Below are 144,179 nucleotides of genomic sequence, written 5' to 3'. Positions count from 1 at the left end.
ACAAGGGACCATCTTGGTGTCCATTACTCCTATTTGATATCTTTTGTCTGAATTTCACTGGGCTTCCCAGGTAGCTCAGTGGTAAAGAATCCGCCTGCCAATGTAGGAAATGCAGGTTCAATCCCTGGGTTGGGAAGAGCCCCTGGAGAAGGAAATGGCAACCCACTCCAGTATTCTTCCCTGGAGAATTCCATGGACAGAGGAGGCTGGTGGGCTACAGTCCATGGGATCACAAAAGATTTGGACAAGACTTAGCAACTAAACAACAACAACAACATCCATTGCTATTTATATTGATAACAATAGTATTTAATATGTGGGAAATATATCAGTGTTATATTATTTTCAAAACTGTTGGGAAATTAACTGGAAAATAAGAAAACTAAAGCAGAGCTTAGAGACTTGCCCGAGGTTACTCACAAGTAAATATTAGAGCTGAAACTTAAACCAACCTCTGTGACCAAATAAATTTACTTCTGACTCTTTCTAGGAAAAAAAAAGTCTGTTTAACAAACAGTTGTTGATGCATGTTGATTGTGGGATGGCTTATAGAGTTATCAAGCCATATTTTGAAGTTTAATTCTTCTATTTATTTTCTGTGATTATTAGTTGTTATGTGTTATGTTAAACTCTTTGATTATATTTTCATACAAAATAAGACTATTAAATACCTATCTTGCAGGCTTAAAAAGTGTATGTAGAAGAACATAAACTTCTGACACAACAGAGCCTTGTTAATGTTAATTGTAACTATCAATAAACCATGTTTGACAATATACTCTTTCTTTGAAGTTCTGTGAAATAAATAAGAGAGAATCCATCATTGGAAACAGTGACAAACTTTATTTTCTTGGGCTCCAAAATCACTGCAGATGGTGAATGCAGCCACAAAATTAAAAGACGCTTTTTCCTTGGAATAAAACCTATGATAAACCTGCTACTGCTGCTGCATCACTTCAGTCGTGTCCGACTCTGTGTGACCCTATAGATGGCAGCCCACCAGGCTCCCCGTCCCTGGGATTCTCCGGGCAAGAACACTGGAGTGGGTTGCCATTTCCTTCTCCAATGCATGAAAGTGAAGTCACTCAGTCATGTCCGACTCTTAGCGACCCCATCGACTGCAGCTCACCAGGCTCCTCTGCCCATGGGATTTTCCAGGCAAGAGTACTGGAGTGGGGTGCCATTGCCTTCTCCTATGATAAACTTAGACAGCATATTAAAAAGCGGAAACATTACTTTGCCAACAAAGGTCCATATAATCAAAGCTATGGTTTTTCCAGTAGTCACATATGGATATGAGAGTTGGACCATAAAGAAGGCTGAACACTGAAGAATTGATGCTTTTGAACTGTGATGTTGGAGAAGATTCTTGAGAGTCTCTTAGACTACAAGGAGATCAAACCTAGATTAGTCCTAAAGGAAATCAATCCTGAATATTCATTAGAAGGACTGAAGTTGATGCTGAAGCTCCAATACTTTGGCCAACTGATGCAAAGACCCAATTCATTAGAAAAGACCCTGATGCCATGAGAGATTGAAGGTAGGAAGAGAAGAGAATGACAGAGGACGAGATGATTGGTTGGCATCCCTCATTCAATGGACATGAGTATGAACAAGCTCTGGGAGATGGTGAAGGACAGGGAAGCCTGGCATGCTGGAGTCCATGGGGTCACAAAGAGTCAGAAATGACTGAGTGACTCAATAACAACAACAAATCCATCACTCTTTACTATAAAAAGCTGTTGTTCTTGTTTAGTTGTTCAGTCCTGTCTGACTCTTTGTGACCCCATGGACTCCAAGCACCCCAGGCTTCCCTGTCTGCAGTTTGTTGTGATATACTCTACACAGTCCAAGTTTTGCATAGTCAATGAAGAAGAAATAGATATTTTTCTTGAATTCTCTTGCTTTTTCTATGATCCACCGGATGTTGGCAATTTGATTTCTGGTTCCTCTGTCTTTTCAAAATCCAGCTTGTACATCTGAAGTTCTTGTTTCACATACTGTTGAAGACTAGCTTGAAGTATTTGAGCCTTACTTTACTAGTGTGTGAAATGAGTGCATTCTGTGGCAGTTTGAAAATAATTTGGCATTTTCTTTGGGATTGGAATGAAAACTGACCTTTTCCAGGACTGTGGCCTCTGCTGAGTTTTCCAAATTTGTTTACATATTGAGTGCAGCACTTTAGCACCAGGATTTGAAATAGCTCAGCTGGAATTCCATCACCTCCTCTAACTTTGTTCATAGTGATGCTTCCTAAGGTCCACTTGACTTTGCACTCCAGGGTATCTGGCTCCAGGTGAGTGATCACACCATTGTGGTTATCTGGGTCATTAAGATCTTTTTGTATAGCTCTCCTGTGTATTCTTGCCACCTCTTCTTAATATCTTCTGCTTCTCTTAGGTCCACAGTGTTTCTGTCCTTAATTGTGCCTATCTTTGTGTGAAGCGTTCCCTTGCAATCTAATTTTCTTGAAGAAATCTCTAGTCTTTCCCATTCTATTGTTTTCCTCTCTTTCTTTGCTTTATGGAAATACCATAAAAAAGAGAAGAAAGAATTATTCTTGGAAATCTGTCTACTCCTAGTATTAAATACTTTGGCCACCTGCTGTGAAGAGCCAACTCACTGGAATGACAGGGAAACCTGGCATGCTGCAGTCATGGGGTTACAAAGAGTCAGACATGATTGTGTGATGAACAAAAACAGTATCTTGAGAACACAAGATATTGAATTTGTAATGGAAAGCTTTCATGGGTGATATATATATAGGTTGAGAAGAGGTTATTCTTCAAGTTTAAAATTAACTGTCTTACATTGTTCAGGGGGCATGGTGATGCTTTTAAAGCCTATTGGTTAAAATTCATTTTATAGTCAGTAGAAATATAGCCACTATGATCCAAATTAATTAAGTAGTGTTCATTACTGTCTTAGATCAAAAGATAAGAATAGTAATTGAAATATATTATTCACTGTTATAATGCTAATACAGTATTTAAATCTAATAATTTGTCAATCAGCTTACAAAATGTACACTCCAGTATTCTTGCCTGGAAAATCACATGCACAGAAGAGCCTGACAAAATACTCCTCAAAACATTAAAATACATAATCATAGCATCAAAAGATCCACTCTTTTTATGAATGGAATTTTACCTGAATGACTGACTGACTTTTGGAACCACATGGATTGAATTTCAAACAAATCATTCATTGACTGAGAATTATATCTTGTTGAAATAGTTTTTAAAGTCCAACATTAAATATTTTACCTTACCCACTAACTTTACAGACAAGGGAATTCACTCATTAAGTTTGGCACAGATGAAATTATTTATACCAGGTCATACAGTATATAAAAAGTATAGTTAGGATGCACATATGCTCAGTTGTGTCCAACTCCTTGTGACCCCATGGACTGTAGACCACCAGGCTCCTCTGTCCATGATATTTTCCAGTCAAGAATGCTGGAGTGGGTTGCCATTTTCTTCTCCAGGGAATATTTCTGGCCAAGGGATTAAGCCCATGTTTCCTGTGTCTCCTGTATTGGCAGGTGGATTCTTTAACATTGAGCCATGTGAAAACTCCATAGTTAGGATAAGAAAGTGTAAACTATCTTATATTTGAGAATTGACCAAATTGTTAAAATTGGTTATAAGAGAATATGAAATTCTATTAGAAATTTCTAGAATTCAAAATTAAGAATCCTATTTTTAAAATGTAAAAAAATGTAATACTGAAGATGATGATTGGAGCCATGAAATTTAAAGATGCTTACTCCTTGGAAGGAAAGTTTTGACCAACCTAGATAGCATATTAAAAAACAGAGACATTACTTTGCCAACAAAGGTCCATCTAGTCAAGGTTATTGTTTTTCCAGTGGTCATGTATGGATGTGAGAGTTGGACTGTGAAGAAAGCTGAACACCGAATTGATGCTTTTGAACTGTGGTGTTGGAGAAGACTCTTGGGAGTCCCTTGGACTGCAAGGAGATCCAACCAGTCCATTCTAAAGGAGATCAGTCCTGGATGTTCTTTAGAAGAACTGATGCTAAAGCTGAGACTCCAATACTTTGGCCACCTCATGTGAAGAGTTGACTCATTGGAAAAGACTCTGATGCTGGGAGGGATTGGGGACAGGAGGAGAAGGGGATGACAGAGGATGAGATGGCTGGATGGTATCACTGACTCGATGGACATGAGTTTGGATGAATTCTAGGAGTTGGTGATAGACAGGGAGGCCTGGCATGCTGCAGTTCGTGGGGTCTCAAAGAGTTGGACATGACTGAGCGACTGAACTGAACTGACATATGTATATGATCTCTGTTCATATATAATGAACATATATAATATGACCATTAATGGTTTGCCTTGGAAATGAACAGAGATCATTCTGTCCTTTTTGAGATTGCATCCAAGTACTGCATTTCAGACTCTTTTGTTGACTATGATGGCTACTCCATTTCTTCTAAGGGATTCTTTCCTACAGTAGTAGATACAATGATCATCTGAGTTAAATTCACCCATTCCAGTCCATTTTAGTTCACTGATTCCTAGAATGTTGACATTCACTCTTGCCATCTCCTGTTTGACCACTTCCAATTTGCCTTGATTCGTGGACCTGACATTCCAGGTTCCTATGCAATATTGCTTTTTACAGCATCGGACCTTGCTTCTATCACCAGTCCCATCCACAGCTGGGTGTTGTTTTTGCTTTGGCTCCATCCTTTCATTCTTTCTGGAGTTATTTCTCCACTGATCTCCAGTAGCATATTGGGCACCTACTGACCTGGAGAGTTCATCTTTCAGTGTCCTATCATTTTGCCTTTTCATACTGTTCATGGGGTTCTCAAGGCAAGAATACTGAAGTGGTTTTCCCTCCTCCAGTGGACCACATTCGGTCAGACCTCTCCACCATGACCCATCCGTCTTGGGTGGCCCCACACGGCATGGCTTAGTTTCATTGAATTAGACAAGCTGTGGTCCATGTGATCAGATTGGCTATTTGTCTATGATTGTGGTTTCAGTCTGTCTGCCTTCTGATGCCCTCTCTCAGTGACTACCATTACTTGGGTTTCTTTTACCTTGGAGGTGGGATATCCCTCCATGGCTGCTCCAGTAAAGTGCAGCTGCTGCTCCTTTTCTTGGATGATTGGTAGCTCCTCATGTCCTCACGTTTAGATCTAACACCTTACGTAGTTTGTGGGGTAGCTCCTCCCATAGCTCCTCACGTTTAGAACTAACACCCAAAAAAGATGTCCTTTTCATTATAGGGGACTGGAATGCAAAAATAAGAAGTCAAGAAATACCTGAGGTAAAAGGCACAACTGGCCTTGGAGTACAGAATGAAGCAGGAAAAAGGCTAATAGATTTCTGCCAAGGGAACACACTGGTCATAGCAAATACCCTCTTCCAACAACACAAGAGAAGACTCTACACATGGACAACTCTACAGATGATCAACACCAAAATCAGATTGATTATATTCTCTGCTCTATATAGTTAGCTCTATAGTCAGCAAAAACAAGACCAGGAGCTGACTGTGGCTCAGATCATGAACTCCTTATTGCCAAATTCAGGTATAAATTGAAGAAAGTGGGGAAAACCACTAGACCATTCAGATAGGACCTAAATCAAATCCCTTATGATTATACAGTGGAAGTGAGAAATAGATTTAAGGGACTATCTGATAGACAGATTGCCTCATGAACTATGGATGGAGGTTCATGACATTGTACAGGAGACAGGGATCAAGACCATCCCCAAGAAAAAGAAATGCAAAAGAGCAAAATGGCTGTCTGAGGAGGCCTTACAAATAGCTGTGAAAAAAAGAGAAGCAAAAGCAAAAGAGAAAAGGAAAGATATACCCATTTGAATGCAGAGTTCCAAAGAATAGCAAGGAGAGATAAGAAAGCCTTCCTCAGCGATCAATGCAAAGAAATAGAGGAAAACAATAGAATGGTAAAGACTAGAGATCTCTTCAAGAAAATTAGAGATACCAAGGTAGAATTTCATGCAAAAATGGGCTCAATAAAGGAGAGAAATAGTATGGACCTAAGAGAAGCAGAAGATATTAAGAAGAGGTGGCAAAAATACACAGAAGAACTATACAAAAAAGATCTTCACTACCCAGATAATCATGATGGTGAGATCACTCACCTAGAGCCAGGCAACCTGGAATGTGAAGTCAAGTGGACCTTAGAATACATCACTACGAACAAAGCTAGTGGAGGTGATGGAATCCCAGTTGAGCTATTTCAAATCCTGAAAGATGATGCTGTGAAAGTGCTGCACTCAATATGCCAGCAAATTTTAAAAACTCAGCAGTGGCCGCAGGATTGGAAAAGGTCAGTTTTCATTCCAATTCCAAAGAAAGGCAATGCCAAAGAATGCTCAAACTACCACACAATTGCAGTCATCTCACACGCTAGTAAAGTAATACTCAAAATTCTCCAAGCCAGGCTTCAGTAATAAGTGAACCATGAACTTCCAGATGTTCAAGCTGGTTTTAGACAAGGCAGAGGAAGTAGAGATCAAGTTGCCAACATCTGCTGGATCATTGGAAAGGCAAGAGAGTTCCAAAAAAACATCTATTTCTGCTTTATTGACTATGCCAAAGTCTTTGACTGTGTGGATTCCAATACACTGTGTAAAATTCTGAAAAAGATGAGAATACCAGACCACCTGACCTGCCCCCTGAGAAACTTCTATGCAGGTCAGGAAGCAACAGTTGGAACTGGACATGGAACAACAGACTGGTTCCAAGTAGGAAAGAGTTCATCAAGGCTGTATATTGTCACCCTGCTTATTTAACTTATATACAGAGTACATCATGAGAAACGCTGGGCTGGAAGAAGCACAAGCTGGAATTAAGATTGCCAGGAGAAATATCAGTAACCTCAGATATGCAGATGACACCACCCTTATGGCAGAAAGTGAAGAAGAACTAAAAAGCCTCTTGATGAAAGTGAAAGAAGAGAGTGGAAAAGTTGGCTTAAAGCTCAACATTCAAAATACCAAGATCATGGCATCTGGTCCCATCACTTCATGGCAAATAGATGGGGATACAGTGGCTAATTTTATTTTTGGGGACTCCAAAACCACTGCAGATTGTGATTGCAGCCATGAAATTAAGAGACGCTTTCTGCTTGGAAGGAAAGTTATGACCAACCTAGACAGCATATTAAAAAGCAGAAACATTACTTTGCCAACGAATATCCATCTAGTCAAGGCTATGGTTTCTCCAGTGGTCATGTATGGATGTGAGAGTTGGACTGTGAAGAAATCTGAGTGCAGAAGACTGATGCTTTTAAACTGTGGTGTTGGAGAAGACTCTTGAGAGTCCCTTGGAATGTAAGGAGATCAACCACTCCATCCTAGAGGAAATTGGTTCTGGATATTCATTGGTGGGACTGATTGAAGCTGAAACTCCAATATTTTGGCCACCTGATGTAAAGAGCTGACTCATTTGAAAAAACCCTCATGTTGGGAATGATTGAAGGCAGGAGGAGAAGGGGACGACAGAGGATGAGACTGTTGTATTGCATCACTGACTCAATGGACATGAGTTTGGTTAAACTCTAGTAATTGATGTCGGATAGGGAGGCCTGGTATGCTGAGGTTCATGGGGTCACAAAGAGTCAGACACGACTGAGCGACTGAAGTGGGCTGAACTGATAGGTATATATTTATATATAGCGACTGCTTCTATAAGAAGATTGCTCTTAGCTGTATCAAATTCCTAACCTTTGTTTCTATTGACTACTACTGAGTCTCTTTTTCTTTTATATTATTTCACTGTAATAATGTAGGTTTTAAAATTAATTTTAGAATTCATTTATTTTTCTACTATCTATTTTTGTTTCCAGTTACACCAGGATTCCAAGACATTTCAGTGTGTGTGTGTGTGTGTGTGTGTGTGTGTGTGTGTGTTTTCCACTCAGTGTGTTGTAGTTTCATAAATAACTCAGTTACAGTATGTTGGGGTGCAATGATTTGTATTCCTCTTTCCAATTTTGCAATTCTTTTCTAGGACAGTTGCCCCTTATTCTTAGTTCCTGTTTCCATTAGTAAATGTGCTGCCACTCTTGGCATTGTTACTGCTCATGAATTGGGCCCATCTCATTTTCAGGGCATGTATCATCAATGATGCCTTGTAATCAGACATTGTCATTTTTCATGAAAGAAAAAAAAAAGGAAGACATAATCCTGGTGTTCTGATGTGAGGAACACAAGAATGATTATCTTCTGTGGGCTATGTTCTTTAGGGAAGTTTTTGAAGTAGTGTTGCTTATGTCTCAATATCCAGCAGGGGTTTATTTTATTATGATGCTTCCTTCATATTTTGTGCATAATGCAATAATTCTCCTAGGAGAAAACTCAGCTAAAAGAAGAAGCTCAAATAAGCTAAGCTCAAATAAGCTTAGACCATTTATCTTGGACTCAGAGCAGAGGAATAATTATGGAAAAAAGCATGACATATATTATTCTATAGACCACCTGTCTAATCCTTCTGGGAACTGAGTCTGAGTTCAAGCAATGTAATGACGGGTCAGGGATGAAAGCTAGAGATATCCTTTGCTGCATATATATCCTCTTGTTAATTTTTATTTCTTTTTAAAATAATATAATTTAGTTTAGTACAATAAACACTGTGGGTTAAGTACAACTGTATATGAACACACACACAGATGCACAGTGTACAAGGAATTATTTTAAGTCATGAATTTTAAAAAGGACTTCCTCAGAGAGATGAAAACAGATTTATAACCAGCTGGTGCCAGGTTATATTTGGCATATGGAACCTAGATTTAGTTATCATCCTCAAAGTCCATGAATACCATTCTAATAACACTATTGTGCATGTAAGACAAATGGTTGGGGAATTCCTTTAACTGATACCCAGGTGATGAGACAAGGTCAAATGTAATCACAATGCACTGAAGCTGCTGAGGTTTGAGTCCCTAACTAGCTTCTCTGAGGCAGCCAGAGATGTCAGTGCTGCAGGGGAAGCCTATGGTATTTTGAAAGATGTGAAAACAGCAAGGTGTTTTTGTGTATTTTTGTATGCTAGTATAGACATATGGGTTTGTTAAATGAAATATGTGAAAGATGTTAAGTCCTGAGAGCCAGACCACTAGGGTACCATGAGGTCCTTGTCTTCTCTTAGAAAAGAGGTACTGATACATCCTCTGTGCCTTCATTCTAAAAGGAACCTCTGCGTTCTTGGATGAATAGATAAAGAGTCAGCTGAATAGATAGAGTTCTTCTGAGTCAAGATTCTTTACCACATCAACTCAGGTTCCCTATCTCCCACCTCAGTAGCACTTATCATCAAGAAAATAGCTTTCTTCTCTACCTGGTAGGGAATTCCATTATTTTATATTGACTTCTCTGACAAATTGTTACCCTACCCACTCTGTCTTCTTATCTCTCAGAAAGATTCCCCTCATTGACTCTTTCTGAATTCTGGCTTAGCCTATAGCTAACTGGACTAGAGATCAATTGCTGATCCAAGCCAAGCCAATAAGATTATGCCTTAAAAATTTGAATTTGGGATACAGAAAATTCCATTTATTTCTAAATAATAAATTTTGAGATATACTTTAAAAGTGAGACTGAAATGGCCATACTAGATCTTTGTTTAAGTTCAACGGAGAATGATGTGCAGTTGGCTTCAATTCCTCCTAAGCACTTGATGTACACAGAAGCATGATAGTCCTCTTTTAGTTTTGAAACACACCCTTTTAATTTTATGTACAAGGCTGCCTATTGTCACCCTACCTATTTAAATTATATGCAGGGTGCCTCATGCAAAATGCCAGGTTGTATGAAACACAAGCTGGAATCAAGATTTCTGGGAGAAATATAAATAAACTCAGATATGCAGATGACACTACCCTTATGGCAGAAAGTGAAGAGGAACTAAAAAAGCCTTTTAATGAAGGTGAAAGAGGAGAGTGAAAAAGCTGGCTTTAAACTCAACATTTAAAAAACTAAGATCATGACATCCTGTCCCATCACTTCATGGCAAATAGATGGGGAAACAATGGAAACAGTGACAGATTTTATTTTCTTGGGCTCCAAAATCACTGCAGATGGTAACTGCAGTCATGAAATTAAAATACATTTGCTCCTTGGAAGAAAAGTGATGACAAATCTAGACAGCATATCAAACAGCAGAGACATTACTTTGCCAACAATGGTTCATCTAGTCAAAGTTATAATTTTTCCAGTAGTCATGTATAGATGTGAGAGTTAAACTATAAAGAAAGGATCTATGCTTTTGAACTGTGGTGTTGGAGAATATTCTTGAGAGTCCCTTGGACTGCAAGGAGATCCAACCAGTCAATCATAAAGGATATCAGTCCTGAATATTTAGTGGAACTATTGATGCTGAAGCTGAAGCCCCAATATTTTGGCCACCTGAGGTGAAGAACTGACTCACTGGAAAAGACCCTGATGCTGGGAAAGATTGAAGGCAGGAGGAGAAGGGGACAACAGAGGATGAAATGGTTGGATGGCATCACCAACTCGATGGACATGAGTTTGAGCAGGCTCTGGAAGTTGGTAATGGACAGGGAAGCCTGACATGCTGCAGTCCATGGAGGCACAGAGTTAGACACGACTGAGCGACTTAACTGAAATGAACTGAACTGAACTGACCCTTACCTCAGGTGGATTCTCTTTCTTGAAATCGAATATTTGCTAAACAATATTTGGGGAGAATCGGTCTATTGAGGCAATCTGCATAATCAGAGTGACAAGTTGAAACAGGCCTTCTCCTACAACAAAGATTCTGCTCTTAGTTTTTTCACAATGGATTTGTTTTACTACAAGTGTGAAGACAGAGATGCATCCTGGCTCCAGTGTATCAATAAGAATTGTAGTATGAGGGGAAGAAGATGCTTTTAACCTTTATTCCATTTTGACCATTATATGTGGAGTCAAGTTTATTTATGTTTTATAATTTTTATGGAAAATGTATCCTTTAAAAATGCATTTGAATCCAAATGGTATTTTCTTATCATTACAGATTTTTAAAATTTGAACACTAAGATTTCATTGTTGACTAAGATATGTTGTATAAAAGCCTAATGTAATTTCCCATATGAGCCTGCTTTTTCAGATATATCTACCCCTTGGGCTTCCCTGGTAGCTCAGACAATTCAGGATGCTCAGGTCTGATCTGTGGGTCAGGAAGATCACCTGGAGAAGTGCATGGCAACCCACTCCAGTACTCTTGTCTGGAAAATTCCATGGATAGAGGAGCCTAGTGGGCTATGGTCCATGGGGTTGCAAAGAGTTGGACACAACTGAGTGACTAACACTTTCACTTTTTAGTCTAGGTTTGGTTAATTCACTATAATTTGGGATTTGCCAGGTGACACTAGTGGTAAAGCACCTGCCTGCCAATTCAGGAAATATAAGAGAGGTGGGTTCAATCCCTGGGATGGGAAGATTCCCTGGAGGAGGGCATGGCAACCCACTCCAGTATTCTTGCCTGGAAAATCCCATGGGCAGAGGAGCCTGGCAAGGTATACTTCATGGGGTTGCACTGAGTTGGACACAATAGAAGTGAATTAGCATGCACACAAGAAACAATGGGCCTATTATTTTGATCCCCTCTCACTCATAATTCTGTCACCAGGAGAGTTCTTTCATTTTGTTCTGTTTTGTTCCCCGCCCCCCCCCCCCCCCCCCGCCAGCTAGCTGCACAGTTCAGTGCAACAAAAGATTCATATTTTACCTATTTTTGATCATTTGAAATAAAACATTTTTTAAGAGAAAATACATATGAAATTCTGGTAACAACTGCCCCAGGTAGGAAAAGCAAAAACTTCCCTGAAAATAGTCTTGTGTAGATAAAGCTGGGTCCATATTCTTGCAAAGAAAAGTTCAAATATTAACTACTAACTTTTAATTCATTAAGAATTAGAAATTTTATTGCCAAAAACTCTTTGCAAATACTAAAAGAAGTTTTCAAAAACAAGTTTTCAAAATTTTTTTAAAAGAAAATTAAAGCTGTCTCTGTGCACAATTCAAAAGAGTGGCTCTTCCAAATACTCTAGTATTTTTCATTTCATTGCACTTCTTTTGAGAGATAAAGACACCATGACAATCATTTTTTTAATTGTTAAAAAGGGTTCTTTAACTTTTTTGTCATAAAATTAACTACTTCAAGAGGAAGTAAGAGGATGTGAACTTTACCTTCACTGACAAAAAAAAAAAAAAAAAAAAAACTTCATGAGGAATAACTCTCAATGAAAAGTAATTGAAAACTAGCAAAAGAACTCCTGCATAACAAGGCTATAATCAAGTATGAAAGAATGAAAAGCAATTGAGTTAGGACCTCTGCTTGTGGGAGGGAATGCAAAGGAAAAGGGATATCTCAGGGGTGGACACCCACCCTGGGAAGTGAGCATGCCGGGGGCCAGCGTCAGGAACTCCACCCATGGCAAAGGTCATGAGGAAGGAGGCTTGGCATATGCAAAGGCGTGATCAAGCCTCAGGAAAACCCCTGTTCTCGAGCATCTAACCCCAAAACCAGAGCCTGTTTTATGCTCTCACCCACACCTCTGACTTTATGGGGGGCTCTCCCCCATAACCATTTCTCTCGGAGAAGGAGTAAACGTGCAGCTCCAAGGCAATAAAAATTCCTGGGGGTGACAAGAGTGTTTCAGCTTACGGACTCCTCTGAAGGTTATCTAGCCCGCCTGTATAGGTTGGTCTGGCCACATGTGATTGTTTACAGCCTCCCAATCTGAGAGGCACGAGATGTTTTAGACTTACTAAAGGCAAATTCTTTTGGGGAGTTAGGAATTATTAGTATAGTGGGTTGGTTAGGAATTTTATTGGTGAAGGGTTTTTCATTTGTTCTGTCAATAATTGCTGCTAATTCCCTGCTCTGGGTAGGACAAGGATGCCTCAGGTCAAACCTCTCTGCTGACAGACTAGCTTGTGTGACAGGATTATCCATACTGCTGCCACTACGCACATGATTGTTTACTACCTCTCAACCATAAACAGCACAGAGAGTTTTGGAGTATTTTGAGAGTCTTAATTAGCATAGGGCTTTTTCTTCTTGTTGAGTCAATGATTGCCACTAGGCCTCCATATCCTTAGGCACCTGGGAATATATTAATCAATGTATTTGGACTATAGAAAAGGAAATATAGTAGTTTTTAAGGTTATCAATAGTAGACTTTTTGAGTTAATAAATTTTCTCTTTTGTAATAGATCACTGTGCTTTGTTATAAATCACTGTGTCCTTGCTATGTAAAAATGTAGCTTTATCACTATCTTAAGACTAAATAGGTCTTAAGGGGAACATTGGTGAAAGGATTTTCATTTGTTGGGCTGATGTTTGCTGCTAAATGTCCATATTCTCTGCCCTTATAATGAATATAACTAACATATAGGAGAAATAAGTATTAACCTTTAAGATTAATCCTGTTAACCTTGGGTTAAATAGATTCCTTTCTTGATTGTAACTCACTACACCCTCACCCTATAGGAATGTAACTTTATTTGGAGGGTGGTGCCTGGTTTAAGAAAAAACACCCTTGGAAAAAATAAGTTTTTCGGTTATCAGAAAGAAAGGATCATAAAATGTCAGCGGGTCTCATGGCCAGAAGATGATGTAATATTCCTAAGACCTTTTCTTTTACATTTATGTGAAGCACCTGATTTTGATAAAGGTTAGGACTGCTGACCCCCACGTGACTCTGTATTCATCCCTATATGTAACAAAAGGTATATAAGCAAACCCTAAAATAAAGAAATCAGATCAGTTTCCGGAAAGACTGATACCCCCATGTTGTTCTTTCTTGCTCCTCGTTTTTCTGGCTGAATTCCCATCTGGAGCATGGATGCTATTCCACGTAGGCCAAGTTATTCAGCCTCTTTTTCTCCACTAATCTTCCTACTACACTATCCATTTCTAATCTCTCTATATATCTGTAATTAAATATGTATTTTTCCAAAGATGCAGATGCCATCCCCCACCTTCAAATCACCCTGGATCCACCGGGGCTGGACCCCGGCATGAGCACACAGCCACCAACAAGAATTCTAGTCCTGGGGACTGATATGGAGGAGACAAGACCCCTTGGATGGTTGGAGGACCATAGGGACAGACAGAAAGGCTAGGAAGGCTTTTCACTTGTGAGGAGCACACAAGTGCTGGATTGACCCTGAGGCAGGAAAGAGAGAGATCTGCCCTAGAGGTCCCCAATGACCACCTCATGCCATGTCTTACCTTGAGCCAAACTAGCACCCTGGTCTGCTGACTCAACTCACAGCACAGCACTGGAAATGGGGTAGCCAAGACAGAGGAAAAAACTCAACTTTGGGATACAGGGGCCATATGGTCGCAGGATGGAGCTAGGAGTCGTGGGTGGCCATTGCTGCTACTTATTAAGTAGTGCCACAGAAGCAGCCCAGATTCCTGGTGCCAGCTGCTCTGCCTCAATTCACCCCTCAAAACATGCAGAGGGATTACAGGAGCCCCACCTTCCCTGCAGAATGGTTTCAAACCAGGGTGGGAGTAACAGAAGTTGGTCACAGTGATCAGCTATTAGAGAAGAGGGGTCTTTCCCCAAGGTAGGGCAGAGACAAGTCGGCTCTAGCAGCTGCTGGGGTTCTAATGACTACCTCCCAGTCCACCCCAGCTGAAGCTGAGTGAACACTTCCATTCTGCTTAGTCCATGCCATAGTGCAAAGCTGGATCTAGGGTGGCCAGGGTGGGGAAAAGACTAAACTGTGGGCTAAACCTGAAAGAAGCCACAAATGCTTATATAAGCAGTGCATCAGACCTCTATATGTGCATGGACCCCCTAGCTTCAGCATCTCCCTTCCTATGGGGCAAAAGTCCTAGTTCAAGGAGAGAGAGAGAAAAAAACAAAACAAAACAAAACAAAACATACATTGAAAGGGAACAGAGCCAAATTGAGCCTAACCATTAGACCCATTGCTTCAGCAACTTCCCACCTCCCTGATAGGGCAGTGGTGGCCAGTGAGCCTAACATTAAGCATCAGTTCTGGCCCCTTTATTTCAAGTCCTCTTACCCCCTCCACCAAGGTGATATCTTTCAGCACACCCTGAGAAAAGAGATGATTGGACTTCATGTCAAATCCAGCCCTCCCTTCAAAGGCATTGGACATACACAGTCTACGTATTTATGTTCCCACATAAGAATATACCTTGAAGACCACAGTAGGTAATTGCTTCACCTAAACTGACAGAGGCATAGAAGGTTAATCAAAATAAAAAGGCAGAGGAACTTCTCTCAATTGAAAGAGAAAGAGAAAACCCCTGAAAAAAAAATAAAATAGAAGTAATTTACCAGATAAATAATTAAAGACATTGGTAATAAAAGTGTTAGCTGAATTAGGAGAAGTGATTGATCTAAATACTGACCATTTTCACAGGGAATCAAAAAATATAAATACCTAATTAAAAATAAATTTAAGATTTGAAATAACACACATACACACACACCCTGGAAGGAATGAATAGTAGATTAAGTGATACAGAAGACCAGATAAGTGATCTGGAAAATAGAAAAATGGAAATTATCTAATCAGAACAATAGAGAAAATAACAATTTTTTTTTTTAATGAAAGCTATTTAACGGTCTCTGAATAACATTAAACATTATCAGCTTCATTTTTATAAGGGTTCCAGAAGAAGAGAGAGACAGAGAAGGAGATTAAAATGTACTTGAAGGAATTATGGCTGAAAAATTCTGAAACCTAAAGAAGGAAACAGATATCCATATACAGACAGAGAGTCCCTACTAAGATGAACCCAAACAGACCCACACCAAGACATACCATAATTAAAATGGCAAAGGTTAAAGATGAAGAAAGAATTCTATAAGCAGCAAGAGAAAAGCAAAGAGTCATATACAAGGGAATCCCTACAAGGTTATCAGCGGAATTCTCTGCATAAATTTTGCAGACCAGAAGGGACTGGCATGATATATCCAAAGTGTGAAATGGGAAAAACCTATAAACTTGGATACTCTACCCAGCAAGATTATAATTTGGAATACAAGGAAAGGTAAAGAACTTCTCAGACATACAACAAATAAGAGAATTCATCAATACTAACACTGAGAATTCACCAATACAACACCTGCCTTAAGGGAAATGTTGAAGGATCTCTAAATTGAAAAGAAATAAGAATGTATAGGAATTGGAAAATTCTACCAGGAAAGGCAAATATATAGTAAAGATTGAAGATCATTAAATTCAAGAGATTTTTTTAATAAAATGCAAAATTAATATCCTTTATAGAAGTTCACCAAGAAGAAAAGAGAAAGGATACACACATATGCATACACATACACACCAAAAAAAAAAAGAAAGAAAGAAAGAAAGAGGCGAAATAACAAACAGTGCCACAAGGATACAAAAACAGTCATAAAAAAACACAACAAACATTTAAATGACAACAAATTGGACAACCTATAAGAAATGGACAAGTTTCTAGAAAGATAAAATATGCTAAAATTGAATAAAAAATAAATAATAGTTTAAACAAATAATTAATTACAACATAACTTAAACAAATTCATCACTAGTAGTAAAATAGTCTATAATTAAAAGAACCCTTCCAGCAGACAAAAGTACCTTAGGACTGTTTAGCTTTATAAGAGAATTCTACCAAGTTTATAAAGAATAACCAAAATTATCTTCTCAAACTAATTAAAAAACTAAAGAGGACAGAACACTCCCAAATTCATTGTATGAGGCCACCATTATCATGATAAAAAAAAAAAACATTCAAAGACACAGCAAAAAAAGAAAATTATAGGCCAATAACTTGGGTGACTAAAGAAGCAAAAATTAAAAAAAAAAAAAAAAAACTATTAGCAAAGTGCACCTAATAATACATAAAAAAGGACCAGAATCAATTTGAATTTATTTCAGTGTCACAAAGATAAGGCAACATTTGCACATGAACCAATGAGTTACATCACATTAACACTCTGCTGCTGCAATACAAAATAGAAATAATAAACAACAAATAGCAGCAAAAATATGCCCATGACATATTCACAGGACTAGAAAAAATAATCATAAAACTCAGAAGGAACCACATAAGACCCAGGATTGCCAAAGTAATCTTGAAAAAATAAGAATAAAAATGGAGACATTATCATCCCAGATTTCAGACTATACTACAAAGCTACAGTAATCAAGGCAGCATGGTTCTGGCATTAAAAAGAGACACACAAATCAATGGAACAGAACAGAGATCTCAGAAAACACACAGACACAGTAAATTGATATACAACAAAGGAGGCAACAATATGCAATGGAGAAAAGACAGTCTTGTCAATAACTGGTGCTTGGAAAATTGGACAGCTACATGTAAAAGAGTGAGATTAGGACTCCATCATTCCATATACAAAAATAAGAACAAAAATGGATTAAAGACAAATATAAGCTCTGAAACCATGAACTGGAAAAGAACATGGACAGAACACCTTTGATATAAATTTTACCACTAATTTTTTCATCTATTTCTTAAATCACAAGAAAAAAGGACAAAAGTCAATAAATGAGGTTAACTAAATTTAAAAAAAAATTGTATACTAAGGAAAACTATTAACAAAATGAAAAGATGACCTAGACAATGGAAGAAATATTTGCAAATAATGTGACTGGCAAGGGAATAATATCCAAAATTTGTAAACAGTTCATACAATTGAACATCAAAAAATAAAATAACCAGATTAAAAATGGGCAGAATTGAATAGACATTTTTTTCAAAGAAGACATACAGATGAGAAAGAAGCACATGAAACAATGCTCAGCATCACCAAACATTGGAGGAAAGCCAATCGAAACCACAATGAGGTATCATCTCACATCTGTTAGAATGGTTATCATCAAAAGTCCACAAGAACTACTGTTGGTGAGGGTGTGGAAAAAAAAAAAAAAGAGAATAATTATACATTGTTGATAGGATTGTAAATTGTTGCAGCTGTTTTGGGAAATAGTATGGAGGTTCCTCAAAAAACTAAAGATAGAACAACCGTATGATACGGCAATTCCACTTTGGGGTATATACATCTCAAAAAACCACAGAAACACTTATTTGAAAAGATTTATCTATCTCAGTGTTCAAAACAGTGCTGTTCTCAAAAGCCATGTTATGGAAGCAACCCAAATGCCCATCAGCAGATGAATGAATAGGAAAGAAGTGACATACATGCACGTGCACACATGTGTGTGCACAGACACACACAAACACACACACACACACACACACACACACACACTGGAATAGTACTCAGCCACAAAAAAGAACAAAAATCTACTATTTACATCAGCGTGACTGGACTTAGAGGGTATTATGCTTAGTTAAGTCACAGAAAGGCAAATACTATATGATATTATTTATATATGGAATCTAAAATATAATACAAATGAGTGTATTTGCAAAACAGAAACAGGCTCACAGAAATAGAAAAAAAAATCTATTGGTTAACAAAAGAGAGGGGGGAAATTAAGGGTTTGAGATTAAGAGACACAAACTAACATGTATAAAATTGACAAATAATAATATTACATTTATAGTACAGAGAATTATAGCCATTATCTTCTAATAAATTTTGATGAAATGTAATCTGTAACAACACTGAATACTATGCCCTACACATGAAACTACTATAACATTATAAATCAATCATACTTCAACAACAACAAAAAAGATTAACTACTCCCCCTCAACTTCACTTTTCAGTATTTTTCAGTATTTCAGTAAAATCCCTGTGAGAAAAACATATGTGTATGTATGTTTGTATGTATGATTTCTTAATATCTGGGCATAAATTATTTTAGGTGTCTTCCCATTCTAATATTTACGGTTCTTTTTTAATATTGCAGTGATATGAATTAACAGACTATGCTAGGCAACATTAAGGGCTTCCCTGGTGGCTCCTATGGTAAAGAATCTGACAGCAATGCAGGAGATCTCTGTTTGATCCCTGGGTCAGGAAGATCTCTTGGAGAAGGGGATGGCTACCCACTCTGGTAGTCTTGCCTGGAGAATTGGTTACAGTCCATGGAGTTGCAATGAGTCAGACACGACTGAGTGCCTTTCACTTTCAGACAACATTAAACTAAGAAAATATCTCCAAAATAGTTACACTAGAGATTGAATAAGAGATTAAACTATTGTGGTTTGGATAATTTACTTAATGATAGTCTAGAAAAATAAAATCATTTAAAGGCCTGGATTATCGCTGATGCCAAATCACACAAACAAATACATTTGTCTTCATAACAGTTATATACAAATTGTACTTCCTTAGGCAACTGGGTGAATAGAGATGATGTTTAATGAGCACACAGAGAAGGAAATGGCAACCGACTCCAATATTCTTGCCTGGCAAATCCCACAGACAAAGGAGCATAAAAGGCTACAGTTCACAGAGTCGCAAAGAGTCAGACATGGTGACTAAACAGCGCACCTTAATGAACACAGAAAAAATATGAGTGTGAAAGAGAGAGAGCTTAATTGTGCATAAGTCAGAAGCTAAGTCACTTCAATTAGGGATACTGATATAATTTTGAATAAAAGTTTCTAAAATGCATTTTAAAAACACTTTCACAATGTATTTTACTGGGTTAAATACAACCTCCACCACCCTTTAGTTAATGCATACATGTTAACCACGTATTGTCTTGGGTTGCTATGTTTATAAGAAATAATAAGAAGCATACATTTCTTATTTTAGTGATGCATTGGATTCATAATAAAAGGAAGTAAGAAGTGGAGAAAGATATGAAATTACATGTATTTAAGCTTGCTAGGAATTAAAAGGCAGTTTGGAGTTGTAGGACCTTGACATCAATTGAGGTTTTCATCAATCCTACAATCCCCTGAGGATCTGGGACCTTTCTGTTATCTATTCCATTTCCCAACTCTGTATAGTTAACAAGTCAAAATTCACATAATAATAACAACTATAGATGAGTATTGTTCTTGGTTTGGCAATCTGAACTACATTTGTCAGAGGGATGAAACACGTGGGTATGTCTGGAGGGCTCACTGGATATTACCATAAAGCGTCATTTATTATTTGAACTGTGGAAATGTCTGGAAAATATTTATCCCTGGTTTACCAAGTGTCTCAGACTATAGAGAATATGCCTGCAATGCAGGAGACCTGAGCTTGATCCCTGGGTTTAAGATACCCTGGAGGAGAACATGGCAACCCACTCCAGTATTCTTGCCTGAAGAATCCCCATGGAGAGAGAAGCCTGGTGGGCTACAGTCCATAGTGTTGCAAAGAGTGGGACATGACTGAGCAACTAACACTTTTATCACTTTCACCTCAAACTTTAAGATATACATAGAAGGACAGGACAATGCTTCATTTTGTGAAAGGAAAGATTATTCTGACTATAATTTGAAAGTTTTCTCTCAGATAATCCTCTGATTCAGAAATGTAGACTTATACTTGAGATACAGAGGGAGAAAATGACATTGACAATGTAAATACAAGCTATTAAAAGCCAATTTATAAATTAGATCATATGTGAGAGAAGCAGAGTATACAACCAGGAAGAAAACAAGCTATTGAAATCCTCTCTTCCAAAGTAAAACCTATGAGGCCTTGAAAAATCAAGGCAAAAATCAGCAGATGAACCTAGATAGGATATCAACAATGACTCTGGCAATATCATGACAGTTCCAGGAAGTCCCTTCACAAGCTTCATGTAGGCTTCTTAGAAGGAATTTTTGGCCCAGGCTTCGGTGGCCCTAGAGGTGATACTTCAGCCTTACAACAGGCAACATACTGGGGTTCAGGTCAAGAAGAGGCAAATGTTTCTTGACATGTAATAAAGGAAAGAATAACATTAGGGTAGATGAAGACTTGCCTAGGGATTTGTAGATCTACTTTGAAAGGATTCAAGGATTTGGAAAAAGTTTGTCAAAAAGGTAGATGGGGATTTGAGCCATTAAAGTAAAACTACATTAGATTACTATTGGATTCCTGGCTTTTTGGTATTTTTGTTTGTTTTTATGTGTGTGTCTGAGAGCATGGTCTATAATCACAAACTAAAGGAAAGGTTTCAAGCCCTTTCAGAGTATTGATATGTTGTAGTTTTTAACATAAGAATGATCAATTAGTGAATACTTTTTCTTGACTGAAAAGAGGTTGATAGATCTAAGATTTTGGAATTAATAAATGGAAATTGTATATAATATTATAGGGACATATTCTATAAAGAAAGACCAGTATTCTGGCATTTCAGAATGGGCCTTAGGAGTTAGATATGGATTATATTATTTTTGCTTTTGAGGACTGAATCAATCACACATATAATGGATAAAGGCTGGCACTAGGCTCATCAAGTAACTGGATCCTAATATTCTAGCATTGTAGATATGACCTGCAGAACATGGCTATGTGTGTATGTATTGAAAGTGGTAGGTTAGCTGTTAAAAAGACATATATACATTGTGTAGCTACATAAACTGTGGGCTTAATACCTTTGATGCTACATGTTCAAATTATTTAAATATAAAACTGCAGGCAAGAGCCTTCTCCTTGAAATACTGAGAGACATTATCATTGCTAAGAATAAAAATAAGGAATTAAAGTTCACATTCTAATGGTTTAATTGTCTGTGATCTAAAAATGTCATGATGACAGTTTAATTTTTTTTTTCTATTAAGATCACACTTCTCTGAAGAGAAGGGGATTTTTCTAGCATTCTCTCTCTCATATACAATTGACTATATGATTGAAACTATTCACCACATAACACCTGGAATGGGTAGTGGTGTTAGATTTATCAGACAGAAAATAGAGCACTTCACTTGATTGCAGAGAATGTCATTCTTTGTGATATGGAAAGTGGGAGCACAGTGTCATTGGATTTTAGTATTAAAGCATATGACTTAATTCAAAGCATAAAAGAGTTGTACTTCAAACTGAAGTACAATCTGGAATATTTACTACATACAGTTTTATTCCCGATATACATAAGACAGTATACTATAAAAGACTTGAACTTCCTTGTTTTTTAATTTTATAGTCCTCTGACAATTTTTCAAACCTGAAGCCTAAAATGGACCCATCTTTATTGGTCGAGAGGAGAAATATACTCTTTCCTTCTTACTCTAGCTATAGTACTCAGTCCAGTACTCTAGCTATTCTCTTCTATTTACTCTATCTTATTTCCCATGTGCTGTGCTGTGCTTAGTCACTCAGTTGTGTCCGACCCTTTGTGACCCACTGGACTGAGCCTGCCAGGCTCCACTGTCCATGGGGATTCTCCAGGCTAGAATAATGGAGTGGGTTGCTATGCCCTCCTCTAGGGGATCTTCCCAACCCAGAGAGTGAACCCAGGTCTCCTACACCACAGGCAGATTCTATACTGTCTGAGCCACCAGGGAAGACCAAGAATATTGGAGTGGGTACCCTATCCCTTCTTCCAGAGATCTTCCTGAATCAGGAATTGAACTGGGGTCTCCTGCACTGCAGGTGGATTCTTGACCAGCTGAGCTACCAGGGAAACCCATACATCATCATTATTTTCTTTTCTTATGGATCATTTTCATAAACATACCACAATGATACTCTGTTTTCCCTCATCAAAGAAATGATAGATTAGGTGACCACCTAATCTATTACAAAGGAGGCAAGAATATATAATGGAGAAAAACAATATCTTCAATTAATGGTACTGGGAAAACTGCACAGCTACATGTAAATAAATGTTGGACACTCCCTAATATCATACACAAAATAAATTCAAAATATATTAAAAATCTAAATGGAAGCCTGACACAATAAAACTTTTGAAGGAAAACATAAGTAGAATACTCTTTGACAAAAATCACAGAAATATATTTTGGTCTGCCTCCTAGAGTAATGAAAATAAAAAACAAAAATAAACAAATGGGACCTTGTTAAACTTAAATGATTTTGTACAGCAAAGGAAATCATAGATAAAAAGAAAGGGCAATGTTCAGAATGGGAGAAAATATTGCAAATGAAACAATCAACAGGGATTAATATATTAAACATAAAAACAACTCAAACAGCTCAACATTAAAAACACACACAAAAAAAATCAAAAAAGGGGAAGGGGGGCAGAAGATCTAAATGGATATTTCTCCAAAGAAGACATCAGTTCAGTTCAGTTCAGTCCAGTCACTCAGTTGTGTCTGACTCTTTGCGACCCCATGAATCGCAGCACGCCAGGCTTCCCTGTCCATCACCAGCTCCTGGAGTTTACCCAAACTCATGTCCATCTAGTTGGTGATGTCATCCAGCCATCTCATCCTCTGTCGTTCCCTTCTTCTCCTGCCCCCAACCCCTCCCAGCATCAGTGTCTTTTCCAATGATTCAACTCTTTGCATGAGGTGGCCAAAGTATTGGAGTTCAGCTTCAGCATCAGTCCTTTCAATGAACACCCAGGACTGATTTCCTTTAGGATGGACTGGTTGGATCTCCTTGCAAGAAGACATATAGATCACTAAAAAAGCACATGAAAAGATGTTCAACATCATTAATTATTAGAGAAACACAAACCAAAACTACAATATGGAATCATGTCACACCAGTCAGAATGGCCATTGTTTAAAAAAATCTACAAACAATACATTCTGGAGAAGGTGTGGAGAAAAGGGAATCCTTCTATAAGGTTGGTGAGAATGTAAATTGGTACAGCCATTATAGAGAACAGTATGGAGCTTTCTTAAAAAACTAAAAATAGAGTACCATATTATCCAACAATCTCACTCCTAGGCATATATCTGGAGAAATCCATAATTCAAAAAGATAATACCAACACCTATAGACGTCCCTGGTGGTCCAGTTGTTAAGAATCTGCCTACTAATGCAGGGGACACAGTTTGGCACACTGCAACTAGAGAGTAACCCTTGCTCCCATAGCTAGAAGAAGCCCATATGCAGCAATGAAGACTCAGCAGAGCCAAAAATAAAATGAATTTTAAAAAAGAGAAAAGATATATGCACCCTCAATGTTCATTGCAGTAGTATTTTTCCAGAAAATGCAGTAATAGCCAGAAAATAGAAGCAACCTAAATGTCCATCAACAGAAGAATGAATAAGTAAGATGTGATAGATATATATATAATGGAGTGTTACTCAGTCATAAAAAAGAATGAAATAATGCCATTTTCAGCAACATGAATGGACCTAGAGATTGTCAGGGTGAGTGAAGTAAGTAAGAGAAAGACATATATCATATGCTATGACTTATTTGTGGAGTCTAAAATAATGTTACAAATTAATTTATTTACAAAATAGAAAGAGAGTCACAAATGTAGAAAAAAAACTTATGAGCTACCACGTGGTAAGAAGGGGATAAATTGGGAGATTGGAATTGATATATACACATTACTATATATATAATAGACAGCTAACTAAAACTGTACTCTATAGCACAGGGAGCTTTAATCAATACACTCTAATTATCTATATGGGAAAAGAATATAAAAAAGTAGCTATGTGTATATGTATAACTGATTCACTTTGATGTACAGCAGAAGCTAATACAACACAGTAAATCACTGTTGTTGTTGTTCAGTCACCAAGTTGTGTCCCACTCTTTGAGACCCCATGGACTACAGCATGCCAGGCTTCCCTGTCCTTCATTATCTCCCTAATCTGCTCAAATTCCACACAAGCTGGAATCAAGATTTCTGGGAGAAATATCAATAACCTCAGATATGCAGATGACACCACCTTTATGACAGAAAGTGCAGAGGAACCAAAGAGTCTCTTGATGAAGTTGAAAGAGGAGAGTGAAAATTTTGGCTTAAAACTCAACATTTAGAAAACTAAGAACAAGGCATCCAGTCCCATCATTTCATGGTAAATAGATGGGGAAACAATGGAAAGAGTGGCAGACTTTATTTTCTTGGGCCCCAAAATCACTGTGGATGGTGGCTGCAGCCATGAAATTAAAAGACGTTTGCCCTTGAAGAGAAAAGCTATGACAAACAGATAGTATATTAAAAAGCAGTGACATTACTTTACTAACAAGGATTCCTATCATCAAAGCTTTGGTTTTTCCAGTAGTCATGCACAGATGTGAGAGGTGGACCAGTAAGAAGGCTGAGCACCGACGAACTGATACTTTTGAATAGTGGTGCTGGAGGAGACTCTTGAGAGTCCCTTGGACTGCAAAGGAATCAAACCAATCAATCCTAAAGGAAATCAGTCCTGGATATTCTTTGGAAGGATTGATGCTGAAGCTGAAGCTGCCACCTTCTGCAATATTCTGGCCACCTGATGCAAAGAGCTGACTCATTGGAAAAGCACCAGATACTAGGAAGGATTGAGTGCAGGAGGAAAAGGGGATAACAGAGGATGAGTTGGTTGGATGGCACTGCAGACTCAATGGACATGAATTTGAGCAAGCTCTGGAAATGGTGAAGGACAGAGAAGCTTGGCATGTTGCAGTCCATGAGGTCTCAAAGAGTCAGACAAAACTGAGTGACTGAACAACTTATTGAGTCAGTGATTCTATCCAACCATCTCATACTCTGTGGCCCTCTTCTCCTTTTGCCTTCAGTCTTTCTCAATGGTCTTTTCCAATGAGTCAGCTCTTTGCATTAAATGGCCAAAGTATTGGAGCTTCAGTTTGCACATCAGTCCTTCCAATGAATATTCAGGCTTAATTTCTTTAGGACTGACTGGTTTGATCTCCTTGCAGTCCAAGGCGCTCTTGAGTCTTTTCCAACACTATGATTCAAAAATCATCAAATTTTCAGCACTCACCCTTCTTTGTGGTCCATCTCTCACATCTGTACATGATTACTGGAAAAACAATACATTTGACTATATGGACCTTTGCTGGCAAAGTGATGTCTTTCCTTTTTTTAATATGCTGTCTATTTGGTCATAGCTTCCTATACAAGGAGCAAGCACCTTTTAATTTCATGGCTGCAATCACTGTCCACTGTGATTTTGAAGCCTCTAAAAGTAAGATCTGTCACTGCTTCTACTTTTCCCCCTTCATTTTGCTATGGAGTAATGGAACTGGATGTCTTATTCTTAGTTTTTTGAATATTGAGTTTTAAGCCAGCTTTTTCACTCTTCTCCTTCACCCTCATCAAGAGGTTCTTTAGTTCCTCTTCATTTTCTGCCATTAGGGTGGTATCATCTACATATCTGAGGTTGTTGATATTTCTCCTAGCAGTCTTGATTCCAGCTTGTGATTTATCCAGCTCAACATTGCACGTGGTGTACTCTGTATATAAGTTAAATAAGCATGGTGATAACATATAGCCTTGTCATACTCCTTTCCCAATTTTGAACCAGTTGCTCTATGTCAGTCTAACTGTTGCTTCTTGACCTATGCATAGGTTTCTCAGGAAGCAGGTAATGTGGTCTGGCATTCCATCTCTTTAAATATTTTCCACAGTTTATTGTGATCCACACAGTCAGTGGCTTTTGTGTAGTCAATGAAACAGAAGTAGACATTTTTCTGGAATTTCCTTGGTTTTTCTATGATCCAACAGATGTTGGCTATTTGATCTCTGGTTCCTCTGCCTTTTCTAAATCCAGCTTTTACATCTGGAAGTTCTCAGTTCATGTACTGTTGAAGCCTAGCTTGGAGGATTACCTTGAGCATTACCTTGGTAGTATATGAAATATATGCAATTGTGCGGTAGTTCGAACATTCTTTGGCATTGTCCTTCTTTGGGATTTCAATGAAAACTGACCTTTTCCAGTCCTGTGGCCACTGCTGAGTTTTCCAAATTTGCTGGCATATTGAGTTCAGCACTTTAACAGCATCATCTTTTAGGATTTAAGGATTTTCCAGCTCAGCCAGAATTCTATCACCTCTACTAGCTTTCTTCATAGTTATGCTTCCTACATCCCATTTGATTTCACACTCCCTGATGTCTGACTCTAGGTGAGTGACAACATCATTGTGGTCATCCCAGTCATAATAGTTTTTTGTATAGTTCTTATGTGTATTCTTGCCACTTCCTCTTCATCTCTTCTGCCTCTGTTATGTCCTTACAATTCTGTTCTTTATCATATCTATCCTTGCTTGAAATGTTTCCTTGATATCTCCAATTTTCCCAAAGAGATCTTTAGTCTTTCCCATTCCTTTGTTTTCCTTTACTTCTTTGAACCGTTCATACTCCAATAAAAATTAATTATAAAATTTTTTTAAAAATATAAAAAACTCTCTTGTCCCTAGATATGTTGTCTCATTTCCTTTATTATCTTTTTAATATAATAATTTATTTTTAAATTTATTTATTTTAATTGGAGGCTAAATACTTTACAATATTGTAGTGGTTTTGCCATACGTTGACATGAATCAGCCATGAGTGTACATGTGTTCCACATCCTGAACCCCCCTCCCACCTGCCTCCCCATCCTATCTCTCTGGGTCATCCCAGTTCACAGGCCTGAGCACCCTGTCTCATGCATTGAACCTGGACTGGTGATCTGTTTCACATATTATAATATACATATTCAAAGCTATTCTCTCAAATCATCCCACCCTTACCTTCTCCCACATAGTCCAAAAGAATGTTCTATACATCTGTGTCTCTTTTGCTCCCTCCCATATAGGGTTATCATTACCATTTTCTAAATTCCATATATATGTGTTAATATACTGTATTGGTGTTTTTCTTTCTGGCTTACTTCACTCTGTATAATGGGCTTCAGTTTCATCCCCATCATTTGAACTGATTCAAATGTATTCTTTTTAAAGGCTAAGTAATACTCCATTGTGTATATGTACCACAGCTTTCTTATCCATTCATCTGCCGATGGACATCTAGGTTGCTTCCATGTCCTCCTGGCTATTATAAACAGTGTAGTGATGAACATTTTGGGTATATTTGTCTCCTTCAATTCGGGTTTCCTTGGTGTGTATGCCCAGCAGTGGGATTTCTGGGTCATAAGGCAGTTCTATTTCCAGTTTTTTAAGGAATCTCCACACTGTTCTCCATAGTGGCTGTACTAGTTTGCATTTCCATCAACAGTGTAACAGGGTTCCCTTTACTCCACACCCTCTTCAGCATTTATTTTTTGTAGACATTTGGATAGCAGCCATTCTAACTGGCGTGAAATGGTACCTCATTGTGGTTTTGATTTCCATTTCTCTGATAATGAGTGATGTTGAGCATCTTTTCATGTGTTTGTTAGCCATCTGTATGTCTTCTTTGGAGAAAGATCTGTTTAGTTATTTGGCCCATTTTTGATTGGGTCATTTATTTTCCTGGGATTGAGCTACAGTAGTTGCTTGTATATTTTTGAGATTAATTATTTGTCAGTTGCTTCACTTGCTATTATTTTTTCCCATTCTGAAAGTTGTCTTTTCACCTTGCTTATAGTTTCCTTTGTTGTGAAAAAGCTTTTAGGTTTAATTAGATCCCATTTGTTTATTTTTGCTTTTATTTCCATTACTCTAGGAGGTGGGTCATAGAGGATCCTGCTGTGATTTATGTCAGAGAGTGTTTTGCCTATGTTTTCTTCTAGGAGTTTTATAGTTTCTGGTCTTCCATTTAGATCTTTAATCCATTTTGAATTTATTTTTGTGTATGGTGTTAGAAATGGTCCCAGTTTCACTATTTTACAAATGGTGGACCTGTTTTCCCAGCGTCATCTCTTAAAGAGACTGTCTTTTCTCCATTGTATATTCTTGCTTCCATTATCAAAGATAAGGTGTCCATAGGTGTGTGGATTTATCTCTGGGCTTTCAGTTTTGTTCTATTGATCTATATTTCTGTCTTTGTGCCAGTACCATACTGTCTTTATGACTGTGGCTTTGTAGTATAGCCTGAAGTCAGACAGGTGGATTCCTCCAGTTCCATTCTTCTTTCTCAAGATTACTTTGGCTATTTGAGGTTTTTGTTTTTCCATACACATTGTGAAATTATTTGTTCTAGTTCTGTGAAAAATACCGTTACCTTGATAGTGACTGCATTGAATCTATAGATTGCTTTGGGTAGTATACTATTTTCACTATATTGATTCTTCTAATCCATGAACATGGTATATTTCTCCATCTATTTGTGTCCTCTTTGATTTCTTTCACCAATGTTTTATCAGTTCAGTTCAGTCACTCAGTCATGTCCAACAATTTGCGACCCCATGAATCCCAGCACGCCAGGCCTCCCTGTCCATCACCAACTTCCAGAGTTCACTCAGACTCATGTCCATTGAGAGAATGATGCCATCCAGCCATCTCATCTTCTGTCGTCCCCTTCTCCTCCTGCCCCCAATCCCTCCTAGAATCAGAGTTTTTTCCAATGTGTTAACTCTTTGCATGAGGTGGCCAAAGTACTGGAGTTTCAGCTTTACCATCACTCCTTCCAAAGAAATCCCAGGGTTGATCTCCTTCAAAAAGCACTGGTTGGATCTCCCTGCAGTCCAAGGGACTCTCAGGAGTCTTCTCCAACACTAGAGATCAAAAGCATCTGTTCTTCGGTGCTCAGCTTTCTTCACAGTCCAACTCTTACATTCATTCATACCACTGGAAAAACCATAGCCTTGACTAGATGGACCTTTATTGGCAAAGTAATGTCTCTGCTTTTTAATATGCTATCTAAGTCGGTCATAACTTTTTTTCTAAGGAGTAAGTGTCTTTTAATTTCATGGCTACAGTCACCATCTGCAGTGATTTTGGAGCCCCAAAAATAAAGTCTGACACTGTTTCCACTGTTTCCCCATCTATTTCCCATGAAGTGATGGGATCAGATGCCATGATCTTAGTTTTCTGAATGTTGAGCTTTAAGCCAACTCTTTCACTCTCCACTTGCACTTTCATCAAGAGGCTTTTTAGTTCCTCTTCACTTTCTGCCATAAGGGTGCTGTCATCTGCATATCTGAGGTTATTAATATTTCTCCCAGCAATCTTGATTCCAGCTTGTGTTTCTTCTAGCCCAGCGTTTCTCATGATGTACTCTGCATATAAGTTGAATAAGCAGAGTGACAATATACAGCCTTGACATACTCCTTTTCCTATTTGGAACCAGTATGTTGTTCCATGTCCAGTTCTAACTGTTGCTTCCTGACCTGCATACAAATTTCTCAAGAGACAGGCCAGATGGTCTGGTATTCCCATCTCTTGCAGAATTTTCCACAGTTTATTGTGATCCACACAGTCAAAGGCTTTGGCATAGTCAACAAAGCAGAAATAGATGTTTTTCTGGAACTCTGTTGCTTTTTCCATGATCCAGCGGAAGTTGGCAATTTGATCTCTGGTTCCTCTGCCTTTTCTAAAACCAGTTTGAACATCAGGAAGTTCACAGTTCACGTATTGCTAAAGCCAGACTTGGAGAATTTTGAACATTACTTTCCTAGCATGTGAGATGAGTGCAATTGTGTGGTAGTTTAAACATTCTTTTCCATTGCCTTTCTTTGGGATTGGAATGAAAACTGACCTTTTCCAGTCCTGTGGTGACTGCTGAGTTTTCCAATTATGCTGGCATATTGAATGCAGCTCTTTGACACCAACATCTTTCAGGATTTGAAATAGCTCAACTGGAATTTTATCACCTCCACTAGCTTTGCTCGTAGTGATGCTTTCTATGGCCCACTGAACTTCACATTGCAGAATGTCTGGCTCTCGGTGAATGATCACACCATTGTGATTGTCTTGGTCATGAAGATCTTTTTGTACAGTTCTTATGTGTGTTCTTGCCACCTCTTCTTAATATCTTCTGCTTCTCTTAGGTCCATACCATTTCTGTCCTTTATCGAGCCCATTTTTGCAGGAAATGTTCCCTTGGTATCTCTAATTTTCTTGAAGAGATCTCTAGACTTTCCCATTCTGTTGTATTCCTCTATTTCTTTGCATTGATTGCTGAGGAAGGCTTTCTTATCTCTTCTTGCTATTCTTTGGAACTCCGCATTCAGATGCTTGTATCTTTCCTTTTCTCCTTTGCTTTTCGCTTCTCTTCATTTCACAGCCATTTTTAAAGCCAGTGTGCTTTAGTTTTCTATATGTAGGTCTGTTGTTTCTTTAGATAGATATATTCCTAAGTATTTTATTCTTTTCATTGCAATGGTGCATTGAATTATTTCCTTAATTTGTCTTTCTGTTTACTCATTGATTATGTATAGGAATGTAAGGGATTTCTCTGTGTTAATTTTATATCTTTCAACTTTACTTTATTCATTGATTAGCTCTAGTAATTTCCCAGTGGAGTCTTTAACATTTTCTATGTAGAGGATCATGTCGTCTGCAAACAGTGAGAGTTTTACGTTTTCTTTTCCAATCTGGATTCCTTTTATTTCTTTTTCTTCTCTGATCACAGTGGCCCAAACTTCCAAAACTATATTGAATAGTAGTGGTGAGAGTGAGCACCCTTGTCTTGTTCTTGACTTTAGGGGAAACACTTTCAATTTTCCTCCATTGAGGATAAGCTTTGAAAGTGAAAGAGGAGAGCGAAAAAGTTGGTTTAAAGCTCAACATTCAGAAAACGAAGATCATGGCATCTGGTCCCATCACTTCATGGGAAACAGATGGGGAAACAGTAGAAACAGTGTCAGACTTTATTTTTTGGGGCTCCATAATCACTGCAGATAGTGACTGCAGCCATGAAATTAAAAGATGCTTGCTCCTTGGAAGAAAAGTTATGACCAACCTAGACTGTATATTCAAAAGCAGAGACATTACTTTGCTGACTAAGGTCCGTCGAGTCAAGGCTATGGTTTTTCCTGTGGTCATCCTGTGGATGTGAGTTTTGTACTGTGAAGAAGGCTGAGCACCAAAGAATTGATACTTTTGAACTGTGGTGTTGGAGAAGACTCTTGAGAGTCCCTTGGACTGCAAGGAGATCCAACCAGTCCATTCTGAAGGAGATCAACCCTGGGATTTCTTTGGAAGGAATGATGCTAAAGCTGAAACTCCAATACTTTGGCCACCTCATGCGAAGAGTTGACTCATTGGAAAAGACTCTGATGCTGGGAGGGATTGGGGGCAGGAGGAGAAGGGGACGACAGAGGATGAGATGGCTGAATGGCATCACAGACTCGATGGACTTGAGTCTGAGTGAACTCCGGGAGATGGTGATGGACAGGGAGGCCTGGAGTGTTGCGATTCATGGGGTCGCAAAGAGTCGGACACGACTGAGTGAATGAACTGAACTGAACTGCACTGAAATGTGGGTTTCTTATATATTGCTTTCATTATGTTGAGGTTTGTTCCTTCTATTCATGCTTTCTGGAAGGTTTTTATCATAAATGGATGCTGAATTTTGTCAAAGTGTTTCTCTCCATCTATTGGGACAATCATATGGTTTTTATCTTTCAGTTTGTTAATGCAGTGTATTACATTGATTGATTTGCAGATACTGAAAAATCCTTGAATTCCTGAGATAAAAACCGCTTGGTCACTGTTTGATCTTTTTAATATGTTCTTGGATTGTGTTTATTAGATTTTGTTAAGGATTTTTGCATCTATGTTCATCATTGATATTGTTCTGTAGTTTTTTTTTTGTTTTTTTTTTTGTGGCATCTTTGTCTTGTTTTGGTATTAGGGTGATAGTAGCCTCATAGAATGAGTTTGGAAGTTTACCTTCCTCTGCAATTTCCTGGAAAAGCTTGAGTAGGAGAGGTGTTAGTTCTCTAAATTTTTGGTAGAATTCAGCTGTGAAGCCATCTGGTCCTGGGCTTTTGTTTGCTGGAAGATTCCTAATTACAGTTCCATTTTCCATGCTTGTGATGGGTCTGTTAAATTTTCTATTTCTTCCTGGTTCATTTTGGAAAGTTATACTTTTCTAATAATTTGTCCATTTCTTCCAAGTTGTCTATTTTATTGGCATATAGTTGCTATTTGTAGTCTCTAATGATCTTTGTATTTCTGTGTTGTCTGTTATGATTTCTCCATTTTCATTCTAATTTTGTTGATTTGATTCTTCTCCCTTTGTTTCTTGATGAGTCTGGCTCATGGTTTGTCTATTTTATTTATTTTCTCAAAGAATCAGCTTTTAGCCTTGTTGATTTTTGCTATGGTCTCTTTTGTTTCTTTTTCATTTATTTCTGCCCTAAGTTTTATCATTTCTTTCCTTCTACTAACCTCAGGGTTTTTCATTTCTTCCTTTTCTAGTTGCTATAGATGTAGTTAGATAACTTATTTGACTTTTTCTTGTTTCTTGAGATAAAACAGTATTGCTGTGAACCTTCCCCTTAGCACTGCTTTTACAGTGTCCCATAGGTTTTGGGTTGTTGTATTTTCATTTCATTTGTTTCTATGCATATTTTGATTTCTTTTTTTATTTCTTCTGTGATTTGTTGTTTATTCAGAATCATGTTGTTCAGCTCCATATGGTGGAATTTTTAATAGTTTTTCTCCTGTAATTGAGATCTAATCTTACTGCATTGTGGTCAGAAAAGATGCTTGGAATGATTTCATTTTTTTGGAATTTACCAAGGCTAGATTTATGGCCCAGGATTTGATCTATCCTAGAGAAGGTTCCATGTGCACTTAAGAAAAAGGTGAATTTAATTGCTTTGGAGTGAAATGTCCTATAGATATTAATTTGGTCTAACTGGTCCATTGTATCATTTAAAGTTTGTGTTTCCTTGTTAATTTTCTGTTTAGTTGAGCTATCCATAGGTGTGAGTAGGATGTTAAAGTCACCCACTATTATTGAATATCATTATATTATTGTTAATTTCCCTTTCATACTTGTTAGCATTTGCCTTACATATTGCAGTGCTCTTATGTTGGGTGCATATATATTTATAATTGTTATATCTTCTTCTTGGATTGATTCTTTGATCATTATGTAGTGTCCTTCTTTGTCTCTTTTCACAGCCTTTATTTTAAAGTCTATTTTATCTGATATGAATATTGCTACTCCTGCTTTCTTTTGGTCTCCATTTATTTTAAGGTCAGTCCCTTGTAGACAGGATATATATGGGTCTTTTGGTCTCCATTTGTTTCGAGGTGGGTCTCTTGTAGACAGCATATATAGGAGTCTTTTGGTCTCCATTTGTTTTGACGTGGGTCTCTTGTAGACAGCATATATAGGGGTCTTGTTTTTGTATCCATTCAGCCAGTCTTTGTATTTTGGTTGGTGCATTCAACCCATTTACATTTAAGGTAATTATTGATAAGCATGATACTGTTGCCATTTACTTTGTTGTTTTGGGTTCGAGTTTGTACACCCTTTCTGTGTTTCCTGTCTAGAGAACATCCTTTAGCATTTGTTGAAGAGCTGGTTTGGTGGCGCTGAATTCTCTCAGCTTTTGCTTATCTGTAAAGCTTTTGATTTCTCCTTCTTAGTTGAATGAGATCCTTGCTGGGTACAGTAATCTGGGTTGTAGTTTTCTCTCTTTCATCACTTTAAGTATGTCTTGCCATTCCCTTCTGGCCTGAAGAGTTTCTACTGAAAGATCATCTCTTATCCTTATGGGAATCCCCTTGTGTGTTATTTGTTGTTTTTCTCTTGTTGCTTTTAATATTTGTTCTTTGTGTTTGATCTTTGTTAATTTGATTAATATGTGTCTTGGGGTGTTTTGCTTTTGGCTTACCCTGTTTTGGACTCTCTGGGTTTCTTGGACTTGGGTGACTATTTCCTTGCCCATTTTAGGGAAGATTTCAACTATTATCTCCTCAAGTATTTTCTCATGGCCTTTCTTTTGGTCTTCTTCTTCTGGGACTCCTATGATTCTAATGTTGGGGCATTTAACATTGTTGCAGAGGTCTCTGAGGTTGTCCTCATTTCTTTTAATTCTTTTTTCCTCTCTGCTTCATTTATTTTTATCATTCTATCTTCTACCTCACTTATCCTATTTTCTGCCTCAGTTATTTTACTGTTGGTTCTCTCCAGAGTGTTTTTGATATCATTTATTATATTATTCATTATATATTGACTCTTTTTTATTTCTTCTAGGTCCTTGTTAAACATTTTTGCATCTTCTCAATCCTTGTCTCCCAGCTATTTATCTATAACTCCATTTTGTTTTCAAGATTTTCTATCATTTTTACTATCATTATTTTGCATTGTTTTTCAAGTAGATTCCTGCTCTTTTGTTTGGTTTGGTGGACATTTATCATGTTCCTTTACCTGCTGAGTATTCCTCTGCCTTTTCATCTAGTTTAGATTGCTGTGTTTGGGTTGGCCTTTCTGTATGCCATCAGTTTGTGGTTCCTCTTTATTGTGGAGGTTCCTCACTGTGGGTGGGGTTAGATGGGTGGCATGTCAAGGTTTTCTGGTTAGGGAAGCTTGTGTCGGTGTTCTGGCGGGTGGAGCTGGATTTCTTCTCTCTGGAGTGCCATGAAGTGTCCAGTAGTGAGTTTTGAGATGTCTATGGGTTTGGTATGACTTTGGGCTACCTGTATATTGAAGCTCAGGGCTATGTTCCTGTGTTGCTGGAGACTTTGCATGGTATGTCTTGTTCTGGAACCTGTTGACCCTTGGGTGGTGCTTGGTTTAAGTAGTAGGTATGGAGGCTTTTGAATGAGCTCTTATTGATTAATATTCCCTGGAGTCAGGAGTTCTCTGGTGTTCTCATGATTTGGATTTAAACCTCCTGCCTCTGGTTTTTAGTCTTATTCTTACAGTAGCCTCAAGACTTCTCCATCTATACAGCATTGATGATAAAACATCCAGGTTTTTGATGAAAAGCTTCACAGTGAGGGACACCCAGAGGGATTCACAGAGTTACATGGAGAAGAGAAGAGGAAAGAGGGAGATAGAGGTGACCAGGAGGAGAAGAGGGAGAATCAAAAGGGGAAAGATCAAGCTATCCAGTAGTCAATTCCTTGTGTGCGCTCCACAGTCTGGACCCCTCAGAGAAGTTTACAGAATTACACAGAGAAAAGAAGAGGGAGGAAGGAGACAGTGGTGACCAGGAGGAGAATAGGGGGAATCAAGAAGAGAGAGATAGATCCAGCCAGTAATCATGTCCCTAAGTGTTCTCCACAGCCCAAAACACACAAAGAGATTCACAGTGTTGCATAGACAAGAAAAGGGGGAAGGTGGAGATAGAGGTGACCTGGTGGAGAAAAAGGAGAGTCAAAAGGAGGAGGGAGCAATCAAGCCAGTAATCACATTCCAAGTAAAATTGAGTACTTAAGATTGGGGTCTAAAAGCTACAAAATTGATAACATATAGGAAAAATAAAGATTAAAATCTAGAGTAGAAGTTAGACTCTCAATAATTCAATATTAAAAAGATAAAACAAAGTCACAAATATTATAAAATATATATGAATTTTGCTTTTAAAATAAGGTCTTTTTTTGCAAAGTTAAAGTAGGTTATAAAAATGAAAATTAAAGGAGTAATAGAAGACTTAAAACTAAAAAAAAAATGATAATAGTAAAAATATATCTAGGAATTTCTCTGGAGCTGTTGCAGACAGTGTAGAGTCAGTTCAGTTTCAGATAGTTCCTTGATCCAGCTTATACTTCTCAAGATCTATAGGCCCTTTCCAATGTAGTCAGTGCTAACTACGGGCTTTTAATCTGTTGTACCTGTCACTTCCAAAGTTGTTCCCTCTGTTTATTTTAGCGTCTTCTGTTTGCTGGTCTTTGGTGTCTAATTTCCACCCTGACACAAGGGGGAGAAGGTGGTCACTTATTTAGGCTCACATGATCAGTTGTGCTGTGGGGAACACTGCAAACAAATATCACTGATGTGCGTGGGAGTGCTCGCAGTGTCTTGGCTGCCCTGGGTTTGCCCCCACTCATGGCTTGTGCACTTTCCCAGTCTACACTTCTCAGGCTCTAGGTTGTACTGCTGGGGAACTGTCTGAGGTGGGCCTGGGTTACGTGCACTTCCCAGGTCTAAGCCACTCACATTCAGATTCTTGGGTACTCCACAAAGGCACAGACTTGGTTGGGCCTGCTTTTTTGCCCTTCCCAGGTCCGAGCAGCTCAGGCTACCAGGTGCTTGGAGAGTGCAGTCTCCCTCCGGTGGGGAATGCATATTATCACCTCCCCCGTCCAAGCTTGGTTTCCTGGGTGGCAGCAGGTGGGCCCATCTCAGGTGTGCCATGTGTCTCTTCTGGGGAGCTGATCTCTGGCAGCGACCCTCCTGGTGGATGTCAACCATCCAGAATCCCAAGAAATCTTGGTTAGCAGCTGGAAACCTGCTTGCAGTTTGGTAGAGGATGCCTCTCTGGGGTCGAGATTGCCCCTTTCTGTCTCTGGCTGCCCCCAACCTGCTGCCCTGTCTCTGGCGGATGATGGGCCAGTATGCAGCCTGCTAGCTCTCCTCTGGTATTTGCTCAGTCCTTCGCTCTGTGAGCATGCCTGGCAGTGCCTTAGGTAGGGCTTTTTGGGGGATAGTTCTCTCTCTGTCTGTTTTTTCTCCTCTCTCTCTGGCTATCCCACAGTTTGGTTTCTGTCTCACATTAGTTCCCTCAGGTTGCCCTCAGGGCATTCAGGCCCAGTCCTTACCCTAAGCAATGTAGCCAGCACCTTCCTGTTCAGCCCCTGCTTCTGGTGGCAGATGAGAGTGCTGATAGTTACCATTAGACATGTAATCTGTGGGTTTTATTTATTTATTTTTCCTCCTGGTTATGTTGCCCTCTGAGATTCCAAAGCTCCCCACAGACTCACTGGAGAGAGTGTTTCCTGGTGTTTGGAAATTTCTCCTGTTTTAAGACTCCCTAACTGGGATGGATCTCTGTCTCTACCTCTTTTGTCTCTCTTTTTATCTTTTATATTTTGTCCTACCTCCTTTCTAAGACAATGGGCTGCCTTTCTAGGTGCCTGTTGTCCTCTGTCAGCATTCAGAAGTTGTTTTGCAGAATTTGCTCAGCATTCAAATGTTCTTTCAATGAATTTGTAGGGGAGAAAGTGGTCTCCCCATGCTATTCTTCTGCCATCTTAGGACCGCCCACCCCTAAAAATAATTTAGAAGATAACTTGGAAATTCTAACTTTTATGTGAAATTTACTGATTCATTGGACCTGATATGGAATTTTAACATATATGGGTTCTGAACCCAACCTAAAATAGTAACTGTATTTTACTACAGGAATTTACTGCATGTCAGTGTGATATTCCATAGTAAATATATTAATGGATATTTGAAAATTCTCACAGGTGTATGATAGTGATTTTGTACCTTGACAACTTCAGGGGGTTCCTACACATGTGCACATCCTAGTTTTTATTTTATGTTATTAAAAAAAAATCTTTGCATCAATTTTAAGGGCGATGCATAGATTTGAGGAAAGAACAACACTTTGCTCTCTTTGTATCTCTCTTCTAAATGAGTCAACAGACAACAAAATTAATGAATAAGTCGAGTTTCTTTATATTGTTTTATTAATAAAGATTTTTGTAATTCCTTTAATTCAAAATATATCTAGCCAGCTGGATATGTTTTAGGTACTTTCTATAAGAATAGCATATAATATCATGTTGTAATATGCTGAAACATCCACATTTTCTTGCCTGGTTTTATAGGCAAGAATAAAAAGTATGCTTTAAGGTCAAGGGAAATGTGTATATTTGAACATCTTTCTGAGAATTTTAAACAATAACTCATGACTCTGTAGTGTTTGCATGGCATTAATAGACAGAGGCTCAGTTAATTTCAGTTCAGTCACTCAGTCGTGTCCAACTCTTTGCAACTCCATGAATCGCAGCACGCCAGGCCTCCCTGTCCATCACCATCTCCCAGAGTTCACTCAAACTCACATCCATCGAGTCAGTGATGCCATCCAGCCATCTCATCCTCTGTCGTCCCCTTCTCCTCCTGCCCCCAATCCCTCCCAGCATCAGAGTCTTTTCCAATGAGTCAACTATTTGCATGAGGTGGCCAAAATACTGCTAGATAAATTAAAAAAATAGCACCTCGTGATGTATCAGACACTAGTGAAACAAACAGGCTCTACTCATATATACTCAGTCACTAGCATCTATAAGAACAAAATCAATAATAATTCAAAGGGTAAAAAAAAAAGATTACTTTTAAGTAATAGCATTTATAATAGAACTGTGGCTTCATACTGCTGCATATCTACTGATAGAACCAACTAAGAAGAAAATAGTAAGACAGAGATAGTATTTTTGTTTTGCAGTCTTTAAAAACTACAAAATAAATATAACTGCTCATTTTCAATGAAACTTTTATTTTCATGGTTCCTAGAAAAATATTTATACAACTGTATCATCTAATAGATCAGTCCTGGGTGTTCTTTGGAAGGACTGATGCTGAAGCTGAAACTCCAATACTTTGGCCACCTCATGTGAAGAGTTGACTCATTGGAAAAGACTCTGATGCTGGGAGGGATTGGGGGCAGGAAGAGAAGGGAACGACGGAAGATGAGATGACTGGATGGCATCACCGACTTGATGGATGTGAGTTTGAGTGAACTCCAGGCGTTGGTGATAGATAGGGAGGCCTGGCGTGCTGCAATTCATGGGATCACAAAGAGTCAGACACAACTGAGCGACTAACTGAACTGAATAAATAAGCATGATATAAGTATATAGCATAACTTATTATATGATATCTCACTAGAATAAAATTTATCATTAAACCAACAGACACCAAAATGAAATAATGAGTTTTCAAAACAAACACTGGTTATTCTGAGTCATAGAATTCAAATGTACAATAGGATATGAAAAGAACAAAGCACAAAAATATATGTTTGTGTATGTGTATATGTACAGTGATATCAACTTACAGAAAAATATACCAAAAATTTAAGTGTCAAACTATGTCAAATATACCAAAATGTTTGGTGAAATTATTCATGGTTGAAACTTATTTGTGCTGCATTAGTCATCATTTTTATAACTATTTACCATAAACTGAAATTTATATCTGGATTCATTTTTCTATCTGGACTATACAACTAAAACTCACAAAAATAATATTGAAAACTTGGCACCATAGCAAATACCTAAAACACCAAAATTCAGTGAGACTTAATATCTAATTACATCTCATTTTCTTGGCATTACTGTATAACTACTTTGGCTCCTCTAATGAATTAATGGTCCTTCCAGGTGGCTCTAGTGATAAAGAACCCATCTGCCAATACAGGAGACATAAGAGATGGGCAAGGTGGGGACGGGGTTGATCTCTAGTTCAGGAAGATCCCTTGGAGAAGGACATGACAAGGACTTCTATACTCTTGCCAGGAGAATCCCATGGACAGAGGCGCCTAGCAGGTTACAGTCCAAAAGGTTGCAAAGAGTTGGACATGATTGAAGAGACTTAGCACCCATGCATGATGAATCAATATTATATCATAAAATGGAACAAAAAGTAATTAAAAGATATGTCCATCATAATTTGCTGGCTTTTTTGTTTTGTTATGTTTTCTAATATGTCTTGCTGTTTTCAAATTATGTTATACAAATAAATGAAAGAAAACTCAGTTAATTTATTTGCTAAAATAAAACCAAATAAAATCATTATGGTTTTCTTTTTACTCAAGGAATTATAAATAGCATTAGTTTGAGGATGTTTTATTAATGACCATGATTTAGTAATAAGAAACTGACCATTTCAATATTCAATAAAAATTAAAAGCTGATACCACTCAAAATTTTTCTCAACCAAAAATGTGTAAGGCATAGTGAAGAAAAAGTAAGATTTTGATTGAAGGTACTTGGGCCAAGTTTCTACTCTGTCACTTAGAATCTGTGCCAAGTTTATCTATTTTCTTCAACCTCCTATATAACATTATCATAAATTACAAGGCAGTGTAAAAAATTGTTCATTTGTTTCCTCGGACTGCTGCAACAAATGATCACAAACTGGGTGGCATAAATTAAAAAAAAAAAAAATCCCTCACAGTTTTGAAGATTAGAAGTCTGAAATCAAGGTGTAGTCAGAACCATGCTCTTTTTGAAAGCCATAGGAGATAATCTGTTTCATGCCTTTTTCTTATCTTCTAACATTACAGACAATCAAGTTTCCTTAGTCTGTACAGACATCATTCCTATCTATCTGTGTCATCATATGATGTGTTCATCTCTGTCTCCTCTCCTCTTCTTATAAGGACACCAGTCATATTGGATGAAGGCCCATCCTACTCCATAGGCCTTCATATTAATTTACATTTTAATTACATTTGCAAAGGCTCTATTTCCAAATAAAATCACATTTACAGGTATCAGCTAGAACCAGACATGAAACAACTGACTAGTTCAAAATTGGGAAAGGAGTATGACAAGGTTGTATATTGTCATCCTGCTTATTAACTTATATGTAGAACACATTATTTGAAATGAAGCCTGGATGAATCACAAGGTGGGATTAAGAGTGCCAGGAGAAATATCAACAACCTCAGATATATAGGTGATACCTCTCTAATGGCATAAAATGAAGAGTAACTAAAGAGCCTCTTGATGAGTATGAAAGAAGAGAGTGGGAAAGCTGGCTTAAAACTCAACATTCAGGGTATAAAATTTGAGTGATGTAAAAAAAACAAAACAAAACAAACTCAACATTCAAAAAGCTAACTTCGTGGTACCCAGTCCCATCACTTTATGGCAAATAGAAGGGGAAAAAGTAGAAGCAGTGACACTTTATTTTCATGGGCTCCTAAATCACTGCAGATGTTGACTGTAACCATGAAATTAAAAGACTCTTGTTTTTTGGAAAGAAAATTTCAACAAACCTAGACAGCCTATTAAGAAGCAGAGACATCACTTTGCCAACAGAGGTCTGTAAAGTCAGTTATGATTTTTCAGGTAATCATGTACAGATGTGAGACTTGGGTCATAAAGAAGACTGAGTGCCAAAGAGCTGATGCTTTCAAACTGTGTTGCTGGAGAAAACTCTTCAGAGAGTCCCTTGGTTTGTAAGGAGATCAAACCAGTCAATCCTAAAGGAAATCAACCCTGAATATTTAGTGGAAGGACAGATGCTGAAGCTGAAGCTCCAATACTTTGGCCATGTGATCCAAAGGGCGCACTCACTGGAAAAGACCATGATACTGGGAAAGATTGAAGGCAAAAGGAGATGGGTGTGGCAGAAGGTGAAATGGTTAGATAGCACCACAAACTCAATGTACATAAATGTGAGCAAACTCTGGGAGATAGTGAAGGACATTGGAGACAGTCTTGCTGCAGTCCATGGGTTTGCAAAGAGTTGGACTTGATTTAGTGACTGAACAAGCAACACAGATATCAGGAGTGAGAACTTCAAAATAACTTTTGATTATTTTTAAAAAAAATTTACAAAAGTTGTTTTTTTGGGGGGAAACACAAACACTTAATAAAAATACCAAACTCAAAAATTTTTAGAAAAATTAGAATATACTCAGATTCTCAAAGATCTATACATTGTGGCCAAAAAATGTTAGTTGTGTTTTCCCTTTTTTGACTGTAGATTATGTGAATAATGGCAATAATTTAATATAGTCAATAGAATGTCCTTGAACTTTCCCACGTTGTCCCTGCTTCTACATTATTTAAGAATAAAATATGAAAGGCTTTGCAATTGAATGCTGGGTATTATTAGTGCACACTTCCTTATTAGCTGATTCTATAAATTTCACACTTTTTATTGTTTTGAAGCTAGTTTTCAACTCTACAAATTGTAGAAAACTATTAGTTAAACCAATGAAATGATTGTCTATAGTGACACAAATAAATTTTGTCAGATGGAGATGTAAATCAGCCCCATAAGTAATTATTTTCTATTAAATTCATTTCAACCTTTTTGTCTGCTTCTAGGATTCTCACTTGAAATTTTTTTTTTTTAATATCTTGCTGCTTCTTCCATTAGTTAATGAGTTAAATAAAAATCTTTGTGTTCATTTTACATTTGCAAGACAGTTATGATTTTCCCTTTAAAAATTCTTTAATATTCCATGTCATTTATGAAAAGGCTTTGATGAATAAAGAGATGAAAAAAGCCAGCCATTTAATATCTCACCATCTCTCAACATGATATGCAGTACCTGAGTGAAAATGAACCGAACCCAAAAGCCTCATAACTTTTTATTTAAAGGGTGATTCATAGGAAAAAGCCAAGGCGTAATTTCTTGGCAAAGAAAAATAGTGTTATAATCGTAAGGACTTCTTAAGGTAACAAGATTAAAGATTGTTTTACAGTAAGACTTAATGCCCTGGAGTTCAACAACCAAATTGCTGATCTGATCCATATCACTTTAAAAGTGAAGCTTCAGAGCTAAGAGGAGTTCTTGCTTTAGTTAAGGACCAGTTAAAGAGCTTTAGTCATTATAAAAACAAAGGAGAGAAATCTACTTTAGGAGAAACTGTACAGTGGTATCTGAAAAGTATTTAAAGGAAGACATATATTTTTCTTTTCTTGTGTAAAGAAATACTGTGAAACTAGGCAGTTGTGCTGGTTGCACAATGTTGTAAATGTATACTTCATGCTACTGAATTATATACTTAAAACAAGAAAATGGTAAACACATTATAATACTTTTACCATAACAAAAAAATCAATCAATTACAGAAGTAAGGATCTGTTTATAATCTGTTAGTTTGTTCCATTCAACTACATGTCTATCTTTGCACCAATTCTACATTCTTTTTGTTTTAAATAAGAATTGTGCCTTTATTTACACTCTTGCATTTTATTATACCATGTGTTTTAGAAAAATAGTTAATACCTGTTCCAAAGGTCATCTTAAAACAACAAAATAGGAGACTATAAAAGGTGAATCAGCAGAGTTCAGTAGAATGGAGAATAAAGCAAGAGAATCCTTGTATCTTTCTTGCCACTGGTACAGATAACTAACATTTAATATCCAGTTCTATGATTTGACATGCTAATTTTCTGCTGTAAATGATGAAAAAAAATTAAAAGATTGGCTAGTAAACTTGAAATGTTTATAACCTGCTGAAGTTTACTTTTAAATTCTATTTATTTTTGTATCTAATAGTATAGACTCAAAGATGCATAAGACTGATGAATCTAGTATTACCAGAAGCTCTGTTTGAAATTCCTTTTGACTCTAGAGTTTGTATCAGACTATAAATCTCAAAGGAGTAGGTAACTGATAGAAAAATATTATTTTGGTTTCTGTTGCCTCCTGATCACTCAAATTTCATCTGATTCTATTTTGTTTTATATATACCTTTTCTAAAGAACTTCTTTCAATGCATTTTAAGTAAGAAATTTTATTACAATAAGTAAATATCTGTTAAGCACTTACTACTTGCTAGTTATTTTTCTAGATAGGACTAATACTTATAAGATCCTTAGGAAATGTTATTATATTCATTTTATAAATGAAGACAATGAGACTAAGAAACAAAAATTCATGAGACTCAAATTAATCCATTTTCTCATGGTTTGTAAAGGTAGAATCAGGATTCAAATAAGGGATTTTTTTTTTTTTTGAGATCCTGGGTACCTGTTTTCTTAATTACTTTAGAATTAAGCACAGTGCATGGCACTTTACAGGCAGAATGAAGGATTTCAGACTGTCAATTCTAAGATCAAACTAGTTTCCAAGATAACTGTTGAACTCCAACTTTTACCTGTCCCAGCCTCTATTATACAAATGATTAATTTTCCCCATACATTTTATGATAAATATAGGCCACATCACTCTGTTTATTCCTGAGAAGATATTATAAAATATTCTGGGGAAATCTCTAGGTTTCACATGGACCCATGCAAAACCATTTAGTTTATTTTGCTGGTCATGCTGTGTGGTATGATTTTTAAGTATAAATCTCAGGTCCTTAATTAATCTTAAAAGCTTTTGAATAGCAAAGTAGACCATTGGCAAAATGAAAAGACAACCTACTGAATGGGAAAAATATTTGCAAGTGACATGACTGATAAGGCATTAATATCAAAATATGTGAAAAACTTAGGGAAAAAAATGAGCAGAAGACAAGACATTTTCCAAGAAGATGTACAGATGCAAACAGGCACATGAAAAGATGATTAACATCACTGATTAGAGAGAGCAATGCAAATTAAAACCACAATGAGATATCACCTCACACCTGTCAGAATTAGTTCAGTTCAGTCACTCAGTTGTGTCTGAGTCTTTGTGACCCCATAGACTGCAGCATGCCCGGCCTCTCTGTCCATCACCAACTCCTGGAGTTTACTCAGACTCATGACCATTGAGTCAGTGATGCCATCCAACCATCTCATCGCTGTTATCCCCTTCTCCTCCTGCCCTCAATCTATCCCAGCATCAGAGTTTTTTCAAATGAGTCATTTCTTCGCATGAGGTGGCTAAAGTATTGGAGTTTCAGCTTCAGCATCAGTCCTTCCAATGAATATTTAGGACTGATATCCTTTAGGATGGACTAGTTGGAGCTCCTTGCAGTTCAAAGGACTCCAAGAGTCTTCTTCAACACCACAGTTCAAAAGCATCAATTCTTCTGCACTCAGCTTTCTTTATAGTCCAACTCTCACATCCAAATGTGCCCACTGGAAAAACCATCTTTGACTAGATGGACCTTTGCTGGCAAAGTAATGTCTCTGCTTTTTAATATGCTGTCCAGGTTGGTCATAGCTTTTCTTCCAAGGAGCAACTGTCTTTTAATTTCATTGCTGCAGTCACCACCTGCAGTGATTTTGGAGCCCACCCCCCCCAAATAAAGTCTGTGACTGTTTCCACTGTTTCCCCATATATTTGGCATGAAGTGATGGGACCAGATGCCATGATCTTAATTTTCTGAATGTTGAGTTTTAAGTCAACTTTTTCATTCTCTTCTTTTACTTTCATCAAGAGGCTCTTTAATTCTCCCTCACTTTCTCAGAATGGCTACCACAAAAAAGAATACAAGTAACAAATGTTGACACAGATATAGTAAAAAGGAAACCCCTGCACACTATTGTTGGGAATGTAAATTTGTGCAGCCAATGTGGAAAACAGTATGGAGCTTTCTCAAAAAACTAAAAACAGAACTACCATGTGACCTAGCAATTCCACTCCTAGGTATGCATTAAAAAAAAAAAAAAACACATACAAATTTTAAAAGATACATGCACACCAATAATCACAGAAGCATTATTTACAATTGCAAGGTATGGAAGCAACTTTAACGTCTACCAGTAGATGAATGGGCAAAGATGTGGTAAGTATATACAATGAAATGTATATACAATGGAATACTACTCAGACATTAAAAAAAAAATACTATTTTGCCATTTCCAAACAACATGGATAGACCTGGAGATCATTGTGTTAAGTAACATAAGTTGCTAGCATAACTATGCCTCATAAAATATATAAATTAAAACAAACAAGTAAATAAGAGAGAAGCACAATTCATAAACATGAAAATTGGAAATAAATATGAGTTTGAACTTAACTACTACAGACTGAGTTCATAAAAAATGAAAGAAAAAATAAAAACCAAGAACTATTTTCTTACTCAGGTCCATATTTACATTAAAATTTTCCAGAGCTTTGATATTAAAATTAATATATTCTCATTGAAATAATTAAAATAATGTGACACTGCAATATTGTTATAAATAATTACTAATATTATCAGAATGGTGTGAATATAATTGGTATGGAAATTTGGACAGTATGTGGTAGTCCTTAGTGAAACTAAGAATGTGTACTTCCTAGAATCCTAAAATTCCACTCGGATATTTTTACTTCAGAGAAAATCTCACATGGAGGCACACACACAAAAAAACATAAAGAGCGTTTATCACCAGTGCTGGAAGCCAATTTGGTAGTTATTCTAGGGAAAACAATAAATAATGGGGTAGATATCTAAAATGGAATATTATTCAGAAGTAAGAAAAAATTGACAAGATTTACTTATGAAAACATGGATGAATCCTGAACACATTATATGATGCAAAAAGTAAGAAAACAAGCTAGCCAAAAAGAACGGGATACATAAGAAGTCAAAACAAATTTAAAATAAATACATAAATCAATGCCATCTCTTAGTTATACCTATGTATACAAATTAGCATATGAAACTTATAGATAAATACACTTAAGGGTAGAATTTCATGTTAAGATGGATAGATTTTGGAACAAAGAAAAGGAAATGGTGTAAAATAGAACTGCATTAAGTAGTTAACCAAGGGCTTTAAACAAAATGAAAATAATAGCACATAAATAAAGGTACAAATAAGAAAATTCTATACAACATATTGCTCTGGAGAAGGAAATGGCAAACCCACTCCAGTTTTCTTGCCTGGAGAATCCCATGGACAGAGAAGCCTGGTAGGCTACAGTTAACGGGGTCGCAAAGAGTTGGACACGACTGAAGCAACTTATCAAAGCATACAACTTATTGAAAAATACTGGCTTAGAATATGGAGAATAATGATGAGCCATTCAATGCATACAATTCATAAAAATTATGGCACTCTATTTTCATTCCTAGGATGATCAAGTAGTAGTAGTTTAGTCTCTACGTCATGTCTGACTCTTGCAATCCCACAGATGGGAGTCTGCCAAGCTCTGGTGTCCATGGGATTTCCCAGAAAGAATATTGGAGTGGGTTTTCCATTTCCTTCTCTAGAGCAATATGTTGTATAGAATTGTCTTATTTGTCCCTTTATTTATACGCTATTATTTTCATTCCTAGGATGATCAAGTAAATGTACAATATTTGTTTGTTCAGTTGCTCAGTCATGTCCAACTCTTAGTGAGCCCATGGACTGCAGCATGCCAGGCTTTCCTGTCTTTCACAGTCTCCTGGAGTTTGCTTAAATTCATGTCGATTAACTTGCCATTCAACCACCCCATCCTCTGTCATCATCTTCTCATCCTGCCTAATCTTCTCCAGCATCAGGGTCTTTCCCAATGAGTCAGCTCTTTGCATCAGGTGGCTAAATTATTTGCGTTTCAGCATTACTCCTTCCAATGAATATCCAGGGTTGTTTTCCTTTAAGATTAACTGGTTTGATCTCCTGCTATCCAAGGGGCTCTCAAGAGTCTTCTTTGGCACGACAGTTTGAAGGCATTATTTCTTTGGCAGTCAGCCTATTTTATTGTCCAGCTCTCACATCCGTACATGACTCCTGGAAAAATCATAGTTCGTTTGACTATATGAACATTTGTCAGTGAAGCAATGTCTCTATTTTTTAATATACTGTCTAGGTTTGTCATTGCTTTCCTGCCAAGGAGTAAACATCCTTTAATTTCATGGCTGCAGTGACCATCTGCAGTGATTTTGGAGCCCAAGAAAATAAAGTCTATCACTGTTTTCATTGTTTCTCCGTCTATTTTCCATGAAGTGATGGGACTGTATGTCATGGCCTTAGTTTTTGGAATTTTGAGTTTTAAGCCAGGTTTCACTCTCCTCTTTCACCTTCATCAAGAGGCTTTTTAATTCCTCTTCACTTTCTATCATAATGGTGATGTCAGAAGCAAGTTAAGGGGAGGAAAAAAAAAAAAAAAACAGGTCCCAAACCAAAGATTGTCCCAGATTAAACTGAGCATTTTCTGGAGTAAGTTTAAACAACTGAGCCAAGCACATGATCACTACTTTGCAGTTAAACTCTAAGTCCTTTAATTGTACTTAAACCAATTTATGTCTTGATATAATTTTATCTGTTGATGTAATTTTATGCCTTTTATGCTTTTCTAGAATTCCTTCTGAGATGCACACATTGTTACCAAACACTGCTGCCTAGGCATCTTTTTTAGGAAGCTGATGGATTAAAAGGCCTGAAGAAGTGTATGGACAGTAAGATGAGAAGATATTAAAGGGTGGAGGAGTCTTCTGGCCCTTCTCCAGTTTATTTATTTATTTTTATATTGCATTAACACCTTCACTAGAAGAGTAAGAAATTTAAATAAATTTCAGAAAACACTATAACATGTGCTAGTATGAAACATTCTCCAACTTTGTGAAGTTTGCACTTGTTAAACAAAAAGCATTAAAATAAATAATGCTCTAAATATGAAAATAAAAACTCTAGTTACTTAATAATTTAGCCATTCTTGCCATTGAACACACTACTTTACCCTTCTTTTGATTTTTGAGAGGAAAGATAAAACAGTGAAAATAAATAGAGTATAACTTAATTTCATCCATATTTCTTCAGTTTGTTAAACTTGCAATTTAGACAATATTCATTTACTCCAAGAAAGGTGATCTACAAAGTCATCTGGTTTTAAGTGGCATATTTACAATGTTGAGCAATCAAATATTTTGAAATTACTTCCTTGAAAGAAAAACTTGATTATCACTGTGGGAACATTGAGGCCCCTAGGGTAAAGGAAGAAAAGAACTTTCCATATAGATCAATATCTAATTTATTTGGCTATTAGGAAACTCAGCTTTGACCTATTTTGTCTAAAAAAGGTGAGACAAATAAGACAAGTCGATACACCATAGTAACAAATATCCTAACAAAGGTTAGGATACAGAGAAGAATGAAGAGACATTCAAGACATACAAGTCATCAAAATTATGGATATCTAGTAAAAAAAGCAGTGTAGGAATGTCCTGAACTCATCTCCTTCAATGGACACAACAAATATACAACTACATATGACATAATTTCCTCTGAAAAAATTTAAATCTGGATGAACAGAGCCTCTACAGTTAAGAATAAAAGGGTGGCACTGAGAGAGTAAGAGAGGCAAAGATGAAGTCTTGCCAAATATAAAATCCAGCCCAGGCACCGTGGTCCACAAATGAGAAGTAATTCAAAGATAAAAAACATTTCCTAGAGGAGTAAGTGGTTTGTGCTTTACATCACATACCCCAAGCCTTACATCTGGTAAAGAAGTGGTCAGCTCCACCAAAACTGACTTTGAAAAACCAACAGGCAGAACATCCAGAAAAGTCTAGAAGGGAGAATCTGCTCTTAAAGGCCTTCAGCACTGACTTAATCATCCCAGGACTCAATGCAAAAACATTAGATTGAAAAGCACCTATTCCATAAGAGAAAGAGACACTTATTGATTTTTACAGTATATACTGTAGAGGTAAGAAACGGTGGTAACTCTTTCCAGGAATGGAGACTCTGGCAGAATTAATCTTTGTGATTTCATTTTGCACTGTTAACACCATCATTGGTTGAGCACTCTCTTGGAATGCTTTCTCTAAACTGACAGAGCTGGTGGGAATGCCCTGCTGAAATTTCCCTAGCAGTTGTACATTAGCCGTGTGCTATAGCCAGCTAACTTTAACCCTTCCACATGGCAGCAGCAGCTCCACCTAAGCAGGTAGCCATGTACAACCCACAGAGGAGATGCCCTTGAGTACCAATCTCTGGTGCCCATGGAGGATCATGGATCGAGGCTCCACTGGAAAATTTTCACAAAAGTCTTCTGCATCAATTCTGAGAGAGATAATTGATTGAAATAATACAAAGACACTGAGGGTAAGGCCAAAGGAGACAGAGGAATGTATTCCAAATGAAAGAATCAGACTAACCTCAGAAAAAGGCTCTAATGAGAAGGAAATAAGCAGTCCACCAATGAAGAGTTCAAAGTAATGGTAGTAAAGAGGTTCACCCAACTCAGGAGGAAAATAGATGAACATGGTGAGATATTCAACAAAGAGGAAATATAAGAATGCTCCAAAGAGAAATTATTGGCTGAGGATACAATAATAACTGAAAAATAAGCTAGAAGTGTTCAGTGGGATACTAGATGAAGCAGAAGACTAAATCAGCAAGCTGGAAGACAAAGCAACAGATTTCACTCAGACAACCCAAAATGAAAAGAAAAAAATTTAAGGTGAATATAATTTAAGTGAGATATGGTACAACATCAAGTGAACGAACATTTGCAATCTAGGCGTTCCAGAACGATAAGAGAGAGAAAGGGCCAGAAAACTTAGTTGAATACATAATGTCTAAAAAATTTTATTTTTTGAAGAAGAAATCAGACTATTAAATGATTCAGTTATTTCAATACTGGGTATTTATTCAAAAATGAAAACACTAATTCAAAAATTGAGATGCACCCTATGTTTAATGCAAGGGTATGTATGATAGCCAAGATATGGGAACAATCTAAATATCCACTAATAGAGCACTGGATAAAGAAGATACAGTTTGCATACACAGAGGAAAACTACTCAGCCATACAAAAGAATGAAATCCAATTGTATGATGATGCATGGTAACTAGACTTTTGTTGATGATCACTTGGTAGTGTCCACAGATATCGAGTTATAATGTTGTACACCTAAAACTTATATACTATAATGTACAGTTTTTACCTCAATTAAGAAAAAAATTATATCATATAAGTGGTTTTGATACTGAAAATTAGTTTATGATTATCTTTTAAATTTCTATAGTTCTAAATAATGGTTTCTAGAGTATCTTTAAACTTCCCTGCATGTCAAAAAAAAGTCACTAGATTGTACTTAATCTATTGTCCACTCTTTATTATTCATCTTATTGTGTGAATATTTTACTGGAAAATGTGAATATATAAATTTTAATTAAATAAAAATTGCATAATGATATAACATACCTAAGAGAAAAATGAAAGGACTTAAGTATCCTTTCTCTTATCTACCAAAATTAAACTTTTATATATATATTAATTCTATATGTGAATTCTATTTGATATATTTAATGTATTATAATTCAAAATTATTTAACTGGAATATAATAAAATACAGTATTAAAAAAAGAGCATCACTATGAAATTTCATTCATTCTACAAATTTGAGAATGATTCCATATAAATTACTCTACTAATATTGTTCACTAGACACATGTTACTAGATAAAATGCATAGAATTCTGCTTACAACATTTTGTATCTCATAAAAATTCTCTTCTGGATCACTTTCTACATCTAGTAATTCCTCTTTTGATCTTCTTTAAGATTAATCTCTATTCAGCTTTCAAAGTTAGAATTCCTAAATACTGGATCCTAAACCATCTCTACTCATTTTATATTTAAGATATACCATTTATGTTGTTTCTTGTGTTAAATTTAAAATGCATCACCTACCTAGCTCTCTCATTCAAACTCCGGTCTGATGTTTCAAATTATTTCATAAATCAGAATGGATCTATCAAAGGAAATTCAGGCTAAAGAAATCTAAAACTTAAATCACAACCTTCCCCTTATGGTCCTTTCTTAGTGTTTCTTGACTCAGGAAATGACACCATCATACTTCTCATTCATTAACTCTTAAGCTTAAGAATTTTCCTTGACACTTCTTTCTCCTATGAGTTCTTCATTGAGTCTATTTTATCCCTTCAATAGGTCTAGAATTATTTCTCTACCAACATCATCATCAGGCACAAGTTTCATACAACTTTAATCTCTTTATTTCAAACATGTATAAAGCCAGTTGGTCCATTCGATGACTTTTCTTTTTCCTTCAACTCCACACATACACTATGCTATTTTTCTCTGTGATCTTAACTTAATGACCTTTACAACCTCATCTCGTATGATACTTCTCCTGGCCTTCCATCCTCTGGCCATACAAGCTTTCTTTTTGTTCCATAATGTGTCATGTTTTTGTTAATTAAAAAAGGCTAAGTACTTGGGCTGTCTGCTAGAATATTATGATTCATTCTCAGCTTTAAATGGTATATTCCTAGAAGTCTTTTAGCTGGAGAACAATTGACACATTTCATTCCTTGGGAAGTCTTTCTTGAACCACCTTCTCCACTCTAACACTAACTCTAATAATCATGTCAAGTTCTCCAGCACTTGCATAAAGACATATTTATATATGGAAAACTTAATAAAGTAATTACTTTGCATTTATTTCTGGGTTTATGTATTAAACACTTGCCTCCAATTCAAGTTTAGGCTCTGTAAGGGTGGGGAACTTATCAGTTTTGAGTCACGATTGTAGCCTTATAGCCAACATAGTCTTGCATGTACTGAAAATATTTGACAAATGCACAGATGTTGAAAAAACATTTTACATTCAATACATTACTTGTTTAAAAGGTTTAAAAATAGACATAGGTAAATATATTCTTAAGATATTTTCATAAAAAGTATATAAACAATGTTCAAACTACCAAACAATTGCACTCATCTCACAAAATAGCAAAGTAATGTTCAAAATTCTCCAAGTTAGGCTTTAATACGTGAACCAGGAACTTCCAGATGTTCAAGCTGGATTTAGAAAAGCCAGAGGACCCAGAGATCAAGTTGCCAACATCCGTTGGATCATTGAAAAAGCAAGAGAGTTCCAGAAAAATATGTATTTGTGCTTCATTGACTACACTAAAACCTTTGATGTGTGGGTCACAACAAACTGCGGAAAATTCTTCAAGATGGGAGTATCAGACCACCTTACCTGTCTCTTGCGAAATCTGTATGCAGGTCAACAGGCAACAGTTAGAACCGGACATTGAACAACGAATTGGTTCCAAATTGGGAAAGGAGTATGACAAGACTGTATATTATTGCCTTGCTTATTTAACTTATGTGCAGAGTACATCATGCAAAATGCCAGACTGGATGAAGAACAAGCTGGAATCAAGATTGCCGGGAGAAATATCAATAACCTCAGATATGCAGATGAAACCACCCTTATGGCAGAAAACAAAGAGGAACTAAAGAGCCTCTTGATAAAAGTGAAATAGGAGAGTGAAAAAACTGGCTTAAAACTCAACGTTCAAAAAACAAGATCATGGCATCCTCTCCCATCTCTTCATGGCAAATAGATGGGGGAACTGGAAAGAGTGACAGACTTTATTTTCTTGGACTCCAAAGTCACTGCAGATGGTGACTATAAACATGAAATTAAAAGATACTAGCTCCAGGCTATGACAAACCTAGACGGCATATTAAAAAGCAAAGATATTACTTTACTGACAAAGGTCTGTTTAGTCAAAGCTATGGTTTTTCAGGTCATCATATATAGACGTGAGAGTTGCACCATAAAGAAAGCTGAGCACCAAAGGATTGATGCTTTTGAACTGTGGTGTTAGAGAAGACTCTTGAGCATACCTTGGACTGCAAGGAGATCTAACAGTTAATCCTAAAGGAAATCAGTCTTGAATATTCATTGGAAGGACTGATGCTGAAGTTGATGCTCCAATATTTGAGCCACTTGATGCAAAGAACTGACTCATTAGAAATGATCTGATCTGGCAAAGATTGAAGGCAGAAGGAGAAGGGGACGACAGAGAATGAGATGGTTGGATGGCATCCCTGACTCAATGGATATGAATTTGAGCACGCTCTGGGAGTTGGTGATGGACAGGAAAGCCTGGTGTGCTGCAGTCCACGGGGTCGCAAACAGTCAGATTGACTGAGCTGAACTGATCATGTTTCTAAAGAGTTAGTGTTTTTTATATTAAAATAGGAATATGATAAGAAAGTCCAAAATATCACTACTCTCTAGCATTGTTTGAGAATTGCTAGACTATGCACTTAGAAAAGATAGTGAAATAATATATAAACATTAAAAATAGGGGAATATAAAATGACATTAATTTCAAACAATATGAGTTTATAACTCAAAAATCTAACTAAATAGAATAAAAAATAAAGTTTTTATGTTTTAGAAATAAAAGTTAATTTGTAAAAAAGATCAAGTTTTGTTACACAATAGTTGTAAATGCAGAAGGAACAAATGTATCATATGGAGACTGTAAAACATACAGAATTTAAGATTAACTTTAACAATAAATGGTGAGGAATGATAAGGTAACTTTAAATCTATTGACTGACAGAAGAGAAGCTTTAAATTAATATTAAAGTTATTTGTCCTTGGGCAAAAGTGTTAGTCACTCAGTTATGTCTGACCCTTTGAGACCCCATGGACTGTATCTGGCCAGGCTCCTTTGTCCATGGAATTCTCTAGGCAAGAATACTGGAGTGTGTAGCAATTTCCTTCTACAGGTGATCTTCCTGACCCAGAGATCAAACCCTGATCTCTTGTATTGCAGGCAGATTCTTTACCATCTGAGTCACCAGGGAATCCCAAAGTCTTTGGATAGGAAACAAATTTTTTTTTTTTAAGGAAATCTTAAAAAGCAAATAAAGTGAATGCATTTCCTTTCAGCAATCAGAAAAAAGCCAAGCAGGTGAAAATATATTGTAAAGTTTTTCTAAAAATGAGATATTGCTTTAAAAATAGACTTTAAAAACAATGGAGACAGGAGAAAGCCCCACAATAACCTGGGAATTTAATATATTTAAATGAATGAGCAAATATTTTTGGAATATTTGATTTCCATAAGATAAAAATAGTATGTCTAGTATAAAATATTATTTAGAAAAATATAAATAGCTCAATGTCAATATGCCAGCAAATTTGGAAAACTCAGCAGTGGCCACAGGACTGGGAAAGGTCAGTTTTCATTTTAATCTCAAAGAAAGACAATGCCAAAGAATGCTCAAACTACCGCACAATTGCACTCATCTCACATGCTAGGAAAGTAATGCTCAAAATTCTCCAAGCCAGACTTCAGCAATACATGAACTCTGAACTACTAGATGTTCAAGCTGGTTTTAGAAAAGGCAGAGGAACCAGAGATCAAATTGCCAACATCCGCTGGATCATTGAAAAGCAAAAGAGTTCCAGAAAAACGTCTATTTCTGCTTTTGACTATGCCAAAGCCATTACTGTGTGGATCACAATAAACTGTGGAAAATTCTGAAAGAGATGGGAATACCAGACCACCTGACCTGCCTCTTGAGAAATCTGTATGCAGGTCAGGAAGCAACAGTTAGAACTGGACATGGACAAACAGACTGGTTCCAAATAGGAAAAGGAGTATATCAAGGCTGTATATTGTGACCCTGCTTATTTAACTTCTATGCAGAGTACATTATGAGAAACGCTGGGCTGGAAGAAGCACAAGCTGGAATCAAGATTGCCAGGAGAAATATCAATATCCTCAGATATGCAGATGACGCCACCCTTATGGCAGAAAGTGAAGAAGAACTAAAGTACCTCTTGATGGAAGTGAAAGAGGAGAGTGAATAAGTTGGCTTAAAGCTGAACATTCAGAAAACGAAGATCATGGCATCTGGTCCCATCACTTCATGGGAAATAGATGGGGAAACAGTGACAACAGTGGCAGACTTTATTTTTTCAGGCTCCAAAATCACTGGAGATGGTGACTGCAGCAATGAAATTAAAAGATGCTTACTCCTTGGAAGGAGAGTTATGACCAATCTAGACAGCATATTAAAAAGCAGAGATATTACTTTGCCAATAAAAGGTCTGTCCAGTCAAGGCTATGCTTTCTCCAGTAGTCAGGTAGAAATGTGAGATTTGGACCAAAAAGGAGGCTCAGTGCCAGAGAATTAATGCTTTTGAACTGTGGTGCTGGAGAAGACTCTTGAGAGTCCCTTGTACTGGAAAGAGATCCAACCAGTCCATCCTAAAGGAGATCAGTCCTGGGTGTTCATTGGAAGGACTGATGTTGAAGCTGAACCTCCCATAGTTTGGTCACCTGATGCAAAGAGCTGATTCATTTGAAAAGACCCTGATGCTGGGAAAGATTGCGGGCAGGAGGAGAAGGGGATGACAGAGGATGAGATGGTTGGATGGCATCACCAAGTCAATGGACATGAGTTTGGGTGAACTCCAGGAGTTGGTGATGGACTGGGAGGCCTGGCATGCTGCAGTCCATGGGGTTGCAAAGAGTCGAACATGACTGAGAAACTGAACTGAACTGAAATAGCTCACATGCAAAAAAAAAAAAAAAAAATTACTTTATTACCACAGATCTGTAAGAGAAGTGAGATAATATCCAAAACTGATTATGAAGCGACATTAATCTCCCCATTGATAATCACGTAAATGCAAGTTAAAAGAAACAGTTGGATGCATTTTTTAACATTTCTTCCTGTACTAAAGTATGGGAAAAGGGCAATTTCATATTAGTGCGAAAAGAAGTTGCGTCTGGGTGATGCAGCTTCAAAATGAGGGTCTCAGTTTAAAATATGATAGTCTTTGACAGATATTTTATTTCTAGATATTCTTCCTGAGGAGATAATTGGACAAGAACATGAAAATATATTTATCAGAAAATATTATTTCAGGATTTAAACAGGAAAAACGGGTAAATAAGAGAATAATAGAATACACCATTAAAATACATCCATATATTAGATTGAAACGTATTCCTTAAAATAATGAAATCTATAGGACATTATACCTATTGCCATGGTATAATTCCTCTAGTTTTTTCTTTTTTAAAATAAAAAGTAGTTTATAGGACATAGCATATGTAATCAACATGAATGAAACATCATATTAGTTTTAGTACATTATGTGATCTTTTACTAAACTTGACATTTGCAAGTACACATTTCTTATGTTCAACTTCCATAAGTCATTTTGCCTATGAATGAATGTCTTATCCAGGGAGTTTAGCCTGTGTCAGGGGGGTTGCTTCAAAGAGGTAGGCAGCTATACTTCAAATAACTGAAAGTAACACAAGCCTGTGTGACTGCTTGTTTAGGGATGAATACCTCATAAATTAAAATTACATATGTTGGAAACCTAATCCATACTTCCAGTTCTGATTGCCAAGGTGAAAGTCACTAGGCTAGATGGTCTAAAATTCAGGCATTGATTTAAAACACAGTCACTTTGCGTACGACCATTTTCTGGAAGTCCTCATTGAGCATTAAGGTTTATGTACTTAATGATGGTAAACGTCTCTCAAGAGAATGCTACTGGACTAGAGAATTTGTGCCTGGTATTATGTCTGTGTGGTACTATTTTTAATGTTTTAAATTATTTCTGGCATTTCAGTTTATGTTTTATATTTCATAAAAGAACACAATCATTTCTGAATCAGCACATTAAATGTATTTTCATTTTAGTATCTTTTTTTATGAGGCAGAAAGTAAATATAAAGCGCCCAAACATAGAAAAAAGTCACATTTAATGAGGGTTTAAAGCTGAAATATGCTTAGGGTTGATACCTTTCAACATATGATGTGCATAAGATGTGACAAAACTTCTTAACTAATAGAAAAGACATTATCCATTGCCTTAAAATAACCTGTGAAATATTTTAAAGAGAAATTGCAGTAAGACAAATTAACTATGGAACATGTTCTACAGGGAGATCAAAGAGCTGTGCAAGCATACTGACAGATACATTTCTTTTATCTAAAAAATGTGTTTCATTCAAGTGCTAATAAAACCTCTATTCCTGAAAATCAGTATTCTTAAACATATCAATGTAAATGAGACACATTCATAGATATTTAAACATTGGAATCATTCAAATTTTTAATAAATTCTTATTACAAATTTAGTATGGAGTTGATAAAATAATAATATCTAATTTGCATAAATTAATGTTTATAAATGCTTATGAAAGCAAAAAATAATTTAGGGCATTTGGTGCTTGTCTTCTTTAATGAAACTATTAGGTAACTGCTTGTAAGTAGAAATGGAAAAAGATTGTCTTAAATATGATCACTGAATTGAGTTATTTGGAATTAAAACTGTCATTCTCCTAGTATATCAGTTCAATATATGACCTTTACAAAACTGCATGTTTTTATCTCAAAAAAGGATGGTCCCTCAAATTAATCTTATATTGCTTCCTGTGGAATGTTTAAATTATATTTGTACCCTCTTTAATTTCTTCTATATTTAATACATTTCACATCTTAAATACTTAAATATATATATATATATCTTGTTGATAAGCATCCTGTATTAACTCTCAAACTTCTCTGAAAAGTCTTTACAGGGTAACTGTCTTTCATCATCTGCTATATAATAATCCCAATAATTAGATTGCTTTGCCTATCAATCTGTCATCTATTAAAATATATCCCTTGTATAGTTTCAGGTAGTACTATTAAAGCTGTTCAACAGAGTGAGTTAGAAGTTTTTCTAGGGCCCAAACTTAGCTATACTTCATACAAAACACTTAAGTTTAATTACTTTAGTTAAGGGGTTTCTGGGTTGGTTCAGCTGGTAAAGAATCTACCTGCAATGCAGGACACACAGGAGATGCAGGTTAGATCCTTGGGTTGAGAAGATCCTCTGAAAGAGGAAATGACAATTCACTCCAGTATTCTTGCCTTAAAAAGTCCCATGGAAAGAGCAGCCTGGTGGGCTGCCTTTCAGAGTTGTAAAGAGTTGGATATGACTGAGCAACTAAGCATGCATGCCTGCAAACATGCAGTTCAGTTTAATTCATACAGTCTCCTTTAAAATATCTATAAAATGGAAATAAAATATTTCTCCCACGGATTTTTTGTCATGATTACATAATAAAATGTATGAAAAGTTCCTGGGCAGAGATTGACAAAGAGTAAATAATTTTCTATATTGCCATCTATGTTGTTTTCTCTGTTATTACTGTGCTAACTGTTTGTCTCCTAGGATGCTTGCTTTCTTTCTTAATGTCCCTAATTTAAAGACATCTTATAAGTTTTATTCTGAGGCTTTTTTTTTTTCTATGTGTCTTCCTACTCTCAAGGTCAGACTTGAACAGCTGTAATACCAAGTACAGTTTACCCTTGAACAATGCATGGATTGTGGGCACTGATTTTCCAATGCAGTCATATAAAAACTTAACATTTGGCCCTCCATATCCATAGCTCCACAGAAACAAATTTAAACAACCACGGATTCAACTGGAGTGAATTATATAGTACTGTAGTATTTATTACTGAACAAATTAATGTAGAAGTCAACTTGTTCATCTCAAACCTATGTTGTTTAAGAGTCAACTGCATGTACGTCTATCTTTGTTTTTTTTATCAACCATCTGGGTGTAAATGTCAATATTTTATTCTCTTCAAACCATTTCACATTGGAATTACTAAAATTTATTCAAAGATATTCTCTAGCTTAGATTTGCACTGTCCAAAGCCCTTTGGAAATGTCAATCTTGTCTAACAGAATTTGAGAATTTCTTGACTAATTGTGAAGTCAACTATTCTAAAAACTGCTTATTGTTCATTTTCAACAGGAACGCAAAAATAACTGGTTAAATTGGGTACTGTGATCATCTGCTGAAGTGTGAAAAAGATTTTGCAGAGCTTCCGTCATCTAAGGAGAGTCAATTAGTACCTAAACTATAATTACATAACTAAAATATGGTTGTATATTTATAGATTTAGATTAGATTATATTAAGCTAAATCTACTTTAAAGACTTACAGAGCATACAATCACTGATCAAATTCTAAATACCATATTAAATTGAAAACAAGATCAGACTATTTAAATGAAAATAAATAATAATGTTTGAAAACAGTGATGACACATAAAAACAAAATTTTACTTGATTAACTATTTAGTTGATTTTAAATGGGCACATGACACTCAGCAAAATAGAGCTCAGAGAGTTAACACCATATGAAATTCATAGTTTTATTCGGTGAAATGAGGCAAATTTGCACTTGAGCTTCCAAAATGTAAAAAGAACACAGGCCTTGAAATTGCTTAGGAACAATATTGCATAGCAACCTGGAATGTTAGGTCCATGAATCAAGGTAAATTGGAAGTAGTCAAATTGGAGATGGCAAGAGTGAACATCAACATTTCAGGAGTCAGAAACTTAAATGGACCAAAATGGGAGAATTTAATTCAGATGACCATTATATCTACAACTGTGGGCAAGAATCCTTAGATGAAATGGCGTATCCCTCATAGTCAATGAGAATCTGAAATGCAGTGTGTGGGTGCAGTCTCAAAAATGACAATGATCTTGGTTCATTTCCAGGGCAAACCATTCAATATCACAGTAATCCAACTCAAAGTCCCAACCACTAATGCCAAAGAAGCTGAAGTTGAATGGTTCTATGATAATCTACAAGACCTTCTAGAACTAACACCAAAAAAGATGTCCTTTTCACCATAGGGGAAAGGAATGCAAAAGTAGGAAGTCAAGAGATACCTGGAGTAACAGGCAAGATTGGCCTTAGAGTACAAAATGAAGCAAGGCAAAGGCTAACAGAGTTTTGACAAGAGAATTCACTGGTCATGGCAAACATCCTCTTCAAACAACAGAAGGGATGACTCTACACATGGGCATCACCAGACAATCATCTGATTTCATACTGAAATCAGATTGATTATATTCTTTACAGCCGAAGATGGAGAAGCTCTATACAGTCAGCAAAAACAAAACTGGGAGCTGACTGTGGCTCAGACCATTATTGCAAAATTCAGACTTAAATTGAAGAAAGTAGGGAAAACCACCAGACCATTCAGATATGACCTAAATCAACTCCTCTATGACTATCCAGTGGATGTGACAGACGGACTCAAGGGATTAGATCTGATAGACAAAGTTCCTGAAGAACTATGGACAGAGGTTGGTGATGTGGTACAGGAGGTAGTAATCAAGACCATCCTCGAGAAAAAGAAATGCAAAAAGGCAAAATGGTTGTCTGAGAAGGCCTTCAAATAGCTGGGAAAAGAAGACAAGCAAAAGGAAAAGGAGAAAAGGAAAGACATACCCATCTGAATGCAGAGTTCCAAAGAAGAGCAGGGAGAGATATGAAAGCCTTCCTCAGTGATCAATGCAAAGAAATAGAGGAAACAATAGCATGGGACATCTGGGGATCTCTTCAAGAAAATTAGAGATATCAAGGAAATATTTCATGCAAAGACAGACACAATAAAGGGTAGAAACCATATGGACCTAAAACAAGCAGAAAATACGAAGGGATGGCAAGAATACACAGAAGAACTATACAAAAAACAATCTTAATGACCCAGATAAACATCATAGTGTGATCACTCAGAGGCACACATCCTGGAATGCAAAGTCAAGTGGGCCTTAGGAAGCATCACTACAAACAAAGCTAGTGGAGATGATGGAATTCCAGTTGAGTTATTTCAGATCCTAAAAGATGATCCTGTGAAAGGGCTGCACTCAATATGCCAGCAAACTTGGAAAACTCAGCAGTGGCCAAAAAACAGGAAAAGGTCAGTTTTCATTGCAATCCCAAAGAAAGGCAATGACAAAGTATGTTCAAACTACAACACTATTGCACTCATCTCACTTGCTAGTAAAGTAATGGTCAAAATTCTCAAAGCAGTTCCAGATGTTCAAGCTGGATTAGAAAAGACAGAGGAACCAGAGATCAAATTGCCAACATCCATTGGATCCTAGAAAAATCAAGAGAGCTCCAGAAATACATCTACTTTTGCTTTATTAACTATGCCAAAGCATTTGACTGTGTGGGTCAAAACAAGCTGTGGAAAATCCTTCAAGAGACAGCAATACCAGTCCTGAGAAATCAGTATGCAGGTCAAGAAGCAACAGTTAGAACCAGATATGAAATAATGGACTGGTTGCAAGTTGAGAGAGGATGATGTTAAGGCTGTATAATGTCACCCTGCATATTTAACTTATGTGCACAGTACCTCATGCAAAATGCCAGTCTGGGTGAAGCATAAGCTGGAATCAAGATTGCTGGAAGAAATATCAATAACATCAGATATTCAGATGACACCACCCTTATGGCAGAAAGTGAAGAAGAACTAAAGAGCCTCTTGATGAAAGTGAAAGAGGGGAGTGAAAAAGCTGGCTTAAAACTCAACATTCCAAAAACTAAGATCATGGCATCCAGTCCCATCACTTCATGCAAATAGATGAGGAACAATGGAAACAGTGACAGACTTTATTTTGGGGCCTCAAAATCACTCTGGATGGTACTGCAGCCATGAGATTAAAAGATGCTGGTTCCTTGGAAGAAAAGCTATGACTAACCTAGATAGCATATTAAAAAGCAGAGACATTACTTTGCCTACTAAGGTCTGTTTAGTCAGAGCTATGGTTTTTCCATTGGTTATGTATGGATGTGAGAGTTGGACCACAAAGGAAGCTGAGCACTGAAGAACAGATGCTTTGGAATTGTGGTGTTGGAGAAGACTCTTGAGAGTCCCTTGGACTGCAAGGAGATCCAACCAGTCAGCCCTAAAGGAAATCAATCCTGAATATTCATTGGATGGACTGATGCTGAAGCTGATGCTCCAATACTTTGGCCACTTGATGTGAAGAACTGAGTCACTGGAAAAAATCCTGATGCTGGGAAAGATTGAAGGCAGGAGGAAAAGGGGACAACAGAAAAAGAGATGGTTGGATGGCATCTCCGACTCGATGGACACGAGTTTCAGTCACAAAGAGTTGGACACAACTGTTCAACAGAACTGAACTGTACTGATGCCTTGAAAAGATAGAAAAAAATACGCTACTCATACCCCATTAAGTTTTTAAACTAAGAATGTCAAATACTTTCATTAACAACATTTCTAGCTCTTACTTCTTATGGTCCAGAGATAACTTCATCAAAACCCTTGAATGTTTATAATAAAATAATGCATGTAAAGATATTCTGAAATCCTTTTAGCACAGTGTATAAGACTTTTGAGTGCCTTAAGAACACCAATACATGATAAATGGAAATTCACTTCAATTCCTACTTTCACATAAAATCTCTACATAAAAGATAAATGCCATTATTTAAAGTAACCTTAATAATGAGATACTCTTGTGCTCAGTCACTTCAGTAATTTCTGACTCTTTGCATCCCTATGGACTGTAGCCTACCAGGCTACTCTGTCCATGGGATTCTTTAGGCAAGAATACCGGAATGGGTTGCTGTGCCCTCCTCCAGGGGGTATCTTCCCAACTGTGCCCTCCTCCAATTGGTATCTTCCCAACTCAGAGATCTAAGTTGAGTCCCTTCCATCTCCTTCATTGACAGGCAGGTTCTTTACTACTAGCCCCAATAATGAGATAGTATATTAGAAAAATTACATGTTACTAGAGGAGAAAGCACTCAGAGTTTTAGAATCATAATAAAGGAGACATAGGTAGATCTGACCACATCAGAACAAGTAGAGGGTACGCAAGAATGGTAGGGGAATTAGACATACAATATAAACAATTTAACAAAATTCAGACCAGTCTTCAAGACACCACAATTTATCTCTCTCCATGTATTTACATGTAAGTATCAGGTAAATATATGAAAGACTATTTGCTTATTTGCTATAAAAGAAAATCCCTAGAGTAAGATCACAGTTTGTAAATGTATTTTTTAGGGAGCAAAGGACTGTTGATGTGATGATATATACAGACACCACTGACTGGACAGTGGTACTATCATGCTATTAGTCCAAGAAAATAAGATGTTTGGTAATCATGAAATAAAAGTATTACATTTTTCATTTGAGAGAAATGAAAGTATATCTTTTCTGGTATATATCTTTCCCTAATATTTGAGGCAAGTACCACTAAGCCTTTATCAACTACATATTTCCAAGTTAATGTAGTAGACAGAAGTGCATTTAGCTCAATTTGAAGTTTTTCACCCATGTTGCCACAGGAACTGAATTAGCAGATACATTTACAATTTATTTTTTTAATATCAGCCTTCAGCTGTGATTTAGAAAACTTCTATTTTCATATTTCAGAAGTCAAAATATAAATGGTATATAGGATAAAAAGAAATCCTAGAGTCTCTATGTGATTCTGGCCCTTTCTTTTTTGTTTTCCAAAATCATTGAGAAGGACCTTGGTGCAGAAATCTGAACTATTTAACAGAGCCACTGCTATAGAAAAGACCCTAAGCCTGATATGGGGAAGTTACAAGAAATATGAGGCATTAATCCAAACCCAAGAAGGTCAAGTATCATCAAAGAAACAACACATCTATAATTTAAAAGCTAAATAACATCCAAAGCCTTTATTTGACACTATATGACCATTAAGGCTTCAATAAGTCTGACCAGTTCTTTAACATAAAACTATAGATTGTTCAGAAATATCAAGTCAGAAAAGTTTGACTTCAATTCTAGTTATGACAGTTGAGTGTGTTTTATAACTTATCTGATCTTTGTACTGCCTTGTTCAAAATCAGAAATATTGAAATCCTTATGCCATTTAAATATTCAAACATTTAAAATAATAAACTAAAGGTAGGCACAGTATATGAATCCTCCTGCAATGCAGGAGACCCAGGTTCGATTCCTGAGTCAGGAAGATCCCCTGGAGAAGGGAACAGCTACCCACTCTAGTATTCTTGCCTGGAGATTTCAGAGAAACCTGGTGGGTTACAGTCCATGAGGTGACAAAGAGTTGGACACGACTGAATGACTAACATTTTCACTTTCACTTTCAAGCATAGTATATAAAATGTATCAATACTAATGTACTCAACAACTCAATTCAGTTCAGTTCAATCGCTCAGTCATGTCTGACTCTTTGCAACCCCATGAATTGCAGCACGCCAGGCCTCCCTGTCCATCACCAACTCCCAGAGTTCACTCAGATTCACGTCCATCGAGTCAGTGATGCCATCCAGCTATCTCATCCTAGGCTGATGAAATATTGCTTGTATTCTGAAAGCTGCATTTTGTCCTTATATCTCTCTCTCTCCACAGTGATAATCATTATTTCTATTAATTGTTCTTGGTTATTTTCTATTTTATTAAGACTTTAGAAAAATAGAATCATACAGTGTGCAACTTACAGTTTTCAATGTATAACTGATTTATATTTATCCATGTTAATGTATATAGTTGAAATTTATTTTTTACTTCCCATGATTTTTATTATAAACATAAAAGTAAATTTAATTAACCCTTTTCTTTATGGACATTTAGGTTGTTTCTGGTAGCTCAGATGGTATAGAATCTGCCTGCAATACAGGAGACCAAAGTTCAATCCCTGGGTCGGGAAAATTCCCTGGAAAAGGAAAAGGACATGGCAACTCACTCCAGTATTCTTGCCTGGAGAATTCTGTGGACAGAGGAGCCTGGCAGGCTACATACAGTACATTGAATCATAAAGAGCTGGACACAACTGAGTGACTAACACTTTCACTTTTCAGGTTATTTCTATTTTCAGAATATTTTAAAAAGTATTCCTATAAAATATTGTTGTATATGTTCACATGCAATGATTTGTTCATTTTCCTATCTCCTTAATTATTTTAAAGCCTATCTTATTATATTTTCCTTCATCAGAACTTCAATTTTTCTTAAAAAAAATTCCTTCATATTATGATTCTGCTGATTTGCAACGTTTATTGTTTATGTATGTGAATATGTGGGCCTGAAAGTGTTATTTATTGTTTATAGTAACTCTTATTCATGACTTCATCTGTTGAGAAACTCAGTCTTCTAAGTTTCTTAGTCTTAGAATATGTTTAATCTCTTTTTATTTTTAAAGAGTATACTTGTAAAGATATTTTGTATATTTTTAAAGATACCTTGGGTAAAGTACTAGTAGGCAGATCCATTTCATACTAAATTTTAAGCTTTTCAAGGATTAAGTGATAAATTTACAAAAGTTATTGCAAAAAAGAAAAACAGAAAAGTTCCCAATTTATTTTTCTGATGTTAGGAAAATTCTGACACAAATTAAGACAGAAAAGATATTACAAGGAAAGAAAATGAAAACAACATCATTAATAACACACATAACACAAACTACCTGCAAATCCAATCTAGCTATATAAAATAAATACATTGTGATGAATTATGTTTCTTCACCAAAATACAAAGTAGGTTTTAATTTGGAAAGTCTGTGCAACTCATTAATAGAGTAAAAGAGGAAAAAGAAAATGCAGGATAATCTCAATAGATTAAAATAAAAGTATTTGGCAATATTCACACTCATTCATGGTAAAAACCTTTAGCAAACACAAATGGAAGGAAGTGTTCTTCACTTAAGGAATATTTCTAAAACCCGCAGCCAACATCTTGATGAGAGACTGAATATATTACCTTTAAGAGTGGGACCAAGGCAAGGAGGCCTTAATCATCACTTCTGTTCACACTTTTACAGAGGAATCTAGGCAGTTTGAATAGGTAAATATATGCCAATAAAAGTAATAAAGATGAGAAAGGAAGAACCAACACTAATTATTTAGCAACAGCATCATTGTATATGGAGACAGTCCTGTAGAATCAACAGAAATCTAAAACAAATAAGTTCATCAGGATAAAGATGTACAAGAAATATATGAGAAATATAAGATTAAGTCATGAAAGAAAAAAAATGAAGTTAGTCATTAATAAATAAAATATAAAATTAAACTATCATTAAAAATAGCTTAAAATAAAATATTTGTAATTTAAAAAAAAATAAACTCCTTGCTTTGAAATCTATAAAATATTGTTGACAAAAATTTGCAGAAGCCTAAATATGTGAAGAGATATACTATACTCATGGATAAGATATAGAATCCTTCAACAATGTTTCATAGATGCAGTGCATCTGTAATCTAAATTCTAATAGAATTTTTTGAAAATATTAGCAAGTTCATTTTAAGCTTGATAAGGAAATGTAAAAGACCTAGAATATCTTTAAAATTATATAATAAAAAAATTAGGGGATTTAAATCACTTCATTTGAAGTCAGTACAAAATTTCATTAAGACAGTAGAGTTATCACATAAAATATAAAAATAAACTATTGAAACTGCATAGTTTCCAAAAATAGAGCCATACAATGACATTGAATTGCTTTTCCATGGAGGCATTAAATAATGAATCCTGTACGCACTTTATTAAACACAAGGAGTTCAACTGAAAGGGCCCATACTGTATGCATATAAAGTTCAAGAACAATCTAACTTAATTTAATGGGACAAAAATTAGAAAGTGGTTGCAGAATCAAAGTAAAATAAACAAATAGAAAGAGACATGGCAAAATTTTCTTATTTTACTTGGTGGTACATGGGTACAGAAAAACATTAAAGCTCATCAAACTGAACATTTAGGATCTTTAACTTTTTCTATGTTAACTACATTTCAACAAAATATAATTAGAAAATAAGTTCATAAGGATAACAATATGAATATGTAGAAAGTACAGTACCAGTGGCCTGAAATGTTCTTTTGCCAATTACTTGAGATAAAGCATAGGAAGAAGCCAAAGGCCTGATAATGATTTTTTCTTGCAAATTCTCCTAAGAGATTTGAATTTAATCCTGTAAGCTTGAGACAAAATTGGAGGATTTTATATAAAGAAATGAGCTGATGGGTTTAACCTCTTAGAAAGATCACTTAGGCATCTGACATGGTAGGACAAAATAGCACAGTACATTAATTAGTACTGTCAGTTGGCTAGTATGATAAGAAATAATGAGGACCTGAATCTGAGAAGCACTGGTGGCAATGTAAAGTGAAAGGAGATATTCAGATTCTAAAGAATGAAAGTTGCATGTAATTAGTTGGGCAGCTGTCAAAACTACATTTTGGGTTTCTGGCAATAGAAGAGGTTTCTTCAACAGAATAGGAAATGTAAGAGAAAGTGCTTCTCTGGAGGACATAAAGTTTGTTTAATTTGGCATGTTGAAATTGGTATGTCTGAGAACCATGTAGGTTTAAAAAACAACAACAACAAAGCCTAGCAAATAATAATTCAGTGAATTTTTACCTTTGGATAAGAGTTTTGCTTGGGCTACATCACTCAGAGTCCTAAACATACAGGTATAAAAGTAAACATATAAAAGTATGGAGTTTTACAGATATTATCTATCACCTTCAATCACACCTTTTACCTAACAAGTTGAACTGCTTACTATTTGCAGCAAAGTATGACACACATCATGGGGAAACATTGGCCACCTCAGTAAATGGATGTTATAAAAGACTTATTAAAGGATTTGGACTTACGTTAGTAAGGAAATAATTAATGAAAGCAGTGTTTTGCTTGGTATGAGACACTTTTCCTTTATTAGGCAATAAAGGAAAAACTATGGTTAGGTATCTTAAAAAAAATCTATAGAGAAGGGAGATTAGAGCACAACTAAGACTTTATTTTTGGGGGCTCCAAAATCACTGCAGATGGTGACTGCAGTGAAATTAAAACACACTTACTCCTTGGAAGAAAAGTTATGACCAACCTAGATAGCATGTTGAAAGCACAGACATTACCTTGCTAACAAAGGTCCATCTAGTCAAGGCTATGGTTTTTCCAGTGGTCATGAATGGATGTGAGAGTTGGACTGTGAATAAAGCTGAGCACTGAAGAATTGATGCTTTTGAAGTGTGGTGTTGGAGAAGACTCTTGAGAGTCCCTTGGACTGCAAGGAGATACAACTAGTCCATTCTGAAGGAGATCAACCCTGGGATTTCTTTGGAAGGAATGATGCTAAAGCTGAAACTCCAGTATTTTGGCCACCTCATGTGAAGAGTTGACTCATTAAAAAAGACTCTGATGCTGGGAGGGATTGGGGGCAGGAGGAGGAGGGGATGACAGAGGATGAGATGGCTGGATGGCATCACTGACTCGATGGACGTGAGTCTGAGTGAACTCCAGAAGTTGGTGATGAACAGGGAGGCCTGGTGTGCTGCAATTCATGGGGTCACAAAGAGTCTGACATGACTGAGGAACTGAACTGAATTGAACTGAAAGCTGAATTGGTAAAGGAATAGTCAGTGACTCATTTTAGCCAAGTTTACTTGGAATTCTCTAGCACAGGAAACATTCCTATTTTATCTGTATTCAGTCATCACCATGAGTGCTCTTACTTTTGTCTTGAAACAGTATGGTCACAGAATAACCTTATCTGACATTTCTGTTCTATGAAATAGTTTCTTCTCCACAAGAGAATACCAGGACCTAACTGAAAGTGCCAAACTGTAGTAATACTAGGGTCTGAATGACAGCACCAGCCCAGCTTTTGCTTATCAAGGACTGGTTTATCTTTCTCAATATGAAACAAGATTAGGTAGATGGCAATTGGGATTGAAGGAGGGACAAATCAGAATTTTCAGGAATATTAGTAACTTAAGAAATTTTTTGTTGTTGTTCAGTCACTAAGTTGTGTCCGACTTTTTGCGATCCCATGGACTTGTAGCACACCATGGTCCTCTGTTCTCCACTATCTCCCTGAGTTTGCTCACATTAATTTCCATTGAATTGGTGATAAAATTTTAAAGAGAAAAATTTTAAGAGAAGGTATAATTGAAGAGATTGGAGAAAAAACATAAAGTTTTAAGGAAAAAGAGGATGGAGTAATAGGAAACAAAGAAATCTTTCAAGAACGGGGATGGTAACTAGAGAACCATGTTGTTGTTAGTTGCTCAGTCTATGTCCAACTCTTTGGACGCCATTGACTTTAGCCCTCCAGGTTCCTCTCTCCAGGGTTTTCTCAGGAAAGAATACCAGGGATCAAGTCCACGTTTCTAGTGCCTCTTGCTTGGCAGACAGATTCTTTACCACTGTTACACCTGGGAAGCCCCCAGGAGAGCCATGCTGAGCTGTGTTGTGCTTAGTTGCTCAGTCATGTCTGACTCTTTGCGACTCCATGGACTGTAGCCTGCCAGGCTCCTCTGTCCATGGGGATTCTCTAAGCTAGAATACTTGAGTGGGTTGCCATGCCTTCCTCTAGGGGATCTTCCCAACCCAGGGAATGAACCCAGGTCTTCCGCATTGCAGGCAGATTCTTTACTGTCTGACCCACGAGGGAAACTCAAGAAAACTGAAGTGGGTAGTCTATCCCTTCTCCAGGGGATCTTCCCAACTCAGGAATTGAACTAGGTTCTCCTGAATTGCAGGCAGATTCTTCACCATCTGAGCTACCTGGGAAGCCCAAGAGAGCCATGTGCACTGTTTAATGGCTAAAAAATTGCTAGGATATTTTGTAAGTTTCAGTTATCTTTTAAACATCAAGTTCAGTGGGAAGGAAGGTGTTTGTGAGGACAGGAAAACATGGAGGCATACTTATGCAAGCACATTTAAATAATTAGTTCATAATAGTCATCATATAGTCATAGAGTTATCCATGAAACCATTATTCCTTTAACTTTTTAATATGTTAAATATGTATTAACCATTTTTACATGTCCTTGCAAAAGTGGCCAGATTACTAAGATATAAAAAGATAAAAACTATACTTTTGTATAAGTGAGATTCTTGCCTATATAAGCCATAGAATATATTTGTTAAGAATAGACATGATTTAAATTATTTTTTAATATAAATTTATTTTAATTGGAGGCTAATTACTGCCTAATATTGTAGTGGTTTTGACATACATTGACATGGATCTGCCATGGGTGTACATGTATTTCGCATCCTGAACCCCTCCCTCCTCCCTCCTCATCCCATCCCTCTAGGTCATCCCAGTGCACCATCCCTGAGCACACTGTCTCATGCATCGAACCTAGACTGGCAATCCACTTAACATATGATAATATACATGTTTCAATGCCATTCTCCCAAATCATCTTACCCTCTCCCTCTCCCACAAGTCCAAAAGAATGTTCCATACATCTGTGTCTGTTTTGCTCCCTCACATATTGGGTTATCATTACCATCTTTCTAAATTCCATATATGTGCATTAGTATACTGTATTGGTGTTTTTCTTTCTGGCTTACTTCACTCTGTGTAATAGGCTCCAGTTTCATTCACCTCATTAGAACTGATTCAAATGTATTCTTTTTAATGATTGAGTACTATTCCATAGTGTATATGTATCACAACTTTCTTATCCATTCATCTGCTGATGGACATCTAGGTTGCTTCCAATCCTGGCTATTATAAACAGTGCTGTGATGAATATTGGGGTACATGTGTCTCTTTCAGTTCTGGTTTCCTCCATGTGTATGCCCAGCAATGAGATTGCCGGGTCATATGGCAGTTCTTTTTCCAGTTTTTTAAGGAATCTTCACACTGTTCCCCATAGTGGCTGTACTAGTTCACATTCCCACCAACAGTGTAAGAGGATTCCCTTTACTCAACACCCTCTACAGCATTTATTGTTTGTAGACTTTTGGATAACAACCATTCTGACTGGTATGAGATGGTACCTCATTGTGGTTTTGATTTGCGTTTCTCTGATAATGAGTGATGTTGAGTGTCTTTTCATGTATTTCTTAGCTATTTGTATGTCTTCTTAGGAGAAATATCTGTTTAGGTTTTTTGGCCTTTTTTTGATTGGGTCATTTATTTTTCTGGAATTGAGCTACAGGAGCTGCTTGTATATTTTTGAGATTAATTCTCTGTCAGTTACTTCACTTGCTATTATTTTCTCCCAGTCTGAAAGTTGTCTTTTCACCTTGCTTATAGTTTCCTTTGTTGTGCAAAAGCTTTTAAGTTTAATTAATTACACTTTTTTAATTTTTACTTTTATTTCCATTACTCTGGGAAGTGGGTGATAGAGGATCTTGCTGTGATTTATGTCGGAGAGTATTTTGCCTGTTTTCCTCTAACAGTTTTATAGTTTCTGGTCTTACGTTTACATCTTTAATCCATTTTGAGTTTATTTTTGTGTATGGTGTTAGAAATTGTTCTAGTTTCATTCTTTTACAAGTGGTTGACCAGTTTCCCAGAACCACTTGTTAAAGAGACTGTCTTTTCTCCATTGTATATTCTTGTCTCCTTTGTCAAAGATAAGGTGTCCACAGGTATGTGGAAATATCTCCGGGCTTTCTATTTTGTTCCATTGATCTATATTTCTGTCTTTGTGCCAGTACTATACTGTCTTGATGACTGTGGCTTTGTAGTATGGCCTGCAGTCAGGCAGGTTCATTTCTCCAGTTTCATTCTTTCTCAAGATTGCTTTGGCTATTTGAGGTTTTTTGTATTTCCATAGAATTTGTGAAATTATTTGTTCTAGTTCTGTGAAAAATACTGTTGGTAGTTTGATAGGGATTGCATTGAATCTATAGATTGCTTTGTGTAATATACACATTTTCACTATATCGATTCTTCCAATCCATGAACATGGCATATTTCTCCATTTTTTGTGTCCTCTTTGATTTCTCTCATCAGTGTTTTAAAGTTTTTTTATATATAGGTCTTTTGTTTCCTTAGGTAGATATATTCCTAAGCATTTTATTCTTTTCATTACATTTCATTAAGGAATTGTTTCCTAAATTTCTCTTTCTGTATTCTCATTGTTAGTGTATAGGAATGCAAGGGATTTCTGTGAGTTAATTTTATATCCTGCAAATTTACTCTATTCATTGATAAGCTCTAGGAATTTTCTGGTGGAGTCTTTAGTGTTTTCTATATACAGGATCATGTCATCTGCAAACAGTGAGAGTTTTACTTCTTTTTTTTCCAATCTGGATTCCTTTTATTTCTTTTTCTTCTCTGATTGTTCTGGCAAAAACTTCCAAAACTATATTGAATAGTGGTGAGAGTGGGTACCCTTGTCTTGTTCCTGAATTTATGGGAAAGGCTTTCAAATTTACACCATTGAGGATAAGGTTTGTTGTGGGTTTGTCATATATTGCTTTCATTATGTTGAGGTATGTTCCTTCTATTCCTGCTTTCTGGAGGGTTTTTTATCATAAATGGATGTTGAATTTTGTCAAAGGCTTTCTCTGAATCTATTGAGATAATCATATGGTTTTTATCTTTCAATATGTTAATGTGGTGTATTACATTGATTGACTTGTGGATATTGAAGAATCCTTGCATTCCTGGGATAAAGCCCACTTGGTCATGATGTATGATCTTTTTAATGTGTTGTTGGATTCCATTTGCTAGAATTATGTTAAGGATTCTTGCATCTAAGTTCATCAGTGATATTGGCCTGTGGTTTTCTTTTTTTGTGGCATCTTGGTCTGGTTTTGGTATTAGGGTGATGGTGACCTCACAGAATGAGTTTGAGTAGGATATGAGTTCAGTTCAGTTCAGTTGCTCAGTCATGCCTGACTCTCTGTGACCCCGTGATCGCAGCATGCCAGGCCTCCCTGTCCATCACCAGAGTTCATGCATACTCACATCCAACGAGTCAGTGATGCCATCCAGCCATCTCATCCTCTGTTGTCCCCTTCTCCTTCTGCCCCCAAACTGTCCCAGCATCAGAGTCTTTTCAAATGAGTCAACTCTTCACATGAGGTGGCCAAAGCACTGGAGTTTCAGCTTTAGCATCATTTCTTCCAAAGAAATCCCAGGGCTGATCTCCTTTGGAATGGACTGGTTGGGTCTCCTTGCAGCCCAAACGACTCTCAAGAGTCTTCTCCCACACCACAGTTCAAAAGCATCAATTCTTCAGCGCTCAGCCTTCTTCACAGTCCAACTCTTACATCCATACATGACCACAGGAAAAACCATAGCCTTGACTAGATGGACCTTTGTTGGCAAAGTAATGTCTCTGCTTTTCAATATGCTGTCTAGGTTGGTAATAACTTTTCTTCCAAGGAGTAAGTGTCTTTTAATTTCATGGCTACATTCACCATCTGCACTGATTTTGGAGCCCCCCCCCCAAAAACAAAGTCTGACACTATTTCCACCGTTTCCCCATCTATTTCCCATGAAGTGATGGGACCAGATGCCACAATCTTCATTTTCTGAATGTTGAGCTTTAAGCCAGCTTTTTCACTCTCCACTTTCATTTTCATCAAGAGGCTTTTTAGTTCTTCTTCACTTTCTGCCATAAGGGTGGTGTCATCTGCATATCTAAGGTTATTAATATTTCTCCTGGCAATCTTGATTCCAGCTTGTGCTTTGCTTTCTCCAGCCCAGCGTTTCTCATGATGTACTCTGCATATAAGTTAAAGAAGCAGGGTGACACTATACAGCCTTGACGTACTCCTTTTCCTATTTGGAACCAGTGTGTTGTTCCATGTCCAGTTCTAACTGTTGCTTCCTGACCTGCATACAAATTTCTCAAGAGGTAGGTCAGGTGGTCTGGTATTCCCATCTCTTTCAAAATTTTCCACAGGTTATTGTGATCCACACAGTCAAAGGCTTCAGCATGGTCAATAAAGCAGAAATAGATGTTTTTCTGGAACTCTCTTGCTTTTTCCATGATCCAGCGGATGTTGGCAATTTGACCTCTGGTTCCTCTGCCTTTTCTAAAACCAGCTTGAACATCTGGAAGTTCACGGTTCACGTATTGCTGAAGCCTGACTTAGAAAATTTTGTGCATTATTTTGCTAGCGTGTAAAGATAGGTGTTAGCTCTTCTCTAAATTTTTGGTAGAATTCAGCTGTGAAGTCTTCTGGTCTTGGGCTTTTGTTTCCTGGAATATTTCTGATTATAGTTTTGTATTCAGTGCTTGTGATGGGTTTGTTAAGATTTTCTATTTCTTCTTGGTTCATTTTTGGAAAGTTATACTTAGCTAAGAATTTATTCTTTTCTTCCAAGTTGTCCATTTTATTGGCATATCCTTGCTGATAGTAGTCTCTTATGATCCTTTGTATTTCTGTGTTGTCTGTTGTGATCTCTCTGTTTTCATTTCCAATTTTGTTGATTTTGTTCTCCCTTTGTTTCTTGATGAGTCTGGCTAATGGTTTGTCCATTTTATTTATCTTCTCAAAGACCCAGCTTCTGCCCTAAGTTTTAAGATTTCTTTACTTCTACTAAACCTGGGGTTCTTCATTTCTTCCTTTTTTAGTTGCTTTAGGTGTACAGTTAGGTTATTCATTTGAGGTTTTTTTTTTTTCTTTCTTGAGGTAAGCCTGTATTGCTATGAACCTTCCCCTTAGTGCTGCTTTTACAGTGTCCCATAGATTTGTTTGTTATTCAGCAACGTGTTGTTCAGTCTCCATATGTTGTAATTTTTAATAGTTTTTCTCCTGTACCTGACATCTCATCTTACTGCATTGTGGTCAGAAAAGATACTGGGAGATATTTCAATTTTTTTTTTTAACTTACTAAAACTAGATTTATGGCCCAGGATGTGATCTATCCTGGAGAAGGTTCCATGTGCACTTGAGAAAAAGGTGAAATTCATTGTTTGGGGGTGAAATGCCCTATAGATATCAATTAGGTCTAACTGGTCTATTGTATCATTTAAAGTTTGTGTTTCCTTGTTAATTTTTTGTCTAGTTGAGCTATCTTTAGGTGTGAGTGGGGTATTAAAGTCTCCCACTATTATTGTGTTATTGTTAATTTCCCTTTCATACTTGTTAGCATTTGTCTTACATATTACAGTGTTCCTATGTTGTGTGCATATATATTTATAATTGTTTTATCTTCTTCTTGGATTTATCCTTTGATTACTATGTAGTGTCCTTCTTGTCTCTTTTCACAGCTTTTATTTTAAAGTCTATTTTATCCAATATGTGTATTTTTCCAGCCCTTCACTTTCAGTCTGTATGTGTCCCTTGTTTTGAGGTGGAGGTCTTGTAGATAGCATGTATAGGGGTCTTGTTTTTGTATCCATTCAGCCAGTCTTCATCTTTTGGTTGGGGCAGTCAATCCATTTACGTTTAAGGTAATTATTGATAAATTTGATCCTGTTGCCATCATGTTTGTTGTTTTGGGTTCATGATTAAACACCTTTTCTATGTTTCCTGTTTAGAGAACATCCTTTGGCATTTGTTGAGGAGCTGGTTTGGTGGTGCTGAATTCGCTCAGCTTTTGCTTGCCTGTAAAGCTTTTGATTTCTCCTTCATATTTGAATGAAATCCTTGCTGGGTACTGTAATCTGGGCTGTAGGTTTTTCTTTTTCAACACTTTAAGTATGTCCTGGCATTCCCTTTCTGCCTGAAGAGTTTCTATTGAAAGATCAGCTGTTATCCTGGCACACTAAGCGCAGGTGGCTGTGACTGGCTCACTAAGCATGGCCGAGAGGAGCTACCCCACATCCAAGGTCGGGGCAGAAACCGGGTGGACCCCATGCCTGAAGGGTGGCAGCCAAGAGGAGTTATCCCACGTCTGAGGTCAGGGGCAGCAGCAAAGAGTGCCATGCTGTGACAGTGCAGGAACGGCTGAGAGGAGCTACCCTGCGGCCGAGGTCAGGGGCATCTGGGAGGAGCCACCCCATGTCCAAGGAGCAGTGGCTGTGCGGGCGCAGTAGGGACTAGAGGAGCTATCCCACGTTGAAGGTCAGGAAGGGCAGCGGTGAGGAGATACCCTTCATCCAAGGTAAGGAGCAGTGGCTGCAATCTGCTGGGGCAGCTGTGAGGAGATACCCCAATCCCAAGGAAGAGAAATCCAAGTAAGATGGTAGGTGTTGCAAGAGGGCATCAGAGGGCAGACACACTGAAACCATACTCACAGAAAACTAGTCAATCTAATCACACTAGGACCACAGCCTTGTCTAACTCGATGAAACTAAGCCATGCCTGTGGGGCAACCCAACACAGACAGGTCATGGTGGAGAGGTCTGACAGAATGTGGTCCACTGGAGAAGGGAATGGCAAACCACTTCAGTATTCTTGCCTTCAGAACCCCATGAACAGTATGAAAAGGCAAAATGATAGGATACTGAAAGAGGAACTCTCCAGGTCAGTAGGTGCCCAACATGCTACTGGAGATCAGTGGAGAAATAACACCAGAAAGAATGAAGGGATGAAGCCAAAGCAAAAACAATACCCAGCAGTGGATGTGACTGGTGATAGAAGCAAGGTCTGATGCTGTAGAGAGCAATATTGCATAGGAACCTGGAATGTCATGTCCATGAATCAAGGCAAATTGGAAGTGGTCAAACAAGAGATGGCAAGAGTGAACATCAACATTCTAGGAATCAGTAAACTAAAATGGACTGGAATGGGTGAATTTAACTCAGATGACCATTATATCTACTACTGCGGGCAGGAATCCCTCAGAAGAAATGGAGTAGCCATCATGGTCAACAAAAGAGTCCGAAATGCAGTACCTGGATGCAATCTCAAAAACGACAGAATGATCTCTGTTCGTTTCCAAGGTAAACCATTCAATATTACAGTAATCCAAGTCTATGCCCCAACCAGTAATGCTGAAGAAGCTGAAACAGTACTATGAAGACCTACAAGAACTTTTAGAACTAACACCTAAAAAAGATGTCCTTTTCATTATAGGGGACTGGAATGCAAAAGTAGGAAGTGAAGAAACACCTGGAGTAACAGGCAAATTTGGCCTTGAATGAGGAATGAGGCAAGGCAAAGACTAATAGAGTTTTGCCAAGAAATTGCACTGGTCATAGCAAACACCCTCTTCCAACAACACAAGAGAAGCTTCTACACATAGACATCACCAGATGGTCAACACTAAAATCAGATTGATTATATTCTTTGCAGCCAAATATGGGGAAGCTCTATACAGTCAACAAAAACAAGACCAAGAGCTGACTGTGGCTCAGATCATGAACTCCTTATTACCAAATTCAGACTTAAATTGAAGAAAGTATGGAAAACTGTTAGACCATTCAGTTATGACCTAAATCAAATCCCTTATGATTATACGGTGGAAGTGAGAAATAGATTTAAGGGCCTAGATCTGATAGATAGAGTGCCTGATGAAATATGGAATGAGGTTCATGACACTGTACAGAAGACAGGGATCAAGACAATCCCCATGGAAAAGAAATGCATAAAAGCAATATGGCTCTCTGGGGAGGCCTTACAAATAGCTGTGAAAAGAAGAGAAGCAAATACAAAGGAGAAAAGGAAAGATATAAGCATCTGAATGCAGAGTTCCAAAGAATAGCAAGAAGAGATAAGAAAGCCTTCTTCAGTGATCAATGCAAAGAAATAGAGGAAACTAACAGAATGGGAAAGACTAGAGAGCTCTTCAAAAAAAATTAGAGATACCAAGGGAACATTTCATGCAAAGATGGGCTCGATAAAGGACAGAAATGGTATGGCCCTAAGAGAAGCAGAAGATATTAAGAAGAGGTGGCAAGAATACACAGAACAACTGTACAAAAAAGATCTTCATGACCCAGATAATCACAATGGTGTGATCACTAATCTAGAGCCAGATATTATGGAATGTGAAGTCAAGTGGGCCTTAGAAAGCATCACTATGAACAAATCTAGTGGATGTGATGGAATTCCAGTTGAGCCTTTTCAAATCCTGAAAGATGATGCTGTGAAAGTACTGCACTCAATATGCCAGCAAATTTGGAAAACTCAGCAGTGGACACAGGACTGGAAAAAGTCAGTTTTCATTCCAATCCCAAAGAAAGGCAATGCCAAAGAATGCTCAAACTATGACACAATTGCACTCATCTCACATACTAGTAAATCAATGCTCAAAATTCTCCAAGCCAGACTTCAGCAATACGTGAACCGTGAACTCCCTGATGTTCAAGATGGTTTTAGAAAAGGCAGAGGAACCAGAGATCAAATTGCCAACATCTGCTGGATCATGGAAAAAGCTAGAGAGTTCTGGAAAAACATCTATTTCTGCTTTGTTGACTATGCCAAAGCCTTTGACTGTGTGGATCACAATAAACTGTGGAAAATTCTGCAAGAGATGGGAATACCAGACCATCTGACCTGTCTCTTGAGAAATTTGTATGCAGGTCAGGAAGCAACAGTTAGAACTGGACATGGAACAACATACTGGTTCCAAATAGGAAAAGGAGTATGTCAAGGCTGTATATTGTCACTCTGCTTATTCAACTTATATGCAGAGTACATCATGAGAAATGCTGGGCTAGAAGAAACACAAGCTGGAATCAAGATTGCTGGGAGAAATATTAATAACCTCAGATATGCAGATGACAGCACCCTTATGGCAGAAAGTGAAGAGGAACTAAAAAGCCTCTTGATGAAAGTGCAAGTGGAGAGTGAAAGAGTTGGCTTAAAGCTCAACATTCAGAAAACTAAGATCATGGCATCTGATCCCATCACTTCATGGGAAATAGATGGGGAAACAGTGGAAACAGTGTCAGACTTTATTTTTGGGGCTCCAAAATCACTGCAGATGGTGACTGTAGCCATGAGATTAAAAGACACTTACTCCTTAGAAAAAAAGTTATGACCAACCTAGATAGCATATTGAAAAGCAGAGACATTACTTTGCCAATAAAGGTCCATCTAGTCAAGGCTATGGTTTTTCCAGTGGTATGAATGGATGTAAGAGTTGGACTGTGAAGAAAGCTGAGCACCGAAGAACTGATGCTTTTGATCTCTAGTGTTGATGAAGACTCCTGAGAGTCCCTTGGACTTCAGGGAGATCCAACCAGTGCTTTTTGAAGGAGATCAACCCTGGGATTTCTTTGGAAGGAGTGATGGTAAAGCTGAAACTCCAGTACTTTGGCCACCTCATGCAAAGAGTTAACACATTGGAAAAATCTCTGATGCTGGGAGGGATTGGGGGCAGGAGGAGAAGGGGACGACAGAGGATGAGATGGCTGGATGGCATCACTGACTCGATGGACGTGAGTCTGAGTGAACTCCGGGAGTTGGTGGCCTGGCGTGCTACGATTCATGGGGTTACAAAGAGTTGGACATGACTGAGATACTGAACTGAACTGAACTGTGGTGTTTTGCCTTGGGTTTATCTTTTATGGGACTCTCTGGGTTTCTTGAACTTGGGTGACTATTTCCTTCCCCATTTTAGGAAGGATTTCAACTATTATCTCCTCAAGTATTTTCTCAGGGACTTCCTTTTTGTCTTCTTCTTCTGGAACTCCTATGATTCGAATGTTGAGGCATTTATCATTGTCCCAGAGGTCTCTGAAGTTGTCCTCATTTCTTTTAATTATTTTTTCTTTTTTTCTCTCTGCTTCATTTATTTCTACCATTCTATCTTCTACCTCACTTATCCTATCTTCTTCCTCAGTTATTCTACAGTTGGTTCTCTCCAGAGTGGTTTTTTTTTTTTTTAAATATCATTTCCTGCATTATTCATTATATATTGCCTCTTTTTATTTCCTCTAGGTCCTTGGACTGCAAGGAGATCCAACCAGTCCATTCTGAAGGAGATCAACCCTGGAATTTCTTTGGAAGGAATGATGCTAAAGCTAAAGCTCCAGTACTTTGGACACCTCATGCGAAGGGTTGACTCATTGGAAAAGACTCTGATGCTGGGAGAGATTGGGGGCAGGAGGAGAATGGGACGACCCAGGATGAGATGGCTGGATGGCATCACGGACTCGATGGACGTGAGTCTGAGTGAACTCCGGGAGATGGTGATGGACAGGGAGGCCTGGCGTGCTGCGATTCATGGGGTAACAAAGAGTCGGACACGACTGAGTGACTGAACTGAACTGAACTGAACTGAACTGAACTGAGGTCCTTGTTAAACATTTGTTGCATCTTCTCAATCCTTGTGTCCTGGCTATTTATCTGTAACTCCATTTTTTTTTTCCCCAAGATTTTGGTTCATTTTCACTATCATTATTCTGAATTCTTTTTCAGGTAGATTTCTAATCTCTTCCTCTTTTGTCTGGTTTTGTGGGCATTTATCCTGTTCCTTTACCTGCTGAGTATTTCTTGGCCTTTTCACCTTGTTTATATTGCTGTGATTGGGTGGCCTTTCTGTATTCTGTCAGTTTGTTGTTCCTCTTTATTGTAGAGGTTCCTCAATGTAGATGGGGTTGGATGGGTGGCTTGTGAAGGTTTCCTGGTTAGGGAAGCTTGTGTCAGTGTTCTGGCGGTTGGAGCTGGATTTCTTCTCTCTGGAGTGCAATGAGGTGTCCAGTAGTGAGTTTTGAGATATCAGCGTGTTTGGTGTGACTTTGGGCTACCTGTATTTTGAAGCTCAGGTCTATATTCCCATGTTGCTGGAGACTTTGCATGGTATATCTTGCTCTGGATCTCGTTGGCCCTTGGGTGGTGCTTGGTCTCAGTGTAGGTATGGAGGCTTTTGATGAGCTCCTGTCAATTAATGTTCCCTTGAGTCAGGAGTTCTGTAAGGAGTTCTCTGGTGTTCTCAGGTTTTGTCCCTCACTGTGGAGAAATGTTTCATCATTAACCTAGATGTTTTTTTCATTGATACTGTACAGATGGAGAAGTCTTGAGGCTACTGTAAGAATAAGACTGAAAACCAGAGGCAGGAGGCTTAAGTCGAAAACCTGAGAACACCAGAGATTTAAATAATTTAAAACTGAACTAATGTTAAATAAGTTAGTTAAACCTAATACAGTGGTAAAGCATCCTAGGTCAGAGTTACTGTTGTTCATCTATATTAATTAGGATAAAGTCCAAGGCAGTTAAAAAAAAAAAAAGAAAAAGAAAATGAAAAAGAAAGAAAAGGATTACATCTGAAGTCAAAGGACAGCCTGTGAAAGGAATTTTGGTTTTCCATATGCTATTTAGCTTCACATTGGTACAGAGTTTATAACACCAGTTTCAATCTATGTCTTGTCATCACAGGGAAATCATGCTAGATACTTGTAGTTCTACATTCCATGGTCAGGTAAGAAATCTGATACCTAATTAATCTAAGTACACTGGAAAACTCACACCAACCTATTCTGATCTGTAATTCTAACCCTACCTTATATTAAATTGCTATTGGATAACATGGGCTTCCCTGGTGTCTCAGGTGGTTTCCCTTGTGCCTCCTAACTGCAATGTGGGAGACCTGGGTTATATCCCTAGGTTAGGAAGATGCGCTGGAGAAGGGCACAGCATCCCACTTCAGCATTCTTGCCTGAGAATCCCATAGACAGAGAAGCCTGTACAAGGATTTAACACCCTGAGAAAGTATATAAGTATGGTAAATCAAATCTATATCTTTAGTATTTTTTATAAACTTAGGAAACAAATGTGGATATTTGGTATTTAAGTTTTGTAAAATAATGACATTAAAAATTACAGTTATTTTTATTCCAACTAATAATAATTGTTTATTTTAGATGAATGATGTTAAGATAAAAATTTAGCTAAATTTTAAAACACAGAGTGTTCATGAAAACTTATAAATGACTACATTTATTAATTTAATTTGTGAGATTTATTAGGACTAAGTATTTGAGTACAGTGGGCTTTCCAGGTGGAGGTAGTGGTAAGTAGCCCACCGGCAAAGAGAAGACACAGAGACGTGGGTTCTATCCATGGGTTGGGAAGATCCCCTGAAGGAGGGCATGGCAACTCGTTTCAGTATTCAACCCATTCAAGAATTCCATGGACAGAGGGGCCTGGTGAGCTACAGTCCACAGGGCCACAAAGAGTCATACAGGACTAAAGCAACTTAGCACACATGCACACATTTGAGTACAATATGTCTATTAGAAAGAGTGCTTAAAATAAAATACACATACTCATTCGATAATATTTAGGGATGGGGGAGCCTGGTGGGCTGCCGTCTATGGGGTCACACAGAGTCGGACATGACTGAAGCGACTTAGCAGCAGCAGCAGCAGCAGCAGCAGGGATGTGAGAAGTGGACTGTGAAGAAAGCTGAGTGCCGAAGAATTGATGCTTTTGAACTGTGGTGTTGGAGAAGACTCTTGAGAGTCCCTTGGACTGCAAGGAGATCCAACCAGTCCATTCTGAAGGAGATCAGCCCTGGGTGTTCATTGGAAGGACTGATGCTGAAGCTGAAACTCCAGTACTTAGGCCATCTCATGCAAAGAGTCGACCCACTGGAAAAGACCCTGATGCTAGGAGGGATTGGGGGCAGGAGGATGAGGGAACAGCAGAGGATGAGATGGCTGGATGGCATAACCGACTTGATGGAGATGAGTTTGGGTAAACTCCCGGAGTTGGTGATAGACAGGGAAGCCTGGTGAGCTGCAATTCATGGGGTTGCAAAGAGTCAGACATGACTGAGCAACTGAACTGAACTGAGGGAAAAAAAACTGGTTTTCAAAATACTTAAAGAGCATTTGTTGTTTGGCAGCTGAAATTTGGAAAAAACATTTATAAATATATTTCATGATATTTAGTGAAACAATTAGATACATAGTCAAATTCCCTTAAAAACAAACTGTACAAAATATATACATAGTAAGATATTTAAAATGACTTTTCTAGTTAAAATAATATTAGTGTTTGAAATTTTATTTACAAAATGCTATATTAATTTTTAAAAGTCTTATAATCCCTAGTAGTCTTCTATACATCCTCAGAGAACTGGATATTTTACACTGACAAGTACCAATCACATCACTTCAATAAATAAATTGAAGGTGCAAATCAGTATGACCCCTAGCAAAAGAATATTTGAATAATGAATCACTATTCTTCTGAAATTTGACTACATATATTTTTTTCTACTAGTGTAATGTATTTGTGGAGTATGTCTCACCTCTATACTTTTTTCTTTTGAAAGATGTTATACAAAATAAATTATCTCTTGGCTTAAATGAGAATAGAATACCAACAAACCTACTGATGCAAATTCAAATTAACTTATACAACATCTTAAGATTTTTTTGTGAAAGACAAGAGCAAAGATACAGTATGTTCTCTTTCCAATGAAAAACTTAGGGAAAAAAATGATCCCTTAAAGTAGTGTTTAAAAATTATTGATTCCATGACTTAAAATTATTGGTTGTATGACAGAACTTATCAGTACAGGGTTAGAAGAGAGGATATGTGAAAAAAAAAATGTAAGAAAAACTTTTCTAGAGGTCAAACTGGTCATTTGATTAAAGAGATATAATTTATGCAGTGTAAATAACAGCATGAGGAAGATAGTAGTGTTTAATTAGAAGGAATAAGCTGACTATATTTTTATATATTTAACTCATCCTAATAATAAAGTTCTCATATGATTAGATGTATATTAAAATATATTTAAGTAAAATTAAAATAGTCTCAGTGACACTATTTTTCCAAGTTTTACTGAGATATAATTAACATATAGCATTACACAAGTTTCAGTGATACAATGTGAATACACAAACACATACACCCTGAAATGATTACCGCAATAATGTTAGTTAACACATCCATTATCTTACATAGTTGCCATTTTGTCTGTTTAGAAAGCTAAGAATACATAACAAGACTCTTGATGAAAATGAAAAAGGAGAGTGAAAAAGCTGGGTTAACACTCAGCATTCAAAAAACTAAGATCTTGGCATCCAGTCTTATCACTTGACAGCAAATAGATGGGGAAAGAATGGAAACAGTGAAATACTTTATCTTCTTGGGATCCAAAATCACTGCAGATGGTGACTGCAGCCATGAAATTAAAAGGTGATTGCTCCTTGGAAGAAAAGCTATGACCAAATTTCACAGCATGTTAAAGCAGAGACATTACTTTGTTGACAAAGGTCCATATAGTCAAAGCTATTGTTTTTCCAGTAGTCATGTATGGATGTGAGAGTTAGTCTATAAAGAAAGCTGAGCACTGAAGAACTGATACTTTTGAACTGTGGTGTTGGAGAAGACTCTTGAGAGTCCCTTTGACTGTAAGGAGATCAAACCAGTCAGTCCTAAAGGAAATCAGTCCTGAATATTCATTGGATGGACTGATGCTGGACTGATGCTGAAGTTGAAGCTCCAATACTTTGGCCACCTGATGTGAAGAACTGACTCATTTGAAAAGACCATAATGATGGGAAAGATTGAAGGCAGGAGGAGAAGGGGACAACAAAGGATAAGATGGTTGGATGGCATCCCCAACTCAAAGGACATGAGTTTGAGCAAGCTCTGGGAGCTGGCGATGGACAGTGAAGCCTGGTGTGCTGCACTCCATGGCGTTGCAAAGAGTCAGACACGACTGAGTGACTGAACTGAACTCTACTCAGTTAACTTTCAAGTATACAACACAGTGAAGGCTTCCCAGATGGCTCAGTGGTAGAGAATCCACCTGCCAAGGCAGGAGACGTGATTTCCACGCCTGGGTCTGGAAGATCCCCTGGAAAACAAAATGGCAACTCACTCTAGTATTCTTGCCTGACTAATCCCACAAACTGGGGATCCTGGGGGCTACAACCCACGGGGGTGCAAAGAGTAAGACATGACTGAGCAACTGTTTTCTCAAACATGCACGGACAACAAAGTATTGCTAAGTAAAGTTATGATGCTGTACATTAGATCCTCAGAGGTCATTAATCTGATAACTAAGTGTATATATTCTTTGACCAGCAATAACCAATTCACTCACCCTGCTCCTGGCAAACACTAATCTAATTTCTGTAATTTTTTTTTTAGATTCCTTCTATAAATGATATCATTAAACATTATTTATTTCTGCCTCATACTCAGTATTAAATCCAAGTATGTTTTGTTTTCCATTTCACGCAAGAAAAAAAAATACTTTCAATGGAATTATAAATCTTGTTGTGTCACCAAAATGTCTGGCTAAAATATTTGTTACAGATAAGTAGGATACTTGAAGTTGAAAAGTTTATATGCCTTCATTTGAGCTGCTACTAAATTTTGTTTGTTTCCACAGCTATCTAAATCTTGGGAGATTCATTTCCTAGATTTCTCTTATCAAAAATTTTAATATCAGATCCTTTCTGAAAATAGACACAGAACTGTATCAAAACACATAAACAGTCTCTAATGATGAGTAGTCTACTTTGAGACATACAATGTTTTTTCCTCTCAAAAAATAGGGAGTCTTTGTTGACCATATTTACTACATTTTAATATAAGTAGGCATCCAATATTTGGCATGTCAGTTTGTATTTTTAAAGGAACTCTATGTTTTCTTTTTTAAGTTGGAGTACAGTTGATTCACAATGTTGTGTTAGTTTCTGCTGTACAAACAGCTGAACATAAGCATTTCATTCACCACATCTTCAAATTGTGTGTCTAGATATTTTTAAATAAAAAGAGCTACTTTAATTATAAAATTTGAATGCAGAATCTCAATATTTTACCTTTTTTGGTGTTTTTCCATTATGAGATATACAGGTAAACTAAAATTAAAGCAGTATCAGAGTGGAGAATGATAAACATGAACTCTATACATCAGTTATATTTTTGATCTTATGTTGTGACTTAATATCTAAAAAATCTAATACACATATGTGCAAGTACATGCATGTCCACCCATACTTCCATTTCATCCTAAAAATTTTGTGCAAACTTTGTAGAGTGTTTGTATAAATATAAACACTGTCACAACTAAACACTTATAATACGCCACAAATACTTAGTTCAATAAAAGTGACCAAATTATCATGAACATTTTATATTTCCTTCATATAATGACAATTAAAATAAATATTTTATTAAGAATTGGAATGACAGAACAGGTCAGAAGCATGAACCATGAAGGCAACATACAGTTACAAGAACAGACATATTATGCTCTTCTCTGAAGATAGCCTTGTCAAGTAATTTTAAACTCAGTGCACTACATATATTGTCCATATGCCCCTTTTAAAAATAATTATCTCTTCTGGAACTATATTTTCATTTTGGACACTGGGTTAACATTTTTAACATTTTATTCATCTGTCTCTTTTTGACACTCACTGATGAAAATTCATTTGAAGTGCTTCAGTTCAGTTCAGTCGCTCAGTCCTGTTCGACTCTTTGTTACCCCATGAATCGCAACACGCCAGGCCTCCCTGTCCATCACCATCTCCCGGAGTTCACTCAGACTCACGTCCGTCAAGTCCATGATGCCATCCAGCCATCTCATCCTCTGTTGTCCCCTTCTCCTCCTGCCCCCAATCCCTCCCAGCATCAGAGTCTTTTCCAATGAGTCAACTCTTCACATGAGGTGCCCAAAGTACTGGAGTTTCAGCTTTAGCATCATTCCTTCCAAAGAAATCCCAGGGCTGATCTCCTTTAGAATGGACTGGTTGTATCTCCTTGCAGTCCAAGGGACGCTCAAGAGTCTTCTCCAACACCACAGTTCAAAAGCATCAATTCTTCAGCGCTCAGCCTTCTTCACAGTCCAACTCTCACATCCATACATGACCACTGGAAAAACCATAGCCTTGACTAGATGGACCTTAGTTGGCAAAGTAATGTCTCTGCTTTTGAATATGCTATCTAGGTTGGTCATAACTTTTCTTCCAAGGAGTAAGCGTCTTTTAGTTTCATGACTGCAGTCACTATCTGCAGTGATTTTGGAGCCCAAAAAAATAATGTCTGACACTGTTTCCATTGTTTCCCCATCTATTTCCCATGAAGTGATGGGACCAGATGCCATGCTTAATTCCAAACTTTTCAAGGTAATGCTGTCTACTCACTAGACTTGAAGCCTCTTCAACTCAAGTGTGTGTTACATAGACCTGTCTTTAATCCTCCCTTTTCTATCTCCATTCTATATAGTCTTAGTTGGACTTGATCATGCCTATTGACTGGTACTGATGAATATTGCTATAATCTAGTGTGATAGCACCAAATAGCTATCGAATCTCCATTTAAAAGTTGCAAACTGTCTTTGGTAGATTAGTTGTTAATATAAATACCATGTAATGAGCTCTTCTCAAGAGTGAAAAAGTTGGCTAAAAGCTCAACATTCAGAAAACTAAGATCATAGCATCTGGTCCCATCACTTCATGGGAAATAGATGGGGAAACAGTGGAAACAGTGTCAGACTTTAATTTGGGGGGCTCTAAAATCACTGCAGATGGTGACTGCAGCCATGAAATTAAAAGATGCTTACTCCTTGGAAGAAAAGTTATGACCATCCTAGATAGTATATTCAAAAGCAGAGACATTATTTTGCTGACCAAGGTCCTTCTAGTCAAGGCTATGGTTTTTCCAGTAGTCATGTATGGATGTGAGAGTTGGACTGTGAGGAAAGCTGAGCGGTGAAGAATTGATGCTTTTGAACTGTGGTGATGGAGAAGACTCTTGAGCGTCCCTTGGACTGCAAGGATATCCAACCAGACTATTCTGAAGGAGATCAGCCCTGGGATTTCTTTGGAAGGAATAATGCTAAAGCTGAAACTCTAGTACTTTGGGCACCTCATGCGAAGAGTTGACTCATTGGAAAAGACTCTGATGCTGGGAGGGATTGGGGGCAGGAGGAGAAGGGGACGACAGAGGATGAGATGGCTGGGTGGCATCACGGACTCAATGGACGTGAGTCTGAGTGAACTCCAGGTGTTGGTGATAGACAGGGAGTCCTGGCGTGCTGCGATACATGAGGTCACAAATAGTTGGACACGACTGAGCTACTGAACTGAACTGAACTGAACTGAATTGATGTATGTATAATGTGTGTGTGCTTAGTCACTCAGTCATGCCTGACTCTTTGTGATCCAATGGAATGTAGCCCGCCAGGTTCTTCTGCCCATGGGTATTCTCTGGTCAAGTATACTGGAGCGGGTTACCATGCCCTCCTCCAGGGGATTTTTCCAACCCAGGGATCAAACCCCAGTCTCCCACATTGCTGGCATATTCTTTATCATCTGAACTACCAGGGAAGCCCGCCTATATAATATACAATCTGTCAACAGTGCAAAATCTAGATTTGTAGAATTTCAGTTTACATCTATGGATATCAATATTTCAAATCACATAAGGTCAAAAGTACAGATTTATTATTCTCCTATACAAAGGCAATCCTCATCTCATAAAAATGAAATTGTAATCCAAAAGTAAACTGAAATCAAAGGAATAGTTTTCTTTTCAAATAACATTTCAATCAAAAGTTGATTAGAAGGTATTTTACGTGTTAGAGTATGTGATGAATTTGTTTATATATACATAAATGTATATAAACATAAACAAATATATATATGATTTATTTAATAAAGAAGGTCATAAATCTGCAATTTTTTGTCTAACAAAATATTTATATAAACTTGAAGTTAAAAAATAGAATTATCTAAGGAAAGAATGTCTTAAATATTTTAACCAAATAAAGCTTTTTAAAATAATATATGCATATGCATACAACACATACATATGCACATATTTGACTATTGCATTTCTAAAACTGAAACAGGATAGGTATTATTCATTCTCACCAAGGAAATGACACTAATTTTGCAACTTTATTTAGCCTTTGAGCACTATCAATGAAGCATCATAAATCACTTATTTACTTCAATTCATCAAATACTGCTGTATTTTAAAATGTAAATATTGTTAAGACTTGGGAACATAAATATTCACAGTTTAATGGAAAGTGAGGCAAACAAATAAATGCTATTGCCCATAAATACTATAAGTAAGGCTGTATATAAATGAAGAACATGGTAGAAAAGAGAGAGCTGAATGCCTTTACTTGTGGGAAATCAAAGAAACAGTAGAGACTGTATTCCAGGTGAATTATGAAAGATGAGTGTGCAATAAGCTCAGAAGAAAGGGTATTCTAGATGTTCAGGGAATAGCAAACTGCCTAATATGGCAAAGTAAAGTGGGAAAAGAAGGAAGCTGGTAGCAGAAAATGCTTGACAGAAATATAAACACCAGATCAAGTATAATCTCATTTGTGTTATTTAATACATATGGACAGAAGATTGTTATTTATTATATATGTAAATGAAATTCATTACATATATTTAAAAAAGAAATAATTGCATCTTGGTTTTGTTCTTATCATATTAGTAGTATATTTGAGGATAGATGTGGCTGATTTGTGCAAATATAGCCACATAACTTTTTTTTTACAAGTTATGAAAACTAAAACAAATGTCAAAGAAAGTGGAACGGGCACCCAGTGGTGGATGTGTCTGGTGGTGAAAGTAAAGTTCAATGCTATAAAAATCTATATTGCATAAGAACCTGGAATGTTAGGTCCATGAATCAAGGTAAACTCATAGTGATCAAAAAGGAAATAGCAAGAGTAAACGTCGACATTTTAGGAATCAGTGAACTAAACTGGATGGGAAAGGGTGGATTAAATTCAGATGACCATTGTATCTATCACTGTAGGGAAGATTTCTTTAGAAGAAGTGGAGTAGCCTTTATAGTCAACAAAAGAATCTGAAATGCAGTATGTGGGTACAATCTCAAAAACAACAGAAGAATCCCAGTTTATTTCCAAGGCAAATCATTCAACATCATCGTAATCCAAGTCTATGCCAAATATTAATAGCTGAAGTTGAATGGTTCTATGAAGATTCATAACATTTTCTAGAACAAACAAACACACACAAAAAAGTGTCCTAAGCATCAAGGGGATGAGAAAGCAAGAGTAGGAAGTCAAGAGATACCCTGAATAACAGGCACATTTAACCTTGGGATACAAAATGACCACAATTTAACCTTGCAGTACAAAAAGGTTAACAGAGTTTTGCTAAGAGAACTCACTGGTCATAGCAAACACCCTCTTCCAAAAACACAAGAGATGAATCTACAGTTCATCAGTAGATTCAGTTCAATTCAGTTCAGTTCAGTTCAGTCGCTCAGTCATGTCTGACTCTTTGCAGTCCCATGAATTGCAGCACGCCAGGCCTCCCTGTCCATCACCAACTCCCGGAGTTCACTCAGACTCACGTCCATATAGTCAGTGATGCCATCCAGCCATCTCATCCTTGGTCATCCCCTTCTGTTCCTGCCCCCATGCTTTTGAACTGTGGTTTTGGAGAAGACTCTTGAGAGTCCCTTGGACTGCAAGGAGATCCAACCAGTCCATTCTGAAGGAGATCAGCCCTGGGATTTCTTTGGAAGGAATGATGCTAAAGCTGAAACTTCAGTACTTTGGGCACCTCATGCAAAGAGTTGAATCATTGGAAAAGACTTTGATGCTGGGAGGGATTGGGGACAGGAGGAGAAGGGGACAACAGAGGATGAGATGGCTGGATGGGAGTTGATTATAAGACTGTCTTTTTTGAAGTAGACTTACCAAACCTCTTGGAAAAATTAATTATACCATTCAGTTCAGTTCAGTCGCTCAGTCGTGTCCGACTCTTTGTGACCCCATGAATCGCAGCACGCCAGGCCTCCCTATTCATCACAATCTCTTGGAGTTTACTCAGACTCACGTCCATTGAGTCCGTGATACCATCCAGCCATCTCATCCTCGATCGTCCCCTCCTCCTCCTGCCTCCAGTCCCTCCCAGCATCAGAGTCTTTTCCAATGAGTCAACTCTTCGCATGAGGTGGCCAAAGTACTGGAGTATACCATTAACAACTCAATTTTGAACTAGTATTTTGGATGAGTCCCTTGGAAGAGGTAGTAGTCATGAGGCTTTTTTTATGTTAACATGTACTTGCATTGCCCTCTCTTATGACTTCTTTTTCTTTGATGACCTTAGACCAACGGGAGTTGGTGATGGACAGGGAAGCCTCGCATGCTGCAATTTATGGGGTTGCATGAGGTTAAGCCAAAAAATATATCCAACATTAAATGACATAGTATAAACATAACAGAGTGTTCCAAAATATTTTATTTTGTTTTCACTCAGGTAATAATTGAAGTTAGAGAAGGAAATGGCAATCCACTTTAAAATTCTTGCCTGAAGAATTCCATGGACAGAGGAGCCCAGTAGGATAGGGTCCATGGAGTCGCAAGAGTCAAACATGACTTAGTGACTAAACCAACACCACCACCAATAATTGAAATATTATAGGCGAAATTAATTCTCACTCCTAGAACAAAAGAATTATTCATCTGATGAAATATGTTCATAAACAAACACAGGGTGAATTTATCCCCATTATTGGCTTTCACTTTATAATTTTCTACAAATTATACTAAACGAGCAGAGTAAAGGACACGACTGAGTGAATGAACTGAACTGAACTGATAAAAGTTTCAGTTGCACAAGATGAATAAGTTGTAGAGATCTACTGTACAACACGGTTTCTATAGATAAAACACTACATTGAGCAACTAAAAATTTGTTAAGAGGATACATCTCTTAACAAGTGTTATCATACTTTAAAAAAGAAAACCAAAACATCATTTGAGACATATGAATGCTTATGCTCCCTCTGAACTCTAGTTAAATTAGGTAAAATTCACAATAATACATGTACATGCATACTGTCAAAGAAAACACAAAGATGTCAACAAAATCTGAGGCTGGGAAATTGAAGGACAAATGCTAAAAGAAAAATTTCATGAAAACAGACAAGGCTGAATTCTGTGTAATAAAAGAGGGAAAGCCATAATTTTGTTAGAGAAACCCCAGAGACTTAGTGAATCTAGGATTCAGATCTCTAGAAAGGAAACTGTGTTAATGAAACTGAAAACAAGACTATTTAAACACTATGTTAAGTAAGCTTAGGAAGCCTGCTCCAGCCAGCAACCAGGTAATTGCCCCTTCAGCAGGAGACTTGAGATTTAATATCTGTAGAGGATAAACATCAAAGGATTTGGATTTACAGAAACAAGGCAGACTGAGAGGAAACATGAGGTTATGAACTGAAACCAGTTGAATTCAATGAAACCTGAGCAAATTGACCAAATGCAAAAGTAGGAAGCCAAGAAACACTTGGAGTAACAGTAAAATTTGGCTTTGGAATATGGAATGAAGCAGGGCAATGGCTAATAGAGTTTTGCCAAGAGAACGCACTTGTCATAGCAAACATCCTCTTCCAACGACACAAGAGAAGACTCTACACATGGACAGCACCAGATGGTCAACACCGAAATCAGATTGATTATATTCTTTGCAGCCAAAGATGGAGAAGCTCTATACAGTCAACAAAAACAAGACCAGGAGCTGACTGTGGCTCAGATCATGAACTCCTTATTGCCAAATTCAGACTCAAATTGAAGAAAGTAGGGAAAACCACTAGATCATTCAGGTATGACCTAAATCAAATCCCTTATGATTATACAGCAGAAGTGAAAAATAGATTTAAGGGCCTAGATCTGATAGATACAGTGCCTGATGAACTATGGAATAAGGTTCGTGACATTGTACAGGAGACAGGGATCAAGACCATCCCCATGAAAAAGAAATGCAAAAGAGCAAAACAGCTGTCTGGGGAGACTGTACAAATAGCTGTGAAAAGAAGAGAGGTGAAAACAAAGGTGAAAAGGAAAGATATAAGCATCTGAATGCAGAGTTCCAAAGAATAGCAAGAAGAGGTAAGAAAGCTTTCCTCAGTGATCACTGCAAAGAAATAAAGGAAAAGAACAGAATGGGAAAGACTAGAGATCTCTTCAATAAATTGGAGATACCAAAGGAATATTTCATGCAAATATGGGCTCAATAAAGGACAGAAATGGTATGGACCTAAGAGAAGCAGAAGATATTAAGAAGAGGTGGCAGGAATATATAGAAGAACTGTACAAAAAAGATCTTCATGACCCAGATAATCACGATGGTGTGATCACTCACCTAGAGCCAGATATTCTGGAATGTGAAGTCAAGTGGGCCTTAGAAAGCATCACTACGAACAAAGCTAGTGGAGGTGATGGAATTTCAGTTGAGCTGTTTCAAATCCTAAAAGATGATGCTGTGAAAGTGCTGCACTCAATATGCCAGCAAATTTGGAAAACTCAGCAGTGGCCACAGGATGGAAAACATCAGTTTTCATTCCAATCCCAAAGAATGCTCAGACTAACACACACTTGCACTCATCTCAAATGCTAGTAAAGTAATGGTCAAAATTCTCCAAGCCAGGCTTCAACAGTACAAGAACTGTGAACTTCCAGATGTTCAAGCTGGTTTTAGAAAAGGCAGAGGAACCAGAGATCAAATTGCCATTATCCATTGGATTATAGAACAAGCAAGAGAGTTCCAGAAAAACAACTACTTCTGCTTTATAGACTACACCAAAGACTTTGACTGTGTGGATCGTAATAAACTGTGGACAATTCTGAAAGAGATGGGAATAACAGACCACCTAACCTGCCTCTTGAGAAACCTATATGCAGGTCAGGAAGCAACAGTTAGAACTGGACATGGAACAAAAAACTGGTTCCAAATAGGAAAAGGCGTACATCAAAGCTGTATATTGTCACCCTGCTTATTTAACTTATATGCAGAGTACATCATGAGAAACGCTGGACTGGAAGAAACACAAGTGGAATCAAGGTTGCCGGGAGAAATATCAATAACCTCAGATATGTAGATGACACCACCCTTATGGCAGAGTGAAGAGTAACTAAAAAGCCTCCTGATGAAAGTGAAAGTGGAGAGTGAAAAATTTGGCTTAAAGCTGAACATTCAGAAAACGAAGATCATGGCATCTGGTCCCATCACTTCATGGGAAAAAGATGGGGAAACAGTGGAAACATTGTCAGACTTTATTTTGGGGGGCTCCAAAGTCATTCTAGATGGTGATTGCAGCCTTGAAATTAAAAGATGCTTACTCCTTGGAAGGAAAGTTATGATCAACCTAGATGACATGTTCAAAAGCAGACATATTACTTTGCCAACAAAGGTCTGTCTAGTCAAGGCTGTGGTTTTTCCAATAGTCATGTATGGATGTGACAGTTGGACTGTGAAGAAAGCCAAGCGCTGAAGAATTGATGCTTTTGAAGTGTGGTGTTGGAGAAGACTCTTGAGAGTCCCTTGGACTGCAAGGAGATACAACCAGTCCATTCTGAAGGAGATCAGCCCTGGGATTTCTTTGGAAGGAATGATGTTAAAGCTGAAACTCCAGTACTTTGGCCACCTCATGTGAAGAGTTGACTCATTGGAAAAGACTCTGATGCTGGGAGGGATTGAGGACAGGAGGAGAAGGGGACGACTGAGGAGTACGATGGCTGAATGGCATCACCGACTTGATGGATATAAGTCTGAGTGAACTCCGGGAGTTGGTGATGGACAAGGAGGCCTGGCTTGCTACAATTCATGGGGTAGCAAAGAGTCGGACACAACTGAGCGACTGAATTGAACTGAGCTGATTTTAAAATTTAAGATAAATGGAGATGCTCTAGTATGTCCAAAGCAATTTTGTGAAAATGAAAGAAAATGGATGAATTAAAATGCATAAATACAAATGCATTGTTAGAAGTAGTAGCAATAGTCATATTATTTTTGAAGCTATAGAAAAATAGAACAATGGAAATAGCCATAGATTAACATGTAAAACACCAATCTTCAGTAAAATTGGCAATTTAATGGGGACACACATCTCACCATACATAAACGTTGACTTAACATGACTCATAGACATCATATTATAACTGACATATCTTTTAGAAAATAACAGATACTCGGTATCTCACACATGGGCAAAGATTTCTCGAACACTACACAGTTGCACATACAATTAAAATAATAATAGATTATTTATTTGTACTTTGAAACACACATACAAAAATGAAAAAATAACACGAAATGAGAAAATTTATTTGGATACATACATCTGGTAAATAATCCTTAAGTATGATACATAAAGAACTTTGTAACTCATTAATAGGATGACAAAAATAATATCAGCAAAATTTTGGAAACTTCATATAAATATATAAAAAGGCATTAGAATGTAGAGCAACAGCAAATCTCATGCACTGCTGAAAGAGAATGTAAATAATACAAAAACTGGATAACACTGGTATTTTCTTATGAATTTCAATATACACTAAGCATAAGACCTTGATCTTTACCAAGAGATATGAAAACACAAGGCCATAGAAAAAATTCACAAGAAAGTTTATAGCAGCATTAATTCCTAAAGCCAAAAACTATAAACAACTCAAACAACTTTCAATAAGGAAATTGATATACAAATATGTTTTCTTTATGTAATAGATTATTAATCAATTCTCCTCCTGCCCCCAATCCCTCCCAGCATCAGAGTCTTTTCCAATGGGTCAACTCTTCGCATGAGGTAGCCAAGGTACTGGAGCTTCAGCTTTAGCATCATTCCTTCCAAAGAAATCCCAGGGCTGATCTCCTTCAGAATGGACTGGTGGGATCTCCTTGCAGTCCAAAGGACTCTCAACAGTCTTCTCTAACACTACACTTCAAAAGCATCAATTCTTCAGCACTCAACCTTCTTCACAGTCCAACTCTTACATCTATACATGACCACAGGAAAAACCATAGCCTTGACTAGACGGACCTCAGTCAGCAAAGTAATGTCTTTGCTTTTGAATATACTATCTAGGTTGGTCATAACTTTTCTTCCAAGGAGTAAGCATCTTTTAATTTCATGGCTGCAGTCACCATTTGTAGTGATTTTGGAGCCCCCCAAAAATGAAGTCTGACACTGTTTCTACTGTTTCCCCATCTATTTCCCATGAAGTGATGGGACCAGATGCCATGATCTTCGTTTTCTGAATATTTGGCTGGATGGCATCATGGACTCGATGGATGTGAGTCTGAGTGAACTCCGTGAGATGGTGATGGACAGGGAGGCCTGGTGTGCTGCGATTCATGGGATTGCAAAGAGTCGGACACAACTGAGCGACTGAACTGAACTGAAGAAGGAACTAATGACAACAACATTGATAGATCTCAAAATTATTACCTCAAATAATTATAAAGAAGCTAGATACAAAAATGTACATACAAATTACATAAAATTCTAGATAATGCAAAATGATATGCAGAGAAAGAGAGGAATACACTGATTATCTGGTACTGAGGCAGGAGGTAGATGTCCCTTTCCCAAGGTAAAGTGACTGGAGATTCATTTCCTGTGGATGGAAACTCTAAGACAAGAATAGGAGGACAATGATGGGAGGAGGCTGCCTCCTTCCCAGATCACCTATTTATTATTCTTTAAGTCAGGAGACCTCCCAAACCACGTGTGTGCAGAAAGGCTCCTTGCAGATCAAAGGGGCAGTTATTTCAAGGAATGTTTCCTACCCATACTCCTTTTTGGTAAAATTCATTTTGGCTAAGAGATGCATGGATACACATGGGAGGATCCTGAAATATACCAAATAAGAACTTTGAACCAAACAAATCAAAATGATTGACCTAAGGAAACCCAGAAGAAATGCCCCTTAAAAGTAACTCAAACTACCCATAAGGGTATAACTCAATGACTTTCTTTCTCTGAGTCTGCCCGTGTGCCTAGGCACATGTACTGTACTCTCTTTCTCTTAATAAATACTTATTTCACTGCTTTTCATCTTTGTGGGAATTCTTTTCTGCAAAGGTGAAGTGCCAGGGCTCTTATCACTGACCACTGGTCTAGTGCCTAGGATCTGGTGCATTCATCACTGTTATCCAGCCCACTCTCTGGCTGGGAACCCAAGCCCTGTTCTGAGTCACTGCAAGCTGAAGCCACATGAGCTCTGTACCAAGAGTGTAGGGAGTGACTGAATTATAATAATGCAAAAAAAAAAATTCTGTTATGAAAATTTTCTCTTTCAATTTTGCTGTGGGTTTATGTTTATCAATACTCACCAAATTTTACTCTTTAAAATAGTGCAAATTGATGTTTAAAAACAGATCACAGGAGATATCAAGTAAGAAGATGGTATAGTCTTAAGCTTTTAATATTTTTAATATTTTGTATTCGGTAATAACATTGTGGTATATTATTTGCAATGAAAATTCAATGTTTATTAAGAAATGCAAGTGAAAATGGATATATCTATTATTTTAAAAAGATATCATAATTTTATTATTTTGACAATGTTAGTTGATAACCCTTTATTTATTTCTAAAAGTAACTAGATGAGAAATATTTTTGATCTTTAGCTTCTCTTTATTAGTAATTATTAAGGCTGTCTTAAACAGTTTAGTTTTGAGTATATATTTAGGGCCAGAGCCAAGGCTAAGAAAATTATGCGTATGTATAAGTGTATGGAAACAATGTGTGAACATTGCAAAATTGGTTATTTTTGACTTTTAGTACTAGTGGCCTATCTCAAAATGCAAATCCTTGAGGATAATACTATATGAAAACACTTTCACATTTGGTCCTTCATAATTGTGGGTTCCACATCCTCAGGTTCAACCAAACTTGCATAGAAAATATTTGGAGAAATAAGTTCAGAAATGCCCCAAAATTTATACTTGAATTTGCCATGCTCCAGTAACTTTTTACATAGCATTTACATTATATTTAAACTATTTACATAGTATTTACATTGCATTAGGTATTATAAATAATCAAAAGATGATTTCAAAGTAGATGGGAGGATGTGTGTGGGTTGTATGCAAAAAAATGCATCCTTTTATTTAAGGAACTTGAGCATCTGTGGATTTGGTTCCTGGAACAAATCCCCTGCAGATACTGAGGGATGACTGTACCTGAATGACCTTTTTTTTTTTTTTAACCTCTTTAATATTTGTTTAAACATCTATTTAGTATGAGAATAAAATGTGCTCAAAAAACCACAAAATGGTGTTTATTGGCACCCCCAAAAGTATGGTACCATTACTCATGTGACTCATTATAGCCATTTAAAAAACAATATCCATTCAAATATACTGCAGTAAAACATTTTTTTAATGTCATTTATCTCTTCAAAGGTTGCAAATATATATTCTATTTTGCTTCAATTCTCATACCCAAGTATTATTTTTTTTTCATTTTCTTGGTATTAATGATAATCTGGCTAATTTGAAAACAGTATCATTTGAGAGTTCTATTATCTTTTTTTGTTGTTGGAAGCCAAAAGGAAGGAAGGAAGATAATTCAGTTTATTGATTATTCTCTGAGTTGTCTCAATATATCACACAAAGTGTTTGGCACAGAATAAATTGTTTTCCTTCTACAGTCTGAAGAAAGAGTTTATAGACTAATGATAATTAATAATAGATTGTGAGTGATAAAATTTGTTAGAAGTTGGAAATTATACCTAATGATTTAACTTTTTTTTTTTTTTTAAGCTAACTCATTCTATACATGAACATGAAAATTTCACTGTGTGGTTTGGCTTTAAGCCATTTGCTAAAGATATACATAAGATTTTTTTAGAAGATAAAAGGTAAAACTTTCATTAGGTTTTTTTAAAGTAAATGATTAAAAGTGAATCATCTGTTAGTAAAAAATAAAGTTTTCCACATCCCCTTCAATTTTGTGTTTTCTTTTTGTCAAGGGGATTGTTCTGGAAGAACTTCAATAAATGCAATAATAAAGATTAAATGCATAGTTCCATTTCAGGATCCTAAAAAGTCAGATATAAAACTAACATTTCCAGATAACTTAATCTTCCTAATTCAATTGCTATTATATTTGTTTATTTAAATAATGCTACTAGGAAATATATTGTTTTGAAGTAAGAATCAAGCATCTCTTAAAGGACGTAATATAACTTGGAAACACATTTTTCAAAATACTTGAGAAATTGGAGATCTCAAAAAAAAAAAAAAAAACCTCAAGAACCTAAGCATTTTCTAAAAATTCTTAGAATTATGTGTGTAAAATGAAGCACTATAATTAACTGTATGCTTTGAGAGCTATCTTCAAGTTCTAGATAAGACAAGATAGTGAGCAAATGAGTCCAATACAAAATATATTTTATTTTGAACTTGAGTCCATCTTTAATTGCATGCCAGCTGCCAAATCAGTTCTACTCAGTTTAAAAGAAAAAATACATTTTTTAATGAATTCATTGTAAATGTGAAATTCTAATATAATCATGCTACAGACAATTTATACAATGCTTCTTATCAATTCTAGCTATGTGTTTATAAAAATTAGAGTGACATTATTTTCTTACATTCAAAGCAAAATACAATATAATATAGTTTGGAAATTTAATAAACACCTTGATAAAACTTCTTTAGTATGAAATTTTAGCTTTTTCTAAATGAGCATGGAGTGACTGTATCTAACTGAAATCATCTGCATTTCATTGTTCTTCACAGCAGTGGGGGACTGGTGATTGTAACTGAAGCCTAGCAGTAGTAGCTAGTCAATCTTGAAAGATAATATAGTATATAATATAATGTAATATAATATAATATAATATAATATATATTATATGATACATATTACATATAACATTTGATATACAAAAATTCTATATTGAAAGATTTTACCCTCAAAACTTCAAAGTTTGCTTTATATTTCTATCACAACTATCATCACATTTGTCAGAGTTCTGACAAAATGTGATCCACTGTAGGAGGAGATAGGAAACCACTCCAGTATTCTTTCTACAAGGACCCCTTGAATAGTAAGAAAATGCAAAAAGATATGACAGCAAAAGTTGAGTCTCCCAGGTCAGAAGGTGTTCACAGGGAAGAGCAAGGGGCAATTACTAAAAGCTCCAGAAAGAATGAAGAGGTCAGACCACAGTAGAAATGACACTGAGTTGTATATGTTTCTAGGTGGTGAAGGTAAAGTCTAGTTCTGTAAAGGACAAAATTACATAAGAACCTGGAATGTTAGATCCATAATCAAGGTGAATTGGATATGGCCAAGCAGGAGATGGCAAGATTGAACTTCAACATGTTAGGAATCAGTGAACTAAAATGAATGGGAATGGGCAAGCTTAACTCAGATGACCATTTTATCTACTACTGTGGGCAAAAACCCCTTAGAAGAAATGGATTAGCTTCCATAGGCAACAAGAGTCCAAAATACAGTACTTGGGTGAAAGCTCAAAAATGACAGAATGATCTCTATTTTCTTCCAAGGCAAAATATTCAACATTTCAGTAATCCAAGTAATATGGCCCAAACACAGGCATCAAAGAAGCTGAAATTGATGCAATCTATGAGAACTATAAAACCTTTTAGAACTCACCTCCCAAAAAATGTCCTTTCCCATAACAGGGGATTGGAATGCAAAAGAGGGAAGTCAAGACATACCTGGAGTAATAGGAAGATTTGACCTTGGAGTAGAAAATGACGCAGAGCAAAGGCTAATAGAGTTTTGTAAGAGAACACAGTAGTTTTGGCAAATATCATTTTCCAACAACCCATGAGACAACTCTACACATAGATATCAACCAGATGGTCAATATAGAAAGTAGACTGATTATATTCTTTGCAGCTGAAGATGTGAAAAACCTATAGAGTGAGCAAAAACCAGAACTGGAATTGACTGTGGCTTAGATCATGAGCTCCTTATTGCAAAATTCAGGCTTAAATCAAAGAAAGTAGGGTAAAGCACTATGTCACTCAAGTGTGGTCAAAATCAAATCCCTTATGATTATACAGTGGAGGTGACAAATATATACAAAGGAATAGATTTCATAGATAGATTTCTTGAAGAAGTATGGATGGAGGTTTGTAACGGTGCAAGAGGAAGAGACTGAAACCATCTTAAAGAAAAAAAGAGAAAAATGCAAAGTGACTGTGTAAGGAGGCTTTACAACTATCAAAGGAAAGAAGAGAAGTGAAAGGAAAGGGAGCAATGTAGTGTATCAGATAATAGCAAAGAGAGATAAAGAGAGATAAGAAATAAGAAACCCTTTTTAAACAAACAATGCAAAGAAATAGAGGAAACCAATAGAATGGGAAAGACTAGAGAGCTCTTCAAGAAAACTGGAGATATCAAGGGAACATTTCATGTAAGGATGAGCATGGTAAAGGACAGAAACAGTAAGGACATAACAGAAGCAGAAGAGATTAAGAAGAAGTAGCAAGAATACACAGAAGAACTATACAAAAAAGACTTACTGACCCAGATAAACATGATGTTGTGGTCACTCACTTAGAGCCAGACATCCTGGAATGTAGAATCAAGAAGGCCCTAGGAAGCATCACATTGAATAAAGCTAGTGGATGAAATTCCAATTGAACCATTTCAAATCCTAAAATACAATACTGTTAAAGGGCTGCACTCAATATAACAGCAAATTTGTAAAACTTAGCAGTGGTCACAGACAGGAAAAAGTCACAGACAGGAAAAGGTCAGTTTAGTTCCAGTCCTAAAGAAAGGCAATGCCAAAAAATGTTCAAACTACCATATAATTGCGCTTATTTCTCATGCTAGCAAGGTAGTACTCAAACTTCTTCAAAATAGGCTTTAGCGGTATGTGAAGAGAACTTTCAGATGTACAAACTGGGTACATCTCAAGGATGCATAGGAATCAGAGATCAAATTGGCAATATTCACTGAGTCATAGACAAAGAAAGTTCAGTTCAGTGGCTCAGTTGTGTCAGACTGTTTTTGAAGGCATGGACTGCAGCACCCCAGGCATTCTTGTCCACCACCATCTCTTGGAACTTGTTCAAATTCATGTCCCTTGAGTCAGGGATGCCATCCAACCATCTAATCCTCTGTCATCTCCTTTTCCTCTTGTCTTCAATCTTTCCCCACATCAGGATCTTTTCCAATGACTCAGTTCCTTGCATCAGGTGGTCAAAGTACTAGAGTTTCAGCTTCAGCATCAGTCCTTCCAATGAATATTCAGGGTTGATTTCCTTTAGGATTAACTGGTTTGATCTCCCTACAGTTCAAGGGACTCTCAAGAGTCTTCTCCAACACCACAGTTCAAAAGCATAATTTTTGTGGTGTGAAGTTTTCTTTAAAGTCCAACTCTCACATCCATATATGACTACTCAAAAAAACATAGCTTTGACTAGATGGATATCTGTTGGCAAGCTAATGTCTCTGCTTTTTAATATGTTGTATAGGTTGGTCATAGCCTTTCTTCCAAGGAGTGTCTTTAAATTTCATGGCTGCAGTCACCATCTGCATGAATTTGGAGCCTAAGAAAATAATCTCTCTCTGTTTCCAATGTTTCCCCATCTATTTGCTGTGAAGTGATGGGACCAGATGCCATTATCTTAGGTTTTGAATGTTGAGTTTTTAAGCCTGCTTTTTCACTCTCCTCTTTCACTTTCATCAAGAGGCTCTTTAGTTTCTCTTTGCTTTCTGCCATAAGGGTGGTGCCATCTGCCTATCTGAGGTTATTGATATTTCTCCTGGAAATCATGATTCTACCTTGTACTTCATCCAGCCTGGCATTTTGCATTATGTACTCTGCATATAAGTTAAATAAACAGGTTGACAATACTCAGCCTTGATGTACTCCTTTCCCAATTTGGAGCTAGACCTTTGTTCCATGTACAATTCTAACTGCTGATTCTTGACTTGCATACGATTTCTCAGGAGGCAGGTAAGGTGGTCTGGTACTAAGAATTTTCCACAGTTTGTTGTGATCCACACAGTCAAAGGCTTTAGTGTAATCAATGAAGCAGAAGTAGATGTTTTCCTGGAATTCTCTTGCTTTTCCTATGAGTAAATGGATGTTGGCAATTTGATCTCTGTTTCCTCTGCCTTTTCTACATCCAGCTTGAAAATCAGGAAGTTCTTAGGTTCATGTACTGTTGAAGCCTAGCTTGGAGAGTTTTGAGCATTACTCTCCTAGTGTTGAGATGAGTTCTCACATGCTGGAACTAACACCAAAAAATATGTCCTTTTCATCATAGCAGACTGGAATGCAAAACTAGGATCAAATACTTCCTGGAGTAACAAGTAATACCTGCAGTAACAGGCCAGTTTGACTTTGGAGTACATAATGAAGCAGGGCAAAGGCTAACAGAGTTTTCCCAAGAGAATGCACTGCTCATAGCAAACACCCTCTTCCAACAACCCAAGAGATGGCTCTACACATGGACATCACCAAATGGTCAGTACCAAAATCAGACTGATTGCATTCTTTGCAGCTGAAGATGGCGAAGCCTGTACGGTCAGCATGGCTCAGATTATGAACTTCATAGTGCAGAATTCAGACTTATATGAAAAAAGTAGGGAAAACTGCTAGATCATTCAGGTATGACCTAAATCAAACCCCTTAACATTATACAATGAAAGTGATGAAAGATTCAAGGAATTAGATCTAATAGAGTGCCTGAAGAACTATGGGCAGAGGTTTGTAACATTGTACAGGAAGCAGTGATCAAGACCATCGCTAAGAAAAAGAAATGCAAAGACACAAAATGATTATCTGAGGGGGCCTTAAAATAGCTGAGAAAAGAAGACAAGCAAAAGGAAAAGGAGCAAAGGAAAGCTATACCTATCTAAATGCAGAGTTCCAAAGAATAGCAAGGAGAGATATGAAAGCCTTCCTTAGTGATCAGTGCTGCAGTTCATGGGATCACAAAGAGTCGAACATGACTTAGGGACTGAACAAAAAGAAAAGATAATCCTTAATGGCAAAGATTTGATGGCCCAGAACAGTGGTTCTCCAACACTTGGTCTTAAAACCATTTACCCTTAAAAATTAATAAAGATACTTATGTTTATTTATTATACTATATTGATAGATTGATATCATTCCTTAGAAATTAAAACTGATAATTTAAAAATATATATGTTATTTTAAAAAGCAGTAATTAATTCATCAGTTAACATAAATAGTATTTTATTTCTTATAAATATATTTTTCAAAAAAGAAATTTTTTTTAAGAAGATCTGCGTTGTTTTATAGGATTTACACATTTCTTTCCTGTGTGCATTAATAGATTACAATGATATTCCCCTACCTGCCTTTTTCATTCAATCTCTTTCGATATCCTAGGTCATTTAGAAACTTGACACTCCTGAGAGAGTAAGTGAATATTTTTTAAAAAATTGTAATTCCTCTAATTTATTTATTTTTTACTGAAGGATAATTGCTTTACAATATTATGCTGTTTTCTACCAAACATCAACATGAATCAGCCATCGGTTTACTTATATCCCCTCCCACTTGAACATCACGCCCACCTCCCTCCCCAGTGAGGAGATTGTTTTGATCTCCCAGGCCCTCTGAAAAGATCTTAGGACACTCAGAAATCCCAGACCACACTAAGAATTTATGCCCCAGATATCTTTAAGGGAGAAAATCTATAGTTTAATACTTATGAAAAGTGTAACAACTGAGACAACTGTAGCTATTTGAAAGTTATAAAGGACTGATGCATAAGTGAAAATATGTGCTGATTGTCAAGTAGAAGTGTAAAGAATAACTGTGGCCTATGTGGACCCTTCAATAGAATAAAACTCTGCAATGGCAATGTGGAAACTAAATACTGCACCATGCTTTTGAAGAAAGTCAATTAATAATACTAATGTGGCATAATAAAGTTAAAATAGAATTGAAAGAAAAGTACATTTAAAAATAACAAGAAAGGACTATTCAAGTCAGTAGTCTTCTCATCAATAAATATAGACAACAGAAGACAATCAAAAATAATTTAAACTGCAAAAGAATTATCAAAAATCGTATCTAGTTATAAGCTGTGAAAATTTCTGATTAGAGTCTTTGGAAGTACCATTGAAACATTCACTTTCTCAAGAAGAAATGAATACAAAAGAAGGGATTCAAATGTAAGGAGTCATTTGTTGTTCAGTCTCTCAGTCATGTCTGACTCTTTGTGACCCCATGGATTTGCAGCATGCCAGGCTTCCCTGTTCTTCAACTTCTCTATAAAAATAATTTAACTGTTTAGGAAGATCCAAAAGAATGCTGGACATAGAAAGAATAACTTAATAGTATCATTCAGGTAAAATATATAATAAAGAGTAAGCATAGAGAGATTATTTTTAAAAATACCTCTACACCTAGTCCCCAGAAGTATGCTTTTCCCATGTTAAAACAGTTTAGTAGGCTCTGTCACAGCTGTAATGATCAAGATACTGCAATTACAATTGAGGTTCTACCATTTCAACATGGAAATTATACAAGAAGAAAAGCTGAACAACAAAATGGAACAAAAATGAAAGTGGAAAAAAAGTGGAACAAAAAGGAAAAAAGTAATTTTGCAAATTTTCATGCTGTGTACATGTTGTGTAACATGAAAATGATTTCAAGAATCATACATTTATATGATTCTAAATAATTTATACAATTCTATATGATTAAGCTTATAATTAAGCTTTTCAATAGAATCAAGAAGGACCCTTCTGGATCTGAATTTTATTTATTTATTCAGAAATAGGTAAATAGCAAACTCTAGTTCTGAGTGGCCTATATTACTTTGTAGTTTTATCTATAAGATGTTAATTTTTCTAGCTACAACTGTCACAGCTTTTGGTATAGTAACTCATGCATAATAGATTATCCTTATAAAAGTGGAATGCTTAATTCTTTTTCTTTTCTTTTTTCTCCTCCATGTTATGATATCATAGTGCCACTGAGGCGGTATGTCAGGAATCTGTGGGTTCCACAATTTGCCAGAACCCAAAAAATTGAGGAAGAAGAGCTGTTATTCTCAGAGTTATGGTTTATCATATCAAAGGGATGCAGAATGAAAACATTTTAAATAGTTTTCATATGAAGAAGTGCAGGAGGAACCACGTAGGGCTTCCACTGTCTTCTTCCAGTGGATAGTGCTTCCTTCTCTCAGCAATAGTATGAGTCAACATTATTAATAGAAAGTTATTCCAACCAGAAAAGCTCTCTCAAGCCTTTGTATCCAGAATTTTTGTTGGAGGTCATTGATGGAGTCTTGGAGTGCTCATACAACTGACCTTAGATTACTAAGTCTCCAGACCCATACGCCACAGAGGTCAGTCTGATATAGTTTGATTCAGGGGCCCATGTAAACAAAAATAGATGTACACTCTTAATAACATTATTCAGCATAAACTATCTGATGTGGTGTAAGGTCTCAGGTATACAAAGACATTCTTGTCTGACAAGATCTTTTCCAAGTGTTCAGAGTTCACCTCACAGGAGCAGGTCAAAGACTAGTACTTTGAAATTTGCAGGGCTTGAACATCCCAAAAGTGGTTAATTCTTAGTACACAGGCAATCTTAGTGTCTTACCCATAAAACCAACTTTGAGATGACACTCACCTCTCATTTAAACTAAAAATTATCTTGCCTGTTTTGACTGCTTTTGCTCTCCCCACCACACACACTTTATAGAAGAAATAAAACTCTATCCACCGCACACCCACCATGAAGCTGAACTGATTAGGATCAACTTCAAGCTGAATTCCACTTCATTTCAGCCTATACGTGGCAATTTTCCAGGGAGCAACCTTTGCCTCAGAGTTTTCTAATATTATGTACCTCACTCCTTATGTTACAAAATTTGAGTTACAGTTTTGTTTTCATTTCAAAGATTTTCTGCACTAGAGTACACCTGTCCCATATTTTCTTTACCATATGTTATGTTGACTTTAGTGTTTAATCCTCATTTACTCTTTGAAGACCAATTTAGTTGTCATTTTAAATAGTAGAACATTGCTGCTAGCCTCATTCAGAACACAAACCGAAATGAAGATGTGAATATCTCACTCTTCTGTGCTCCATGCACCCGGTTAAACATTCAGAGAGGAAACTATGATTCAATGGCGTTTGAATTACATATTGAAATGTTAATATGTGAAATCTTGACATGATGAGTCAAGAGACATGATGCTTGAGGAGATTCTTGATTAAACAATAACAATTTCCAATTTGGAAACAATATGATGGAATATGAAAATATGTTTGGTATACCAATGCAAAAATTCTAACAGTAAAAGAAAGAATAACAAATATGAAACTGGGATAACCTACTTCTATATATGAGTATATATATTTCCCTTATATATATACTGTTATATAGAAGTTTTTAAGAATAGTTTCTCATTGTTGTTGTTCAGTCACTAAGTTGTGTTCGACTCTTTTCAACCCCATGGACTGCAGCATATGAGCTCCCCTGCCCTTCACTATCTCCCAGAATTGCTCAAACTCATGGCCATTGAGTCAGTGATGCCATTCAACCCTCTCAACCTCTGTCATTCCCTTTTCCTCCTGCCCTCAATCTTTCCCACCATCAGGGTCTTTCCCAATGACCTGGCTTCTCAGTCGGGTGGCCAAAGTACTGGAGCTTCAGCTTCAGCTTCAATCCTTCCAATGAGTATTCAGGGTTGATTTTCTTTAGGATTGACTGATCTGATCTCCTTGTGGTCCAAGGAACTCTCCAGAGTCTTCTCCAGTGTCACAATTCAAAAGAATCAATTCTTCAGCACACAGGCTTCTTTATGGCACAGGCTTCTTCATGGTTTTTACTGGAAAAATCATAGCTTTGACTATATGTTTGTCAGCAAATTGATGTCTCAGCTTTATAATACACTGTCTAGGTTGTTATAGCTTTTCTTCCAAGGACTAAAGCGTCTTTTAATTTCATGGTTGTAGTCACCTCTGTAGTGATTTTGGAGCCCAAGAACATAAGGTCTTTCATTGTATCCACTTTTTTGTCTTCTATTTGCCATAAAATGATGGGACCAGATGCCATGATCTTAGTTTCTTGAATGTTGAATTTTAATCCAGCTTTTTAACACTCTTCTTTCACCCTCGTCAAGAGGCTCTTTAGTTCCTCTTCACTTTCTGCCATAAGGTTGGTGTCATCTGCATATCTGAGGTTGCTGATGTTTCTCCCAGAAATCTTGACTCCAGCTTGTGAGTCATCCAGCCCAGCATTTCACATGATGTAAATAAGCAGGGTGACAATATACAGCCTTAACATACTCCCTTCCCAATTTTGAACCAGTCCATTGTTCCATGTGGAGAAGGAAATGACAATCCACTCCAGTATTCTTGCCTAGAGAATCCTGTGGGCAGAGGAGCCTGGTGGGCTGCTGTCCATAGGGTCACACAGAGTTGGACACAACTGAAGCAACTTAACATGCATGCATGCATTGGAGAAGGAAATGGCAACCCATTCCAGTATTCTTGCTTAGAGAATCCCAAGGACAGAGGATCCTGGTGGGCTGCCGTCTATGGCGTCACACAGAGTCAGACATGACTAAAGCGACTTAACAGCAGCAGCAGCATTGTTCCATGTTCTAACTGTTGAACTGTTAGAAATGTTCCATGTTCGAACTGTTGCTTCTTGATCTGCATACGAGTTTCTCAGGAGACAGGTAAGGTGGTCTGCTTTTCCCATCTCTTTAAGAATTCCCCAAGTTTATTGTGACCCAAACAGTGAAAGGCTTTAGCATAGTCAATGAGACATAAGTAGATGTTTTTCTGGAATTCCCTTGCTTTCTCTTTGATCCAATGGATGTTGGCAATTTGATCTCTGGTTTCTTTGCCTTTTCTAAACCCCACATGCACATCTGAAAATTCTTGGTTTATGCACTTCTAAACTATCTGGAAGGATTTTGAGCATTGCTTTGCTAGCATGAGAAATGAATGCAATTTTGCAGTAGTTTGAACACTCTTTGGCATTGCCTTTCTTGGAATTCCAACCCATTCCTTGGATTGGAATGAAAACTGAGCTTTTCCAGTCCTGTGGCTACTGCTGAGTTTTCCAAATGTCCTGAGATATTGAGTGTAGCATTTTATTTTATTTTTTTATGTTAATAATATTTTATTTTTCCATACTATTTTCAAATACACAAGTGATTCTTTCTTATAGCACTGTGCTATAACTATTTTATTTATTTTTTTACACATTTTATAATTTTTTTTTAGTTTTTTATTTTTTAAATTTTAATATCTTTAATTCTTACATGCGTTCCCAAACATGAACCCCCTTCCCACCTCCCTCCCCATAACATCTCTCTGGGTCATCCCCATGCACCAGCCCCAAGCATGCTGCATCCTGCGTCAGACATAGACTGGCGATTCAATTCTTACATGATAGTATACATGTTAGAATGTCATTCTCCCAAATCATCCCACCCTCTCCCTCTCCCTCTGAGTCCAAAGGTCCGTTATACACATCTGTGTCTCTTTCCCTGTCTTGCATACAGGGTCGTCATTGCCATCTTCCTAAATTCCATATATACGTGTTAGTATACTGTATTGGTGTTTTTCTTTCTGGCTTACTTCACTCTGTATAATCGGCTCCAGTTTCATCCATCTCATCAGAACTGATTCAATGAATTCTTTTTAACGGCTGAGTAATACTCCATTGTGTATATGTACCACAGCTTGCTTATCCATTCATCTGCTGATGGACATCTAGGTTGTTTCCATGTCCTGGCTATTATAAACAGTGCTGCGATGAACATTGGGGTACATGTGTCTCTTTCAATTCTGGTTTCCTCAGTGTGTATGCCCAGCAGTGGGATTGCTGGGTCATAAGGTAGTTCTATTTGCAATTTTTTAAGGAATCTCCACACTGTTCTCCATAGTGGCTGTACTAGTTTGCATTCCCACCAACAGTGTAGGAGGGTTCCCTTTTCTCCACACCCTCTCCAGCATTTATTGCTTGCAGATTTTTGGATCGCAGCCATTCTGACTGGTGTGAAGTGGTACCTCATTGTGGTTTTGATTTGCATTTCTCTAATAATGAGTGATGTTGAGCATCTTTTCATGTGTTTGTTAGCCATTCGTATGTCTTCTTTGGAGAAATGTCTATTTAGTTCTTTGGCCCATTTTTTGATTGGGTCATTTATTTTTCTGGAATTGAGCTGCATAAGTTGCTTGTATATTTTTGAGATTAGTTGTTTGTCAGTTGCTTCATTTACTATTATTTTCTCCCATTCAGAAGGCTGTCTTTTCACCTTGTTTATATTTTCCTTTGTTGTGCAGAAGCTTTTAATTTTAATTAGATCCCATTTGTTTATTTTAGCTTTTATTTCCAGAATTCTGGGAGGTGGATCATAGAGGATCCTGCTGTGATTTATGTGTGAGAGTGTTTTGCCTATGTTCTCCTCTAGGAGTTTTATAGTTTCTGATCTTACATTTAGATCTTTAATCCATTTTGAGTTTATTTTTGTGTGCGGTGTTAGAAAGTCATTTAGGGTTTTAAATAGCTCAGCTGGAGTTCCATCACTTCCACTAGGTATGTTTGTAGTCATGCTTCCAAAGGCCCACTTAACTTCACACTCTAGGATGTCTAGTTCTACACCAGTGACTACACCACAGTGATTATCTGGGTCATTAAGACCTTTTTCATTTAGTTCTTCTGTGTATTCTTGCCACCTCTCATTAATCTCTTCTGCTTTTGTTAGGTCTTTCCACAACCAGGTCTAGTTTTTGCTGACTGTATATTGCTTCTCCATATTCAGCTGCAAAGAATATAATCAAACTGATTTTGGTGTTGACCATCTGGTGCTGTCTATGTGTAGAGTCATCTCTTTCATTGTTGGAAGAGGGTGTTTGCTATGACCAGTGTGTTCTCCTGACAATGCTACATTAGTCTTTGCCCTGTCTCATTTTGTACCCTAAGGCCAAACTTGCCTGTTACTCTAGGTATCTCTTGACTTTCTATTTTTGCATTCCAATCCCTCATGATGAAAAATATATCTTTTTTTTTTCTTTTTTCTTGTTAGTTCTAGAAGTTCTTGTAGGTCTTCAGATAACTGTTCAAATTCAGCTTCTTCAGCATTAGTGGTTTGAGTAAGATTGGACTATTGTGATGTTGAATGGCTTGCCTTGGAAACAAAACAAGATCCCTGTCATTTTTGAGACTGCACCTAAGTACTGCATTTCAGACTATTTTGTTAACTGTGAGGGCTACTCCATTTCTTCTAAGGGTTTCTTGCCCACAGTAGTATATATAATGGTCATCTGAATTAAACTCTCCCATTCTTGTCACTTTAATTCACTGATTCCTAAAATGTCAATATTCACTCACCTTCTCCTGCTTGACCATGTCCAGTTTACCTTGATTCATGGACCTAACATTCCAGGTTCCTATGCAGTTTTGTTCTTTACAACATCAGACTTTATGTTAATACCAGTCACATCCACAATTGAGCATCTTTTCTGCTTTGGCCTGGGTTCTTCATTCTTTCTGTAACTATTTCTCTGCTCTTCCCCAGTAGCATACTGGACGGCTACTAATCTGGGGGAGCTCATATTCTGATGTCATACCTTTTTGCCCTTTTGTATTTTTCATGGGGTTCTCAAGGCAAAAATACTGAAGTGGTTTGCCATTCCTTTCTCCAGTGGACCACATTTTGTCAGAACTCACCATCAGAACCCATCTGTCTTGGGTGGCCCTGCACAGCATGGCTCATAGCTTCATTGAGTTATACAAGACTGTGACCCATCTGATCATTTTGGTTAGCTTTCTATAATTGTGGTTTTTCATTCTGAAGTCTATGGGATTGTAATTCTTGCTTCTTCTGTCTGCCTTCTGATGAATGATGATAATAGGCTTGTGCAAGCTTCCTGATAGGAAGGACTGGCTGTTGGGAAAACTGAATCTTACTCTAGTGGGCAGGACCATGTTCAGTAAATCTTTAATCCAATTGTCTGCCGTTGGATGGAGCTGTGGTCCCTTCCTGTTAGTTGTTTGGCCTGAGGTGACCCACACGCGGAGACTATAGCCTCTGTGGTAGGGCTATGGGCAAACTCCCAGAGGACTTATACCAACACAGCGCTCTCAGAACTGCTGCTGCCTGTGTGCCTGTCCCCACAGCAGGCCGATTCACACCTTTGTAGGAGCTTTTGGTCTCTATTCCTACATTTTTTCAGGTACTCCTCTTAGAAAGTTATGCAGACAGAGGATATCAAGGCTCAGTGTAACCATGTAATTTTGAGAGCCAAAAATATTTTCAAACCACAAGTATCTGTAATATTACATGAAAATCAACATTTCTGTTCCCATCTTCCTTTTCAAAAAGAACAAATTAAATGCACTTTTTTTTTAGTGTTCTAATATATAATTTAGTGTTCTCCATAGAAAAAACTAGAAAGATATATATATATATATATACTATAAAATATATTAAATATAATCATATATTATAGTGTTGTGGCATCTGGCATGTCTAAAATTGTTGGTGAGCAATTAGTTTGGAAACCCATGAAATCAGGCTGCAACACTGGGGAGGAAAGTTCTCTGGGAAATCTTACTTTTTAGCTTTTGAGGCTTCAGCCTGTTTGGATGATGCCCAAGCTCACTATGAAAGGTCATGTCCTTTCCTTAAAGACATTTGATTGTAGATACTAACCTCAGCTACAAAATGCTTTCACAGCAACATTTAAACTACTGTTTGATACAGTCACCTAGACAGGATGACAAAAACTATCACAGTGTAGATAAAGGATTTCAAGAATGGAGGATAAAAACTATAGAAATGTATGAAGAGACTAAAAGCTATAGTCTGTCAGCTAATAACATTCCTTGAAGCATAGTGAAATTTCATCTATGGCTGTCCCAGGCATTTTTGTTTAAACTCATATACACTTCTATGTACTAAAATGGCATGCTGCTGCTGCTGCTAAGTTACTTCAGGGTGTCTGACTCTGTGCGACCCCACGGACTGCAGCCTACCAGGCTCCTCCATCTATGGGATTTGCCAGGCAAGAGTACTGGAGTGGGTTGCCATTGCCTTCTCCAAAATGGCATGCAATGCTTTATAAGCCAGATATTTAAAATCCAACCAGAAATAAACAAGACAATTACATATCCCCAAATGGAACGAGTATCATTGAGGACCAATATGAATATCACAGGTTTTAAAAAATTGCATGAAGAGACCTAAAGGGAGAGGCTTGTACAACAAGAAGAAAAATAAAAAATACCTTTAATAGTCTTTCGAAGCTGGAAGAAAATAGAAAAGCAAATTGAAGTTTATGAAGTTTAATAATCAACAAATATTTCTAAATTGCCTGCTCTTATTTTGATGATTATTTGTCAAAAAGAATAACCAAAGATATTTAAAATAATAGAATTAATATCTTTTATCAAACATCCTGGAATGTGAAGTCAAATGGGCCTTAGAAAGCGTCACTACGAACAAAGCTAGTGCAGGTGATGGAATTCCAGGGGAGCTATTTCAAATCCTGAAAGATGATGCTGTGAAAGGGCTGCACTCAATATGCCAGCACATTTGGAAAACTCAGTAGTGGCCACAGGACTGGAAGAGGTCAGTTTTCATTTCAATCCCAAAGAAAGGCAATGCCAAAGAATGCTCAAACTACTGCACAATTGCACTTATCTCACACGCTAGGAAAGTAATGCTCAACATTCTCCAAGCCAGGCTTCAGTAATAGGTGAACCGTGAACTTCCTGATGTTCAAGCTGGTTTTAGAAAAGGCAGAGGAACCAGAGATCAAATTGCCAACACCTGCTGGATCATGGAAAAAGCAAGAGTTCCAGAAAAACATCTATTTCTGCTTTATTGACTATGCCAAAGCTTTGACTGTGTGGATCATAATAAACTGTGGAAAATTCTGAGAGAGATGGGAATACCAGACCACCTGACCTGCCTCTTGAGAAACCTATATGCAGCTCAGGGAGCAACAGTTAGAACTGGACATGGAACAACAGACTGGTTCCAAATAGGAAGAGGAGTACGTCAAGGCTGTATATTGTCACCCTGCTTTTTTAACTTATATGCAGAGTAGATTATGAGAAATGCTGGACTGGAAGAAGCACAAGCTGGAATCAAGATTGCTGGGAGAAATATCAAGAACCTCAGATATGCAGATGACACCACCCTTATGGCAGAAAGTGAAGAGGAACTAAAGCCTCTTGATGAAAGTGAAAGTGGAGAGTGAAAAAGTTGGCTTAAAGCTCAACATTCAGAAAACGAAGATCGTGGCATCCGGTCCCATCGCTTCATGGGAAATAGATGGGGAAACAGTGGAAACAGTGTCAGACTTTACATTTTTGGGGCTCCCAAATCAGTGCAGATGGTGACTGCAGCCATGAAATTAAAAGACGCTTACTCCTTGGAAGAAAAGTTATGACCAACCTAGATAGCATATTGAAAAGCAGAGACATTACATTGCCAACAAAGGTCCATCTAGCCAAGGCTATGGATTATCCTGTGGTCATGTATGGATGTGAGAGTTGAACTGTGAAGAAGGCTGAGTGCCAAAGAATTGATACTTTTGAACCGTGGTGCTGGAGAAGACTCTTGAGAGTCCCTTGGACTGCAAGGAGATCCAACCAGTCCATTCTGAAGGAGATCAACCCTGGGATTTCTTTGGAAGGATTGATGCTAAAGCTGAAACTCCAGTACTTTGGACACCTCATGTGAAGAGTTGACTCATTGGAAAAGACTCTGATGCTAGGAAGGATTGGGGGAAGGAGGAGAAGAGGACGACAGAGGATTAGATGGCTGGATGGCATCACCGACTCGATGAATGTGAGTCTGAGTGATCTCTGGGATTTGCTGATGGAAAGGGAGGCCTGGTGTGCTGTGATTCATGGGGTCACAAGGAGTCGGACATGACTGAGCCACTGAACTGAACTGAATGTCATTAAAATTGAAAAAAAAAATGAAAATCTTCTATGAATAATTCAGCTGTTATGAATACCTTCTGTCCTCTGGATCCAGCTGTTCTAAATGCTTTCTGTTCTAAATACTTTCTGTCCTCTGGATCCAAGTGGTTCATAATGTATAGAAATTTATCAAAATATCACTGAAAGTATTTAAGAAATAATTGAGAGCATGAGTAATACTTGCATATGATAGAAATCAATACTGCAGCAATAATATGTGAAAAATGAGGAAAATGTATCTATATACTAGTGCTCTCCATTACAAGAATACTGCAGGACACATTTGTAACTTTAAATTCTCTGTCTGACATAATAAACAAAAAAAGAAACATATGATAATGTTCTATTTTATTTAATCAGTTAGATACAAAGTAATGTCATTATCATTGATATGATAGCAAAATTAACAATGAGATATTTTATATTATTTTAGCAATAATTTTTCAAAATTTGTCATGCATTTTACACTTTTTTTAACTCTTTATTTTATTTTGGAGTATGGCCCCACTCCAGTACTCTTGCCTGGAAAATCCTATGGACAGAGGAGCCTGGTAGGCTGCATGCAGTCCATGGTGTCACTGAGTCAGACATAACAGCGACTTCACTTTCACTCTTCACTTCCATGCATTGGAGAAGGAAATGGCAACCCACTCCAGTATTCTTGCCTGGAGAATCCCAGGGATGGAGGAGCCTGGTGAGCTGCCATCTATGGGGTCGCACAGAGTCGGACATTACTGATGCCACTTAGCAACAGCAGCAGCAGCATGGTTGATTAACAATGTTGTCTAGGCTCAAGCCATGAAGAAAAGTGATTCAGCCACACACATACATTCTTTCTCAAATTTTCTGCGTATCTAGGTTGCCACATAATATCGATTAGTTTTCTGTTCTACACACTAGGTTCCTGTTGGCCATTCATCCCAGATATATCAGTGTACGTATCAATCCTGTGCTTATAGTACATCTCAATTTGACCCCAAATTTTTAATGGCTATTTAATAACTGAATTGTATACTAATTTCCTTTAATATTGACTTCTATATTTGATTTCAAAATTTTAATATATTTTCTAAGATCATAAAATATATTCATTGTGCATTCATTATTATAAATATCAAATTTAAGTGTTCAATGAACTGAAAAGAAATTTTAAACTAATGAATACCAGCATGTTCATCAAATTTTTCTTAGTTTATTAGAAAATTTACATAACTGTTGATTATACTTAGTATCTTTTGAATATTGATTCAAGTTAGAAACTTGTATAGTCTTTTTATATTTGGGGATTTTAGAAAATTTTAATTTCAAAATAAGTTTTATACTCATCTAGTTAAGTCACAGAATTTTTTTCTTTTCTTCAGATTCATATTTAGCTAATGCATAGTCAGGATAATATCATGAAACTATAGTTAATCACACTGACACATTTTCCCCATTGGTTATTTAATATTTCTCGTATGCATTCCTTATCTTTCAGGATAAACTTGAACTGCTGTTAACCATTAACAGTACAGTAAATTTTTGTAACACTAATCTGCAAAATAACTAATGAGTATGTCAAAAAACAGTAAATTGTTAAATTCATTGTCTTTTACTTTTTTAAGCAATTCCATAAGTGGCCAATGATCCAAGTTATTTGCATAAATATACTGAATAAATACAAAAAAACAGCAGAAAACTATTTTTAATCTTTATCATTTATTTAAAGAAACATTAAATTCTTGGCCAAAGAACTAAATAGACATTTCTCCAAAGAAGACATACGGATGGCTAACAAACACATGAAAAGATGCTCAACATCACTCATTATTAGAGAAATGCAAATCAAAACCACAATGAGGTACCACTTCACACCAGTCAGAATGGCTGCGATCCAAAAATCTGCAAGCAATAAATGCTGGAGAGGGTGTGGAGAAAAGGGAACCCTCCTACACTGTTGGTGGGAATGCAAACTAGTACAGCCACTATGGAGAACGGTGTGGAGATTCCTTAAAAAATTGCAAATAGAACTACCTTATGACCCAGCAATCCCACTGCTGGGCATACACACCGAGGAAACCAGAATTGAAAGAGACACATGTACCCCAATGTTCATTGCAGCACTGTTTATAATAGCCAGGACATGGAAACAACTTAGATGTCCATCAGCAGATGAATGGATAAGAAAGCTGTGGTACACATACACAATGGAGTATTACTCAGCCGTTAAAAAGAATTCATTTGAATCAGTTCTGATGAGATGGATGAAACTGGAGCCGATTATACAGAGTGAAGTAAGCCAGAAAGAAAAACACCAATACAGTATACTAACACATATATATGGAATTTAGGAAGATGGCAATGACGACCCTGTATGCAAGACAGGGAAAGAGACACAGATGTGTATAACGGACTTTTGGACTCAGAGGGAGAGGGAAAGGGTGGGATGATTTGGGAGAATGACATTCTGACATGTATACTATCATGTGAATTGAATCGCCAGTCTATGTCTGACGCAGGATGCAGCATGCTTGGGGCTGGTGCATGGGGATGACCCAGAAAGTTGTTATGGGGAGGGAGGTGGGAGGGGGGTTCATGTTTGGGAATGCATGTAAGAATTAAAGATTTTAAAATTTAAAAAATAAAAAACTAAAATTAAAAAAATAAAAAAAAATAAAAAAAAAAAAAGATTTGGACATTTTAGTTAAAAAATAACACAAAATGAGTTAGCCTTCAAAAATTGGGTTACAATTTAGGTTATATTAATACAGCACATTATTTTAAAGATGGAAGTCAATATCTTCAGATCACACCTGAGTATGATGTTCAATTCTGTGAGCCATAATTTAAGAATCTGCTGATATGAAAGCAGTCAAACTGATGAAAGAATTCAAAGCCATTTTATATTATGAACAGGTAAAGGAATTATAATGTTCAATCTGACAAAGAGAAGTCAACGGAAAGATACTAGATTTACTTCTATAAACTCCTCAAAAAAAGAAATTGGAACTGTTGAGAAGAAGTTGCCACATGTCAGTTTTCATCTTGGTATAAGGAAAATCCTTGCTTTCTCTAGAGGTTATAAATTCCTGGGTAGGATGTGGGAGTAAACTATTCACTTGAACACCTGGAAGCCAAATGATCACTTTGAGGAAAGTTGCAAATAGGACTGGAAAGTTCTGATGTCCAATGACCTTTAACGTCCTTTCCAACTTCCAAAGTAAATACTTTAAAAATAAATATATATGCTAAAATACTCTTAAATTCAGACTTTTAACTTGATATATTTGGAGAAACATACATATGATAGAAAGAAACAATATATTTATTTAAGACACTTCTTTGACAAATACTAAACATCCCACAACTTTGATTTCTTTTTAGGATATAGATTTACAACTTATTGCATATTTGAAAGTCTGGAGACAAAATTTATGTAAAAAAGTCATTAAGCAATGTCTTACCATATATAGGTAATCTTTGATATTGTAAAGCTATTTACTGTAAATTGTTTGATGACTTAATCGAAAAAGCTTCATATTGCCAAAGCAATCTTCTTTATACATTTATCTCTTGATGGATATTTAGGTTACTTCTCTATTCTGGTGATTGTTAAGCAATGCTGCTATAAACATTGGGATATATTTATCTTTTTGACTTAGCCTTTTCTTTTTTTTTTTTTTTCAGGTATATACCAAGATATATACCAAGTGTAGTTGCTGGATCAGGAGTTAGTTCTAATTCTAGGTTTTTTAGGAATCTCCATAGTGCTGTCCACAATGGTTATATTAATTTCAATTCCCACCCATAGTGTACAAGTATTCCCTTTCTCTATATCTTCACTGATCATTGTTTTTTGTAGACTTTTGATAATGCTGCTGCTGCTAAGTCATTCTAATAGGTTGGATATCTCTTATAATTAATGATGTTGAGAACATTTTTTGGAGAAGGTAAGCACCCCACTCCGGTATTCTTGACTGGAAAATCCCATGGACAGAGGAGCCTGGTAGGCTGCAGTCCATGGGGTCATTAAGAGTCAGACACCATTGAACGATTTCACTTTCACTTTTCACTTTCATGCATTGGAGAAGGAAATGGCAACCCATTCCAGCATTCTTGTCTGGAGATCCCAGGGACAGGGGAGCCTGGTGGGCTGCCATCTATGGGGTCACACAGAGTTGGACACGACTCAAGTGACTTAGCAGCAGCAGCAGCAGAGAACTTTTTCATGTACCAGTTGGCCATCTGAATGTCTTCTTTAGAGAAATGTCTATTCAAGTCTTCTTCCCATTTTAAATTCAATTATTTGGTTTTTAAAATTTAGTTGTGTCATCTATTTATATATTTTGTATATTAACCTCTTCTCAGTCATAATTTACAAATATTTTCTCCCATTCAAGTAGGTTGTCATCCCATTTTGTCATTGGTTTCCTTTGCTGTGAAAAAACTTAAATTAAGTTAGGTTCTATTTGTTTTTTGTTTGCTTTTTTTTTTTTCCCTTAACTTTTGTTTCCTTTGTCTTATGAAATAGAGCCAAAAAGATATTGGTATGATTAATCTCAAAGAGTGTTTTGCCTATGTTTTCTTTCAGGAATGTTATGGTTTATAGTCTTACATTTAGGTCTTTAATCCATTTTGAGTTTTGTGTTTTTTTTTTTTTAATATGGTGTTAGAAAATGTCTTAATTTCGTTATTTTACATGTGGCTGTCCAGTTTTTTCAGCACCACTTGTTGAAAAGACTGTCTTTCTTCCACTATATTTCCCCGCCCCTTTTGTCACAGATGAGTTAACCATATATATGAGTTTATTTTTGGTCTCTTTATTCTGTTGCATTGAACTATGTGTCTGTTTTTGTGTCAGTACCTTTCTGTTTTGATTATTGTAGCTATGTATAATAGGCTGAAGTCAGGGTGTGTGATACTTTAAGCCTTCCTTTAATTTTTTTTTTTTTCAAGATTGCTTTGGCAATTTGGTGTTTTCTTTTTTCTTTTTTTTTTGTGGTTCCATAAAAATCATAGGATTATTTGTTCTAATTCTGTGAAAAATGTCATGGGTATTCTGATAGGAATTGTATTATATCTATAAATTGCTCTGGATAGTGTGAACAATATAACAATATAACTTCTTCAAATCCAAGGATACAGGATACCTTTTCGTTCTTTCATCATTTTCAAATTCCTATATCAGTGTTTTATAGTTTTCAGAGTACAGATCTTTCACCTCCTTCAATAAATAATTCCTAGGTAGTTTATTATTTTTGATGGAATTGTACAGAAGATTATTTTCTTAATTTCTCTTTATGATAGTACATATTTAGGGTGTAGAAAAGCAATATATTTCTGTATATTAATTTTGTATCTTGTAACTTTACTAAAGTCATTTATTAGTTCTAGTAGTTTTTTGGTGGAGGGTTTTCTATATACAGTATCATGCCATCCACAAATATTGACAGTTTTATAACATTTTCCTTTCCAATTCAGATACCTTTTATTTCTTTTACTTGTATGATTGCAAAATTTTATTTTATATTTTTGTGCATACACATAATATAATACTACTCAGTTACAAGAAAGGAATAAAGATCTGCAATTTCCAACAAAATGAATGGATCTAGAGTGTATTATACTAGTAAAGTACCTCAGAAAGAGAAATAAAATTAGTTACTACTTAAATGTGGAACTTAAAAATTAAAATGAATAAATATTAAAAAACAAAACAGAAAACACTCACACATATAGATCAAAATAGTAGTTACCATTGGAGAGAGGGAATGGAGAGGGGCAAAATAGGGATAGAAGATTAAGAGGCAAAAAGTAGTGTGTATAAAATAAATAAGCTACAAGGACATATAGAGAACATATATAGCTAGTATCTTATAATAATTTAAAATCAGTATAATCTATAAAAATATTAAATTGCTATGTTATACATCTGAACCTATTATAATCTTGCAAATTATTGTTTAATTTTTTTTTTAAATTATGAAGTATATGACTGGTGTTTATACTTCTAGAAATAAGTATAGGCTATCATATATTAAAAACTGCTGTTTTAGATAAAGGAAACAAAATTGAGGAATTGTGTAGAATATTAAGATAGTTTTGAATGACTGAGGTCATGATAATGGGAATCCTGCCAAGTTTATAAAAAAAGCTATGAGAAATATCTTGTTAACACAAAAGAACTTTCTAAGAAGTTATGGCTTGATATACCCTTTGGAGATTTATATGTTACACTCTTGCCCTTTGGAAGAGTTGAAGTAATTATTTAAAGTTATCTCATTTCCTGTAAAATTTTTTATGTATCCAGCATATAGGAAATAGTGCATTCAAATGAGGAGTTCTTATTTAATGTAAGAAAAAACCGATAGAAAATATAAAAATAACTGGCAGTTTTTCATTAGCATAATAGTGCTAAGCATTAAAAATAGGCAGATAAGTTTTATCTTGGTTATCTAAATATTGACTTTTTACTATAATTACATGCATGAACACATGCAAACTCACACAAGAGATAATGTTTGATAGCCCTAACAAATATAAATTATCTGAATTCCTATTGGAGATTGGAGAGACCTGAACAGACCAATGTATGGGTGAAGATATAATTTTTTATGACTTACTCCAAATAATATAATTAGTCTACTTATCTATTTCTAGTTGACAAAGATATTAAACAGTTCTAGATCACTTTCTTTCATTAGAAAAGGAAGTGAACAGTTACAAAAGAAGATACCATAAGATGCTCCATTAGTTTCTACAGTATTTCATATATGAAGTCATAGTCTCAAAAAAAAAAAAAAGTAAATTAGAATAAAGAAAGTTGACCAAAAAGCCAGCAAAACAGAAACATAGGAAATAACATGACCAGATAGCAAGAAAATGAAGCTATGGGATTAGAGTATGTCAATAAATATAATTACTATGCAAAGGAATTTAATATGGTGAGTTTTACCAGATTACAGGAAGATATAAACAGCAATTGGAAGAAAATGTCTTCAGCAAATTAGACATTGATTAAAACAGAATTAGGAATCAGTGAACTAAAATGGACAGGAATGGGAGAATTTAATTCAGATGACCATTATATCTACTACTGCAGGCAAGAAGTAATAGAGAAGAAATAGAAGAAATAGAGCAGCCTTAACACTCAATAAAAGTCTGAAATACAATAATTGAATGCAATCTCAGAAACGCAAAATAAGTTCACTTCCAAGGCAAACCATTTAACATCACAGTAATCGAAGTCTATGTCCCAAGCACTAATGCCAAAGAAGCCGAAGTTGAAAGCTTCTATGAAAACCTAAGAACTTCTAGAACTAACAAAAAAATGATATCCTTTTCATCATAGGGGATTGGAATGCGAAAGTAGGAAGTCAAGAGATACCTGGATTAACAGGCAAATTTGGCCTGGGAGTACAAAATGAAACAGGGAAAAGGCTAACAGAGTTTTCTCAAGAAAACACACTGGTCATATTAAACATCCTTTTCCAATAACTCAAGAGATGACTTTACATATAGATATCACAGATGGTCCGCACCAAAATCAGATTGATTATATTCTTTGCAGCCAAAGATGGAGAAGCTCTATACAGTCAACAAAAACAAGACCTGGTCACGTAAGGACCTAATAGAAGCATAAGAGATTAAGAAGAGGTGGCAAGAATACACAGAAGAACTATACAAAAAAAGGTCTTATGACCTGGATAATCATTATAATGTAGTCACTCACCTAGAGCCAGACAGCCTGGAATATGAAATTAAGTCTTAAGAAGCATTACTATGAACATAGCTAGTGGAGATGATGGAAATACTGTACAATTGTGTTCATTTCAGATGCTAGCAAGGTGATGCTCAAAATTCTACCAGCTAGGTTCAGCAGTAAATGAACTGAGAACTTCCAGAGGTACAAGTGGTGTTTAGAAAAGGCAGATCAACCAGAGATTAAATTGCCAACATTGCTGGATCATAGAGAAAGAAAGGGAATATCAGAAAAAAAATGTCTGTTTTTGCTTCATTGACTAAGCTAAAGCCTTTGAATCTGGATCACAATGAACTGTGGAAAATTCTTCAAGAGATGAGACTACCAGACCATCTCATCTGTCTTCTGAGAAACTTGTATGCAGATCAAGAAGCAACAGAACCAGACATGGAACAATGGACTGGTTCAAAATTGGCATAGGAGTATGTGAAGGCTTTATATTATCACCCTGCTCATTTAACTTATATGCAGATTGAAAAGTGAAAGTGAAGTCCCTCAGTCGTGTCCGACTCTTTGTGAGCCCATAGTCTGTAGCCTACCAGGCTCCTCTGTTCATGGGATTTTTCAGGCAATAGTATTGGAGTGGATTGCCATTTCCTTCTCCAGGGGATCTTCCCAACCCAGGGCTCGAACCCAGGTCTTCTGCACTATAGACAGACACTTTATTGTCTGAGCCACCAGGGAAGTCCTGCAGATTACATCCTGAAAAATGCCAGGCTAGATGAATCACAAACTGCAATCAAGATTGCCAGATGAAGCATCAAAACCTCAACTTTGCAGATGATTCTACTCTAATGGCAGAAAGCAAAGAGGAACTAAAGAGTCTCTTGATGAGGGTGAAAGAGGAGAGTGAAAAAGCTGACTTAAAATTCAACATTTAAAAAATCTAAGATCATGGCATTGTTCTTATTACTTCATGGCAAATCGAAGGAGAAAAACTGGAAGCAGGGCCAGACTTTATTTTCTTGGGCTCCAAAATCACTGCAAATGCTGACTGCAGCAAAGACATTAAAAGATACTTGCTCGTTGGAAGGAAAGCTATGACAAACTTAGATAGCATGTTAAAATGCAGAGACATCACTTTACGGACAAAGGTCCATGTAGTCAAATGTATGATTTTTTTCCAGTAATCATGTATGGATGTGAGAAGTGGACCATAAAGAATGTTGAGCACTGAATAATTGATGCATTTGAACTTTTGTGCTCCTTGTGGCCAGTGCAATTCTTAAATGAAGCATCCATCTACTTACAGCATAAGAAAATAACGCACATTGTATCAAACAATTGGCACAGCAGCCCAGTGAAGAAATCACACTGAAAAATGGTAAATTAATATTTTAAAAATTATTAAAAACATTAAAAATTATGCTAACATGTGGGAGAGAAAGAGTATTATATGGACATTTTATGATACAGTTTTCTGCCTAAAGGCAGAAATACCCTATCCTTCCTTCTGACAAAAAAAAAATAAAATAAAATAAAAAATAAAAGTTTTAAAATGAGTCAATTCCAGGAAAATTGAACCATGATTAAATAAATATCCATCATAAGAGCTTTCTAAGTCCAGAAATCATTAAAGTTGTCATGCTCACTCTTATAATCTGCTAAAACAGAGAACATGAGAAAAATAAAGGGCTGTAAAAAGACAAGACAATGAAATAGAATGAGAAATACATGGAGAAATCAAAGCAGAGGGGAAAAAGAGAAATACCCAGAGAAGTAATAAAGATCAAAGACCTAGGTCTATTTGTGAAGGAACAAACTCAATCTCCCAGTTCATTATTTATTTCCTGAAGTATCTGAGAGTCTTCAATATTTTTGTAACAGCAAAATAGGTTTTTGATGTCAGTTATATGATATCTTTGGAAAGTTCTATAGTATAAAACCATTTATTAATAAATAAGTATGATGTGTGCCTCTGACATATCTAGTGCTGGAATTGGAACTCCACCAGGACAATGACCTTGCTTTTTAATTTTTTTCATATTTGTAAACCCTGAGCCTAGCACACAGTAGGCTTTCAAAAAATGTTTCTGGATAAGTAAATGAAACAAATCACATTTTCATGGAATACTGAGGAGACAGAAGAATGCAAGACATAGATGAGAAAACAACTGGCACATGAAAAATAAATAAGTAGTGAGCGTTATGACATGCTTTACACTGGGAGAAGGTGGTCAAAGGAGGGAAAAGTAACTGTGAGGTAGTCTTCATTGGAAAAGTGGGATATGAGCTGGGGATTTAAATGAGTGTTCGTATAGGATGCTAAGAAAAGATATAGTCACAATATAGGTGAAAATAAGACATATTCAAGAGAATAGACAGGTTTGATGTAGCCTCAAGATTGAGATTTTAAACAAAAGTGTGAAGATAATGATCCTAATGACATACGTCCCTGCAGCATATAGACTTGTGGTACTAGTGATGTGACACATATGATAGGAAAGATACTGAAGGTCACATTTAATCCTTGAGCAAAATGGCATTAAAAAAAAATGATGATGGTGATGGAGAAAAGCAATGGAATTAGCAACCAAACATTCTCTGACTCTGCTTATAAATTTGTGACCCTGGTAAAATCTATCAAATTCTGTTAAGCAAATTTTGAAACATGAGAGTAACAACATATAGCCTGCTAGGCCATTTTCACAAATAGTTATGAGAAGGCATATAACTACATTATATGAAAATATTAAGGATAGATGTATACCTGACTGATAGAATATATTATGAGGCAAAGATATTTTAAGAAAGTGGTTTAGCAAGAATAAAAATTTCATAGAGATTTCTCAACTACGACACAGTTTTTGCTTTGTCCGGAGAGGCTGGTTACGAGAGTGCATGATTAAGGTGATGTCATAGGGAGGAAAAGAAGAGCAAATCTTACTCTGAAAGAACCAGGAGAGTGATCTAATAGTATGAAAGAAACCAGACAGAGTAATTACCAACATCTCTGAACATCTAGTAATATCTTATTTAGCAAAAACAACAAATGAGTGCTAATCTTTTCCATATACACCCATTATGTCTTCCAAATAAGAGTAGAGTGGAAAAAAAAAACCACTATTATTTATTATTTCCCCCAATAACAATACTAATTATATAACAGTTATACATTCATTTAAATAAATTAGTGAATTGCCTCCCCCACACACAGAAAATATTTTTTCCATTCAATGAGATATTCTGAAAGCAGAAAAATTAAGCATCAGTTCAGTTCAGTTCAATTCAGTCGCTCAGTCGTGTCCAACTCTTTGCAATCCCATGAATTGCAGCATGCCAGGCCTCCCTGTCCATCACCAACTCCCGGAGTTCACTCTGACTCACGTCCATTGAGTCAGTGATGCCATCCAGCCATCTCATCCTCTGTCGTCCCCTTCTCCTCCTGCCCCCAATCCCTCCCAGCATCAGAGTCTTTTCCAATGAGTCAACTCTTCGCATGAGGTGGCCAAAGTACTGGAGCTTCAGCTTTAGCATCATTCTTTCCAAAGAAATCCCAGGGCTGATCTCCTTCAGAATGGACTGGTTGGATCTCCTTGCAGTCCAAGGGACTCTCAAGCATCTTCTCCAACACCACAGTTCAAAAGCATCAATTCTTTGGCGCTCAGCCTTCTTCACAGTCCAACTCTCACATCCATACATGGCCACTGGAAAAACCATAGCCTTGACTAGACGGACCTTAGTGGCAAAGTCATGTCTCTGCTTTTGTATATACTGTCTAGGTTGGTCATAACTTTTCTTCCAAGGAGTAAGCATTTTCAATAGTTACTCTTCACCACTATTCCTCTACTACTCTGGTTCTCTCAGTAATAGATTTTTCATATATTTTGTGATTGGCTGTTCTATCCCTTGCTTTTCCTTCCAAGACAAAATGTATTATTTGGGAATAGGATAGCCTGCTGTTGCTGTTCAGTCACCCCGTTGTGTCCAACTCTTTGCAACCCCATGGACTGCAGCACAGCAGGGCTCCCTGTCCCTCACCATCTCCCAAAGTATGTCCAAGTTCATGTCAACTGCATTGATGATGCCATCCAGCCATCTCATCTGCTGACGCTCTCTTCTCCTACTGCCCTCAATCTTTCCTAGCATCAGGGACTTTTCCAACAAGTTGGCTGTTTGCATCAGATGACCAAAATACTAGAGCTTCAACTTCAGCATCAGTCTTTCCAATGAGTATTCAGGGTTGATTTCTCTTAAGATTGACTAGTTTGATGTCTTGGCTGTGAAAGGGATTCTTGCGAATCTTCTCCAGCACCACAGTTTGAAGGTATCGATTCTTTGGCTCTCTGCCTTCTTTACAGTCCAGCTCTCACACCTGTACACGACCTCTGGGAAGACCATTGCCTTGACTATATGGATCTCTGTTAGCAGAGTGATGTCTCTGCTTTTCAACACATGTCTATATTTGTCAGAGCTTTCCTGCCAAGAAGAAACTACCTTCTAATTTCATGGCTGCAGTCACCATCTGCAGTGATTTTAGAGCCCAAGAAGAGGAAATCTGGTACTACTTCCATTTTTACCCCTTCTATTTGTCATGAAGTAATGGGGCCAGATGCCATGATCATAGTTTTTTAATATTTAGTTTTAAGTTGGCTCTTTTCACTCTTCTCCTTCACCTTCATCAAAAGGCTCTTTAGTTCCTCTTCACTTGCATATCTGAGGTGGTTCTTGTTCCTCCTGACTATCTTGATTCCAGCTTATAACTCATCCAGCCTGGCTTTTCTCATGTTGTGCTCAGTGTATAAATTAACAGGGTGACAGCAGACAGCCCTGTTGTACTCTTTTCTCAATCTTCATTCAACCAATCAATTTTTCCATACAGAGTTCTAACTGTTGCTTCTTGACTCACATACAGGTTTCTCAAGAGGTGGGTAAGATGGTTTGGGATTCCCATCTCTTTAAGAGCTTTCCACAGTTTGTTATGATCCACACAGTCAAAGGCTTTAGTATAGCTGATGGAACTACCTTGCTTTCTCTATGATCAAGTGAATGTTGGCAATTTTATCTTTGGTTCCTCTACCTTTTCTAAACCCAGCTTGGACATCTAGAATTTCTTAGTTCACATAATGCTGAATCCTAGCATGCAAGATTTTAAGCATTATCTTACTAGCATGAGAGATGAGTGCCTTTGTACAGTGGTTTGAACATTCTTAGTACTACTATCCTTCTTGAGAACTGGGAGGAGGACTGACCTTTTCCAGTCCAGTGGCCACTTCTGGGTCTTCCAGATTTGCTGAAATATTGCGTGGAACTTCTTGATGACATCATCCTTTAGGGTTTTGAATTGTTCTGCTGGAATTCCATTGCATCCACTAGCTTTATTAACAGTAGCACTTCTTAAGGCCTGCTTGACTTCACACTCCAGAATGTCTGGCTCTGGGCTACTAGCCACACCATTGTAGTAATCTGGTCCATTAAGATCTTTTTATACAGTTCTTCAGTGTATTCTTTCCACCTCTTTTTGATCTTTTCAGCATCTACCTGGTCTCTACCATTTCTGTCCTTTATTGTGCCCATCTTTGGACTAAATATTCCCTTGATATTTTCAATTTTACTGAAGAGATCTCTAGTCTTTCCCCTTCTGTTTCCCCCCACCCCCCACCTCTGGTTTTATGCACTGTTCATTGAAGGCCTTCTTGTCTCTCCATGCTATCCTTCAGAACTCTGCCTTTAGTTGGATGTACCTTTCCCATTTCTCCTTTGCTTTTTGTTTCTCTCCTTTCTTCAGCTATTTGTAAAGCCTCCTCAGATAACCACTTTACCTTCTTGTTTTTCTTTTCTTTCTGATAGTTTTGTTCACTACCTCCTGTACAATATTACAGACCTCTGTCCATAGTTCTTCCAGCACACTGTTTACTAGATATACTCCTTTGAATTTATTTGCCACCTCTACTGAATATTCATAGGTGATTTGATTTAAGTAGCACCTGGCTGGCCTAGTGGTTTGCCTGTCTTTTTTTTTTTTTTTTGGTAGTGTATACCTGAATTTTGCTATGAGAAGCTGATTATCTGAGCCACAGTAAGTTCCAGGTCTTGTTTTTGATGACGGTATACAATAGGATAGTTATTGGTTCTTATTTTATGATTGAAAACTACTATATGCATTTAATAGATAAAGAGTGCTAAATGGCAGATTCTAACAACTTTTCAAGAAACAGGAGGCAGAGATATTAATTACTGTTTTTACTCTCTGACCTCATACTTCCCATCAGATGGGCTGTCCTGATTTCCAGATAGGGCACTCAAGGGCTGCTGGGCTTTCACACTAACCTATAAGCTTCACACCCCTATCAGTACAAAAACTGAAAATTACATTTTAACTTCTAATCATTTCTTTCTTACTTCTGAATTGTTGTAAAACTTAATTGAAGAAATATTTTTCAGGGGAAATGTAAAAATTAAGTGGAGGATATTATTGATTTTAAAGTGTCTCCATAAAAAAATAGCATCTAAACAACAGTTTAGAATAATCAGCAATTATTACACAATAACTTTTGAAGTTCAGGAATCTGGGTATGTCATGGCATAACTGGGTAACTCTGAGTCAAAGTTTCTAAAACAGACTGTGATGAAGGCATTTATCAAAGTTTACATCATCTCATAGCTCTGCTCAGGGAGGATTCACCTACAAGTTCATCCATGTGGCTGTTGACAAGCCCCAGGTTCTCTCTCAAAGTTGTGTGTAGACAGCAGTTCCTTGGCATATGGGCTTATTCATAGGTCTACTCACAAGAGAGACCTATGTCTCTTGCTTCCCCCAGAGCAAAAGCTCTTAGAGAGAAAGCATGTGTGAGAGAGTATCCCAAGGGGAACCCTCCTACACTGTTGGTGGAAATATAAGTTGGTAGAACCACTATGGAGAAGAGTATAGAGGTTCCTTAAAAAAAACTAAAACAGAACTACTATATGATCCAGCAATCCAACTCCTGGGCATATATCCAGAGAAAACCATAATTAGAAAAGATACATGCACCTCTGTGTTCATAGCCAAAGCATAGAAGCAACCTAAATATCTACTGACAGAGTATTAGATAAAGACAATGTGATACATATATAAAATGGAATATTAGTCAGCCATAAAAATAGCAAAATAATGCTTTTTGCAGCAACATGGATAGACCAAGAGATTATTATACTGAGCAAAGTAAATCAGATAGAGAAAGAAAGATATTATATGATAACACATATGTGAAATTCAATTTTTAAAAATGATATAAATGAATTTCTTTACAAAACAGAAACAGTCTTACTGCTATCAAAAACAAATTTATGATTACCAAAATGGAAACATCAAAAAAGAGATTAATCAGGAGCTTGAGATTAACACACACATACACACTACTATGTGTAAGATAAATAATCACCAGGACACCAGGAACCTACTGTTCAGCGCAAGGAAGTCTGTTCAATAGTCAATGATAATCATATGAAAAAAAATATCTGAAGGAAATGAATATATGTATATGTATACTTGAGTCACTTTGCTGTACACCTGAAACTAACACAATATTGCAAATCAACTGTACTCCAAAATAAATTTTAAAAAACAAACAAAAAATACCCTAGAAGAAAATTGCAATCCTTTTTTTTTACCTATTCTTAGAAGTGTCATCCTATCACCTTTGGTGTAGTCTATTCATAAGAATTAAGTTACCAAGCTCAGCCCATGTTGAAGGGGAGGGAGATACACAAGGACACAAATATTAGGAATGGGAATCACTGGGGACTGTGTAGAGGCTGCCTACCACAAACATGCTGAGAATTCTAAAATAACACAATGTTTTACATAGTGGCTGGGAAATTTAACAATGTTAAATTTATGAGTAACTTTGGGGGAATCAATATTATATATATATATTATATATATTTACATTGGGTCAGAGCACATGGCTTTGGGCTTTGGATTTAAGCAAATTTCCCATTTGCATCTTTGATACTGACATTTTTTTATTCAGATTCTTTTGACATCCATTTTAGAACACTTTCTCTCTAAAGACTTCATAAGCACTGGTAAGTAAAATAATTTTGCTCTCTCTATTTTGTTTCTCAGGCAGATCTGTTGGCCATTAGAGAATTTTTGACACTGGAGTTGTAAATCCTGACCTTTATCTAAAGGAAAAGTCTGGAAATCAAGTGGCAAGGCTTTTTCTTTTCTTTTTTTTTTTTCATTCTTCTTATAGATTTATTTTCTACAAAGTATTATTCATTCTACAAAGGGTTACTCATTCTTGTGAAACTTGGAGACAGAGATTGTGACTTTGTCCTCAGAAATTTCATAGAATTTATTCCTCAGTAAATAAAATGATCTGGGGTACCTTATCACATTGACATAAACATTTGGTATAGAGATAAAGGAAAGGCTAAATTAAATAATCACAAATCCACAGTCAAAAACCTAAAGAAAGCTTGAATACCAGATGCTTTTATGCTGAGAATTATGCTAGCCAAGAACCATGCAATGATATTAATAAACAGGTAGACAAATTTAACCATGCTTCAAATAAAGAGAAAATAGTGATTTAAAAAGCAATGTTAGCTCTTGAGACATCAGAGAACAAACTAAAGATGTACTAATAAATAAAATTACAGAGGAATATTTTTCAATGGAGACTCAAGTTTACACAGGTCACTTTAGACAAGTGATTCTCAGCTGAGCAAGATTCTGTCACCCTGTGAATATTCAACAATATTCAAAGGTATTTTTTAATTGTCACAGTTGGGATCCTCTGGTGGAAAGAGATCAGCATTGATGTAAAACATTCTACAATGCTTAAAACAGCCTCTCTCAATAAAGATTATCTAGCCTAAAATGTCAATAGTCCTGTGATAAATGAAACCTTAGTTTTAGAGAAAAGGTTAAAAAAAAGGTGGGGGTGGGGTGGGGTGGAGAGAGAGAGGGAAAATTTAATAATATGTAGCCAGATCAATTTTTCTTTCCAGATAGTCCAGGAAAAGGTGTAATGCTGATGTGATTATCACATTAGAAAAAAATATGGTTGTCTAAAGAGAGGAAATTAAAAATAATTATCCAGGTGTTTCAGAGCAAGAGTTGAACTACTACCAAGTGGTAACTAGGACTCAGGAAACTATTGAGAAGAATCATCTCAAAGCTACCAATTGAAATTTCATAGTAAAATTATTTTGAGAACCATAATTTGAAGATTGGAACACATATCAAATGATGATATATAATGTTTGGAATTATGAGAGGAAGAAACATGAAAGATAAGTGTAATTAATGCTAGTAATTCTTTAGTGAATTTTAAGGTAACTCAATTATATTTCTATAAGTTGAGATTGAAATATTGACTATAATGTTAGGAAATATGTTCCTCAGACATATGAAATGAGGATGCTATAAGAAGCTGCAGCAAGGAAGATGAAGCTAGGAAAGAGATAATCAGAGATAGCATTGGTAGAATCATAGCTTCAGCTATAAGTTGGGACTGAGGAAGACTAAGCCTTAGGTCATGTCTTTGCAAGAGTACATGGACACTAAGGGAAACAAGAATACAGTTTAGAGATTCATAAAGTTGAATGGGAAAATTTTACGCTTTTATTTTCACTCAGCTCTAAGTTATAGTGTTACTTGCAATTATAAGTGTAATCAGTAATATTCATACTAGCAATACCATGACTTTTTACTAACAGAATTCATAGATAGCTTGTATCAAACAGACTTGTATTTTTAAATTAATTTTTATTGGAGTGTAGTTGATTTTCAATGTGTATTAGTTTCTACTGTACAGCAGACTGAATCAGTTACACATATACATATATCCACTCATTTTTAGATTCTATTTCAACAGGTCATTACAGGATATTGAGTAGTGTTTGCTGTGCTATACAGTAGGTTATTATTAGTTATCTATTTTATATATAGTAGTGTGTATATGTCAATCTCAACATTTCAGTTTATCTCTCCCACCCCTTCCCATCTTAGTAAGCATAAGATTGTTTTCTACATATATTTTGAAATATTCTTTATGTTATCATTTAGTAAAAATTATGGCAGTTTACTTTTAGAATGGCTATTATCAAAAAGGTAAGAAATAAATGTAGAGAAAGGAGGGCATTCGTGCACTGTTGGTGGGAATGTAAATTGGTGCTACTACTATAGTAATTCCTGAAAAAAATTAACCATGGAGATTCCTCAAATAATTAAGAAAATAATTAAGAACAGAACTACTATATGATACAGCTATCCTATTCCTGGGTATTCTTATTCAAGAGCATGAAAATATTATTTCAAAAAATATATATGTATCCCTATGATCATTGTGGCATTATTTATAATATCCAGAAAAACATCTATTTTTGCTTTATTGACTATGCCCAAAGCCTTTGACTGTGTGGATCACAATAAACTGGAAAATTCTGAAAGAGATGGGAATACCAGGCCACCTGACCTACCTCTTGAGAAATCTGTGTGCAGGCCAGGAAGCAACAGTTAGAACTGGACATGGAACAACAGACTGGTTCCAAATAGGAAAAGGAGTACGTCAAGGCTGTTTACTGTCACACTGCTTATTTAATTTCTATGCAGAGTACATCATGAGAAATGCTGGGCTGGAAGAAGCACAAGCTGGAATCAAGATTGCCGGGAGAAATATTAACCTCAGATACGCAGATGACAACACTCATGGCAGAAAGTGAAGAGGAACTAAAAAGCCTCTTGGTGAAAGTGAAAGAGGAGAGTGAAAAAGTTGGCTGAAAGCTCAACATTCAGAAAACGAAGAACATGGCATCTGGTCCCATCACTTCATGGCAAATAGATGGGGGAAACAGTGGAAACAGTGGCTGACTTTATTTTTTGGGGGGCTCCAAAATCACCACAGATGGTGATTGCAGCCATGAAATTAAAAGATGCTTACTCCTTGGAAGGAAAGTTATGACCAACCTAGATAGCATATTGAAAAGCAGAGACATTACTTTGCCAACAAAGGTCGGTCTAGTCAAGGCCATGGTTTTTCCAGTGGTCATGTATGGATGTGAAATTTGGATTATAAAGAAAGCTGAACACCAAAGAGTTGATGCTTTTGAACTGTGGTGCTGGAGAAGACTCTTGAGAGTCCCTTGGAGATCCAACTGCAAGGCGATCCAACCTGTCCATCCTAAAGGAAATCAGTCCTTGGTGTTCATTGGAAGGACTGATGTTGAAGCTAAAACTCCAATACTTTGGCCACCTGATGTGAAGAGCTGACTCACTTGAAAAGACCCTGATGCTGGAAAGAATGAGGGCAAGAGGAGAAGGGGATGACAGAGGATGAGATGGTTGGATGGCATCATCGACTCAATGGACGTGTGTTTGGGTGAACTCCAGGAGTTCATGATGGACAGGGAGGCCTGACATGCTGTGATTCATGGGGTCACAAGAGTCGGACACGACTAAGTGACTGAACTGAACTGAACTGAAGATATGGAAACAACGTAAGTGCCTACCCATGGGTGAATAAATAAAGAAGGTGTGATATATGTATATAATAGAATATTATTCAGTCATAAAAGATAACATCTTGCCATTTGTGATGTGAATGGACCTTAAAGGTATAATGCTTAAATGAAATAGGTCAAAGAAAGACAAATACTATCTGATTTCACTCATATGTGGAATATAAAAAAATAAATAAAACAAAGTAAATGAGTAAACCAAAAAAAATATATATTTTTTTTCAGAGAACAGATAAGTGGTTACCAGAGGGAAAGGAATAGCGGGGAGGACAAAAGGGGAAAAAAGAATCAACTGTATAGTGACAGATGGAAACTAAACTTTTGGTGGTAAGCATGCTCTGGGTTGGACTTCTCTGGTGATCCAGATGGTAAAGACTCTGCCTGTAATGTAGGAGACCTGAGTTCAATCCCTGGGTCAGGAAGATCCCCTGGAGAAGGGAATGGCTACTCACTTCAATATGCTTGCCTAGAGAATTTCACTGACAGAGGTGATTGGCAGGCTACAGTCCATGGGGTCTCAAAAGAGTTGGACAGGACTAAGCGACTAATACAACAACAATATTGTGGGTTATACAAATGTAAAAATACAATATTGTACACAGGAATTTTACACAATGCTATAAACCAATGTTCAGTTCATATCAGTTCAGTCACTCAGCCGTGTCTGACTCTTTGTGACCCCATGGACTGCAGCACACCAGGCCTCCCAGTCCATCACAACTCATGAAGGTTACTCAAACTCATGTCCATTGAGTCAGTGATGCTATCCAACCATCTCATCCTCTATCTCCTTCTCCCACCTTCAATCTTTCCCAGCATCAGAGTCTTTTTCAATAAGTCAGTTCTTCACATCAGGTGGTAAGTTATTTGAGTTTCAGCTTCAGCATCAGTCCTTCCAATGAATATTCAGGACTGATTTCCTTTAGGATGAACTGATTTGTTCTCCTTGCAGTCCAAGGGACTTTCAAGAGTCTACTCCAACACCACAGTTCAAAAGCATACGGATGGCTAACAAACACATGAAAAGATGCTCAACATCACTCATTATTAGAGAAATGCAAATCAAAACCACAATGAGGTACCACTTCACACCAGTCAGAATGGCTGCGATCCAAAAATCTGCAAGCAATAAATGCTGGAGAGGGTGTGGAGAAAAGGGAACCCTCCTACACTGTTGGTGGGAATGCAAACTAGTACAGCCACTATGGAGAACAGTGTGGAGATTCCTTAAAAAATTGCAAATAGAACTACCTTATGACCCAGCAATCCCACTTCTGGGCATACACACCGAGGAAACCAGAATTGAAAGAGACACATGTACCCCAATGTTCATCGCAGCACTGTTTATAATAGCCAGGACATGGAAACAACCTAGATGTCCATCAGCAGATGAATGGATAAGAAAGCTGTGGTACACATACACAATGGAGTATTACTCAGCCGTTAAAAAGAATTCATTTGAATCAGTTCTGATGAGATGGATGAAACTGGAGCCGATTATACAGAGTGAAGTAAGCCAGAAAGAAAAACACCAATACAGTATACTAACACATATATATGGAATTTAGGAAGATGGCAATGACGACCCTGTATGCAAGACAGGGAAAGAGACACAGATGTGTATAACGGACTTTTGGACTCAGAGGGAGAGGGAGAGGGTGGGATGATTTGGGAGAATCACATTCTAACATGTATACTATCATGTGAATCGAATCGCCAGTCTATGTCTGACGCAGGATGCAGCATGCTTGGGGCTGGTGCATGGGGATGACCCAGAAAGATGTTATGGGGAGGGAGGTGGGAGGGGGGTTCATGTTTGGGAATGCATGTAAGAATTAAAGATTTTAAAATTTAAGAAATAAAAAAAAATAAATAAAAAAAAACAACAAAAAAAAAAACAAAAGCATCAATTCTTTGGTGCTCAGCTTAATAGTCCAACTCTCATATCCATACATGACTAGTGGAAAAACCATAGTTTTGACTAGACAGACCTTTGTTGGCAAAGTAATGTCTCTGCTTTTTAATAAACTGTCTAGGTTGGTCATAACTTTCCTTCCACGGAGCAAACATCTATAAATTTCATGGTTGCAGTCACCATCTGCCATGGTTTTGAAGTACAAAAAAATAGTCTGTCACTGTTTCCACTGTTTCCCCATCTATTTGCCATGAAGTGATGGGACCAGATGCCATGATCTTAGTTTTCTGAATGTTGAGTTTTAAGCCAACTTCTTCACTCTCCTCTTTCACTTTTATCAAGAGCCTCTTTAGTTACTTCAATCAAAAATAAATCTTAAAAAAAAATTATGTCAGTTTTTTAGACAAGGAGCTATATATTAATAAAAACAGATGAATAAAGAAACATAATAGCAAATATTTGATAACTATTTCAATAGTATTGGTTTATTTTATAGTTTTAGCAATATTATAAGAAGTTCAGTTCAGTTCAGTTGCACAGTCGTGTCCGACTCTTTGTGACCCCATGAATCACAGCACGCCAGGCCTCCCTGTCCATCACCAACTCCCGGAGTTCCCTCAAAGGGCATCATAAAACTGGCTTCACCATAAAACTTCCAAAAAGATCCTTGACACAATAAAAGTTACAAAACACTCCCTTAATTGGAATTTTTCAAAAATGGAGAAAGCAGGCAGGACAGGTTTGCCAAACTGATGTATCTGCCACATCCAGAACTGATGCAATTTTTGTCTCCTAATATAGGTTACCACTCTAGATAGAATTGGGAGAAATATGTTAGAATTACAAATGTATAGTCTTGTAGAGAGAAAAAAAAAAAAACCTGATAGATGCATGTCCAAAGTTCTGAATGCTGAACATATATAGTATATATTTTACAAAATCCCCAAGGGAGCATGCAACAATAACAAGACATAAAGTCCAATTAAATGCTGTTAATTGAAGTTTAGAGACTTTAGGAAAGTAGGCATGAGAAGATGAAGTCATAACCTCATTTGGAAAGCAAATGCACATCAATTGTAAATACTTTTTTTTTTTTCAGTTGATGGCCTAATATGAAGAGGTGTCCCACTTAGGAAATAGTAAAAGCTGTGAAACTGGTTAAGTCATAAACTACAGAGAAGGACATGTAAGAAAGCTAGACAATTGCTATTCTGAAGAATGATTGTTCTCAAGATGAAATATGACAGGATCTCTTGGTTCTAGAAATTTGCCAAGTTCAAGGCAGCCTGCTTGAGCCTAAGAAAATAGTTCAAAAGCAGAGTGCATGATTATTGATATTTTGTCTCAATTTAGCATGGATATGTTAGGTAGATAGAACAGGGAAAAGGAGTCCAAAATGGCGGTGGCTACAAGACAAGGAAGGAAAAAGCCCACGGAAATCTCTGTCTCAGTCATACAGATATCAGCAAAATGAAAACTTGAGCATAAATATGAGTTGTCTCAGTTATAATTATTTTTGTCAATTAATGAAGCAAATCTCTTGGTATCCAACAGTGTTCCTGAGGATGATGGTGAAGATAGGTAGCTCTACCCCAGCACTTTCAGAGTTTCCCAGATATATTTCATAGATTTATTAAGAATGAACAACATTGACATTACACTGAATTCTAGAGTAGCTATGTGTAATTAATGTCCATATTAAAGGAGATAAAATGAAGAATTGAACAAATACACTGTCTGGAGTTCAACAATTAAAGCAAATAGGAAATGAAGGAATGCTTGGGTCAATTATCAGTGGATAATGAGATCTGAACTCTCTTTTAGAGGAAAGGCATATGAAAGACATTTATCAAGTCAAGTAGTGTGGTCACTATTGGGGCTTTCCTGATGGCTCAGATGGTAAAGAAACTGCCTGCAATGTGGGTGACCTGGGTTTGATTTCTCAGTCAGGAAGATCCCCTGGAGAAGGAAATGGCTACTCACTCCAGTATTTTTGCCTCCAGAATCCCATGGACAGAGGAGAATGGCGGGCTACAGTCCAAGGGATCACAAAGAGTCAGACATGACTGAGTAACTCACACTTTCAGTTTCCATGCAAAACTATGAACAGTCCATGATTATATTTAGAGTCAAGGAGTTCTGCTGTAAAGTTTCACCATAGCACAGTGAGATAATCCAGCCTTAAGTATAACTTGTTTGAGAAAATAACTGGCATTAGTTGTCAGGTAAAGTGCATTAGTTGTTATGGAACTTATTAATAAAACAATAGCTTCAACCATAACAGTTGTTGAACACACCATGTAGGGCATGCTCTCCCCATGGCAAGTCAGGTTAAGCACAAAAAATCTGTATGAGCATATTTGAAGCTTCTGTTTTCATTACATTTGCTAATACTCTGTTGGTCAAGCTCTACAACGATAGACCTGGAATGCAGGATGTCACAGTTGGCCCTCAGCCAAAATAGTGCAATAATCCAGTCTACTGGAGCAAATAAAAGCAACGATCTAGTACAAGAGAAATATTCCTGGAAGGCAGAAGTGTAAAATGACAGAAATATCTTGAAGAACAATTTTTAAATATCTACAAATGATATAATGCACATATCTTACATACCAGCTGGATATGTAACCTATAAATTACTGATTATGGCAGTTATCTCTGAGAAATCAAGGGATCTGTGGGGGGACTGGGAAAATACAAGATGTTTCACTTGTATAAATTATATATTTACTTCTAGTTGTGGCAAAAACAGACTAGATTCTGAAACAAGGAGTAAGATGTTAAAATCTGATAAATTTGGAGAGTGGCTACATGAATACCTTATATTACATATAAACATATTAATCATGAGTACATTTTAATCTCTCATACTTTACTAAACACTTAGATTATTTTCATATTTAAAATAAAATTAAAAATACCTTTGCTCTAGACAAATATTTCAGTACCAATAAAACTTAACATTGTTATTGTTGAATTATCTACATTTTCTAGCAGACTATAAATCCCAAGGTAAAACAGTCATCTCAATTATTTATCTATAAGGACTGCAATGAATTCAGCATACAAACTTAGGAAATAAGCATAGAGTTTATGAAGAATATGTCCCAAATCTAGTGATCTTTCTCTGGCCACATAGTAATTGGCAGAGCCAGGATTGTAACAAAAGAATCTAAATTCCAGAGTTTATGATTTTAACCAAAGGCTATTCTACTTTTCTTATTGAATGAATGGATAGATAGATTTTTGTCACAATTCTTATCAAATTACTAGAAGGCTAATTATTTAACTATTTTACTTGAATCTTTATAGAAATTTTAATTGTTTTATGTCAATAAAACAGAAATCTCATATTATAGGGGAATTTAATACAGGAAATTAGTTAGATTTGTATTAGAGAATGCAAATGCTGTGGTAGGAAAAATCATGAAATAGGTCTGATGGCTAGGGAAGAATTTGAATTTTGAAAATACAGAACTTTTTAGAGACCCTGAAAATGTAGGATTCATAAACAGATGTATAACATGAAATTGGTTTCCAGGGAGAAAAGTAAGACTTATAAAAATGAAATTACTAATATTTAATGATGCTCTCTCTAGTCTTACCTAACAGAAATGAGGGAAGCAGGATGTAAACCAGATCATTAAGCCAAGTCTATTAAATCTAAGTTCTATGATTTCTTTTTTCATATTCATTGCAACACAGTAACCTCCTAGTACAGATACAGGTTTCAATCAGGACTCAAAGATTGATAAGGTGAAATAACGAAAACTGTTATTTCCACTAAGACTTTTAAAACTGGAACTTTAATTGGAAGGCTTTTATTATATGACAATGCACTGAAGAAACATTTCATGGGATGGCTAGCTAAAAGTTAGGTCTCAGGTAATGTTTTATTTACTTAATTTCAGCAAATATTGTGAATTAAATAGTTTGCAAGTAGAAAGAGGATATGCCATCGGTACTTATTCCTTTCTTTTTTTGGCCTTTTATTATATTCACAAATGCAACATAAAAGATACTAAGAATAATTTAGGGAAAGTTCTGTATAACCAATCAAACTGAATAAAGTAAGAACACATCTGCCTTAGTTCATTTATTTTGAGGCAGACAATTTCTTTTAATCTTGGCTAGATTTTTTTTTTCTCCCTTTTTCAACAGAAGTGACTCTTGAAAAGAAGTGTCCCTTTAGAATTTTCAAGACAGTGAAGAAAATTTGCTCAAATAAAAAAATATTTGAACTTCAGTCTATAGTTCTGTTCTCATTTGTTTTTCCTCTCCCTGTGCTCTTAACTCCTTGGATTCCTGTGTCCCCAACACGAAAGCCCAACAAATGTATAGGCTTTTAAAATGAGATATGATTGGCACTTAGCATTGTATTAATTTCAGGCTCTCATTATGATATAATATATGTATATATTGCAAAATGATCACTATACTAAGTCCATCATACAGCTTTTAAGAAAATTATAAGGGTATCTCAGTTATTTCTTAATCTCAGAAGGAAAGCCTCACTGTTCTGGATACGAAGTAAAAGTTATAGAATATGATAATAAAAAGGTCAACTGCTGATTGTCACAAGTGATTAATTTAAGAAGTAGCAGCTTTTACTCAAAGGGTTATGTTCTCCCTCAAGTAGTTTCCTACTCTTTCACCTATTGGACACCTCATTTAATGACGAACACATCATCACACCATAAGGGCAAAGTATTGGAGAGATTCCTTTTAATTTTAGGCAAAACAATGCCAGATGACTTATTTTCTAATTTTTATCATATAGTTGGTATGTAAACTAAAAATACAATAGAATTAAAACTTGGCTAATTCTTAATGCATTTTTCAGGTGAAAAATTCAAACATAAAACACAAAACAATTTAAAAAACACAACTAGCAAAAGTTAATATTTTGTCCTGTTGCCTCTCTCTGGGTTCTGAAGCTTCACTTTTTTATTGCAACTATTTTCCTGTACACTGCCTCAATAAAGCTCCTATGATGATCATGGTATACATTCTTCTTATCGATGTTTTAATATTTGTATCCACAAATATCATAGATTATTATTTTGTATGTCTACACAAATGCAGTCAAAATGTATTAGACATGGTCTTATATCTAAGTCTTTAATCACCATTATCTTTTGTAGTTTTACACACGTGGATACATTTAGATTTAATTATTACCATGGTTTATTTCCGTTTTTCCATTTTTTCCCTTAATTGTTAATTATGTTGGTTTTCCCAGTCATTTGCTATAGAACATGCTTTTATAAGCCTTATTTTGCACATAGGTAAACATTTTTCTAGGATAAAGAGATGCTTATAGAATTTATGGATTTTGGAATATGTACTTTTTCAAGCTTACAATCCCAGAAGGTGTCCAAGATACTATGCTGCAAAACTCTTAGACCTAAGAAGAGTTTGACTTTGCTATCTTTTCAAAAGCAGGGTCATATTTTCTCAATAAAATGATTATGAAACAGTTTATCCTTTTTTATAAAATTTGCATTTAGTTAACAAGTTTATTGGCCCATTTTTCAGTTTTATGAGTTACTTGTTCATATATTTTGCTGTTATTTTGTGCATAGATCTGATTGTTTTTTCATTTTATTATTTAACATTATGTTCCTTTATGATTGCTGCTTTTTGTGTCTTAAAAAATATTCCTTAACCTAAACTTTGAGGATAAGTATTTTGACAACATTTTGAGTTTTGCATTTGATATACAAATTGTCAGAAATTTAATATGCATATGGTTCCAGAAATAGATCTAATCATGTTTCTCCCATTCGATTAGGAACATTTCCAATTCATTCATTTTTAAAGATCCATTTTTCCTCAGCTAGTTTTAAAGTTCTTTTCCTCCCAACAAACAAAGTACTCACTTGTACTTGTCTATTCTTAACTCTCTTCTCTGTTTTATTAATTTTAATTAATTAAATTTATTTTATTAACAATAAATTAATGCTTACTATTATTATATATGTAAATTTTCAAATAGAATATTTTTTAAAATAGGAGATTCATAAGTCTTGAACTGAGGTAAAGCAAGACTTCAGTTTGATTCTTCATGCAAAACATCGTTTTTGCTCATCTTCAATATGGTTTCTTTCACCTGAATGAATTCTAGAAATATTTTGCCAATTTTTATAACATTGTGTGAACAGGTATTTTTATTGACGTATAATTCACATACCATACAATTAAACACTTTAAAGTGTACTAGTCAGTGATGTTTAGTGTATTCATAAAGTTGTGAAATAATCATAATTACCTTATTCCAAGTACTTATATCACTCTAAGAAGAAGCTCCATATAACCATTAGCATTCACACCATATTCTTTGACTACCACCCCACCCTCTGATAAACACTATATGGCCTTTTGCAACTGACTTCTTTCACTTGGTATAAGTTTTTTGAGGTCAATTCATAATGTTTCCCATTTTAGACTTCACTTTCTTATTGTTGAATAACATTCCATTTAATTATACAGTACTTTTGGTTTATCCATTCATCAATTGACAGACATTAGGATTATTTCCAGTTTTTGGCTATTATGAAAAAAACGTTACCACAAATATTCTTAAACACATTTTTGTGTTGTTGCTTTTCGGTCCCTAAGTCATGTCCAACTCTTTGTGACCCTATGGACTATAGTATGCCATGCTTCCCTGGCCTTCACTATTGTCCCAAGTCTGCTCAAACTAATGCCCATTGAGTCAATGATGCCATTCAACCATCTCACTCTCTGTTGTCCTGTCTCCTCCTGTCCTCAATCTTTCCAGCATCAGGGTCTTTTCCCATTGAGTCAGCTCTTGGCATCAGGTGGCCAAAGCATTGGAGCTTTAGCTTCTGCATTGGTCCTTCCAATGAGTATTCAAGGTTGATTTCCTTTAGGATTGGCTGGTTGATCTCCTTGTTTTCCAAGATGCTCTCAAGAGTCTTCTCCTGCATCACAGTTCAAAAGCATGAATTCTTTGGCACTCAGTCTTCTTTATGGTCTAACTATTACATCCATACACGACTACTGGAAAAACCATGGCTTTGACTTATATGGCCCTTTGTTGGCCAACTGATGTCTCTGCTTTTTAATACACTGTCTAGGTTTGTTATAGCTTTTGTTCCAAGAATCAAGGGTCTTTTAATTTCATTGCTGTAATCACTGTCTACAGTGATTTTGGAGCCCAAGATAATAAAGTCTGTCCCTGTTTCCACTTTTTCTCCATTTGTTATGAAGTGAAGGGACCAGATGCCATAATCTTTATTTTGTGAATGTTGAGTCTCAAGGCAGGTTTTTCACTCTCCTCTTTCTCAGTCATCAAGAGGCTCTTTAGCTCTTCACTTTCTGCCATTAGAGTGGCATCATCTGCATATCTGAGGTTGTTGATATTTGTACCAGCAATCTTGATTGTGGCTTGTGAGTCATCTAGCCCAACATTTTGTATGATGTACTCTACATATTAGTTAAATATGCAGGGTGACAATTTACAGCTTTATCATACCCCTTTCCCAACTTTGAACCAGTCCATTGTTTCATGTTTGATTCTAACCGTTGCTTTCTGACCTGCATATAAGTTTCTCAGGAGACAGGTAAGGTGGTCTGGTATCCCCCTTTCTTTAAGAATTTTCCACAGTTTGTTGTGATCCACACAGTCAAAAGCTTTAGTGTAGTCAACAAAGCAGAAGTAGATGTCTTTTTAGAATTACCTTGCTTTTTCTATGATCCAGTGGATGTTAGCAATTTGATCTCTGGTTCATTTGCCTTTTCTAAATCCAGCTTCTATACCTGGAAGTTCTCAGCTCATGTGCTACTGAAGTCTAGCTTGAAGGATTTTGAGCACTACCTTGCTAGCGTGTGAAATGACCACAGTTGTATAGTTGAACATTCTTTCGCATGGCCCTTCTTAGGGATTCCGTATGTCTTTAGTATTTTTATGTAAATAATTAAGAGTTACGTTGTTGGGTCATAAGAAAGCTGTGTGTTTAACTTTATAGGTTTTAA

The sequence above is a fragment of the Ovis canadensis genome, chromosome 2, assembly GCF_042477335.2.
Source record: "Ovis canadensis isolate MfBH-ARS-UI-01 breed Bighorn chromosome 2, ARS-UI_OviCan_v2, whole genome shotgun sequence".
Classification (NCBI taxonomy): Eukaryota; Metazoa; Chordata; class Mammalia; order Artiodactyla; family Bovidae; genus Ovis; species Ovis canadensis.
This window is presented reverse-complemented; position numbering follows the sequence as displayed.